The 144,179-nt window shown below is 45.6% G+C and overlaps 2 protein-coding genes and 2 non-coding genes across 11 annotated transcripts; 3 read left to right on the top strand and 1 right to left on the bottom strand.

Moving 5' to 3' along the window:
• Positions 1-56,965: 56,965 nt before the first annotated feature.
• LOC146178713 (uncharacterized) lies at positions 56,966-72,427 on the top strand. Its single transcript, XM_084579792.1, has 2 exons — positions 56,966-57,360; positions 72,047-72,427. The coding sequence occupies exons 1-2, from the start codon at positions 56,998-57,000 to the stop codon at positions 72,233-72,235; spliced, it is 552 nt and encodes a 183-aa protein (XP_084435918.1). The 5' UTR covers positions 56,966-56,997; the 3' UTR covers positions 72,236-72,427.
• TRNAS-CGA (transfer RNA serine (anticodon CGA)) lies at positions 66,021-66,093 on the top strand. The gene has a single exon. It is a non-coding gene; the product is annotated as a tRNA-Ser (tRNA).
• Positions 67,023-67,095, top strand: TRNAS-CGA (transfer RNA serine (anticodon CGA)). The gene has a single exon. It is a non-coding gene; the product is annotated as a tRNA-Ser (tRNA).
• Positions 72,428-87,250: 14,823 nt separating the features above from the next.
• LOC146178712 (uncharacterized) lies at positions 87,251-131,601 on the bottom strand. Of its 8 annotated transcripts, XM_084578474.1 has the most exons (13): positions 130,461-130,725; positions 129,676-129,779; positions 128,871-128,946; positions 117,184-117,397; positions 114,426-114,497; positions 113,397-113,457; positions 110,619-110,691; positions 107,750-107,912; positions 104,558-104,614; positions 102,191-102,260; positions 97,278-97,490; positions 92,296-92,579; positions 87,251-89,535 (listed from the first exon to the last, which is right to left on the bottom strand). In XM_084578474.1, the coding sequence occupies exons 4-13, from the start codon at positions 117,394-117,396 to the stop codon at positions 89,158-89,160; spliced, it is 1,584 nt and encodes a 527-aa protein (XP_084434600.1). In that variant the 5' UTR covers position 117,397; positions 128,871-128,946; positions 129,676-129,779; positions 130,461-130,725; the 3' UTR covers positions 87,251-89,157. The 8 variants fall into 8 exon arrangements, with proteins under 8 accessions (XP_084434600.1, XP_084434601.1, XP_084434597.1 ...); XM_084578475.1 differs by lacking the exons at positions 129,676-129,779; positions 130,461-130,725 and adding an exon at positions 131,242-131,601; XM_084578471.1 differs by lacking the exon at positions 129,676-129,779 and having other exon boundaries at positions 130,584-131,207.
• Positions 131,602-144,179: the final 12,578 nt, after the last annotated feature.

Raw genomic sequence — 144,179 nt, 5'->3', positions numbered from 1 at the left:
GGACTGTCCCATTGCGCTCAAACGTTCATGTTCATACGGTCCACGACTTCGGCAGCCAGACCCTCAGAACACAGTGAATTTTCTTAATCCTCCCAACTTATACGCTCCAGGATCCGTGGGAGGGGGCCGCAGGCCTTGGAATAAGACGTTATGGTGGCGGTGGGGTAGTTTCGAAGGGCGCAGGGAGAGTGAGTGAGGGTTTTGATGATATCGGGACCTAACCTGTAAGAATGGATGGTTCGCGTCACCTTAGCGTTTGTTGGTAATTATCAAGTAGGGAGTGAGGAAGCGAGTAGAGCTGTCTTTTGACGCGCCTGAGTGAGCTCTCAGCGTGAGCCTGAGCTCTAGTGCACAGATAGCCAAAAAAGTTCCGAGTGTCGGGGCTGCTTGGTAGCCGGCTACACGCTAATTAATAATACGCCTATAAGGGAGTTAAAAAGGAGCAGAATGTTCCCTAGCGCACTCTCTCGTAGGGGCACGGCATTCTCTTCAAGCCCTCAGTTGGAATTTAACGACTATACGGAATGCATTAATCTGGAAGCCGAAGCATATTCTCTTCCTAGACAATATTATTGTGTGCATTAACAATGAAGAGAGGCTTTTAACCGCTTTCCTATAACTTTTACTTAATCAAAGATATGGAACTTCATTTATACACTTCATAATTGCTAGGCATAATTTGCATGTCAGAAATGGCTTGCGTATTTCTAGTGATGATAATCTACCCCATGGGTACGCAGCATTCCCTGACTTTAATAGAGTGCGCTCGAGGGAAAGCTACTCGTTTTTTACTGCCTTATAGGCTTATTCTTGTGTAGAGTGTTGGTCAGCAAGAAAACATGAGGGGCATGAATTGACCCGAGTGTGCTGTTTTAATGTGTGGGTATATACGGAGCTGCCGTGTGGGCAATTACGAGGACGATGGCTGCCTACTCGACCAATTCTAAGGAGACGACGCACCTTTACCCTGGCTACGAGGGAGCCTCATGGTCCAGCGGATGGGAGTTTCGGGGAAGCAGTTTGACAAGAAGTTTGGCCAGGATGGGGCGTGGAACAGAGATGAGTGTGAGGACGTTATAGCTGGATTGTGAACTGGGAGTGTTGCAGCTGCGGAGTTTAATGGCAGTCTGTGTCAATATTTGTTGATTAGGTTTGGTTTGTGAGGTTTAACGTCCCAAAACGACTTAGTCTATGAGAGAAGCTGTAGTGGAGGGCTCCGGAAACTTCGACCACCTAGGATTCATTAACGAGCACAGAAATCGTATAGCACACGAGTGCCTAGATTTTAGGTTAGAACGAAAAGCTGCCACCATGGCCGGAATTCGACCCCTCCTCCTTGGGCATGACAGTCGAGCGCCCTAACCACTGCACCACCACGGCGGTGCTCAAACTTTATCGTTGAGACCGAATTACCAAGGCCTAGGAGTGTTTGTCCCACGAAGCGTGAAACAGATACTGAAACTTCATTTCCTGAAAACCTAACTTTAAAAAACATGAAAAAATAATAAAAATTGTAAATTGTTTTTAGAAAAGATGTAGCAAGTGCCACACTTTGATGTTTAATTGATTTATTTATAGGAAGGGAAAGACGCGGTAACTGTCTCACTTGTTTTCTGTGGACACCACAACCGCGCCGTAAGGGAAGGGAGGAAGGTGGGAGTGAAAGTGGAAAGAGAGAAAGAGGGGCCGTAGTGTAGGGCTACGGAGTAATTTTGACCGCCTGGGGATCTTTAACGTGCGCTGACATCGCACAGCACACGGACGCCTCTTCGTTTCGCCTCCATCGAAACGCAGCCGCCGAGGCCGGATTCGAGCCCGGGTACTCCGGCACAGTAGTCGGGCGTCTTACCACTGCACCACCCCGGCGGGGCACACTTTGATGTTTTTGCGAATGTACGAAGAAGGAAAAGAAAATGCACGCGCTGGCTAATTGGCTCTATGGCTGAGCCACCACCGCTGCCTTGTGTGGAGAGGAGAAAAATTAGAGAAGAAAGCGAAAGACTCGTTACAGCAGCCGTCGTCCGCCACCGAAGCAACAGCGGGTGCAATTACCTCATGAGCAATAGGGACAAACGCCAGTAGCGAACGAACCCCCGCGGCAAATTGCGGGGAGCCCCGATTCCCAGCCCCATGGGGCAGACGTTAGCCTCACATCCCCACTTTTTTGTGGACACCTGAACCACGCCGTAAGAAAAGAGAGGAAGGTTACATTGAAAGGAGGCAGCGAGAATTAATGGTTATAGAATAAGAAAAGTTGCTTCAGGTGTACATAATACTCGGTTCAGTATCCGAGCATATAAAAAAATCGCGGAATGGAAACTTTAAAGGTCCCTGCGCCCTTTCGTCTAGCTAATTTCTTTTGTTTTCACATTTACGCCACAAAGAAAGTATACTAGGGTCATTCTTACTTAATGTCTATATTAGTGACTTAATCCAAACAGAATATGCAGACGACGCTAGTTGCATAATTAGGAAAGGCAGCGATATGCTAAAGTACATGCATGGTCCTTTATTGCTTAATGTGGAAACACTTAAGCTGTAATGTTCCGAGCAAAAATAAGAAATATGTCTTCCACGCTAGCTTAACCCTGGGAGGAAATGAAGCAGTAACAACAGAGATAGTGAAAACGCTAGGTATTTGTTTTAACCTAGCTCATATAGAAACTAAGTTAGCTCACTGCTTGGCATCCTTCTTAAATTCCAATGCACCTTATCGACCAAAACCAAACTTCCCATTAATATAATAATAACATTTGGTTCACAGGAAGGAAAAGGCGCAGTATTTGTTACACTTGCTCTGCCTGAACCACGCCGTATGTGAAGGGAGGAAGGTGGGAGTGAAAGTGAAAAAGAGAAAAAGGGGAGTGGTAGTGGAGGGGAACGGAGTATTTTGGATCACCTGGAGATCTTTAACGTGCGCTGACAACACACAGCACACGGACGCCACTTCTCATTTACCAAGGTTTCTTTTCGTCGGTGCTTATTGCAGCCTATTCTGGAGCAGTACAACAATTACCAGTTCAAAAAAGCTTCTAACATTACAGAAAGGCTCCATAAAAGCTATAACTGATATCCAGATAACATCACCAACGAGTTATTTCTTTTCTACATATAAAATCTTAAAGTTCCTGACATATATGAGAACTGTATTCTAACTTATCTAAGTCCCAGTTACACTGTAACAGCTGTTTCCTTTGTAACATTGCTGAGTTGGCAACAAATACACAACTTCATAGGACACGACACCATGCATACTGGCACGTCACGCGTCCGCGCACAAACTATGCCTTCCAAAGATTATCATATACGCTACTCTCGACACAAAATAAATTTGGATTCTCAAACCAATTTTGTTGGTAAGACGCCCGACTATCTGTCCGGAATACCCGGGTTCGAACCCGACCACGGTGGCTGCGTTTCGACGGAGGCGAAACGAAGAGGCGTCCGTGTGCTGTGCGATGTCTGCATGCGGAAAAATGCATGCAAGTTATGAATGCGGAAAAATGGGTCACAGATCGAAACTGTCTGCACCCAACTGTGGTTAAAATGTCGGGGCTGCGGTCGCCTGTGCCCAAGCCCCAAATGCCAACTGTGCGGCAAACTGCACGCTCATTAAGAACATAACCAGAACCAGATGGACAAACACCCGGGAAAACCTATAAAGTTATCCCTACATAATCAACTTAACACTGGAAAGACGTTACAGGCTAATGAAGATAAACAAAATACAGAAATAACACAATGGACTACTTCAGAGCACTCAGGTAGCCGGAATGCTTAGAAAGCATCAGCTGCACTGAGACCTGGGAGGAACAGTTAAGGGAGCACACAAAAGCCAAAAAACTAGATGTGCAGAACAAAAGCGTACCGCGTATCGTAGACTCCCACCTCTACGCACAGCTCAGAAAAAAAAGGAAGAGCTGAAAGGAAAAGAAAAAAACGGCGGAGAAAGACAGTAAGCTACCAGGCAGAAAAATTGTGCACAGAGATCGAAAGATGCGGCAGAGACTTAGAGGGAGAAAATTGGTTAAGAGCATGTGAGGAAATGAATGGTAGCCTGGGAGTAGCAAAAACATGGACCATTCTGCAACACATGCTTGACTCAGAGTCAAGCAAAGGAGAAGCCAACATTAGACAAGCTAAAGCCACGCACATTTTCAATGGCGCAGACGAAGAGCTGTATAAAAAGCTGGCAGATACATACATCAGTCAGCACCCAAAAGACAAAGCAGAAAAGGAGGTGGAGAAAACAATCACTTACATTGAAATTATTTGGAAAAGGAAGGTGGGTATGGTTGTTTAGCTGGGCGGCAGACCCTATTCCGGGACGCCATTGGCCGCCGCCGCTACTCAAGCTCTCTGGACCAGGGCACGCTGAGCCTCCTCCCAGCCCTGCTTAGTTGGCTGTTTTATAACTTTTTATATTTGTGTTTTGCTGGCAGGCCCATACCATATGGCATAGGTCAACATACGGCCCGCAGAATTTGCACCTATCCATGAATGTCGTGTCCATGTGTTTTAGTATGGCGGGATTTAGAAAACACCCTGTTTGGAGCCGTCTAAGGTGGCACTCCTCAGATCTGTCGAGACATTTGGCGAGTCCCGGGAGTGCCCTCCTGCAGATGCGTAAATGATTTGTAATCTCCGCATAAGTTACGAGTAGGATTGAGCGCAACTTCGGGGAAGGAATGCTCGGGCAGCCGTGTGAGCGGTCTCGTTCCCCTCCACCCCCTGGTGACCGGGCGCCCCGATAATCTGTTTTTTTACTAGTAGCCGAATCTGAATTGCTCATATGTGTCAATAATATTCTGCAGTCTAGTGGCGCTATCCTAACCCGCACGTAATTTCGGCAGGTCTGTTGCGAATCCGACATTATGTACGGTGCGTCGGAATGGGTGACGGCCAGTGCAATCGCCATTTCCAACATTAGCGCATCGTTAGTTTTTTACCGAAAGCCCGGTTACTTGTTTTCCTTCGTGCACAACCGCAAAGGTGTAGATGCCGTTGTCGGTGAGACCCGCTGCATCAACGTAAAATGTGCTTGTCTTACTGCCATAGTTCTTTTGTATAAATTTTGCCCTGGCCTCACGCCTCCCCTGATTATATATTTTTGGGGAGCGGCCTAACCTTCAAAGTATTTTTCTACAGTTCCGGGATGTCCACTCCTTTTTTTGTGGTGGGGAGAAGCCCGAAATTGAGGTATCAAAGAAGTTGCTGCTGATGCTGGTCACCGACAATCTGCCGATTTGGCTGGTTCATTGGGCCTCAATCAGCTCTCCCTATTGTATTATGGATCCCAAGTTGGAGCAGGCGCTCCGTAGATGCTCTCGCCGGAAGTCCTAAAGCATTTTAACCGCCGCCCGAATAATTCCGTCAGGGGTACCATGGTCGCTCTTCCTCAGCTTGAGGTAGGGCGCCACGTACACCACACGCCAGCAAGCACTGTGGACTTCTTGAAAAAGTAGGATAAAACTCTAGGGAAAACAGAACTTGATAAGACCTTCACAGAGGCTCAGGTGACGGCTGTCCTAAGCAACCTGAAAACCAACTCAGCGGCAGGACCAGATCAAATCAACAAATCAACAAGGCATTTAGAAATTTAGACGATATTTCGGTCAGACACCAGACGGAATACTTTAACGAAGTGTAGCAAACCTGGAAAGTCTCCAATTCCTGAAAACGGCCAGAGCTTATCTTCATTCTGAAACCAGGTAAACCCATGAGCCTATAGACAGCTTGAGACCAGTATCACTAACTTCTGTGCCGGGAAGGCCATGGAGCACGGCATGCTCAACAGACTTTCCAGACACATGGATGAACAAAGAAAATGCCCAGACGCCATGGTGGGTTTTCTTCCCAGTCTCATCACTCAGGATGTCATGTTAGGACTGAAAAACGATATCATCAAAGCTTACAAAGGAAACGCGAGGGTAGTTTTAGGACTAGACCTAAAAAAGGCCTTCGACAATGTGAAATATAAAGCTTTATGGAGGGTATCCGGGAGGCAGTCCTGGGCAATAATGCCTACAGATACCTCAAACACTCCTTAGACGACAGGGAAGTAACTCTCAAATTCCAAGACATCAGATCAGAACCAATCAAGATAGGAGGAGCAGGCACCGCGCAAGAGGCGGTACTGCTCTCCGTCTTGCTTATTACAGCAATGAGGGGTCTCCCAAAATTGCTAGACGAAATAGATAACTTGAACTGCAGCATCTATGCAGATGATATCAATCTCTGAGTTAGTGGATTTGCCACCTTCATGGCAAGGCCAAAATTACAAGAGGTGGCATACATAGTTGTCGAATACGCCAAAAAAGAGGACTAGAGTGCTCACCGCTCAAGAAAGAATTTTTAATATACGACAAAGGCAGATGTGAGCATTTCTAATATACTACAAAGGCAGTGGGTGGACAGGAGGTACCGAAAGTCAACGAAATTAGAATACTAGGATACTTCGTGCAGGAAAAAGGTAAAAACACAAACACCATAGAGAAACTAGAAGCGGGAGCAAAGAGGGTTGCAGGCATTTTGAGATTAACAGTAGTACTAATACAATGCACCCCAGAAGCGACATGAACGGCTGGCTTTAAATACACTCTTATTCTTGGGAACAATGTTTACGCTATTTGTCACCAGGTGACACTGCTGAGAAGACCTTACCGTTGAGAGAAGGAATCGCCTGCTGGAGCGTCGTCTGGTCCAGTCCTCCTTCGGGATAGGGTTTGGCAATACGCGACCCTGGTAGGTTTCCACATTGTACGATTTTCACTTCAGACAGGTGCGGTCTGAAACCATGGAAACCATGAAAACCTATGCAAATGTTTGCAAGCTTTATTCCAAAGTTTTCTTTTCAGTGAAAGCAAAGATGAATAGTATATCAAGTTGCATTTTCGAAACTAGATTCAATGGACTCTTTCTTACTTTTTCTTAAATTTACTTCAAAAATCTTCAGCATTGATCGGCGATTTAAAATTTAGAACGATTGCCCACGTTTCTAAAAACACTAAATTGTGCAGTTATCGGCAAACAATTCATTGTTGATTCTGACGCATCTGTGGCGTACTACTATGTTTTAAACCTTGCGTACAGAGAATGAAACGCCATATGTGTCAGAATGCTTCCAAAAAAAAAAGGAAGTTCTGATACCTTCTTATCCAAATGTTTGTTCTTTTTCTGATGTTAAATAAGAAACTCGGTTCTTTGCGCGCGCTTTCGTGCCACGTAGCCCCAGAAGAGGAAGCAGAAGAAGATCCGCACCGTCCAGCGCCCGCACTGCTCAATTCAACATGGCTGGTGAGCTGTTTTCACTGGCGTCCTTCGTCGTTTCTTCTCGGAGTCATCGTACGCGAAATGTATCTAAAGAACCCGATTCCATTCAACCATTTACCACCACTGCGAGCTAGACGTATATAAGGGTCTTCGCGTGTGTGACGACCCGCTTTTACCGAGGAGCAGTGCCCCCCCCCCCCCCCCCCCCCCCCCCCCCCCCCCCCAGATTTAGAGCGCCAGTCAGTCGTTCCTTTAAAGCAAAAGCCTAAGCTCATGGACCAAAATCACATGCGCGAGATTTGTACGCGAGATCTGCCATATTCCGCGAGATTCTGCGAAATATGTTCTTGTCTAGAGTTCCTGCCATCTGCAGTCCCACATTTGAATGCGTGCCGAGTAACGCCAGACTGCAGGAGTGATGGAGTACCGTCCAAACTCACACCTGCCGGAGTGTGTGACGGATACTACGCCTTTCCTTTCCTGTAAACCAATTATATGTATAGGTAGCACTGCAACAAACGCCGATAAAAGGAAAACGATGAGAGGCAAATGATAGGAGGAAACGGTGGCTTTCACCATTCTCCTCTCAAGAGACATCTAAGAGACCCCCTAAAGTTTTAACTGTTCTTTCAGGTCATCTGCTTCTAACCGTGTTCTTTCCTTTTTTTCGCGAACATGATCAGCAACTCATATAGCAGCAGGAAGGGTCAGCAGAGATGACGCTACAAAGAATTCCACTTTTATTCTCCAGCCGCTTGTGCCTGTGAACAAATTCCTTAAAAATGATATCTCTAACGCAGAGACAAAACTTTCTAGTATCTTCTTAGTAGTGCGCTCGTTTTACTAGGGTGACATCAATATTCACGAAGGTCTCGGAGTTCCATTGTGAATAAACAAGCACTCTGTCAGGATGCCTTTTATGCAGCAGCTCAACCTCGAGTGCGGTCCTTTGTAGCGCTCTTGTTCAAACAGTGCAGCTTCGCCCACATGGAAGATGAATTTCAAACAGTACTCCTCAGTTGCTGGCAGGGGTTGCAAACACCTTCCGGCGTTGCTTTATGTTCACATCTCTTGTTTTTCATGCATGTGCCAGCACATTGTGCGACGCTTCTTTCAAAACATACCATCTTAACACCAGGCGTTGACGCAATATTTTTAAATTGACAATGCGATGCACCCGCCTACTAATCACCACAAAAAAAAAAGCATTTTAAATCTTCGTTTTACGCATGGTACTTGGGCGACATCAGGCTGCTTATGGAACATATACTAAAAATGGTAGGGGAAACTGGCACAAAAAAAGGGAAATAATACTCGTTGAATAGGCGGTTTATCGTAGGTATTCTCCCATTCCTAGGGCAAACAAGCGGTGTTCACAAACTATCACTATCATAGGTAAACACTACTAACATGCGCAACAGTGCTTTCCCAAAATAACTATGAACAAGCAAGAATTCACTTACTGGTATTCATGTCACCAAAAAGGACTGATGAATGGTGAGTGCTTGGAGCCTAAACTCTTAATGCGTGCCCCGTTAAAATCAGTATTCAGCGATGCGCACTCAGCATTCTTCTCCTTTGTCCTTGGGTCCCTCTGCGCCGAATAAAGAAAACAAGCGCAAGCATTCCACATCGCTGAGTCTTTATGTGCATGCAATTCGCTTTAATGCACCTGGGAGCGAGATACAATTTTGATAGGAGAGCAGGTGGGCCGTGCCAATGCTCCGACTTACCGGTGCCTGAAAGGGTGTAACTATTCGCTAGTATGTCTCTCAGCTTTTGTTTTTTGTTTTTCAGAATATGAAGCCAGCTCGTACACGGCAGGTAGGATCTCCTTTTGAATTATTTGTTCGAGGATGTTTACTGCGAAGTGACTGCACGTTTTTTTCGACTAATCTTAAGAGTGCGTATAGCGCACAACTCAGTAGCATGTCGAGGAAAGCTGAATGTCTCTACAGGGTGATGACCTCACGCATGGACGTAGAGTGAAAACGAGTCACTTTCGCTGAAGAGACAACAGAATGCTTATGGATAGAAAAATATTCGTTTATTACTCAATTCAAGATCAGTAAGGGAGCGATTACTCATTAGCATCCGCAGGATCGCAGCCATGCGGATAAGAACTTCAGGGAAATTTTCAGCTCAGAGAAAAATTCGTCCTAGTCCGGGTGTTCGAACCCGGGACCACCGCTTGTCCAGAGCAGTGGCTCTGCCAGTGGCTCTCTCTGTCGGCGACAGACAGCATTCAAAAGGTAGGGTGAAAGCACCGAAGCACATAGTACCGAAAAATGCGACATTTCAAGGATTTATACGAGTATCGGGCGCACAGCAATATGCTCATTTTCTCTATCTCCGCTGGTGGTCTGCCAGTGGAATGATTTAGCTGATAAAGTGGTTAATTGCACATCCCAAAATAATTTCTGTTCGCGGTTGACAACTATTCCTTGAATACACTACATATGTCTTCAGGAGGACTGTATCTCCTTCTATTTTGTCCATTTCTTGTTCCACTATATCATCTAGAATTATTGTATGAATAGCAGAACCACCCTATAACCGAACAAGAGTGTCTTGCAGTTGTATGGGCTGTTCGAAATTTTCGCCCTTACGTTTACGGTCGGAATTTCATGATAGTCACTAATCACCATGCTTTGTGCTGGTTGCACCAATCCGCGCATGTAAGACATTAGATTTCTAAGAGCTGAATCGCGAGATGACATTACCACTATTAGGTATTTTATTGTTTTGGGCAAAAGTATTTTATTATAGGCCTACCGTGATTAGGAATCATTATGCCGTGGACACTTATAATAAAAGATTCCTTCCGCAACGGCTCTCTTCTCATGGTTATTAAGCAGTGAAAGGGATATGCTGCCAACTTCTGAGGCATGCCATCGCACTGCCTACTATGTGTCTGTGTGTCTTTCAGGTTATGAGTCTTCGTACGCATCAGAGGCCTCCGGTGAGTATCCACACATACACTGAAAAGACGTGCCAAAACCTCCATTCGTACGTCATTGCTTATTGCTATGTTAATGCCTGCTAAAGCACGATATCATAACACAGTTTTCAGCTAATCGCAATCAATGCATATTGGCAGCTTCCCACGCAGGTAAATGAATGGTCGGTGAGTGTTTGAAAGAGTTTGTTGCAATTATTCTTTAATAGCAGCACATAAAGCACAATCACTAACAAGAGGCAGGTGATTTCTGCTTCGTACCACAAACGATTGTCTTTATTTTTCAGCTACAGTTTTATCTGGAAACAGTTGACACCTCGGGAAATTAAAGCGTGGTAATAACGCCAGCTGTCTCAATCGAAGCACAGTTCCCGTATATAATAAAGATGAAGCGACTTGGGCAGCTGCGTAGCAGGGGAGAATAATGACCTTTTTTAAGGGGAAAGCCTTTCTTGGCTTACGGAATAAAATCCCGTGCGCGAGAGTTGTGCTCGAGATGTGCTCGTGAGATCTGTGCATCGGGTTAAGCGGTGATGTTTCATTGGTCAATAGTCATGACGACGTCATCAGAAATATAAAAAATTCCGTATCTACGGGAAATCTAACTCCATCCCTCGTATCCCTAGCCGAGCGCTTTAACCAACTGAGGCATGCCTGGGACCATGAAACGCACATCATAATTTTCCTTGTCTACCGTCAGGATGATAGTAGCAATGACACTCACACTGCAATGAGTGGTAATTACAGTTATGGCATTAGCAGTAATAATGTCGGTGAATTTAGTTGATAATTATTATGAGAGCGAACGTAATACACCGCGTGCATGCCAACGGTAACGCTCCGGCTTTCGCATTTCCGCGGTGTAGATTCCACAGTGCTCTCGAAATTTTTCTTCCTGAATCATTGTTGCGTGCCTGTAACCTGATACAAACCTATACATTCAATTAGGCGTATAGACGTCCGCAAACCTCCGTTCTCAACCATACAGATGCCAGTGCCAGTAATACCAATTTATGGTAATTTTGTTGGGGCCAACTTCGAAATTGGCCAGATAAGAAGAAAACTCCGGTAGAAATAACGGGTCCTGCAAATGCGAAGGATCATCACTTGTTACCGCTGCTGGCACCGATACTATTTTCCGCAAGAGAATTTCACCGAGTAGAAGTAGGAGCGAATGTTATATGAGGAGTGGAAAATAATATTGCCAGAGTATCCTTAATCAAACAATGAAACTCAGCAAAAACACAAGAGGGGAATACGTTGCTCGTCGGAAAAGCAATGTTAGTGCACCAAAAATATTTGCCTAAAAGTACCTTCAAAGTAATAAACAGTTCTCTACACTTCCAAAGCAAGTACGTTTACTTCTTGCAAAGGTTTGGCGCCGCAGGTATTCAGGATGCTTACAAGAAAAGGGAAACCAATGGGGCGTATACCCCGCTTAAGACACTTCAGAGCCCGAATAACGATGTCATCGCGAAGGTTCGAGATACTCGGCGACGAAGTACGGACCGATAGAGGTTAATTCTTAGAACGTAAAAAAAAAAAAAGGCTTTGCGAAATTTACGGGAACTAGAGAGGAAGAAGTTCAACAAGCGAAATAAATCTCGGCACTGTAAGTGTGTGTGGTGCGTTAGCATTATACCACAATCCACCAAAGATTTTCGCTGTGAATGATATTGATATATATTTGCATTTATTTTATCAAACCAGTGCGATTGCTTGATCATTTTTATTTTTCTGATTTTGTTTTAAGAAAGTTTTCTATTGATTTCCAGAAGCGGCACAGGCTTTTCTGTTCATGTGGTTTCTCATACTTATTAAAGCAGATGTTAATCTGAATCCGTCACGGAGTACTAACAGGATTCCCATTCAATGTGCAAGGAACAAGAAGTAGCGCTATATTTGAATGCACATGATATATAGGCGAGTGCAGATGATTCGCACGTGACAACCTGTCCCGTTCAATATCTGGTCACTGGTCTGGATCAGCAGGGACTCATGAAGAAGGCGCGTTATCAGGCGCCTGGCCTTGGCTAATAATAACGCTGTACAGTTCTCCTGTTAACGTTACCTCTGTTTTCATGTAAGAAGCGCCTAACGCTAACCACACAAGTTTGACTTTTTTTCAGTGTATGTTAAAGGCCCACTGTCCACCCTCCGGTCGAAAATATTTTCTTCCCCGGTGACTGTGAGACTTCGCCCCTAGAACGCAAGGCCGCAAAATGTTTTTGAAAAGAGTAACTAATAACTCAGTTACAGCCACCGCAATCACCCGATTCTGTCATGCATCTCTCCTTCCATTCCCTCGCAAAGGTTTTTCACTCTCCTGCCCGAGGTCGTCTAGCCTCCGCAATACAAATTCCCCTTCCTCCTCCGCGTTTGGCGGGAGGTGGGGCGTGGCTCTCCGCGAGCGCGAAAAAAAAAAAAGAAACGGTCGAAGGAGCGCGCGCCGCTGGATTCAGCCTGGCCGTGGCGAGGGAAAAGCGCGCTGCGAGCGGTAGACACCCATCCTTCTCCCGTCAGTCAGCGAGACGGACCAATTGACGTCGTTCCCGGTACGTACGTCATTATCGTGGCCCGTCGAGCCAGCGCAGGAAACGGGGAATCTGGCTTCCCGGAGGAGAGCATGAGACAGCTTTGAATTGTATTTTCGGTGCTTTGCGGCGCGCGTGTCACTGTAGCATTTTGCACAGACTATCTCCGGTACCTGATCGAAACACTGGGCTCCTTTGCTTAAAAGGGCCTTCCCTGGACAGTGGCCCTTTAAGACCTTTTGTTCCCTTTCCCTCCCAGACTGTTTTTTGTCGCGCAGTTCAGTGCTCAATGCTAGAGTAGCGCCATTCGACCTGCGCTAGATTCGATCTTAAACAAAAGGCTTTGTTTCCATCCTCTTTGCAGAAAGCACCCTAGACGCAGGTAAGTGCATGCACGCGCCAGTAAGGCATGTAGTTCAGTATATATTCCTGATGTGCTGCATACTCGGGCGCCTGGGGAACACTCCTGGTAGTGCCGTGAAACTTTCACCAGTTGCACCATGCACACTGTTTGTTTGAATAATTTTTCTGAATTGTTTGAATTCTGATCTGAAGGTTTATTTTAGAAATAAAGTAGATAAAATTACAATTTAGTTTCAGCCCTATTCCCTCACAAGGGTGTCACCATCCTGCCCGCGAGAACATGTTTTTTTCATTTCACTTTTATTATTTTATTTGTTTTAGCACGGACAACGTTTGAATGCAGAAAAATTACTGCCAGAAGTATTGAATTTCGTCAGGGTCGCTGTGATGCCCCTTCCTCCGTGAGACAGGCTTTAACGAAACACACCTCGCTGTCAGTGAGTTTTGAATCCAGTCCGAGGCAACAGATCAGCGTCGCTTACCAATATGCTATAGCACTGCGAAATAAGTGTAGCCACATTCCTCACTCGGAAGACTTCAAATCTTTCTCGCTGTGTTCAGATGTCGACATCATCATTGTCTTCATTTGCTATAATAAAGTTGCACTTAAAACCGTAAGCAGGCTTCTTTCGTCCCAATACGATACTCAACCAATCATTAAACACTTTGCTAGACATTTCTCGAAGTGGTGGAACAACGCCCAAGTAAATTAATGTTAAATATTCGAAGTCAAAGGCATCAGCTCAGAAAGGTTGCAAGCGTTGATATTGTCAGCCCTACGGTCACTAAATTAACTGCTAGGTTTTACAAAAAAAAAAGCCCATCAAATTGTTTGCAAAATGTTTATCTGGGATTTTTTGAATATTTCTGGTGTCTAAATATAATTCTGGGCTAGGGGTCAAGTCATGCAGACTTTCTCCTGCCAGATCGAAAGAGCACATATTTGTTGGTCCCCTGACCACTCTTTCTAGGGACGGTATGTCCCGCAATGCGGGCTTCTGCCTGTCTCTTTAAGCTCTCCGTAGCCGAGGAGCAGACTCTAAGTTCATGCTGTTCCGAACCCCTCGGTCACGTGCCACGCGATCTAACGGGGAAGGTGTGAGTTATGCGACAACCTGCTTACTCTACTATAGTAACAATGCTGTCAGAATCAAGTCTTTAATGAGCAAACAATATACAGGAAAGACGGATTCGTCACAAGACATAAACGGAAGTTACACAATGCATAAGGGAGCCATACGTCACTGACACCAAACAAACGATACATAAATTTTGAACGGATCTTTTTAATAACGACATTTAATTACCTTTAAATACACTATAAGGTAAACCAAACCGTATTCGACGCTTTGGCATTGTCCGGGTTAGGAACACGGCGCACACAGACGAAATGAGCAGCTTCAATGTGAAAGAAATGACAGTGCTCAAAGAATACATGTATCTGCTTCCAGAGCTCGAACAATTTTGCCAGGCATATATTTCTTCACGGTGAACACGGTTTCGCGAAGTAAGTTTCGATCTGCGCATAACGGCTGATACGTACACAGCAAATATTCCTAAATTGCAGAACGAATCAGAAAAGCTCATTAATTTTGCCTGCGGATCAAAGGCACAATTTAACTACTTTTTCTCTTGCGCTTTCTTCTTCCTCCTCAGCGAAACCAGCGTAAGTACATTACCAAAAAAAGTACATTTCGAAAGTTTTTTCCTCACTACTCTTTGTATTCTGACTTTGACTGCATAGTGTTTCGCCTCTGCGTACCCCATCTGGAGACTACGCTATAGACGGAGGCATATAGTTCGGTCTATGGCCACATGAAAGCGGAATGGAAGGCCATATACGGAACCCAGTGTATTGTCGAGAAAACGCCAGGCATCAGAAATTATCGGAAAACGTTACAATAGTCAAAACCGCTAATTATTAGTCCATTATAAGCTGTCATGCGGCATTACCTGTAAGACGATAAAGCTCATCTGGTAGAACACAAAAATGTGCACAGTGAAATCTGATCTAATACTTGCCGCGTTACCAGCGTCCTCCTAAACGATGTGTGCGCCGAGACGACTGTAGTTTCAGTCTTATCGCACGAGCAGAAACCAAAGGCTTTAAATAAAATTCGTTGGAGCTACTTAGATGCCTCTTAAAATGTCCCTTTGTAGTCATTTGCGGCATTTGACCTCATTTGGTTTTGCTTTTCCGCACTCATTTGCTTCCTTTATGTTTGCGTTGCTTTCACTTGTGCTTGTTTTCATTCTTTGTGACCATTTGCCTCTTTGTTCACGATAATTTTTTATCGCTCTGTCAACGCTTTCACACGCTTGTATTCGATGCTGCAATTGTATGGCGCCACACGAATTCATTAAAGATTTGAAACAATTTATTCAACCACCATGTGTATTTGTATACTAATTAGGTCACTTTTATTATTTTACTCATTCTGGTAAGATCTCGCACTGCTTCCACGTCTTTTTGTAGGATGGAACGTCACCATCTGTTTGTTTTTGACCTAAATTGACCGCAATTATAGGCCCTTGAGTGACGTCAAGTATTATTTACGCTTAGTTAGAGGCTTTTCATCTAATTCGACAGAAATATTGTGTTTCGTTACTCTTTTTGAGAAATCTCACACTGCCTCGACGTCTTTCTGGCGGATGTGACGTCGTCATACAAGTCTATTCGCTAATGTTTACTCACATTATAGGTCCTTCGGTGATGTTACGTATAGTTACTGTTAATTGCATGTCTTTTTTAATTCGGTACATATCCGGCATTTCTATCTCCGTTTTGATGTTTTTGCACTATTTCGACGCCCGTGTTGCTTGGAAGTCTCATGACTATATAGACGTCCGGCGTTATTTCGACGAGAATTCGACATTTGTGGCTCTCATTACTAAAATAATTACTTTACAGTCCTCAAGCTTGGCTGCCAGGTTCATTTATACCTCCTCTATCTCATACAATTTGGTTTCCTGTCTTTATTCATTCAAGCGTTGGCAGAGGTGGACACTTCGTGCGGACGCAGGCTTTCTGCGCACAACCGCGACCATAGGCAGGCTTTCGCCTTAAAAACCTTAAAAGCATTGCGAGTCTGCAAAGGCACACTCTTAACTGCTTTTCAATTTAGGGTGTATAAGAACTGAAATACAGAAGACGACTAACCGGACCAGAACTACAGTACTGTACACACCTTTACCACTTTCCTTTCTTGTTCTCTGTCCCAGCTGCGCTTTTCGTTGCTTCCCTATACCTGTCATTTTTATTACTGGCGGCCAAACATCGGGTGCTTAACTGATTTCACTAATTGTTGTCACAGACGGCAATACCTTTGATTTCTTTTTATTAATATTATAGTCTAAAAAACAACGAAAAACGTAACTAGGGTTGACACTTCATCATAAGCGCAAATGATGAAAAACCACACATGATCTGTGGTGAAGCTGTCACTGCTTCCAGAGGGTGGGCATGGTGCACGAGGGCTCGATATTAACAGAAAACCCTTAAACAGTACGACAGTAAATGAATTGTTCACAATTGATGACTGCCGAAGCGAGGCACCAACAACATCTTTAATGATTGTAGACTGTTGTGGCCTGCATAGGATTCAAGCCCAGATAAAATTAATACATTACCATGCTGGCGAATAAAATTCGGTTCATTTTCTTCTTTAGAAAGTACAAAACTGATATTGTCTTTCGAGTCATCGTATCAAACGAAGACCTTGGCAGACACACCTGCCCGTGTCTGCGTTTAACAACCTTCAAAATTGGCCAACGCGAACCATGTTAGTGTTTCTAATTCAGATAGCTTTATTGCTTCATTTCCCGAATGGCGCAACCTCTGTGCAGCGTATGGTTTTATTACTGATTTAGAAGACATATATCATCTCCTACCCTGTCATCACATTTTGCCTTCCTGCAAAGCATACGCCTTGGATGATAACAACGAAAATAAGCTTGTGACTGTCTGGGATTTGAGCAGTAGCGTTCATTGACCTTTCGACAGAGTACCGTTGTTCAATAACGTAAGGTGAGCGCGACAGGAAGCCTATTTACAGAGGTCTGGTATACGCGTATGATCATCAGTCGCACGCATTTCAAGTAACATTTTATTGAGTAAATTTCACCGCAGACTCAGCAACACGTTCGAAGGGATGAAAAACGAGCCGTTTGGCTATATTCATGATTTGTTTTTGTCAACGGATGTAGAGCAAAATGTTCGCACGAAGGTGTCAACATTATGAAGCTATTAAAGCAGTGTGGCTCAAGCCTAAAGCTCACTTTAAATGCAACAAAAGCGAATGGGATCGATTATTTGGGCAAACATGCTTTTTATCTTGCAAATGTTTTCTAAAATTGCCGTCTGTTAAAAATAACGCAGAACTATGACTCTGAACATTTCAATGTGATTAAAAACAGCGTTTCGGTGTCATATCTGAACTCAAATCTAACGAAAGCTTGTACTCATGCGTCGAGGCATAGATATGATGCGCAAGTATTCAGTTAGACAGAAGCATGTTATCCAAATAAGGGTTTTCCGCAGTCATATGTGAAGCGAACCAAAATGGCAAAAGACCACTCATCGCATTTTAATGAAAAATTCAAAACATCTCCTTTTATCCTATAATTGTACCAAGTGTCATCATAGTCACGTCACTCGCCGCGGTATTGCGCAGCTGGTATGCGCGCTCTCTCCGCCGTTGAGGGAGAACGCACGCTCTCCATATGCCACACCGCGTGTCCCGTCGCGCGCTTGGCCGCGATTGAAAGAGGAGTGCACCGCTCACCTAGGCAGTGCAAGCTTTTCCATGAATCCAAGCGAAACTTGGATATCTCAAAACGTTACGCCGAGGACACTGAAACGTGACAAGCAAGCGACACACCTTCGCTTTGTATAACTAAGTTAAAATGAGTTATGCCTGGAGCAAATTTTGTGGCCTCTGCTAGAAGTGTGCCTATACTACGTTCCACCCTTTCTTGAAACTGATGCCTTGTCAGAAAGCGACAGATGGGGCGAACGACAAAGTGCTGCAATGCAAGAAGCAGTTCATGTATAGTGCAGGTGTATATTTGCCCTGTAAATAAGCTGTGACGCGACTTTCTGTAAGCATTCAGCGCGGACACTGACGCTGGCCCGATTACGTCCCGTCTCTCCTGCAGTGATCAAGAAGAAGGAAGGACCCGGAAGTACGCGCTCGTATCTGTGGTGCTGCTCCTGCTTCTGTTCTTCATTCTGGGATCATACTCCCTCATCGAGCCTGGTGAGCATATACGTTCTGACCCGCGACGCAAGAATATTGTACTTCATGATACATTTTCGTGGTTCAGCAGCTAAGACTACACAGGGAGGGGACAGAGACGGACCTCTGTCTCCGCACAATACGAAGTGGCCTACCCCAGAACTAGAGACATCATTTTTCTACCACGTCAACCTTCAGCTCTCAATCCGAATTACGAAGAACCCACTCCTCAGAGCCTGGGAAGGAATACCATTTCTTGCGCAGCCTTCAATGCAGAGCCCGAAAGTCTTTGAGTACAACTTTCCCTTTCCTGTGCACATAGATACCCTGGCTGGTTCTGGTTATGTGGACCAGCTAGTGCTGGTTCACATAATATGTTGGGTATTTCATAAATTGTCCGAGCATGAGCAAAATCAGACAAACGTGGACAATAAACATTCTGTTGTTTATCCTGCGAGGAGATTTTTGACACTGAGAGTTTTTTTCGTGTGGTGGGTACAATGGGTTTCAGTGCTACCACATTTTATTTTTAGCGGTTCTTCGTACGTATCGCCTTGTTCAAAACTCAGTTATAGCGTTTTTGCAGCAGGCTGTAATGCTTCTAATGATGGCGATGTTTAACGTCACACAACCAAAACAAGAGCATCGTAACAATAAAGAAAGCGAAAGAGCAAAGCAACAAAAATTGTCTTAAACAGAAGAATGGTTAAAAGGGGGAGAAAAACTAGAATTACACCTTGGGAAACTATTGGCTGGCAGACACGAAAATACATAATCTATCAAAAGACATAATGGTATCCATTTGGGAATCGAATTTTCATCCCTTGGATCCCCAGCCGAACGCTTTACCGCTGTTCTAGGGCGAAGGTTGCAGACCGTGATTAGAGACATAGTTGGGCCTCATCAGACGTGTGGGATTAAAGGGTGCTCCTTTTCACCAATATCCATAAAGCGCACAGTGTACTAGAATACTGTGAAGACAGTAATGGTCGGGTGGCCTTTCTCCATCCAGATTGACTTAGCAAAGGCATTTTACTGTGTTGCTCACGAACTGTTGTTTGCCATTTTAGGTTCTTTTGTCCGTGAGGGCGTGGCTTTGGCGTACCGGAGCTGCACGACAAGATTGATTGTTAACAAATGTTTAGGGGCCCCCATCAGTGCACAGCGTTCCGTACGCCAGGGCTGCCCCTCAGCCCTTTTTTATTTTGCATCTATACAGAGACCCGTTGTTTGAAATGAGTTGCAGTGCTGAAAGGAAGCGTTATAAACGGCAGTACGGTATTCCCGTTTTTGCGGTCCGACTCGATGTACATAGAGATCATGTTGACAAGTGTGCTGTTCGTGCGCTCCGTGAAACCATTGGTTCGAGGGTGATATCGTGTGGTGTGTCAAAAATGCGACAAGCCAAAACAGAGCTCTTCCACAAAATCTGCCATAAACTGGTGACCTCGGTCACTGATGATCCCTCGCAGAGGTCGCTGACGCAAGATGACAGAACGGAGCAAGAACAGGGACACGTGGTGAGCAGTGGCTGAAGGAAGAGCAGCCGTGTAGCAGTGGTGGGTGGGGTAATCGGCTGAACTTGAGAAAAGTAGAGTTCTGGGCTAGTTGGTTCTGGGACATGATTACTGGGAGGCTTAGCGCGGAACAGACAAGGACAAGAGAGGCACACAGGACGAGCGCTCGTCCAGTGTGCCTCTCTTGTCCTTGTCTGTTCCACGCTAAGCCTCCCAGTAATCGGCTGAAACCGCGATCCAACGATTTCCTTCGGAAGTCTTCGGAAACGGACCCATAAGGTTGATTCCGACTTTCTCGAATCGACCACTTGATGCACTCACATCATGCAGCAGGCCCTGGTGCGCGGACGTAAGACGTTTGTGCCGCTGACTCAGTGCAGCTCGCCAAATAGCGCTTAGCCGTCTGGCACATCTTCGGCCAATAAAACCTGTCACGAGCACGGTGGTGTGTTCGTGTGGAGCCCAGGTGACCGAAGGTCTTGTATTTCACTGAGCACACACGAGCGATGGCTCCCGGGAAGCACGAGCAGAAAATTTGCCGGTGTTTGAGTAAGCCTTTTTTCTACACAAAGCGATCACGGAGAAAAGAAGGGCTAGTAACTAGAATCCCGCGCAGCCGCAAGCAGTGCCTAGAGTTTATGTCGGGTCACTTGCGGAGTCCGCAGGGTCGAAGCGTTAGTAAACTCAGGCACGACGGAGGCGATGTAGTGATCGAAATCGGCAGAGTTACATTTGGTCGTAGGAAGAGGGGACGTGAAAAACAGTCGGTATCGGCATGTTTGCGGCCACTCTTGTACAAAACAGTTAAGTTTACTCCCGCAGATGAAGGGTTCAGTGTACAGACGGCCATATGGGAAACGAAGGTTGACGGGCCAAGACATGGTATGGTGATCCGTCACAACCGTGAAATGGCATCCATAGACATAGCACCAAAATCAATAAACGACTAAAATTAGAGCGAGGCAATTCTGCTCCGTAACTGCAGTTAAGCTCAGATTTGCTGAGAGAACGTCTAACATACGCAATTACGTGCTCCCCGGTTTCGGCACGTTCTACAAGCGCAGAACTGACACCAATCCTACTACCGTCAGTGTGGACTTCCTTCGTAACGGAGGGGTTGATGCTTTTGGAGGAGAGATGTCAGAGGGTAGACGACGTCGGCAGATCGCGGGATGTACTGTCGAAAATAGCATAGCTCCAGAAAACTGCGGAGCTCCTTTTTAGTCTGTGGTCTTGAAATACAGCACCTGCTGTGGTTTTTTGTGGATCGCACCGAACAACATGTCGGTCAACGAGATTTCCAATTAGCGGCACTTGACGTTCGCCAAACAGCATTTTTTAGAGTTCAGAACAAGGCTTAACTTCTTAGAAAGCCAAAACAGTAACGAGACGCGTATTATGTTCTTTAAATGTCAAACCGAAAATAACAACATGGTCTAGCACATGCAGATTTGCCACTTGAGACCACGAAGTATGGTGTCCATAAAATCATTCAAATGTAGCCGGCGCATTTTTAGAGGCCAGAGGGCATCATATTAAATTCAAATAGGGCGAACGGCATAACAAATACAGCTTGTTCATTCTCCGAAAGGTCCATCGGAATCTGTGTAATACCCCCATTGCAAATCAATAGAAGAGAAATAAGACGCGTAGAAAATGCAATCAATGGCATTGTCGATGCGCGGAAGAGGATGCACATCCTTTTTAGCGATGGAGTTGAGGCGACAGCAGTCGATGGAGAACCGCCATCTTCCATCTTTCGTTTTTACAAATATCACGAGAGCAGCCCATGGAATGGAGGACTCCTGAATTACGCCCCTGTTCAACATTTCTTGAATTTGCTCAGTGGTGACTTTGCGCTCTGACGGTGACACGCCTTACAGCTTTTGGAGGATCGGGTAAGAAGATCCTGTGTCAATCCTATGGCGTGCGCGAGACCGTGGAAAACATTTCTATGCATCGGACTGCGCGAAATTGAAGACAAAGGCGGGCTGGGACAACAGGTTCTTCAATACCTGGAGTTGTGATGTGTTCAACGATGCGCTGATCATCGGAAGAAACGTCTGTCAGTAGACCAGTGACTGGTGGTGTTGTCAGAGGAAGCAGTATTGAGGGTCACATGTTTGGGATAACTGCGCTACATAAATGTAGTTTCAAGCCCGCCGGAAAAACAACCGGTTACGATGAGCAATTTATAGTCCAGAATCAGGTACGGCCCTCTTTTGCATAAACCAAGCATTGCGACAGTAACATTTTCCTTAACGCACTTAAATGAAACGGCGCTGCTGTAGCCTCAAAGGAGTCGTTAAATGCACGGGAGCAGGACACCTAGACGTACACTGCACAATGGAGCAGTACGGCAACTTCATCACACACAGAACGTATTCGTAATTTGACGACACTTCCAAACGTTCATGAGGAAGAGACCAACTAACGCTTAGCGCTCCCATCCGACAGTTAACTGTAGCGCCGCATATGCGCAGGAAGTCCATTCCCGAGGTTACATCGTGTGTAATCGGGACAGTACTGCAACTCCGCCGGAAATTCTCTGCCTCCCAAATAAACTTTTATACTGCACACCCAAACCGCATACAATAACTCTGCACTCACTCCATATACATGAGCAGTTTTGTTCCAAATAAACATAACTTTGTTCTTCAAATGTTAAATCTAAATTCATCGCCGAAACACTAAAGTCAGTGTAGACAAACTGTCAACAAGCCCATTAATTTTGTTCTTCAGCATGTACACATACGGAGGAATACTAGATAGCAGCACAAAGGGTCCAGCGACCTCACCTCCACCGGCCGCGTCGGCTAGTTTTCCCTCGAGTGTGCCGGAGATTGGCACCGTGATGACGGGGAACGGTGCACATGAAACGAACGAAGCAGGTAGTGTCACACTATGTAAGTCTCGGGAGAATGACTTCGCAATATTTCGCTTTGCAAACAGCTCTTCCGGGCAGGACGATCTGGCCGATAAGTGTCGATGTTGAACTGGACGGCGAGTCGGGTCGAAATCGTCGGAGGATTATATCTGAACTGTGAGCGCCAATTGGAGTAGCGGGAAATGTGACCCGCGATACCACACCAGTAGCACACGGGAATAGGTAGATCAAAAAGGCGCCTGTCACCGGGCTCCTGCAGGGTAGGGCGCCACGAATATCCGGATTGTGGTTCCGGCACGATGTAGCTGTCCGGTGGTCGGCGCGATGTACTATTGGAGTAAAAGCGAGGGTCTCTGCGCTGATGGTAAGAAAACTTTCGATAAATCTGGTCGGGTCCTGGTTGCGGTGTGTCCATGCATCGCAGCATGCGACGCCGGTGGCACTGATGTCGGTGATCACGCACGTGCATAGGCCTGAAGAGCGCATGCGTCATCTACGAAGCGAGTGGGCCGGGCAAGCTGCTCGTGTCGTGACACCTCATCCTGAACAATTTCACCGATTGCGCACTGGCTTTGAGATGTAGATTCTCTATACTGGTCACGGTAGTGACATTTGCCAGCCGTCCAAACTTTGGTGTAATCGAGCATGTATTGAAGGACTCGAATATGCAGCAGTGTCGAATAACGTCCTAGATCAACAAGGTAATGAGAAAGTGGTAGACATCTTTCACAATGCTCTTGAGCAGATAGCCTACTTTATCTTCCTCAGTCATCCGGCTGTTCACATTTCCAGACGGGACCAGAGGGCGTTGATGTTCGCTACTGGTCGAATTTATGCTGCATTCTGACGGAAACTGGAGCGACACCAACGAGGCGACGGCTTCAAAGAAGCTTAAGCGATTAACGATGCGTTGTGAGGGTAGGCGTACCCCGCACCTGACATCAATTTGTTTCGACGGCAGGTTTGACGTGGGAGCGCTGATCAGGTCAAGAAGGCAGGGAGCTCAGCTAGTCAAAGGGTGAACGTCCGACACGAGAGTCACTCCCAACGCCTTTTTCCTTGGCTTCTGCTATCCTCTTCATATTTCGCAAGACTGATGCAGTATGGCTCTGTTCGTTGCTTGAAAGTTGAGTGACGACCCTTCCTCGTATTGCAGGCTCAACGGAGCGGAAGGACGCAGGCGACAGCACAGCGGACCCGGTGTACGCGGTTCATCGAGGACCGAAAAACGCGCCACCTGGACCGCCTACCACCACACCCACAACTTCTACAAGTACGTATAACCGGTAATTCCGTACACCGAAATGGATTTTTGTTCACATCATATTAACAAATCTTTATTCAATATTTTCCATTGTGCCGGGTGGCATCAAGAGGAAGCACTTAGACAAGTACAGCACAGGGACTACCATCCTCAAAAGGAAAGGGCAGTCGTATCCAATTCGTAAAAACGTGTTCATATAAACTTCTATCCGACACAGTTTCCTTCCATAACTAAAGAAATGGCACCATGGCACTATAAGGTTTCAGGTGCACAGACGACACATAATCACCTGAGCAGAATTACCGATTTTAAATAAGGCGATGCAGCAGAATAATACTCAAGATTTGTTCACACCTGCCTTTCGTGATTTTTTGCATGCCTTGAAAATGGCACTTCACCTTTCTTTTTGTTGCCAATATAGCACTCATGCATTGATGTTCTGGATTGTAGCTGCAAACATCTGTGTACTCCTTTGAACTGACTTGCGGAATGTTAGAAGTATATCATTGGAATCGAATTCCACCGCGAGTGATTGGCACTTTAATATGCTGGTTGGTACAGCTGCCACAGATTAGTGTTTTATTACTTTGGTGATTGAAGGTGGTAAAACCTACTACAGGTAATTATTATATGCACTTGATCTGGTGCATTATGGTACACCGTGACGACAGTTGAATGTCTTCAGAGCTTGCTGTATTACGCCCCACAACATGCTGACTGATCAATACAATGCCATATAAATCTCCAACTACAATTTGTCAGAGTCACGTCCTTAAATTTTCGCTAGCATTCACAACAATCCACGTATTCTTCATTTAACGGTCCATGTTGAAACTGAAAAACGGGGGCTGAATGAAGCAGAACTGCAAAACGCAGACAGTTGGTCAGGTTTAACTTAGACATAAAAGGCGATAGGCTGTGCTCAGTGAATAACCGCGGCCTGCGACGCTGCCGAAGGGCCGAAGGTCACGCGTTCGGTACTGCGCGCCTCCTTCACTGCGAAACTGGAGGAGAAACCGCCGGAGAAGCAACTGTTGTTTTACAGCGACGGAGCCGCCTAACGCCAAGAGAAGCAAACTTTATACACTTTCGTAATCATATGGATCACGGCAGCAGATCTGAGTGAGTGCTCACAGGTGCGCTTCTCTGTTGCGAGTTAGGCAGGTGCAAGAAGAAGAGATATATAGGTCTGCGAAGAGAGCGTTGCTCTTGCGGTCAGGGTCAAACACTAGCCAAATTTGACCTTGGCAGTCGTTGAGTAGTAGTATGTTCGCTCTAAAAATAGTGGCGGAAAAGGGAGGCGTCGTGTCCACTAGGGCAAGTGACACTAATCCTTGTCGCAACTAGACGAATATATACAAACTGCAACCCGCCCTAGTGGTGCAATGATTATGACGCTCGACTTCTGTGCCCAAAGATGCGGGATCGAATCTGGGCCATGGCGGCCGCCTTTCGATGGAGGGTAAAAGCAAAGGTCCGTGTGCTGTGCGATGCCAATGCACGTTAAAGAATTCCCGGTATTCGAAATTCCCCGAGTCATCCTCAACGGCATTTCTCATAGCCTGAGTCTCTTCGGGACGTTAAACGCCATTAACCATAAACCAAACCATATACAATCTGCTGCGCCAAGCTGTAAATTACCGCTTTGGTTTTCACACATCGCGCAGCCTGCACTGATAGCTCGATAGCTGCCGTCCACATTCCGGGCGCGCTCAGTGCGCCATAAAGAGGCAACCAGACCAGGAGGCGGAGAAGACTACACACTCAGTAACCATGAAATGGTGGCACATGATCTTTGCTTTGTGGTGACGACTCAATTGCGATAACGGCTTTCGTCTTCAGCTCCTCTTTAGGATCCTTACTCACGTATATCTACTTTTCTATTAGCTTTATCTCTATTTCTTTAATTTATCCCTCTATTATATCGCGCACACTTATTAGCATACAGTAGTAGGATACGCACTTGAGGGTCATGCGACTCGACACGGATATTCATGCGTGCGTAATTGATGCAGACGTATCAGGCCCTGGTTGTCCGAGAATAACCCTGGAAGGTTCTGCTGCCATGTCACTAACAAGCCTTCAAGGAGGACCCAGAGATGGAAGCTCCTGCCATATCTGTAGAGTTATTTAACGTCGTTAAACGCACCCGCGATGATCAAGTATCCATGCCAGCTTCTGTCGCCTAAAACGCTGACGACGCCGACAATAAGAGTGCCTGAATTAATGCAAAACGGATCCTTTACCGTTACTAGCCGCGTAAAAACTATGAAGACCTGGCCTAACTTGAGAAAAACAGATGGGTATATTGTGAGCCTTCCGTGGATGTTCTTTAATTTATTCATTCCATGATCTTCCTCTTTCATTTGTACATACCATCATCATCGTCCCGCGGCGCCGGCTCAGGCGCGCGCCTGGGCTTTGTCATCGGAGTAAAACGACAGACACGGCATCCCTTGCTTTGCCGTCTCGACCTTGCCGTCTCGACCTGGCCTTCTTCCACAAGTGGTGGAGGTAGGACTTGATCCCCTTGCTGTTTTGTGCCCTGCCTCTCGCTGGAGCTACGTTCAGGTCGCTGTTTACCGCCTGCCACCATCGTTATGACCACCGAGAGTACCCACGAATCCGCAGCACCCTCTACCTCGGCTGCACCACCCCCTCCGACTGTGCCCACACGACAACGCGACCCGCCGCTGTTCGCTGGTCGTCGCGATGAAGACGTCGATGACTGGCTGGACACCTATGAACGCTGCAGTAACTACAATCGGTGGGACGATGCTCTAAAATTTCTGAATGTTTCTTTTTACCTCATTGAGGTCGCCAGAACCTGGTTTATTAACCGCGAACCCCACACCACTAACTGGAACACGTTCAAGCAGCAGTTCCGCCAATATTTTGCGGACCCAGCAGTTCGGACAGAGGTCGCGAAGAATAAGCTCGCCTCTCGCCTCCAAGGTCCCGATGAGTCGTACGCGTCTTACATAGAGGCCATACTTGCACTTTGCCGGCGTATTAGTCCCACCATGCCGGAACCTGAACGCATACACCATATCTTGAAAGGAATTAATTCAGTGGCATATAACACCCTGATTGCCCAGAATCCTTCTACCGTTGACGCCATTATTGCGACCTGCCAACGTATCGAGCTGCAGTCCTCCCGATTGCAGCCCGGCATTGCTACTGGCCCGACCTCTGCTGACATGGATCTGCGTGCACTGATTCGAGCCATCATCCGGGAGGAGCTCCAAGCCCTCAAGCCTGTCTGCCAACACGGGTGCGATCATTCTTCGGTACCTTCTAATGACGCCGGTCTCCGCAACATCATTAAAGATGAGCTGGCAACAATCACTCGGCCTATGGTGTCCGACCCTCCTGCAACCCGCCCAGCATCGACTTACGCAAACGTCGCAGCATCACCCCCTCCTTTTGTTCCGCCGCCACAACTGGCACCGCCCTACAACCACATCAACGCCGTGACGACGGCTCAGCCTACGCCACCCTATTACGCACCTTGGCGCCCCTCTCGCCCAGTTTGCTACTACTGTGGAATCCGAGGGCATATATCCCGCTTCTGTCGTCGACGCATTCAAAACGAGCGGCGTGGTTACGACGCCTTCGAAAGTGACGTACCCTCATATTATCAGCAGCGACCTATTCCCAGCCCACCTCGTCGATCCTCCCCACCTCCAGTATCTTCCTCTGAGCCTCGTGGGAACCATGTATCCCGACGCCGGTCCACATCCCCATACCGCCGCTCAGTTTCCCCTCTCCGCCCCGCAACCGTTCTCCCTGTCCGCCATCCGGAAAACTAAGTGTTGCAGTTTCCGGAGGTCAAACTGCACTCTGCGAACTTACTAAAAGTCCTCCTGATCGCCCGTATAACGTGATTGCTGTTATCGCTGAAGGTTTACCGGTTGAAGCTTTGATTGATACAGGGGCTGCAATTTCTGTTATTCACGCTGATTTGTGCTACCGTTTGCGAAAAGTGACAACACCATATGATGGGCCTGAACTCCGTGGAGCCAGTGACGTTCCTTTGCGCCCTTCAGCGAAGTGCACCGTACGAGTTGTTATCGACGGCATCCGCCATCATGTGCAGTTTGCTGTGCTCTCACCTTGTGCGCATCTGATGATTTTTGGATGGGATTTTTTGTCAACCGCTTCAGCGTTAATTTCTTGTGGTGAGCGTGTTATCCATATGACAGACAGCGATTTCTCATCTGACTTTCCTGAACGACATCATCCCCTCGTTGCCGCCGCTGATACTGTTTTGCCTCCTCAGTGCGAAAAACTGCTTACTGTTGTTTCTGACCACATAACTGACGGGGACGTACTAATAGCACCATCATATAGTCATCTTGCACGCGGCATCGCCTTCCCGTCAAGTCTTGTCCGATTCCACAACGGCTCAGCGACAGTAGTGGCCACTAACACTTCACGTGAATCCCTCGTGCTCCCAAAAGGAACTTCTCTGCATTGCATGGTGGATGTTCAACCTTTTTCCCTGATGGTGCTCACCGCCCCTCCGCCTCAGCAACGTGTTTCCTCAGACGTCTCTCTTTCTGTTCTCGCAAAGACTATTAATCCTAAACTTACGCCGAGCCAACGCCAAGAACTGCTGGCATTGCTTCGACACCACCAAGCCATTTTTGATGCCACTTCCACACCACTGGGACAGACTAGTGTTGCGCACCATCGCATCATTACTGAAGGTAACTCTATCGTTCGCCGACGGCCTTATCGGGTTTCCCTCTCTGAACGAAAAGTAATCGAAGAAAATGTAAATGACATGCTCCATCGCAATATAATTCGTCCCTCAACAAGCCCATGGTCCTCCCCAGTAGTGCTAGTTAAAAAAAAGGACGGCTCGGTACGCTTTTGTGTTGATTACCGCGCCCTCAACAAAATTACCCGCAAAGATGTATATCCGATGCCACGAATTGATGACGCCCTTGACTCTCTCCAAGGCTCAGAATATTTCTCGACCTTGGACCTTCGCTCAGGTTATTGGCAAATACCTATGCACGAGGACGACAAAGAAAAAACCGCTTTCGCAACACCCGATGGCCTTTACGAATTTAATGTTATGCCTTTCGGACTTTGTAACGCACCAGCGACATTTGAAAGAATGATCGATACTGTGCTTCGTGGCCTAAAATGGAGAACCTGTTTGTGCTACTTGGACGACATTGTTGTCTTTTCGACAACCTTTAATGACCATCTCACGCGCCTGAATGAAGTCCTCACCTGTCTCGCTTCGGCAGGCCTTCAGCTCAACACCAAGAAATGCCACTTTGCACAGAAGGAAATTAGAATATTGGGACATCTGGTCAGTCATGACGGCATTCGCCCAGATCCTGAAAAAACAATCGCGGTCTTGAACTTTCCTCGTCCATAACGGACTACAGATTTGCGCAGTTTCCTCGGCCTCGCCTCTTATTTCCGGCGTTTTATAAGGCATTTTGCAACTATTGCTGCACCACTTCATGAGCTACTTAAAGCACGCAGCCCTTTCGTATGGACAGAACAGTGCGAAACTGCTTTTAATGACCTAAAGCACGCCCTCACATCAGATCCTGTTCTTACCCACTTCAGTGACAGCGCTCCAACTATCCTGCACACCGATGCCAGTGGTCACGGTCTTGGCGCTGTACTTCTGCAGCGTGATGCAACATCGCGTGAGAAAGTGATTGCCTTTGCCAGTCGGACTCTGACTCCAGCTGAGAAAAACTACACCATTACCGAGCAGGAGTGTCTTGCCGTCGTCTGGGCTGTCCAAAAATTTCGCCCTTATCTATACGGTCGGCACTTCACAGTTGTGACCGACCACCATGCTCTTTGCTGGTTGTCTTCACTCAAAAATTTGACAGGCCGACTTGGCCGCTGGATTCTACGCCTGCAAGAATACAATTTCGACGTCACTTATAAATCTGGTCGCCAACACCAAGACGCCGACGCTCTCTCTCGCTGCCCACTTACGGAATCAGCCTGCTGTTTTTCTTCGCAACGCATTTCTACCTCTGACCACACCCGGCCATCTCTTCCCCCGACGCATATCACAACAGTTTCTTTTGACGATTCTGAGCACAAACACGCACTCCGCTCGCAGCAATTAGCTGACGCCTACTGCCGTCCTATCATCGACCGCCTTATCGGCGCTTCGGACCCGCCCAATGCTAGGCTTCGCCGACAGCTTCGCAATTTCAAGCTCGAAGATGGCATCCTACTCCGTTTCGTGTATTGCCCTGATGGAACTCGCTGGATCCCAGTCGTGCCGCGTGTGCTTCGCCCACGTATTCTGGCGGCTCTCCACGATGACGCTACTGCAGGCCACCTTGGTTTTGACAAAACCTACGACCGCGTGAGAAAACGATTCTTTTGGCCTGGCTTATCTTCCACCGTTGCCAAATACGTCGCATCCTGCCCTCTGTGCCAACGTCGCAAACGACTGACTTCTTCGCCCGCTGGCCTTCTACAACCTCTTCCTTGTCCTGCCACGCCATTCGACGTAGTCGGCATCGACTTATATGGTCCCCTACCTCTCTCTGATAAGGGTAACCATTGGATTATAACAGCTGTCGACCACCTCACACGCTACGCTGAGACAGCACCTGTACCGACTGGTTCCGCTGAAGAAGTAGCAAATTTCTTTTTGCGATCAATTGTATTACGTCATGGCGCTCCTCGGGTGCTCCTAAGTGACCGCGGTACAGCCTTCTTATCGAAAGTCGTTGCCGAGGTTCTTCAAGCGTCATCCACCCTTCATAAGACAACCTCGAGCTACCATCCCCAGACTAACGGGCTGACTGAGCGATTTCACCGCACCTTATCGGATATGATCTCCATGTACATCTCACCGGATCATCGAAATTGGGACATTATTCTACCATTCGTCACTTTCGCCTATAACACAGCAGTACAGCGGACTACCGGTTATTCTCCGTTTTTCCTCGTTTATGGCCGTCCTCCCACTACAATTCTCGACGCTTCCTTCTTCTCTCCGCCCGACTACTCCACATCAGTACCTACCCATTTTTTATCTCGTGTGGCCAGATGCCGTCATCTTGCCCGCCTCAACACGGCAGCGTGTCAGGAAGACCGCAAGACTCGCTATGATTCTACACATCGAGTGGTCTCTTTCCGTCCTGGCGACGAAGTACTGCTTTATACACCGTTGCGCACCCCTGGCCTTAGTGACAAATTCCACCACCGCTACATAGGTCCCTATGAGGTCATAAACCAAACTTCCCCAGTGAATTACAAAGTGACGCCTGTTGATACCCCAGCTGATCGACGCCACCGTGGAACTGAAATTGTTCACGTGTCTCGCTTGAAACCGTTTGTGCGCCGCGATGCATCGCTTAGTTAAGAGCGGCCAGGCTGGCCGCTTCCGACCCCCCGGGCAGATTGTGTGAGCCTTCCGTGGATGTTCTTTAATTTATTCATTCCATGATCTTCCTCTTTCATTTGTACATACCATCATCATCGTCCCGCGGCGCCGGCTCAGGCGCGCGCCTGGGCTTTGTCATCGGAGTAAAACGACAGACACGGCATCCCTTGCTTTGCCGTCTCGACCTTGCCGTCTCGACCTGGCCTTCTTCCACAATATCTCTATTTTTGTTCTTCCATCTGCGTAAATGTAATCTGACCTGCAGTTCTCATTCATGGTTGATCTAGCCAACTTGGTGCTCCTGCAAATTTATCTGTATATGTCAATGTGCTGGTAAAGAGTTGAGAATGTGCTACCTGTAAGTTTTGTCATGTTTGCCTTTTCTTATCACATTCGCTTCACTCTCATTGATAATTACCTCGAATTCCATGCCGTATTAAAGTTCGCGTCTGCTTTATATTGTGCTATCTTGTTTACACGCACTAAAAAAAAGACTACAGCGTCACTCGGCCTGGCGCTCGGCTTTTCTAGGGGTGTGCGCTTGGGCGAAGCTCCTAAACCCCGCTGCGCCCCCCCCCCCTCCCCGGTGGGCCCAAACCTAGTTTCGAACCTCGCAGCCTGCGAAGGTGGTTCATGTTTGTCCTGCAAAGGTACTTGCTTTGGGGCTCACCTGCAGTCCTGCCTTTGAGCCTCAGCTGCCGCAGTTCTAAAAAAGGGCCACATATGGGCTTCTGCCGCACGAGGCGGGGTAATGGCTGTCCGATGGCGGAACGAATCACTGTCCCATCGGCGCAACTGTTTGCGCAACCCCTTTTTCATGCATTTCACCACAGAAGAGCCGAGCACCAGGAAGAGGGAAAGCTTGTACTCATTGAAAAACCGGTGGGTATCCGGCGGCACCAGGGATCGAACCCAGTACCTCTTGAATGCGAGGGAGACGCTCTACCACAAGGGCACCGCTTCAGTAGATTGCTGCAGGCTGCATGCCTCCTGGCGCCGAGGCTCAAAGTGAGAACCAAGACGAAGATGAACCACCTTTACAGGCTGCAAAGTTGTTCGAAACTGGGTTTTGACCCCCAGGGGCACAGCGGAGTTTTGCGGAGCGTCTCCCAAGCCCACACCCCTAGGGAAGCCGAGCGCCAGGCCGGGGGAGGCGTGTACCCATTTTACCTCAAATTCCACACCGTGTTAGAGTCCGCATCTGCATCACATTGTGCTATCCTATTCACACGCCTTAAAAATGGCTACAGGCATCCACCGGCCTGGCTCTAGGCTTTTCTAGGGGTGTGTGCTTGAGAAAGGCTCCGTAAACCCCGCTGCGTCCCTGGCAGGCCAAAAATAGATTCGAACAACCTCGCAGCCTGCAAATGTACTTCATGTTCATATTGGTTCTCCCTTCGAGCCTCGGGTACCGCAGCAGTCAGCAGCAGACAACATATTTCCGAGCTGATGCGGCTACAGGACTGGCTGATCAAATCTAAAAGCTAGTGTATAGCAACTTGGCCTATAGCTCACATCTCCCACGTGACTTGCTTCTAAGTTTGTCTTTGTGGAATTTGTGGTTTGAAGCACTGAAATGATCGGTTAGTGGCTATAGTGTTTTTATGGTTGATTATTGTCATTAAAGCATGACATTATAAGGAATTATATAGAGAGTCGAATACCGGCTATGTTGATGCGCTACCGCGCTTCAACAAAGCGCCCGCTGTGAAAATGTCTCAGCACAGCAGGCGTGGGCGCCGCCGTAAAATACTAACTCTACCGCCACTCATCATGCGCCGTCATCTGGCACCCTCAAGAAATTTTGTGCATGTGCTGCGGCACACCGCGAAAGCGAATCATGGTAGCGAATCACGAATTGTAGCATGCTTTAACTTTCTATTGTTTCCGACGTTCGCCTACCATGCAGCAAAAAGACCACTATCCACCGGCTACGGGTACTTAGTGTGCACCATCGGCCGTAGCTTCTACACACCCGCCACGTTACCAATCAAGCAAGAACTCTGCGACTTCATCATCTTCACGCACGTAATCGCCGTCAACGGCACCCTTTCTTCAGCCACTGGCAATACTTCGTACAAGACTTTTCTCAAGGTAAGGCCACGGCAACCTTTCTAGAAGGGACGAGTGGGACAGCACCGCTGCGCTGCTCTCGCCCTTGGCTAGGCAGTCGGCAGCGACTAGGTTTCGCAGATCTGTCCTTCACACTCCATCCACTTATTGGTATACATTCTGCCACATACATTACATTTGTCATTGACATGTCTCAACCATCGCCTCCTTAAGGCCTCCTAATGTTGTGTATCAAAGAAAAATTTTGAACAATCACATTATGAGGTTTGAAATGGAACCAACGGAATCGCTTTTATTTTGCATGCATTCATGTTGAGAGGACTATTAAATACTCTAAAAGGCAGCTTGATGAGAACCCTGCGCCTCTGCATAAAACATGCCCATATTTAATATAAAAAGAGTCTTTTCAATGCCCGGAGATGTAACCTGTATAGTTATGTAGTGCGTAAATGATATATAATCGGGGGGAGAAAAAGTAATATTCATACAGTTATAAAGAGACAGCTATTGCAGCAATATAAGACTTATTTTCAAACACACAAAGGGAAGAAATTCCATGGGACACACGTTGTTTGTGCTCAGTAAACGTGGTCGCAGATTTATCAAACGCCCGTAGCTAATTTTTTCGTTCTGAATGCATAAATGACCATGCACGCTTGTAGCCTACGTTTGCTTCTCATGCTCCATCCTATATATAGATTTACGAAGACCACCTTTAAATTCCAGCCGGGTATCCACTGGCCTTTTCATAAATTATCATTCCATTGCTGCAAAATTATTTCTATTTATATTTTCTAAATACTGTCTACCGAATTTGGATCGTAACAGATGCGTTGCGGACAGACACTAAATCTTATCTACAAGCCTATTTCTAGCTACTCTATAGAGTCGAAAAATCTAAGCTTGGAAGATATATGGAGCGAAAAACATCAGCAAAAGTAAAAAGCAATTGCCTTCTTGGCAACCTCAGGAAAATCATAGCGCGTCTTAACGCTGTTACATGAATGGAGTTTATTCCACATGCCTACAGATTTCCAAAAGTAAGCAAAAGATTTTAATACACCCAATTACTTGTAACCTGTTAGAGTTCATCTAATGTGTCTGGTGAACACATTTAAATCTTATGAAATTGCCATAATTATTATTTGGTCACATTTAAAATCGCATTAATTAAAACGAATTCTAGGGGGCCCTTTGAATCACTAAATTGCGATGAGGCGAAAGCCTCTATCGCGCGGTGGTCCGAAGCCGTCCACTACGGCACACCTTTCTCTCAGTTTTCACTCCACCATAACAATGACGCCACAGCGTAAGCTACCACCCAACACGTAAAGCCCCTCTATAAACCGAGCCGTACAAACGTGCCTGCATGCCCTAGGAATAACGCGAATGCAAGAGTTTTGGCAGGCTGATAGTGATATCACCCTACCGTATAAAAGGAGAGACCGTAGTGGGCAGCTCCTGACAAACGTAATGGCAAAACGCCTTACGTCCAGTTAGTGCTCGGCCATGTCAGCTGCGAGATACCACCTCGCACGCCTTCTTCTTCTTCCTCCTCTACTTCTCCAGCATTTGGATGTAACGGACAGCCACCGCGAGTATAAGCGCTTAAAAGCTTTCGTAAAACTAGGTCTGGTCTGTATATGTAGAACTTAGCGGCGGTTTAACACCGGGCATTCATTTATTCATATTGTTAGCTTTTGCAGGCTGTACAGCTGTGGAAACTTTGAATAAATGCACATTTCGAAAGGTACATATCAACAAATATAAAAGCCAAAACAAAACTCTAGAAAATGCACGGACACAAAGGAACAAATGAAGGAACCGATTGAGCCGTGGACATCAGTGTTTAGCATAACTTTGCTTAGCAGTATGGCATTGAGAAAGTGACACAACAATGTCCCTGCGCGTAAATTTCGTATTTGGCAGAAATTATTCAGCAGTCGTACAGTACGGTACGTCTTTCACTTCCACCTTCTTCCGTTCCCCACGGTGTTGTTCAGGTGTCCAGAGAAAAGTGTGACGGTGTTTGTACCGCTACTGTTTCATTTCGGCCGTAATGGCGATTCCAGCTTAGCACCAACGTCAGCTTTCATCGTCTCGAGTCAATCGCCATGCACTCTCGATAAGTTGCTGGAGGGTGCAAAAGCTCGAGTTGGAGCCAACCTGAGTATCACAGAAGCAACCTAAGTGCACCTGTCACAGAAGCCAACACGGGAGTAACGTCACCATAGTACTAAGTGCACAATGTAGGTGCGCAGCATTACTCCACAAGTCGTTGCTGCATTCGCAGTTGTAGCAATATTTATTCATCGGCTTTCGTGGGCAAGTGCACACTGGTAAAAATCACATTTAAAGCATCGCTGTCACAAAAGTGGCAGGACTTCAGCCTTGATGTGCATGACAGTATGTAGACCTTTAGTGTACTAAATTTTCCGCCGATTCATAACTTTGCACGAATAAAGCTTCACTCTGAAGGTGAAACCTGCCTCACGCTGTAGTTTTCAGTTAGTTGGCAGTGAGGTCATGTTAGCTTTGCATGACGGGAATGAATAGGGCAATATAGTTGGGAAACAAGGAGAGAAATGACGAGACACACAAGCGCTACATTCAACAATTTATTTTGAGCCTCGACCCAGAAACTTTAGTTATTGTAGCTAACATCACAGACGCGCTGCTCGCAGAACACTTTGGCGCTGGCGGAGGTACAAAAGTTTCTTATGGCTAAGAGTAATCAACAGATTTGACACGCAAGAACCGTGAACGATCGGTCATTTTGTCTTCGATGATTTCACGAGTGAGTTTCTATCCGTTATGTTTTTCAATATCACAGTGTAATCTTGGTGCATGGCCTGACATGCGTAAGCTAAATAGGGCTCGCTTCGATCTTCATGCACATAGTTGTCATTCGCCTTCTGTAGTGTGCGTTTAGAAACAGAATAGCTTTTCAGTCATGTTGTGGTCATGTTCCTGGAGGTGGTCGTTTAGACACCTACTGCTCTGCCAACGCAACGCAACGCAACTCTGGGTCTGCTTCTGTTTGCTGTGTGGTGCGGCATTTAAAGAAACGCCAAATGAAAGGCGCCGCGCGGACGCCTGAATCGGACGCCCGGCGGCGTCAGCATCGCATATGCGACAATAGGGTAATCTCCGCAAATCAGGAAGCAACACAAGGTAGCAGAATACAAAGCAGTTTAGAACTGACCAATCTAAACTGGAAAAAAGGCAGAAAAAAATATTCCTAAAAACACATCTACAGGAATAGATGGAATTCCGATCAAGCTGATTAATGAACTCGGTCCAAAAAGTAAGGAAACGTTGTTAAAAGCTCTGGAAACAGTCATTACGAATAAGCAAATTCCGGACAGCTGGCGGCAGAGTAAAATTAATTTGATTTATAAAGGGGAAGGAGACAGGATGCACATAAAATTCTACAGGCCGATTACTGTAACATCTGTTATGTACAGGTTAGCCATGCAGGCGGTGAAATTAAAGGTGCAAGCATGGGTTGAAAGTAACAAGATACTCGGAGAACTTCAGAACGGCTTTAGAAATGGTAGGCGCTTAGATGATAGCCTGTTCGTGCTTACCCAATGAATCGAAATAACTAGAGTGGAAAGTAGACCTTTGTATTTGGCCTTCCTGGACATAAACGGGGCGTACGACAACGTAAGCAGGGAACTCCTGTGGAACATATTAAAAGAAGGTATGGGTTATGAGATAATAGAGTTCCTACAGGAAATATACCGGGATAACAAAGTAGAAATTACATGGGAAGGGATAAGAAGTACGGAGGATGTCAAAGTATGCAAAGGATTAAGACAAGGCTATCCTCCATCACCGGTGCTGTTCATGCTTTATATGATAAACCTGGAACGGAGGATACAAGACAGTAACCTAGGTTTTAACCTGTCATATAGATTAGGTGGAAAGGCGGTAGAGCAGCGCCTCCCCGGTTTGATGTATGCAGACGATATTCGGCTGCTAGCTGGGAGTCTGGAAGAATTGCAAACTCTAGTTAAGTATTGCGGAGACGAAGGGGACGCTCTAGGCTTCAGTTTCAGCGCAGTTAAGTCAGGTCTGATGATTTTCAACGGCTCAACTGATCAGGGTCTTAAGATACAAGGCCTTGAAATACCTAGAGTAGCAGAATATAAATGTCTGGGGGTATGGGTAAACGAAGGATTGACATACATTGGAAAGCATGAGCAATCACTTAAGGCCAAAGGGCGAAGGAATGCCGGGATAATGAAGCATAAGGCATTGTGGGGATACAATAGGTATGAGGTTTTGAGGGGTATTTGGAAAGGAATTATGGCGCCCGGACTTACTTTCGGAAATGCGGTTTTGTGCCTAAAATCAGAGGTACAGTCGACATTAGAAACAAATCAGATATCCGTTGGACGATTAGCACTAGGTGCCCACGGCAAAACTACAAATGAGGCGGTACAGAGAGATATGGGCTGGGCATCTTTCGAAGTACGGGAAGGTCAGAGTAAAATATTGTTTGAGGAACGCCTGAGGAAATTGGACAGTAACAGATGGGCAGCTAAAGTATTTAAATAACTGTACCTAAAAAGCGTTGACTCACAATGGAGGAAAAGAACTAGGAAACTAACTAGTATGTATGCTAGTAACAAGGACGGAGAAATAAAGAGCATTAAGCAACAGGTGAAAAACACAGAAGGTAAAAATTGGATAAATTCGATGGAAAAGAAACAGAGTGTGGAATTATACCGAAAGTGGAAAATGCAGATCAGGAAGGAAGATTTCTTTGATAACTCAAGAGGCAGTGCCCTACTTTTTGAAGCTAGATCAGGGTGCCTTAGAACACGCAGCTACAAAAAGAAATTTAACAATGGAGATGACGAATGTGCTGTATGTGGAAACTCCAGTGAACCAATTGACCATATTATACTCGAATGTAATGGTATCCATCCGGAAGTTGGTGCAGGCGCAATCACTGTTCCTGAAGCTCTGGGGTATAGAGATAACAGTGGCCCGGTGAATATACCGGCGGTGGAAACTCGCAAAAAACGACTGGAATATTGGTGGCTTAAAAGCAGAGAAGTGACATAATGTTAGTAATGTAGGAACAAAATTTAATAAATAGAATGATGGTTTAGTTAACAATTCTAAATCAATAATTAAGATATAGTGAGAAAATGAGCATGATAGCTACTGCTACCACCCCGTTTCAAAGGGGACGCTCCTATATTCCATCCATCCATCCATCCATGAGTCGTCTGGTAACGTCAAGGCCAGTCGTGACGGTACATCGCACACCCGTTGTCGAACACAGCCAGTATTCAATGACGCATTTAAGTTCACCGGCATTCTATAATTTGTTAACAGGAAAGGAACTGCGCAGTATCTATCACTCCCGGAATCTCTCTATTATTCTCACAGTAGACAAGGGAAATTATGATGAGCGTTGGTTAAAGTTGGTTAAAGCGCTAGGCTGTGGATCCAAAATTGGAGGTTCGATTGCGAATACAGACAAGATTTATTTATTTTTAACTATCTCCCTCATGGTAGACAAGACAAATGATGTCACTAGGCCATGACGTCTCAATCTCGCCATATCCCGCGGAATCTCGCGAAGTGTGACCCTGCTCGCGAGCGGACGACAGTATGAGCCATTAAAGACTTTCGTCTTAATAGGAACTTCAACATACATCCGTTGTACAATCTTCTTAAGTGGTTGGAAAATCAGTTTATATATGAAATCACTACAGTTCGCTGTTTAGAATGAGGTTCAGGTGCGATGGTGTCGAAATGTGGTTAAAAATTACCGGTTAGAATGACCAGTATATGTGCCACGGCTTTACAACTATGCTCTGGAAGCAAATCTTTGACCACAAAACCCCATATAACTAACTAAATAACGAAACGAAGCGTCAAGATTTAGCGCGCACACTCGCATTATCGCGTACACGACGCTTCCGACCAGAGTAGCTGATAACATCTTATTCTTTGTGCACGCAGGCAGCCGGCGAGCATAAGGACGACGAGTATACCAAGTTCGGCTTGAGCTACTCACCTCACGCGCTCACCACGAAGCTGCAGGGCAAAGAAAATGCTACCAGCCTGGCCTCATCGTTTCTGCAGCCTGCGCAGAAGGTTTTTGCGGAGGCGGGGCTCTCTGCCATCGGGGTCATGGGGCTTGTTCGCAAGGTCAACGAATTCACGCACGAACCGAAGCTGACAGCATGGTTCAAGGTCAGTGTCAAAGACCGTCGAGAACAGAGGCATGGTGTTCATTCACATTCGTACCTGATATCGACGGTAGTCTGTTGTATTAATTAACCTAGGAAAGTTAGGCCGAACGGGTTAAACTGCAAGAGATTTTAGAGCGCCCTGTTTACTTATGCTGCCAGCGTGCTCCAGCTGATTGGTCTCGTCACGGCTGAGTGTGCGTAGCTGCTGGCGCCAGGCTCCCTCAGATCACGTTACAGCGATCTGTGTATGCACAATGGCTCTCCTCGTAAATGGATTGCTGCAGCGATCATGGATTGTGCTATGCTAGATCCCTCCTGCTGGAACGAACATAAAACACGCGGAAAGCTGTCAGGGGCCTGAACGTAGCGCTAAATTTACCTTGAAGGGACACAGACTATCGGAACGCCACCACCGCATCTCTCGCTGCTGTCAATTCGCGTTTTTACTTCAGTTTGACTCTCTCAAAATGTTCTTCATTGAAGATGACACATCTTTTTTTCCTTCTTCAAATCCTTCGCTCTGCTGTTTTGGTCGTGAAGAGTAGTCTTAGTTTCTCCATCATATGAGATTGTCTCCTCCTTCTTGTTTAAGTTCTTTCAGAATGAAGCCCTCCCTCACGCGAGCAGATATGTAACGCGCATTCCTTCTTCAGCAAAGCGGCCCGCTTAAGGATGGGATAAGATGAGTCTACAGGGCTGTCTCTCGTTGACTGGAAGCAACTCTACTGCTTGAAAGCAACGAGTTAAGTGGAGACGGTTGGTCACTTATGATACCTGAAACGCATATCTGATGGAGGCTGAGAAAGCATGGATAGTTGTGCACGAAATTGCGCAGCACTGGAAAGCGCAATGTGCCTGTCAGAGCTCCAGTGCGTCAAGCGTATAAAATGTTTGCGAAGGCAATAGGAGCATGCTTCGTCAGTGATTTCGGAACCAAATTAGAAACGTTTCATTTATAGGAGGTCATGTTACTTGTAACCCATTCAAGCCAGGCTGAAATATCTGTTGAAATCCACGAAAGGAAAAGTGAGACGGCGGACAAACAACGGGCACGTGGTCTCTAGCCTGTGTCATTTGTTATTGTACTTGTACTCAGGCTCGGCTTCGTTGCAAGGTAGTGCAATAACAAGGTAGGTGAAGCTGGAGCAAAAGGTGCCTAGCTTGATATATAGTCCGTTAGCTCTCAGGCATTCTTTTATAGATGCAACTCTATCCTCTTTTTCTATTTTTTTTTTCTAAAATTTAAACTGCCGTTCAGATAATTGACAGCGTAGCTTTTCAACTGATGTTCAGCTGAACGACCGTCGACTGCACTTGCACGAAATATGTCGCGAAACTCAGTTGTGTCAGAATCACGGGACCCCGCCACATGCACACAATTTTGGCTAAAAAGTGCATTCTTCTTCTTTGTGGGTAAATTTTTACAATATTTGCACGCTGTTACTCGTCGTTTTTTTTTTTTTTGTTTTTTTTTTTTTTGTGCCGCTTCGCGCACTTGTCTTTCGACAGTCGTTTGTGCTATCAAAGTTGCAGGCTAGGACTTGCGTTAGCTAGTGCAGCAATCGTTCGTGTGGCTTTAAAACACATAACGGCTGGAAATCCCACCGATTCGACAGATGCGGCGCGTCCCCTGACAGCCATCTTGTCAGTTACCTGCTTCAACTGCGACCGCAGGCCTCAGCTCAAGTGAACTGCAATTAAGATTTCAAGTGCAGTTGGCGGTGCCGCGTAACATCGCTAAATTTCGTTCAGATCAACTGACCGCTAACTGAACTGCCGTTGAAAACGCTCGTGTAGCAAAGGTAATACCGTGTTACCTTGGAGTAGGACCAAAAACGCCTCATGATGAAATCCTTCTCTCTGGTATGTCTAGTACAGTAAGGTTGGCGGAATCTCGTTTAGGTATCGTGGAACCCTATATGCGTCATCTGTTAGGATACATGCCTCTGGCGTTTCGAGAGACGGCGAGCGTACAGTGGCGGTGGGAAGGCAAACGGAGACCGAGGGCCTGAGGCGAGTGAGACCTGTGCTAATCTCGACCAGATATGGTCATTGAAGCAATTCCCCTTTAGTCACAGTGGCGTCCTAATTCCCATAATTTATTGCCAACAACTTAATAACGTTCTCGAATTCGCACCGACCCCTGTTACTTACTAGGCGAAAATAGAAGACTCCTACAACCTATTCCATCGGCTATAGGTCTCGTTGTACCAAACCCAGTTTTTGTTGTTTTTTTCCGATCTACCTTCCGGAATATTTCGTTTGTTTGTTTTTTTAACGGTTAATGGTTAGCTGAATTCGATCACGTTTTTCCACTCGTAATATATTAGGATTTCTGGGAGTCTATAGTATGTAGCCTCACTGATGTTCTGATATTCGAGTTCTGCCATTCGCGCCTGATACAAGCAACGCCTCGGGGTCAATATAACCTGAAGCTGCCACTTCATACTTCTTATCCGGCTCATCTTTCAAAATTGCTATATTGGTCAATTCCTAAAACGCGATTTTGAAAACATTCGATGCATCGGTGACTAGCTGTTTGAGAGCGGGGTGCTTACTGCTAGAGCTCCAATCGTGGCTATCACATCGTTTGTCATTTGAACCGGCGTCAGATCGCGCCCATAATACTATAATCACTCGACTGGTTACGGAGCGTTACAGACAGCTCAACGCAAAGTGGTAGCGTTGCACATCATAGCGGCTGCTCTGATGTCATTCACACGCCTCGCAGATACAGCGAAGGTCCTCAGCTCACAGGCGCCATTCAATCAGAATGACACTCCTCTTCATCTCTTCCGTTTTGCGGTACGGAGCGGCTATGAACGGGCCGGCACGCCTTTCGCAAATCCAGCTTGGTCCATGATTGCACTGGGGAGTCCGTAGGCTTCACCAGAGCAAGCGGTTTTATCTTATGTATTGCATGTCACCAATGTACACAATACGCACATCTCGGTCTTCGTTAACCTTAAGCTTAATAACAGGCTACATTGAACAAATCGTAACTATCGCGCTCATCAGCGCTTAGATCGTGTAGCTGGTACCAGTACCTCTTGGTCAACTTCAAAGCTCCGACTCCTAACTGAGAGGCAAATGTGTGCTATATTAAACTATTGCTGGCGTCACAACTATTAATTGAAAGTCAAGTATGGACTGGGAATTGAACGCACCTATGTCACGGGTAGAATACCTCTCGGGAGCTATCGTACAACTAAGCTGAGAGACCCAGAATACGTGCAACGGAAAATCGTATATCTCTTCGAACTGAACATTAAAAAGACAAAGATCATGGCGCCTTGCCCCCCCAAGTCCTGAAGCATCAAGGAACAAGAATTGGAAGCTGTGACAGCTTTTCTCTTCTTGGGCTCCAAGATTACCCCGGAAGGAGACTGCAGCCATGAAATTAGGAGACGCCTGCTTATGGGAAAGAGAGCCATGGTTAGCCTTGACCGCCTAGTAAAGAGCAGAGACATTACACTGCCAACCAAGATCTGTATAACTCATGCTATGGTCTTTCCAGTTGTGATGTATGGATGCGAGACTTGGACTGTGAAGAAGGCTGACCGCCGAAGAATTGACGCGTTTGAATTGTGGTGCTGGCGGAGAATCTTGAGAGAGTTCCTTGGATTGCCAGAAGATCAAATCAGTCAATATTGTCGACCATAAACCCTGACTGCTCATTGGAGGGTCAAATTCTAAAGTTAAAGCTCAGCTACTTTGGTCATCTGATGAGAAGAGAGGAGTCGCTGGAGAAAGATTTGATGTTGGGAAAGGTTTAGGGTCACCGGAGAAGGGGTAGGCAGCGAACGCGATGGTTAGATGGCATCCTGGAGGCGCTGCAGATGAAGTTATGTGATGTTAGGAAGATAGTGAGAGACCGGAAAGCGTGGCGTGATATGGTCCGTAGGGTCACGAAGAGTCGGACACGACTGAACGACTGAACTAAACTTAACTGATGGACTGGGCATTGAATGTACCTATGTCACGGGTAGAATACCTGTCGGGAGCTATCATGCATCTAAGCTACGACACCCACAATACATGCAACGGGAAATCGTATATCTCTTCGAACACTGTAAGACGAAAGATTGCTTCAGAATTTTTATACTAGCTTTCGCTGCATGGCGAACGATGTGCCATAATTAGAGGTGCATATGTAGTGAATTTGATTCCCTATCGTAAAGTAGCCTCCAAATTGTCTACCAGATGGATGCTAAACGGGACACGAAATGGTACGAGCCCTCTGAACGTTGTTCAAAGGACGGCTGCGTCACAATTTCGACGCAAAGTTCGTCGTCCTATTGATGAATACCAACGACCGCGTCGGTATTCCGTGATAGAAACATATAGCGGCAATGTAGTTTCTAGTTATGTTGCTCGCCACTGTCAAGAAGACTTAACCGGTCACATATTCGAACCAATCTGGCGTCAATTCGCCGGTTAAGTCAATTTCTTCGAGTTTGAAGTTTGAAGTTTGAAGTTTATTGTATTTCAAAGGTTAACAAAACATGAATACAGAAGGAGGTCCCAAAGTCAAGGACTGCGGAACGGGACCTCCTATGATGATTATTGAAAAGAAATACATATTGAGCAGTTGCAGAAATTATACAATATTTCGCATCATTGGGTTGGGGCGAATGAAACATGAATTAGTACAGGCACTATTGATGTAATAACAAAGAATAAACACCTAATCACATAAAGAAAACATAGGAAACAATTCATAAAAAGATATAAAGGATAACACTGGAACAGATTATCTTGAAAATTACGATAAGTGTGATAACAAAAACTGACGAAGAGCGGATTTAAAGGCAAAAATAGTTAATGATTGTTTGATAGTTGTAGGTAATGAATTCCAAAGAGTAGTAGCAGAGAATCGGACTGATTGTTTCCCATAATTAGTGTTTGGTTTAGGCAGCAAGAAGTTGTTGTTGTTGGCGAAACGTGTGTCCGTACGACGCGGAATTTGATCATTGGTGGTTAGTGAGAATGGAAGTAGCTCTCTAACAGATTTGTACATTAGGATACATAAACTGTAGTCGATTATTTTCTTCACAGAAAGAATATTGTGTGATTGGAGAAAACGAAGGGCATTTTCTGAGCGGTGACTACAAGTATTAATGCGTATAGCTTGATTTTGGATAATTTGCAGGGAAGATAAGTGCGGAGGGTACGTGTTTCCCCAAGATGAAATGCAGTACTGAATGTGAGTGTGGATGAACGAGTAATATAGAGAAATGAGCGTGGGAATATCAAATAGACAAATAATAGACAAAAGCTCTAGCCTATGTAAAATTACGAAATATTGAGCCTTACGAATGGATCACTAATTTTCCGGAAGTCCCTAGGCGCTAAGGATAATACGGATAAATTAATATACGGACACTAAAAACCGATCTGCGCATTAGTTCGACTAAATCAACACGAAATCTCAGAGAAGTTCATCAGTGCTTCAGCGGGTAGGGACATTCATAGAAAAAGATCATAAGCTTTCGGGCATCGAAAGAATTTCAATGCACGAACCAATATTAAAACGAAAATTATAGTGTGTACAAATGCAGTAATATAAAATTTCGCTACACTTCGTAATATTGGGACAACATATGAATCGAAAAAATTAATGAGGACAAGCAAACAAAAAGGCATGGCTCCATCGAAACGCCGGAGGCTGTGTGCCGAAGTAGATGACATGGAAAGGCGTCCATGTTCTGTGCGTTGCCAGCACACATTAAAAATCCCTGGTGGTCGACCATCTCTGATTCCTCCCCTATAGGGCGTCTTGCATGGCCTCAGTAGCTTTGGGACGTTATACCCTATGAACCTAACCAAATAAACCAAATACATGCAGCAGTTTGATAACTGCTTGATAAATGCTTGCATTTCATAAGCCAACCTGTAGCGTAAGCCTATGCAGCAATTACAACACTTCGAAAAAAAACCAGGTATACAGGTCATCATTCACTTAAAAACAAGGATAACGCGATAATTTGAGTTGAATGGTTTAGTAAAAGGGTAAGCGCTCCTGCCAGGGTTAAAACTTGGGCTACTCCTGTGTTGTATGCCCTTTCTATGTCTGTCCTCTTTTTGCTATACACTCTCATGTGATGGCTCCTACTAGCATCTGTAATAAAGCCGCACGCCTGACCACCATACTGAGCCACGAAGAGAAAAAAGCGGTCACTGTGTAATTCGTAGGGATTACACTATGGTGCTGGGAGACCTCCACCAACTTCTACACATTTTTCCTTTTCATGAGAAAATTCAGATCGGAGGGAAGATATGCCTTTTTAGCTGTAGACCATTGCCAGTTTGAGCTGCACAGTCGAATGGCTGCTTTACGAGACACTTAAGAGTATGCATGTTTATGGATTAGAAGTTCAATTGTGCTGAATAGAATTCATACCTATTTCAGGCTTTAAGCTGGTGGTCATGCTCTAGACGTAATTAATTGGGTGGGCAAGCATCGTGGTGTTAAGAGCGCATATTTTAGATAGTCACAAGAAAGATTTGAAATTATTATTTGGATTAAGTTGTATAGCTATTTAGGATTTGTTTGAAATATATTTCGTCGGAACATAAGGCGAGAGTGTAATATTGGGGATCAAAGACAACGGTTTAAACAACAGGTGTTGCATTCCACGCGGAAGGATATTGCGACGCAGTAGGAGACAAATTTCACGAACCACCTTTTAGTCGGTGAATAAGGTCTTTTGTGTTTAAGAAGCTCATTTGTGGACATGATGCCGAATGTTTTGAAGCGTGAAACTATCGGAATTTTATTATCACAGCAAATGATACGCTGATAAATATTTTGCCAAGTAAAGAAAATTTATTTTTGATGCATGACAAGCATTCAGGTATTAGTCTACCGGTAGGTAATTGGAGTGGCCCGTTTCATACATAGTGAATGGCATAACTAGAGTCAGCCCCTCACTAAGCGTGAGGCAATGCCCTCCTCTCAGTCATAGACTGGCTCCAAGGCCCTTCTCAATTCTAGTTTCTCTTTAGTCGGGTAGGCGCTGAGAAAGGCAACAAACGAGGCACAACAGGAACACTCTACCTTACCTTGAATTTTTCTGCGCCTGGTTGTCTGTTCATGTGACATTCTTAATACATGTGTTCTTTTTTAGGGATAAATCAGGATTGAAGAATTTTTGTAGACGTTTATATTTTATGCTATGTTTCCAGGAAGACTGATCCAGTGAATTTGTCGTGCCGTACCAAATGCAGGAGGTGGCGACATCTGTGGCTAAACTACCCAATGTGACCGTAACCCTCTTCGTGGGTCTCAGGCTGAAGGAAAATGGCGCAGACCTGTCCTCTAAACAGAAGCTGGCCACAGACGTCTTCCGCGTGGTGAAAAAAATGGAGTAAGCCCTTTATATCTTTAATGCGTGCCGTAGATGTCTGGGGTACGCGGTGTAGTTAGAGGCGTGAGCATACCTCATATTCAAGATCATCGTTCTGCTTTCTTCAAAAAGCTTTGCTGAAAATAGGTGTACGATCCGGTAAACGGCCCAAAAGAGAGTTACAAAAGTTGATCAAGTATAACTAGTAAGAAGCAAGTGAAAAAAATACATTTAAGCCGTGAGCTTTACTCTTCACACTGCACCTTCTAAGGTCACCCACTTGCGCGTCGGCCTTGAGCCGAGGGGCGCTGTAATGGAGGGTTTCCGAAATTTCGATCACCTTGGTCAAGATCACTCACTTGAGCGTTTAATCCTAAGCCGACTTATGATGAACTGAAAGGCACCAGAAATTTAGACCGTCTGGCGTACTTCAATATGCACTGACCACGTGACTAGGTCAGTGTTCACTGCGTATGCGGTGAGTGGCGGTGGACCACCTGGAGCTCATTCGCAAGCACTTGACCACGTGACTAAGCTGGTGTTTAGAAACTGCTCCTCCGAGGCTTGTTTGCTGCGTCGCCATGGTGCAGTGTCATGCGCTCTGAGTGCGTCAATACTTGGGCGCAGGCATCACGCTGGAGCGTAGCAATGTTGAAGAGAGCTTACGCATCGATAACTGTTTAATTGGTATACACTTCGGTAAAGTTATCCTGTTTCGACAGCATTTCCCACACAGATGTTTATGGTTCCGCAGACTTGATATGTAAGACTCCTTAAAATTACAATGTTTTTAGAAAATTCGAGCTTTTAGGCAGGTTATACCAAGGTGTGACAGTTTTGACCCACAGCAGCAAATCTATTGCATTAGCATTTTCTAAACAGCGCTAAGTATTCTATATCAGCCTAGCAAGAATTGAAAACTAAATTGACCTAGCGCTGGAACAAGGTGATGAGGTGATCTACCCTTTTGTGCAAGCGGTGGATTGGCTAAATATTCTCACCCCAGTGTATGAACGCAGGCGAACAGGCAAAACGTTACTATATATACGACATAGGTATCGTCTAAAACAAGAGAGAACTATCTGTTAAAGATTACATTAAGCTGTGGCTGTGTGGTGCCGCGCAGTGGAGGCCTGCGCACAATGACCCGCAGAACGAAAGAAACATTTGACCACGTTCTAAGGAAAAACAGATCCGTTTCCCGGAAAACAGAGTTTTTGTGCCCATGAAGAAGCTTATCCTTATCATGGCATGCCGCGTAAAGAAAAGCGTAAGAATACTCAAGAAATGACATTCGTGAGGTCAGCATCCGCATTCCCTAGCTAGCTGAGGAGGCGTCAATACCAAGAGCTCCTTGGAGATCTCCGTTTCGATTGCAGAATCGAAAACTTGACGTTTGAAGAAATCGCTTCTACTGGGTTCACGCGTTCGCGGGGAGCAGCCATTTAAACGCATCAAGTTTATCCTCACCTTTCCTTCCATCGTTCATCCCCTGTGCATCAAGCGGCGTCAAAACGCGGTGATTAGGTGAGGTTCGACACGTGCATCCACCTGTGGTTTTATTTACATTTTTTTTAAATGTCACATAAACTGTTTTCCTCTTTCCTACCGCCATGCTTAACAGCAGGTTTCAAGAAGGCTTACTTCGCGTGTTTATCTGCCGAAATGAACAAGCATGCGCTTGAGAGGCAAAAGCATTAGCTGCCCTTTGATGCGAAAGACACTCGGCATCCGAGTAATGCCGTTGCTTGTGAGGCCACCTCCACAGCTAAGCAAGGCACCGCCTATGCAGCGCAGGAAAGATTCAATCTTTGATTTGGACTGCTTCTCCTACTTGAGCGATCCTGAAATCGTTGCTAAGGCGCGAGCGTTAGTATCCTCATGATAGGAAAAATCAATCAACGGTGTCGACCGTCGATGGGTTGAAGCCCGACAGCGACCTTGCTTCTCGGAGGTGACAGGTTATGTATTGACGCCCTGATTAGGCGAACAGTTTTGTGACGTCCAAAGATCATGTGGAAAAGAAGGAGTTGATTCGGGAAGTTTCTTTCTTGTGGAAGGACGAGATGTTAAACAAGCGCATTGAACACTTGCACCTTCGTATGAAGCCGAAGACCTCGAAACATGAAGCGTATGCTTCTGGTGAATTACGGCTTGCAGGCGACATAACTGGGCAGTTATTAGTCGGAGGTTTCGTAACACGAAACAATGAGAGTACATTAATAGATTATGAAACAAACGTCACTTTCTTTCATTTCTTTGCATTGGTGAAAATATAGTCATGTATGGCTTTGTTTGTTGGTTAACGTCGCAAAGCAGCTGAGTAGGTCTCCTGAAATTACCACCACTTGGGTTCTTTAATGTGCACTAACATCACACAGCACACGGCACCTGGCTTTCTCCTCCATCAAAAACAGGCCGCTGCGGCCAGGATTCGACGTGCGATCCATATTTCTGCACTGCAGCGACTTAACCACTCAGCCATCACGTTAGGGTGAATATTCCGAATGAATCTCTTTGATCTTCGGCGAATATTTCTCCCTTCCTTTGAGATAGCATTGATAAAAACAGTGTTATAAAGTTACGTACTTTATGGTCGTGAGCTAAAAACTTTGGAAGAGGCCTTCAATGTTTCTTAAATACAGCGGAAACGAACCAAATGGAAGAACGTTGGTGAGGCATGGATTCGCGGAAATGAAACTTATATTTGGTTTGCTTCGCAACGCATGTATCTCCAATTCTCGGAGAGGACAGAGCATGTATTACCGTTTAAGGTTCAGGGGCCGCAATTTGACCCAGTTGGTCCGACTAGAGGAAACATTTTTCCCGCAATCCCGCTTCTCTTAAATTTTACCCTTGACTGGACGCTTAATAAAAATTTTGTTTTTAACTTCTCGAGTTCCATGGTCTTATTTTGCAATATGCCTCAGTCAGATGGCGCTTTTTTTTTTTAAAGAAAGGAGCTCGGATTTTGACGTAAGTAGTACCCAATGAGAAGAAGAAATTAAGCACATGCATTGCTCACCTTCAGTACATTATTCTGTAGGTGTAGCCCGGATTGACTCGGGTAATATTTTATTTGATAATTATCTCTGCAGAGTGAAGCTGCTTGTGCTGGTGACGCACACCGCTCTGGAGACGGGCCAGTCTTCCTGCGTGTCTCAGCCCGTGAGCTCCTGGACTTCAAGTGTCTACAAGGACTCCTCCAGACCGGCGCTGGTGCTTATCACACGTCATCTGTGCTTACGATGAGAAATTGATAACGCGATTAGGCTTCGCTGTTCTCGACCTATATGAGATTTCTCGAACCCATCTTGCCTCTCACTGTTGTTATATATGACCTGGGATGACACCCTTTAGCGTATCCACAAAGTATATACCACTTATAGTAATTACCAGGGTAAGAAGTCTGCAGTGCAGGGGGGGGGGGGGGGGGCATCTCCGGTTGGTGCCTAAAAACTATATTTGGTCTTTAAGCCATGGGTTTTGTGCTTTCATTTCAATGAACTGTTTTTGGTATAAGGTATATCATAGTTTCTCGCCATTTTGCTTTTGCCACAACCGAAACAACTCCATTTTCTATTTCGTGGCTTCAGACCTTAGCTGGCATAATTAGAGCAAAGTGGATTTATGCCCCTGACATGCATCATTGTATATAGGCGTGTAATGGCCTACAAGTCCTCATTTATTCATTTTTAATGGGTCAGATCGTATCTGGAAAATGAAGGCCGTGAATATCCAAAGTGAACCCAGTCAATATTGAACCAAGTCAGATGTTTATTTGCACCGTTTACGTAACGGATGAAGGGCCACAGTGAGAAAGCTGCCAGTAAGCAGCCGGACGAGCTCGTATCTACTCCTCGTATTAGTCAAAATCTGGACAACACGAATGACAAAAATAAGCACAAAACATATATACTTAACCAGTGCAGAGCAAAGGTATAGTACATTGCACTGATAAAACATGAGCGTAAGTAAAATTACTTTATCATTCTGCAAACATGCCTGCATGCTCAGTATAAAAAACAAGTAAATAAAGCAAACTGATTTCATTCATAATGACGTAAAACTGAGGCAAACAATACAAATGGCCATCCATTACAGATTTTAAGCCTAACACAGCAATTTTCAAGTATTCTCTACGTCAACAGCATATACAATGTTGTTCATTCCTATCTAAATCTGCCTAGACATACATGACATGTATATTATATCTGACTTCACATTTAATCTAGCAATAAGACCGGTAGACGTATAATTTAAAAACTTTAATAACAGGAGCGCTGTGGAGAACTAATATGGAGTAGTTGCATTATAGCCAGCCTTGTACACATGACTCAGTTAACGTTTTTGTATACCACTTTTTTCGATTTTATAACACGAGACAGATTGGTATTGGTTCATATGTGGATCTGAAAAATAGTATCAAACATAATAGTATAGTTCTAGCGGAAATCATGCATCTGAAATGTCCGATTCAACTGATTATTCACACACTGTTAGTTAATAAGAAGTTCCCCAGAATCTTCAAGAAAAATAAACAGCAAACATCACAAGATAGAAATTAACTATAGAATATCAATCGGGATGACAATTAAAAGTGATATTGGAATGAAGGGAAATAGGCTTACATTTCAGCCAAAAGATAACCGCTTTTATTTTATTTTCGTTGCTCTTCAGATATTGGAACCGAAAGGTAAAACTTATCTCCTAAAATTTCCATCGGAGTTAAGTTTGTCACTGTCATCACGAGAAAATATGGTACTGTTTTTTCATCATCATCACCACCATCATCAGCCTGATTATACCCACTGCAGAGCGAAGGCCTCTCCCATATTTCTCCACTTAACCCGCTTCTGTGCTAGCTGCATCCACTTGACTCCTGCGAACTTCTTAATCTCATCCGCCCACCTAACTTTCTGCCGCCCCCTGCTACGCTTTCCTTCTCTTGGAATCCAGTTTGTTACCCTCAGCGACCATCGGTTATCCTCTCCTCGCACTACATCTCCTGCCCATGTCCATTTCTTCTTCTTAATTTGAGAAAAAAATAGCAGGGTTGGGCAATATTAAAATGTTCATTGCTGCACCTGTATAACGACCTGTAATTTAAACAGCATTGCGCTCTAATGCTGCCTTTTGGAACAGCACGAAGCTGTGACAAGACCCTTCGACCTCCATTTCTTACTTAGGATTACTTGACTATGAAGGGTTAATCATGAGTGTTTAAACGTAAGCTAGACTCACACACACCATTATTGCCGAATTTCAACAGCAGAATATCGTGATTCGCCAGGCCGATATCCTTGAAACATAGACAAATAAGTCAACCATTGTTGCCTTATTTTCCTTGCATTCAAATTGCGTTACATGTGTTCCTTATGGTGAAGCCAGGCTATTTCTCTAAAAGTGCTCTTCCGGAACCTAACCTGGTGTGCTAAGAGACTACAGTCATTAAGCAAAAGCCTGCACTGAATTATTTTCCAGCTTTCCTTCCCCTGGAATCCAAGGGAAGGAAAGCGTAGCAGGGGGCGGCAGAAAGTTAGGTGGGCGGATGAGATTAAGAAGTTCGCAGGGGTCAGGTGGATGCAGCTAGCACAGAACCGGGTTAAGTGGAGAAATATGGGAGAGGTCTTCGCCCTGCAGTGGGTATAATCAGGCTGATGATGACGATAATGATGATGATGATGAATTATTTTCTCACAAACGCTTTGGATAGAGTGGTAGAATAGATACCAGGGCTAATTACACAACTTGTTTAAAATCACTACATGATTTTTAGTTGCTTAGTCGGCAATATGGTACGAGATATAGAACTTAAAAAAAATGTTTTTAGAGTTGGCGTTGTCGCACTGCTCGTTTCTAAAATCGCGTCGCTCGTTTTTTTTTTTTTTTTTTAAGAAATAAATGCGTGCATTAAATTTGTACGAAAATTTCACTTCATTCGGACGGCGACACAATGCACAAGAATAATATTTTTTTTTACATGTGCAAGGCCGCAGAATCAATTCATTGACTCTTGTTGACAGACTCACATACCTTTGTATGATATTACCGGCCGAATTTTAAAGGGAAAGCGTTTATTGTTGCTTGATTTTAATGTGAAGGTATTTCATTGCTGATGGGTGGCTTGGGCAGGGTTTATGGACGGTATACGTTAACAGAGTATATCCGCGCCAACCACCACAAAACAAGTCTGGATTTCTCTGGATTTCTAACCAGAGAAAAAGAAAACTGATCAGCTTGCCTGGCCCAGAGATGAGTGCATACAGTATCGTGCAGTCAGCGCGGCTCGCGTGAAACTGCAACATGCACTTGTTTTTCGCATTGAAAATCGTCTTCGTCAAGTAGTTCCGCCAGCGCCGCTTCTTCATTAGGATACTCCGTACAACTGCGCCATTTGAACGAGTGTGGCCGATGTTTGCTAGCATAGTGTGGAATTAATCTACCAGACGGCGTTACACAACTCGTTGTGCTTTCACATTAGAGGGCCTAAAGAGATTTAATGCAGTAGTAGAATTTTTAATTTTTGCTCGCCTAATTAGGGTGGTCTATCACGTTAAATTATCATCTTTTTGAACCATACACATACACAGAGAGTAGGGAAATACCTCTTTGAAGTTATAATAAATAATACAGTTATAATAAATAGCAGATTTTAGCACAAAATTCTGCAAAAAAAAACAATTACGGCCAATTTGCATAAGTAATCAAACGCGAAGTATGTTCGTAGCACTGCTTAGGCGCGGAGGTAAGCACAAGCTGCTTCACGGCGCGGCGAGCGGCTCAGAGCCGAGTTCCAGGGAGCACCGCGCGTGCACGTCTGCTGTCCGTGAAGGCTGAGGCGTGACTGATGCGAGGGGAGAGATGCCGAAGTGCAGGACGCGCAAGCGACACACGACTGCTTACTCACATGAGCAGTCGTGTGAGTGAGCTATCATTCACATGAGCTATCATGAACTCCACAAAGGACAGTTCCGGTTTATTGTGAACCACACAGGTGAGCTTTAATGGGCACTAATATTTTGTACAAGGTGTCTCCTTTAGCGGCTTTCTTTTGCCGTCACCTTGTTACCATCGACGTGATATTCGCGTTGTTTTTTGTTTTTTTTACAGCATACGACGTTCCTAAAGTTGCCCAGGGCTGTTTTGTTCAAAAGCAGCAATCGTGTTGCTTCTCGGCAGTTTTCTTCTTATTCCCGCTTCTCAAGTGTGTATAGTACTGTTGAGCAGCCTTATCTAGAGCGCACCGACTGTGTTTCGCGGAACAAGTCAGCGCCATCTAACGTTAAGCCATGGGTTTTCGTTATGCATCCCGTGCGCATGCGTGGTCAAAATAAAGCGGTCCCCGTTCGTGAGTTATCGGCGTCATTTCCGCTCACTGCTTGTACTTCATGCCGCCAGACACGCACTTATATGAAACAGAGGCCGAGAAAACAACGCGTTTAGCATAAATCGCAAAGAGGCTACGCAAGCAGAGTAAGCGATATCCTGTATGCAGGCGTATTGTTTGACGGCGTCTCTTTGCGCTGGATTATCACCTACAATGGACACCGAATTTGGTATTCGTATCGATCTAGAAACTTGCTCGACGTGAAAGCACAAGGGCGGTGGGTAGTACGCATTTGCTATCCGCTGTCACTCGCGCTTGATTGCCTCATCGTCTCGTTACACATGAGAAACACGGCGGCATCGCGACGCCCTGGCCCCCTTCACAGCCTCACAAGTGCAGGCAGCGAGGTCATAGAGAAAGAGATTGCTAAAGAGCGGACACTCCCATAGAGACCAGCGGCCCATTTGACTGTAGCGCACCAAGCGGCCGGCGGCAACTACTTCCGGTCTTGGTGAAAGCGCGCGATTTGAATGCTAGCATGCGCTGCGACCTGCCCCTGCCCTTTTGGCGCATTATTTTGGTTTTACGAGGTCTGCTATTGTTTAGTTATTTTCAGCATGCATAACAACAAAAAAAACAGATTCCCAGTGCTCTAAACTGGCCATCGACGCAGCTGCGCCACAGACTTTACAAATCAAAATTGCAGAAAAGATCCCAAGTGCTTTGTGAAATGAGCATTTATTTTGCTCCATATAAAACGCATAAGAGATGCAACCAATATAGGCATACATTTACAAAACTTGGCACACATTAGGCAATGTGCAAAATACAGAAAAAATACACAAGGCGAGAAACAACACTTGGGTAGAGACAAAAACTAGCATGAGATTGATTTCCGAATTTTGGCAAATGCTATGTAACAAAACAGGCATTATACATAAGGTACACAGTTACAGAAGCGGCAACCTTAGCAAGAGTAACTTGTACTGTTCAGGGCAGAGAGGAGTACTGATGCTTGAGGAGGAGGGGATGAGGTTGTGAAGGGTGGCAGTTCCTGGCCCTACGGGGCTGGGACGGTAGGTCAACGCCGCTTGCGGCGGGGGCTAGCCTGTAACTGAATTTTTATCTGTTGTGGGCCGTCGTTGCACCCGCCACCGCTTAGTTGGCGGACGATGGCTGTTGCGGCGCGCGTCTTTCTCTCCTTCTGCTTTGTCTTTCTTCTCTATTTTCTCTCTTCTGTCAGCACGAGGCAGCGGAGGTGGCTCAGCTACAGGGCCAGTAGCAGGCCCGTGCATTTTCTTTTCCTTCTTTCTACAGCCACAACTGATGCTTGAGGGAAGGCCACACCGTTCACTCGTCGCATCTGCCGTGCTTCGGCTGTAGTCAATGGGTTCATGCAGCGCTGTTGGAAAAGGTATGAACATGATGCAGAAGGCTGCAAAGAAAGAAGGTCATTGCACCGCGCATACATTCGTGTATGTGAGTGCGTACTGAAGCTAGGTGAGCAGCAGTTATGGTCTAGAACGGGAAAGCTGCCTTCCGTAAAGTTGCTACAAAAACTACTCTTGCAACGTACAGGTCAGGAAATGCAGGCTAACCGAACCTCTCTGAAAATGCATTCCTACAGTGCGTGAAATACCAGCCACTAAATTAACAATGTTCAACGTTCCTCAAAAGCACTGGACAGCTGAAGCAACGAAGCTTGCAGTGCAATAAAACATTTCTCACTTTAGCATTGTTCTGTTAAATGCAACGCGACACCACGCTAAACTAGCCGTTCGCTAAACCCCGTCAGACGTGGCCAACGCGTCCTGACCCCACCGCGGCCGGCGAGCACGCCATGTTTGCTTGCCCTTCACACATGACTGAAGCGCAGACCGCCGTGCTGAGCTAAACTGTTCTAAATGCAAGCCATTTTCGCAGAAACACCAAATATTACACCTCGCCGTGGTTAGCAACAGCCGGAGCGTCACGAGCTGCACCTGAACAGCCGACTGACCACAAGGCGTGCGCACCGCGCCTCTTCATGAGCTGCGAAACTTAATTGGCACCGGCCGGCGCGGTTAGCCTAAACTGTGATGAAATGCAGCGTAGTTCAGCAAGAAACGTTGCTCACCTTCCGGTCGTTCCAAACAGCAGTCGTTCCGCGTAGCAGGCCAAGAGAGATCAAAATATGCGGTCTCTGCCTCACAGGCGAGGCACGCGCAGACAGCCAGCCCTTTCGACAACTTTCTGTCGTCTGCTCCGGTGGGCTGCCGCCGCGCGTGCGCCCGTGCTTATGTCACCATCCAACAATGGGCGGCAACGCAACAAATAGCGGGTCATTTCCTCGTGCCATTTTTCGCTGAGTGTCCGCTCTTCATCAATCTCTTTCTCTATGGCGCGGTTCCAACAGTGCGAAAGGTACTCGAAAGGCAATGGCTGGATAAAGAAGGGATGAGCAGGCATTAATCTAATTTACCGCGCATGCGCACGAGACGCATGACTTAAGCCCACAGCCTAATATGAGATGTCGCTGACTTGTTCCGCAGAGCGCCGTCTGCGCGCTCTTGACAAGGTTCCTCACCGCTGTACACCCTTCTAACCCGATGTTACACTGCTATGACAGACCTATGTTATTTGATGGTCGACAGATGCACTATTGTGCAAATGGTAGCAGATAATATGACACTTTTCACCCAGGAAAACATTTTCAAGTTCCTCACGTTCGGCCTGGCTGACGAGACTGAGCTCGAGGTTGCATTGTCGTCCACGCTGGCGGTGGCACGTTTTGTCATGAAGAAACCGGTGGTCGGCACAGTGCAGTTCGGCCAGAGCTGCGTCAGATCTACCGCGATGGCTTTCGAAGCCACGTGCATTCCCGCTCATCTCTCTCGACGGGAACACGAGGCAAGCATAACTGCTTACGCATCCAATGACACCACGCTGTACAGTTTCGAGACTGCCTCTACAGTTGACAGGAAGGTGAGTAGATTGGACCTTCGTGCTTTGCATTTGTTCAGACTTTTTCATTAGCACTTCAACTCTCAATGTCATGCGCTCGCGCGTCTTATCTTGAGCCTCCCGAGCGGAGGAATGGTCAGTAACGTCACTCTACTCGGAGACTCACTCCACCGCCCCCTCCACCCCCTGCCGGGAGTTTAACAACTGCTTCGCCGCGTTTGGTTGCTCAGTCTCGCCATGATTGAGGTGCTTGTCGGTCCGAGCGTCAGGCTGAGTATGATCAACCACCCGATATAGCTTGCCGAGAAGCGGCAGCGAACAGTAATCGTGATCGGCTTGATACATGGACCGACGAAGAGAGAGGAGCTCACAGAGAAAAAAAAATGCCAGTTTTACCAAGTCGCCAAGCTTAACAAAGTTCACGTGAGGTAACTAGCCTAAACCCCAATTAAATTGTTCAATTCTGCGTATTTTTTGTTCTTTCTTTTATTTATTATGCGCCCATGACGCGGTGTGGGACGTCATGCTGTAATCATAAAAAGCAGGCTTCAAAGTATTTGATGATTGTACAAGACTTTTCATGGATCATGGATCACTGCCTTGTCGTGGCGGAGGGGCTTGCGAAACTCGATGAAGTCGTGAGCTCTGCTGTGTAGGGCCACCCAAGATAGACAGGTCACGGCAGAGAGTTCTGACAAAATGTGATTCACTGGAGAAGGTAATGGCAACCCACTCCAGTATTTCCTGCCAAGAAAACCCTATGGCCAGTCACATTACCATTAATGATATGGCGCCGGAAGATGAGCCCCCCAGGTTGGAAGGCGTCCCACATGTTACTGAGGATGAACAAAGGGCGATTCCTAGTAGCTCCAGGACGAATGAAGCGGCTGGGCTAAAGCCAAAAGGACACTCAGTTGTGGATGTGTCGGGAAGCGACCGGAAAGTCCGATGTTGCAAGGAGATATATCACGTAGCAACATGGAACGTAAGATCTATGACGCAAGGTAAACTGGATGTCGTCAAGCGAGAAATGGACAGATTGAACATTGATATCTTGGGTATCAGCGAGCTCAAGTGGACCGGAATGGGAGAATTTAACTCCGGCGACCATTATGTCTTTTATTGTGGGCACGAATCCAAGAGAAGGAATGGGGTCGCTCTCATAGTAAACAGAAGAATGGGCAGGAATACACAGAAGAACTGTACAAGAAGGACCCGAATGTGCAAACCCAACATAAGACGGTTGTGATCACTGATCTCGAGCCGGGCATCCTGAAGAGTGAAGTTGAATGGGCCTTAGCCAGCCTTGCTAAGAACAAAGCTAGCGGAATTGATGGCATTCCAGCTGAGTTGCTTCAAAACCTCAACCATGGCGCTGTTAACATTCTGCATACATTATGTCAGAAGATTTGGGCAACCCTGCAGTGGCCACAGGGTTGGAGGAGGTCAGTTTACTTCCCCATTCCAAAGAAAGGCAGTGCCAAAGATTGTTCCAACTACCGCACGATCGCGCTTATTTCGCATGCTAGCAAGGTGATGTTGAAAATCCTCCAAGGTAGGCTGCTGCAGTATGTGGATCGGGAGCTTCCGGACGTGCAAGCTGGGTTTCGCAAGGGCAGAGGAACTAGAGACCAAGTTGCCAACCTTCGCTGGATCGTGGAAAAAGCAAGAGAGTTCCAGAAACCCATCTACTTCTGCTTTATTGATTATGCGAAAGTGTTTGACTGCGTAGATCACAGCAGATTGTGGCAAGCTCTCCAAGAGATGGGAGTTCCAATTCACCTCATCTGTCTCCTCAGGAACCTGTATGAAGGGCAAGAGGCCACAGTCAGAACTGGGCATGGTCTTACTGATTGGTTTCCGATTGAGAAAGGAGTGAGGCAAGGCTGCATATTGTCGCCCTGCCTATTTAACCTATATGCAGAGTGCATCATGAGGAAAGCCGGTCTGGACGAGTCTTCAGCTGGAGTGAAGATTGCTGGAAAATGTATCAACAACCTTAGATATGCGGATGATACCACTTTAATGGCAGAAAGTGAAGCGGAACTCAAGAGACTTCTGATGCGCGTACAAGAACAGAGTGAGAAGTTTGGGCTTAAACTGAACATTAAAAAGACAAAGATCATGGCGTCTTGCCCTATCAAGTCCTGGAGCATTAAGGGACAAGAAGTGGGAGCTGTGACAGATTTTCTTTTCTTGGGCTCCAAGATTACCTCGGAAGGAGACTGCAGCCATGAAATTAGGAGACGCCTGCTTCTGGGAAAGAGAGCAATGGTTAGCCTTGACCGCCTAGTAAAGAGCAGAGACATTAGTCTGCCAACCAAGATCCGTATAACTCGTGCTATGGTCTTTCCAGTTGTGATGTATGGATGCGAGAGTTGGACTGTGAAAAAGGCTGACCGCCGAAGAATTGACGCGTTTGAATTGTGGTGCTGGCGAAGACTCTTGAGAGTTCCTTGGACTGCAGAAGATCAAATCAGTCAATATTGTCGACCATAAACCCTGACTGCTCACTCGAGGGTCAAATTCTAAAGTTAAAGCTCAGCTACTTTGGTCATCTGATGAGAAGAGAGGAGTCGCTGGAGAAAGATTTGATGTTGGGAAAGGTTGAGGGTCGCCGGAGAAGGGGTAGGCAGTGAACGCGATGGTTAGATGGCATCCTCGAGGCACTGCAGATGAAGTTATGTGATGTTAGGAAGATAGTGAGAGACCGGAAAACGTGGCGTGACATGGTCAATAGGGTCACGAAGAGTCGGACACGACTGAACGACTGAACGACGACGACAAGACTTTTGCCGGCTAGCAATATTTCGTTCTACGCATGTGCGCAAATGCGATAATATCTGTACAACTCGATAGGAGCCTAATAAAACACGCAGTTTCATTCGTTCCGTTTTAAGTTTCATTCAGGCATTCCTTCGAGCGACATTTACAGGCGGGGCTAGAAGCAAGAACCAGACTTTGGTGCACTTTACAAGCCAAGAAAGGCTTCCGCCTTAAAAAAAAAACATTCGGGGCAGAGCAAATCCAAAACCAGATGTTCCTCATGTGAAAAGAGTCCCAAATGACACTTCCATCGCCGCCACCGCCAACACCGCATTGTAACCTGCAGCACTAAGGAAGGCATAGGGTGACGAAAAACGTACACGGACGTAGAATTGAGTGGAATGAAACGAGAGCTATCTAATTTTCTTTCTATGGTCCATGTAACATAGCACTCGTCCAGTTCATTTTCTATTTTCGTATGACTTTTTCCGGGGCTACAACAGATCAATTAAGGGGAAATGAGGGTGCTCGTTATAATACATGAAGGAAAGAAGCCAACAGTCGGCGAGGCCAAGGAAAGCGTTGGGGATGGTACTTTGTCTTTTTTTTTAATGTTTACTTGGATAATCACATAATTAATGTAATCTATTTAGGGGAAAGATAATTAAACAGAAAGTAGAAAAAAAACAACGTGCCGATGGTGGGAACCGAACTCACGACCTCCGAATATCGCGTCCGGTGCTCTTCCAACTGAGCTACATCGGCCGCTGTCCCCCCTGCTACTTGCTTGGGTATTTATGTTGTCTGTATGCGAACCTTAAAAGTGTTCACCAGCGCCACCCTCAACCATAGCGGCGGACGTGGAACGTCCTTTGTTACCGCCAGCGTCACGTAGAATGTGATCAAGAGTGAGGGCGAGAGCTGTGCTAGAACCCTCTTACGCTACCTATGGCTTCAAGACTGCCAGAATCGAGACCCCCGTAAGCTACAAGCAGATCAATTAAGGGGAAATGAGGGTGCTCGTTATAATACATGAAGGAAAGAAGCCAACAGTCGGCGAGGCCAAGGAAAGCGTTGGGGATGATACTTTATGTCTTTTGTTTAAATGTTTACTTGGATAATCACAGAAATTATTAATGTAATCTATTTAGGGGAAAGATAATTAAACACAAAGTAGAAAAAAAAACGTGCCGATGGTGGGAACCGAACCTTTCTTAATATTGCACCAACAGGCCCATCTACATCATCATGATCATCATCATCATCAGCCTGAATGTAGCCACCGCAGGGCGAAGGCCCCTCTCATATTTCTCCAGTTAGCCCGGTCCTGTGCTACCTGCTTGACGCCTCCGAACCTCTTTAGCCTAGACCAACCACGAATTTTTGCCGCAACCTGCTACGCTTTCCTTCGCTTGGAATATAGGTTGTTACTCTTAGCGACCATTGATTATCCTCTATTCGGAATACATGTTCCACCGATGCCCATTTACCGTGCGTGGTGGTATACCGAGGTTAGGGCACTCGATATTTGCGCCCAAGTATGCGGGATCAATCCCTGGCCGCGGCTGCCGCTTTTCGATGGAGGCGAAAAGGGAGGTGTCCGTATGCTCTGTGATGTCAGCGCACGTTAAATATCCCAGCTGGTGGAAATTTGCAGAGTCCTCCACTACAGCGTCTTTATAGCCTGAGTCGCTTTATAGCGCTAAACACCATATAAACTTCCCGCCGCGGTGGGGCAGTGGCTAAGATCCCCGACTACTCTGACGGAGTACTCGGGTTCGAACCCGACCGTCGTCGGCTGTGTTTCGATCGAGGAGAAACGGAGTGGCACCCGTGTGCTGTACAATGTCAGGACACGTTAAACAACTTTAGGTGGTCGAAACTTCCGGAGTCATCCGTTATGGCGCCTCTTATAGCCTGAGTCGCTTTGGGGCGTTAAACCCTACAAACCAAACAAAACCATGCTCATTTTAGGTAAGATCTTGATTTCGACTAGAATATCTTTAAATCGAGTTATTTCTCTGGCCAGCTCTGCAGGGCTCCTATCCCTCAAAGAGACAATGTCCTGACTTTTTTAACAATTTTGCTTCACTTCATTCGAAAGTTGCACCCTTAAATTAAGGAATACCCGGCTATGGAACTGAGAAACACAGCATAAGTACTTAAAACTTTATTTTCCGTATTGTACTTTCGTTGTCACAGCGGTAGCCGGTGCCTGCAAAAACTGACGTTGTAGACGACTTAAAGTTAGTTTAGCAACTCTGTGCAGCGCTATGAACATGACTGCTGCGCCATCTAAGATGCAAGCAAAACATGTCAGTAACTAAAATGCACAGATTTTGTTATACTGTAAATGACAGTGCTAAATACTGGCGAATACAATGCCATTATTAAAATAACGAAAAAAATCGGTGAAATCTGCCATGGATACCAACAACCGTCTTTTCTTGTATCAGCGGTGCTGATAGCAGCGCCTCTTCAAGTATGATGGCGTCTTGGGCTGCGTGGTTTCCTGGTTTGAACGCATATTTAAAACGAATCAAGAATAAGGAATAAAATTAGCTATAATATACTCAACAAGGACATGAACAAAATTACCTCTGTATGACGCTGTGGCATATTCATTAAACGTAGTAAATTAACTTCAGACTCTTCAAACAGATGCAATGTTCGTAGCAACGAAAGGACCCAGTATGCCGGCACCATATACTAAAGCCCGACTTTCATGATCAATGTAATATATATTAACTTGTTTAAACCATGCGTTCTTCCTTTTAGTGCCACCAAGTGGTAAGGTCCACCAGCAAAGGCCAATATTGTTACGATCGTCTCCGGCAGTAGACTGAATTTAACGTCACACCAACCGTTATCTGTTCCGTGGCTCTCTGCTTGGCCCACCTAAAAGCACTTCTGAAACTACAACGCACTTTCCTTCTGCTCTTGTGCGTCGTCGTCTGCATAAACTTCCATAACCTCTCATAAATAATAAGCGGATTTAAGAGAGAAAGAAAAAAGGGCGTGGAGCGCAGTCACAGTTTGTCATTCACGCCTGTTGTTCTTAGGTATATAAACAGTACCCTTTACTCCTTTAACGCAGTCGACTGTCGTGCCTACGGCCCAAGGATCTTATCCCCAGTTAAAGGGTGAGGATTGAGGCGGTCCAGCGCAGAAAGAAACTCATGTCTAATTCACAATGCACTATGATCTCACAGGAGGTCTTCGATTGTCTCTTCAGAGGCACAATTATCACAGGCAGTGCTGTCGGCAGTTCCAATATGGAATGGATACCTGTTCGTGAAATAGTATCGAGCCATAAACGGCACAAAATGTTGCTTCTCTACGCGATATCTTATGGACAAGGCTAAGACGCAGTCCAGGGTCCTTGAGGCGGTGGTCAGAAAACTCTCCCGTGCTCCACGTTAAAAATGTTACCTGCAATGGCAAGAGCGAAACGCACGTGCTTCGTCAACCCTTGATACGGGGATTTTGACTTGAAGTTCGTCATTATGGGCAGAAAGAGCAGCCTCGTCCGCCTGGTGGTTTTCAGTGTCTTCGGAGCTACTGAAAAATAATGTCGTGGTCACCTTTCGATATTGGGCCGTGGTACAGCTGGCAGATCTATCTGAAGAGTTGGCCATGTGACCCACGGCGTAGTGCAGCTTGCAGGCCTTGAAGAGCTGCTTATAGTCTGTGAACACGCTCCAGTCATGTGAATGGTCTTGGCAAATTAATTCAATGGTAGCGCTTAGAGCAGCTAGTTCAGCCCCAGTAGTAGTCAGATATGACGTTTTAAACTTATCAGGGTTCACTTGGCGGGTGTTACCAAAATCTCCGCGCAACTGGTTGGATTAACCGAGCCATGTGTGTAGATAAGTGTACGATGTCGATGTTTGAAATGCAGGTAATCCAACGTCATTTCTTTAGGAGCACGGGATGACATGGCGGCTTTGTTCGTACTTCCAGGAATATAAATTTGAATTCGAGGTTCATGTAGACTCCATATGGGGATGTAGGTCTTACGGCAGGGGTGAATGGCGAAGGAATATAGGTGCGCTCAGCTTCTATATGCAATATGACACAATGATGCACATAGTTTAATGTGATACTGTTTTGCGTGTGAATGTCGCAAGGAAACACTTCTCGATTGAAATATTAGCCTTGCAAACGAAGGTACGACGTCAGTTATGTTGAAGGCTTTTGAAGCCGCGCAAGATCTAGAGAACGAGTCACAGTGGATACCCTAATAAATATATCATATTAATTGATGCAAATTTGAGAAGATTGTGGCCATAAGTGTACGAGGCCGACGAGAGTAAGGCTGTAGAGAGCTGGGCTCAGAACTCCATCGGATGGCACTCCGCGCAAATTTAGATATAAAGATGTTGGTCGACCTTCACTCTGGACAAAAAGGGACCCCTGTGATAGGTAGCTGCTTATGCAGCTGAAAATACCTGCTCCGAACAGCACCTAAGAGGGCGTGCAAAGTGGCCTGATGAGTTACCTTTTTGTAGGCGTCCTTGATGTAAGTAAGATAAGCTTTATTTCCAATCAACGATGGAGGGACACGGGGCTACAAGCGGCGGCTGCAGCTTGACTGGTCCTTGCCCCCGCCCTACATGAGAGCGACAAAACGACAGATGGCACTTGACAGCAAAGCACACAATAGCAATGAAAAATACCGGTTACACAAAAGGTATTGGCGTGGAAATTGCACAAGGTCGACAGCAATGTGCAGTTGCAAACAAAACAATTCTAGGTCCGTGTCTCAGAGATAAAAAATTAGGTAACAATGAAAAATGAGATAATCTATGCAACTGTGTTGTATTTGAAATCATTTCAGTCCCATGCACACACGGCATCCAAAAAAAAAGGAATATACTAATGTATCAGGAATGATATCACCACAAGATAACGCCACAAAAAAGTCATATCATTTCCAAACGTTATACAATACTAGTACCGAAAGAAAATATTCTTAAACTGCTTAACATTCAACTGTAAAATGTCGGTATAATTAGACCAATAGGAATTTAAAAGTGATGGAATACAGTATTTTAGTGTTTGCGCACCGTAATTCATTCAGCTGAAATCAACTTTCCAGATTTCGGGTTTCCGCATGAAATGGGAGTTAACTTTGGAAGTTAAGTTTCCTAAATTTGTTAAAATATTAGCAGTGTCTCCTTTCTTTGATTAATGCGAGACGTAGATTGTAATTTTACATGTCTTTCACATGCAAAAGTCCCAGCTTTTAAAACAATGGTTGCACATTAGCGTCGTACATATAGTGTGTAATGATTCTTACCACCTTTCTATGAAGCCTACTGAGTTTCTGCATATTAGTCACTGTAGTAGTACCCCACACGAGGTTGCAATAATTAATATAAGACAGAAAGAGAGAGCTATATAAAAGCATCATAGCATTCTTAGGTAAGAAAAACTTGTTTCTATGCAGAATACCAATTACTGACGCAAGCCTAGAAGATATGTAATCTATGTGTCGGACCCAAGACAGAGTATCTGTAAAAATGACTCTTAATGTTTTAAATGCACACACGATTTCTATTTTCGAGCTTTGTAACTTCAGTTTTAACTCCGACGGTACCATTCTTGTTTTCGCATGAAAAACAATCGGTTTTGTGTTACTGTTGTTTATTATTAGACCGTTCTGTTCTGCCCAACCGCCTACTTTTGATAATGCCGAGTTTGCAATGTTAAACAGTTCTGTACAGTTTTCCGCGACCCAAAAAATGCTAGTGCCGTCAGCGCTTCCACGCTGATGGTGTCGTTTAAGTATACATTAAATAGAAATGGTCATAAAACGTTTCCCTGTGGAACCCCCGACTGTACACAAAGCAGACTTGAGAAATGGCCATTGAGCTCAACATATGGCACGCGATGTTCTCTACAGTACAGCGGCCGATGTAGCTCAGTTGGTAGAGCACCGGACGCGATATTCGGAGGTCGTGGGTTCGGTTCCCACCATCGGCATGTTGTTTTTTTCTTCTACTTTGTGTTTAATTATCTTTCCCCTAAACAGATTACATTACTAATTTCTGTGATTATCCAAGTAAACATTAAAAAAAAATAATAAGACAAAGTACCATCCCCAACGCTTTCCTTGGCCTCGCCGACTGTTTGCTTCTTGCCTTCATGTATTATAACGAGCACCCTCATTTCCCCTTAATTGATCTGCTTGTAGCTTACGGGGGTCTCGGTTCTGGCAGTCTTAAAGCCATAGGTAGCGTAAGAGGGTTCTAGCACAGCTTTCGCCCTCGCTCTTGATCACGTTCTACGTGACGCTGGCGGTAACAAAGGACGTTCCACGTCCGCCGCTTTGGCTGAGGGTGGCGCTGGTGAACACTCTCAAGGTTCGTATACAGACAACATAAATACCCAAGCAAGTAGCAGGGGGGACAGCGGCCGATGTAGCTCAGTTGGTAGAGCACCGGACGCGATATTCGGAGGTCGTGGGTTCGGTTCCCACCATCAGCACGTTGTTTTTTCTTCTACTTTGTGTTTAATTATATTTCCCCTAAACAGATTACATTACTAATTTCTGTGATTATCCAAGTAAACATTAAAAAAAAAAGACAAAGTACCATCCCCAACGCTTTCCTTGGCCTCGCCGACTGTTTGCTTCTTGCCTTCATGTATTATAACGAGCACCCTCACTTCCCCTTAATTGATCTGCTTGTAGCTTACGGGGGTCTCGGTTCTGGCAGTCTTAAAGCCATAGGTAGCGTAAGAGGGTTCTAGCACAGCTTTCGCCCTCGCTCTTGATCACGTTCTACGTGACGCTGGCGGTAACAAAGGACGTTTCACGTCCGCCGCTTTGGCTGAGGGTGGCGCTGGTGAACACTCTCAAGGTTCGTATACAGACAACATAAATACCCAAGCAAGTAGCAGGGGGGACAGCGGCCGATGTAGCTCAGTTGGTAGAGCACCGGACGCGATATTCGGAGGTCGTGGGTTCGGTTCCCACCATCGGCACGTTGTTTTTTCTTCTACTTTGTGTTTAATTATCTTTCCCCTAAACAGATTACGTTACTAATTTCTGTGATTATCCAGGTAAACATTAAAAAAAAAAAAAGACAAAGTACCATCCCCAACGCTTTCCTTGGCCTCGCCGACTGTTTGCTTCTTGCCTTCACGCGATGTGAAAGGTATATATGATATGATTAGCTCTAACAGTAGCCCACTAACACCTTACGTCTTTAGTTTTTCAAGAAAGAAGTTACGATTCAGATAGTCAAATGCCTTGGTGAAATCTAGGTATATGAAACCTAGTACATACGTTGTGTTGTCTATGTTTGTTAGAATGTATTCTTTTTGATCTAGCAAAGCAAGTTGTGTAAGACTAAATTTCCGAAGCCCATACTGCGCATCGATTATGTTGTTTGGTTTTTGAAAAAAAAAAATGATTCAAGGCGCATCAACATAACTTTCTCTAACCCTTTAGAATATAGGAAGGACAGAGAGTGGTGGTAATTATTAAAAATGTCATGATCACCTTTTATATATATAGCCCTCACCTTTGCTATTTTCAGGTAGTTGAAAAGTACTCAGAAGCTTATACACAAGTTAAATATGTGTGTTAGGACAGGTGATATAATATCAAGAACATATTTTACAGCCTCAATTTGCACATCGTGTACATCACAGCTGGCTGAGTTTTTTAGTTGCGTAAACGGTGAATACACTTCATTGTTCGTCACAGGACGGAAGAATATACTGCTGGGGTTTCCCTTAACGAGGTGCTCTAGATGATTTTCCTTAACGAGGGGCTCTACAATTCGGTTTCTGGTCCATAGCAGGACCAGAAACCAACTTGTTATTGATCTTAAGTTCACTAATTGAACAAGGAATTTGTGAACGGCCAAGAACCTGATTGAGTTTTCGCCAGGTAGACTTGGAATCGTGCTTTACTGCACTAAAGAAATTTGCAAGGTAATCACTTTCAGCTTTTCTAATTTCCTTATTAAGGCTATTTCTATACTTCCTAAATTCTTTCAAATGAGTAATGTCTCGGGTCTGAATGAACCAATGTAACATGTTATTCTTAACTCTAATTTTAGCCATTAGGTAATAATTTATCCAAGGTTTCCTTATTTTTCTCGACACACTCATGGTGCGGAAAGGAAAATGTTATTTGTAAAGCTCGACGAACTTATCAGTGAATAAGCAGAATGAGACATTAAAATCTGTTGATTCTTGAATATTTTACCAGCCCACCCTTGATATTTCATTACGGAATCGGTCTAACTGCAATGGAAAAATCTGCTGATAGGTAACTTTACGATTTATTCTGTTCTCATTTTCTAAACGTTTCACACAAACAAAAATAGGCAGGTGGGCACTGAGATCACAAGCAAGAACACTCGATTTGACTTGATGATCTGCGAAATTGGTTAAGAATAGGTCAATTAATGTTAACGAACAGGATGTAATACGAGTTGGAAGGAATATGGTATAAGCTTTGTTTTGCGATTTAAGCAAACGCTTAAATTCTTTGGCACGACTAGATGTTGTTTGATGCCTGTTTAAGTTGAAATCGCCCCCACAAACAAGGTCTAAATTAGAGTCATTAATGTACCAGAAAAGAGATTCAAGAAAATTAAATTGTGAAGTTCCCTTCAGGGGGTCTGTATACCGTAACAAGAACCAACTTGCCGCTACGCAAAGATAATGCCTCAAAATCTCTCGTTGATTTAGTGAAAGGTGGGAATATTTCATATTTTACACCCTTCTTTATCAGCATGGCAGCGCCGCCTCCTCTGCCATAGCTTCGATTAAGATTGCATGCATGTCTGGTATTCCGGGAAAAAATATTGCGTCACCATCATCACGATACCATGCTTCGGTCAACATAAATACACTGAACTGGGTATTGATTTGATTGAACAGAACTTCCAGTAGAGTGGTTTTATTTCGAGCAGCTTGCATGTTCGCGTGAAATACTTTAAATGAAGACTGAGAGGCGCTGCCAACAAAATCATCAAAATCATTTAAAGGTACATATTGTAATGTAATGTGTCAATGACTAGATTTGAGAAAAAGATACAGTCGTGCCTCGTTAATATGGACACTTTGGTTTCCGACCAAAACTGTCCATAAAGCGAGTCATTCATAATAACGAGTCATGAATAAAAACAAAAAGAATTTTATTGAGAAAAAAAAATTGTAATTAATGACTGCTTTTGTACATAACGGTGTGCACTGGACTTGAAATTTCACAGAACACCGGCAATTTTGAGTGCATTATCCTTGTCATTGTGGTCTTCGAAAAATTGTAGCGCAGTCTGAAGCGGAGAGACATGGTCCATAGGGTCACGAAGAGTCGGACACGACTGAACGACTGAACTTAACTGAACTGAACTGAACTGAAGCGACTTGCGCACCATGACACCCGTGATGGTGGGCTTTGTGTTGGTCGAACTTTCGAGCACGAACACCTCACTGGCCGATGAATCAGCGTCCGATTCTCTACTCACCGCCCCTTCCAAAATGGCCTCCTCACTGAGCAAAGTAGCCGCTAAGTAGCTGCTTGAAATTCTACTGAGGCGAGGAAATTGCTGAGCTGTCGATACTAGTCCCTCACGGCTTGGATTGATTGAGATGGCTTTTGCCGTTTGTATTCACAGATTTCTTAGCGCCTACGTTCAGCTCTGTTCTTTCGCGTTTAACTCTCGCCATGCAAAAAGCCAGGCTCCTGATGCTTTGCACTTTTTTACCTTGTTAACCTTCTGCCTTTCCGTTCTTCTGATTCTTTTTTTGCCTTGTACTGTTTCCGTAAGGAAGCAAGGGAGTCAAGTTGGCAAGCTGCTATGCAGAGGGCTATCAAACATCCCATCTTCTTGGCGCCGTTTCTATGCGTTCCTATAAAACAAACACTGCAAGCTGAAGTACAGTTCAGAACGACGGCTAGCCGACTACGAAGAGCTCAGGCCTTGTCAAGGCCGCATCGTTGACTCAAAGCGAAGCCGACATGCGGATCGCCTGGTGCGCAAAATGTGGCAGTTCGGCAGTGCAACAGGGACGAAAACCAGGAGCATTAGAGGGAAGTGGGCCCAGGACGGGACGTCCGGTCCCGGTTGCGTGTTCGTACGTCGCCTTTCTTTTGTCGCTCTACTTTGTGAGTGTGTCTTAACTCTCACCGAAACGCGTTAACGGCTTCATGGAACTCACATTGTGCTTTGGGAAAGAAAACTTCCGTTCCCACCGCCACTGTAGGCACTTGTCTTTCTTCCTGTCATTTCTTTCTTACGCTTCTACCGGCTTCTCTGTTCACGTTCAGCAGAATTTATTGCAACCACATGTTGCTGTTTTCCCGACTGCGGCGGCACTTCCGCTGCACCCAGAAAGCTCCTGGTTCCCCCCTTTCGGAGTCTTTTTTACGCTGACCCTCGATTTGATGTGTACGTTCCTCTGCGCTCATGCGCCTCCCCCCCCCCCCCCCTCCCCCTTAGAACGGCGACACGCCCGCTGTGGGTTCTCTCCAACCCCACAGGACTCGTTCAGGCATTCCGCCGTATCGGCTGTCGCGTAGGTTCACGGGCGGCGCCCTCTGCTTTTTTTCAAGCACTGTCCATATTAACGAGACAAAAATACATGGGCCCAAGTGGGCCGTGTGCATTCTTCTCCTGTCCATTGTCCAGACAGCGAGTTTCCATATTAACGAGGCATAAATACATTGAAAAGGTTTCGTCCCCAGAAAAACTGTCCATAATTCGGGTCGTCCATATTAACGGGCGTCATATTAACGGGGCACGACTGTATATAAAAGAACACCAGAAAGAACTAATGAGGGTTGCTGCTTGCAACATTATCCAGTTCCTTTAAGGCTTGAATGCGCCATGCACGTTCACCGTTCCTTCGCCGAAGAAAAATCTTCCAGGGCCAAACATACTGTCGCAAACAATACGACTGTCAATATTTTCAAAGCGTTTCGGTGTGCACAGATGTTACAAGGTCAACCACATTGTCGATAGAGATGCGCCAACGGCGAAACCGGGACATAAAATGTGGATAATTTAATATTGCTCCAGGTACCATTCCACGCACGTTAGTAATATTCCTTCCATGATTTCACCGACGCAGGTAGCGAGTGCAATCGAACGATATGACGCGAAGTCGAGGGGTCATTTTTCAGGTTTAGAAGTGGAACCACAAGCCTCCATTATTATTAGGAACTGTGTCATTGCACCACGACTTGTAATTATTCAAAAGATACCGTCGAACCTCCTCGCCAGTGTTAGATAGGGCAGAGTATGTCACACCATTTGGCCCATGTGATGATGACTTTCTACAACAAGACAGCGCAGTATCAAGTACCTCCATGGAGAAGGGAAGATTCATGCGTGAATCCCGCGAAGGTAAAACGTCGCAGCAATGCAGCGTTGTGGAAGGGTTTTGCGCGACTGTTACTCTATACTCTAGCGCGAAAACCTTCGGCTACTTCTACCTCACTGCGTCGTTGGTGGAACGCGAAAAATAACCTAACAGCTCCGCTTTGAACATGACATGCGGAAGCAGTGTGCCCAAGATGTATAGAAGGATTCATTTCGATATCAGCCTTAGATCTCGTAGAAGTTATACTTGGCAGTGCTTGCAATGCCATGTGGTGCTTGTTACTTCAAAAAACTCTAAACAGTCACTATTCAGACATGCCACCTGCCAACTACCACCTGCCAAAGTCATGCCTGTGCTCTTTCGCTCAAAAAGGATTTTCTTCCAAGCAGGACATTTAATTTTTGGAGTTAATACTGGCGACAGCGCCATTACCGTGGAAATTGTGCGCAATATTTTTTTAGTAAATGCTGTGAAAGTTTTTCATAGAATTCACCATTTAGAGCGTATCTTGCATAGTTCTATGTCATAACAGTAGAGAAATCATTATGAAAACGTACGGGACTATAAACAGCCTCCGTTTTCATATCCACAGATGCGCCGCTTCGTGATGCCCCTGGACGACAAAGTGCACAGGCGCGTGGGCTGGGCATTCTTCGACCTCGCCTTCGAAGTTTACAACAAGAGCGCGTGCCTCGTACAGGAACCAGTCGACCAAGACTTCCCACGCCTCAGCGCTGGCAAGCTTGTCCTTGAAGAGAACAGAAACCGGAAGTTCCCCTAATAAATAAATCTTTTTCCCGTTTGTGCAAGCAGCGAATGTAAAATAAATATCCGTCGCAACGACCCACCCAAATGGGACTCTTCACATTTCGTAGGTGAACAGCTGGCTACTGCAGCACAAGTGCACATTTGCACAAAATAGCATGCAACCTTTTTAAACGGTAACGTATACAACACGTTCGCCCGATAAGCAGTCGGTGTCGTAGTTGTTGGCATCGCATGTCGCAAATAATGGGGTCTGCACAAAAAAACGTATGACAATTTATGGTTGTAGTGACGGATGATTGGTGTGTTATAGGTGATGACGAGTTAATGAAACATTGTAATTGTATAACTGTAGTCTTATGCTTCAAAGCAATAAACATAGCCGAAAAACGGAAGCGTGAAAATAAAAGTACATGTGGAACATTCCAGACAGCACCATCGTTATCGCCGCGTATGTTCAACCCATGGAGGAAGGGTTCAACCTGACTGTCAGTGTTCTCCGCTGCTCTTCGGGTCCCAGTACCTTTGATTAAACCCCCATGGTACTGAATAAATGATGAAATCAGGATGAGAGGGTTGCAAGGTACCAAATGCTCAGTACGAAAAGCCTGTCCTCTCCATTTTGAAGATTTGTAATTAAGAAAAACGTTTGCAGTTGAACAAATATTTGAAACTATTGAAACAAAAAACTTCAAAAAGGGGCAACTTCATTGCTTGTTTATGCTAATTCACATAGTTTAGACTGTAATTGATCTATGAAATTGAATAATTGAAAAAAGAATGGAAAAGCATTGTAAAGGAATGAAACTGCACAGGATGGAAAGCTAATGCATAATATCAAAAAACTAAGGGGAAGATAACAAAATGCGTGATAAAAAAGTGGAAACCATCATCTCTGTGCGCGAAACGCTATCGCGTTATACCCTCAACGGTGGAGCGTAAGCGTTCCGCTAATTTCTTCCTGTGCTCCTCCGAGATAGGACCACACGAGTAACGTAACTGGTTTGTCGTACCAGTTCTCACTAGCAGTGATCAAGACAGCAAGTATAGTTCTATTTTACAGGCAAGAGAATCACGGAGTGCAATTGCATATTCAGGTGCGTTCACTCTAAGTTACAGGGCCTTCTTTAGAGTTAAGCTTCTAGACTGTCCGTATCTGATTTCAGCTGCGCCTCAGTCGCCGCATTGATGTCATGTGTCGATGTTGTAGAAAGAGAGCAAGAAGTAGTAAAGGCAGAACATCGAAAACTACAGGAACAAGTTGCTGAAATGAAACAAAAAAACTAGCCGGCGCCGCCATCACAAACCAAAATGATGGACATTGCAGAGCGAGATACGAGCAGTAACGCGGCCACAAAACGATAGGTAGGTAGGTCAAGGATGATTGGAATATCCAAGCCCTTCAAACATCCTGGCCTACGTCTTGTAGTCAATACAAACTACGCAGCGGCTCTTTTTGATTAAAAGAAAACAAAAATGAAAGTAATAAAACATTTTCCAGCCCCGGTATCTGCTATCTAGAATACTGAAGCATGTGAAAAGGGATGGCGGAAAGAAAAAGATAGCGAGGGACAGGAAAATTAATTCACAGAGTTGGGTATATGGAGGATAAACAGAGTTGGCTAAAATTAAAAAATAAGCTATAATACACCATGTCACATAAAAACAGTAGGTTAGTTGAGCTCTGCCCGCGGTTGTCTTGGTCCATGGACTCACGCACTCGACACAGCGGACGAGCCTCCAGAATTGTCGGTGCTCCGGGATCAGACAGCCGGCACAGCTATTCCCGTCCCTCCCCCTTCCCCTTCGCACTCCGAGCACGTGTCATCAGGAGAGAGTAATGTGAGGAGGCGGCGATGATAGGGTAGGGGTAGAGAGTGCCGGCGAATCCGTTCCGATATTGCGCCGCCGCTGGACGCCGCGTTTCGGAGGCGGAATAAAAGAACAAAACAGGCAAATAGGCAAACAAGCCGAGCGTGTACTCCGTCCGCGTCACTACAAAATGAACGACGTGCACACGCTACACACAGCACAAAAGCTTAACGGGTGATCATATCGTCCGAGATAGCGCTCGCGGAGCCCTCGGTCGTAGCGGGCACTACTTGCGAGATGGGACACACGGCTGGTCCGCCTGCTCGGTAATCACAGCTATGATGTTGTTGTTGTGGCTGTAGGAAGAAAGAAAAGAAAATGCACGGGCCTGCTACTGGCTCTGTAGCTGAGCCACCTCCGCTGCCTCGTGCGGACAGAAGAGAAAATAGACAAGGAAGAAAGAAGAGGGAGAGAGAGACGCGCGCCGCTACAACAGCCGTCGTCCTCCACCACCGAAGTGATGGCGGGTGCAATAACGGCCTACAATAGATAAAAATCAGTGGCTAGCTAGCCCCCGCAGCAAGCGGTGTTGGCATACCGTCCCAGCCCCGTAGGGCCAGAACTGCCAGCCTTCACCACCGCCCGATAATCACAGCTATTTGTGCCTCACGTGCCGTATACATGAACTACACGTCATAGCCTTAGTTAGAATTTCGAAACCAAAGCGGCGTCTGTAGAGAAATCAAATTCTATTATAAACTATTTAGCTTCCTAGACGAGTACCAGGTGGTGATGCACGTATTTTATTATATAAGACATCATTTAGGAGTACAAAACGCCAAATGAAATCAGACGCGTATAGTGCTTTTTTGGACAATAAGGACAAATGGGTAGTTGAATACTTACAGTAATGAAGTCATGTGTCAAAATTATTTATGGCGTGACTGCAAAACATATTAGCCATACTACTTTGAATTTTAAGCTCTGACCTTCCTCCCTTCCCTTACGGCCGGTTCATGTGTCCACAGCGCGTGTGACAGATACTGCGCCTTTCCCTTCCTGTGAACCAATTATTATTATTTCTATTATTGGCTGCCCCTTCAAGGAGCCGAGCAATAGAGACAAGTTGTTTATAGCTGTTGATGCAACGGTAGGTCATCATCCAATCATTTCAGGCATATTTGCTCCTTTCTGTAGCTTTGTTATTTGCACGCAAAACGTGATTTTGTTGCATGTTCCTAGAGATGCTCGGCTGCTTAGAACTCCCACTGTTCCGTTGTTTCCAGTCAAGGTACAAAAAAAAAGGAATGTGGACGCAGTTCTTGTACAGCATTTCGCCTTTCTCTCCTACCTTCCTCCCATCCCTCATTGTGTGTGCCAGGAGTCCGCCGACAGCCCCGCCGGGGTGGCACAGTGGTAAGACGCCCGACTACTGTCCGGAATTCCCGGATTCGAACCCGACCTCGGCGGCTGCGTTTCGATGGAGGCGAAACGAAGAGGCGTCCGTGTGCTGTGCGATGTCAGCGCACGTTAAAGATCCCCAGGTGGTCGAAATTACTCCTTAGCCCTCCACTACGGCTCCTCTTTCTCTCTATCCACTTTAACTCCCACCTTCCTCCCTTACCTCACGGCGCGGTTCAGGTGTCCACAGAAAACGAGTGAACGAGTGAGACAGTTACCGCGCATTTCCCTTCCAATGAACCAATTATGAACCAATTCCGCCGACAATTGCTGCATTTCGATGAAGGCGAAACGAAGAGGCGTCCGTGTGCTGTGCGATGTCAGCGCACGTTAGATCCCCAGATGGTCGAAATACTCCGCAGCCCTCCACTACGGCTCCTCTTTCTTTCCACTTTCACTCCCATCTTCCTTCCCTTACGGCGTGGTTGAGGTGTCCACTGTTAGCAGATACTCAAATAAACAAGAAGAACTAATTTATTGAGGTCGCATTAAGAAATTAGGTGGATGTCAGTCCGCAAGAAGAACGCGCCTGTGCGAACTCCGCTGTTGCGATGCGTGTCCGTCCAGTCGCTCGGTCCAGCTTCGACTGACTCTCCCGGTATTCACATTTCACACCTTCACATCGTTCTTCCCACGGTTGAATCCCTGGTAACGGCACGTACACCAGTCACACACACGTCAGAGACGGCTCGCCCTCTCTCCTCACGTGATCTTGCTCTACGGTTTCGTGTGCTGCGGCGACGGCCGTGAGAAAGATCACGTGAGGAGAGAGGGCGAGCCGTCTCTGACGTGTGTGTGACTGGTGTACGTGCCGTTACCAGGGATTCAACCGTGGGAAGAACGATGTGAAGGTGTGAAATGTGAATACCGGGAGAGTCAGTCGAAGCTGGACCGAGCGACTGGACGGACACGCATCGCAACAGCGGAGTTCGCACAGGCGCGTTCTTCTTGCGGACTGACATCCACCTAATTTCTTAATGCGACCTCAATAAATTAGTTCTTGTTTATTTGAGTATCTGCTAACATGGCGCAGTCGACAGGATGTCAGTCAGACGCAACCACTGAAGACGCAGCGGTTCAACGGCGAACATTCTCGACTCACTCCGACTCAACGACCGTCAACGTTCTGCTGTCCTCGGTCGACCGCAACCGCTTGGGCACTGCTACGAAGAAGCAGCTTGCGGACTGACATCCACCTAATTTCCTAATGCGACCTCAATAAATTAGTTCTGCTTGTTTATTTGAGTGTCTGCTAACACCACGGAGAACAAGTGAGACAGCTACCGCACTTTTCCCTTCCTATAAATAAAAAAATACTGCACTTTTCTTTTCCACAACACTCATCAATCTAGTAATGCATTTTAACATTCACCTAGAGCGAACGGGCTATCGTACATCATTCGCGGCGCGCCTGTCGTGCAGAGGTCCACGTTCGAACAGCCCAGACCACTTCATCATGACCAGTGACACAGGCACGATTTCATTACACTTTGGAGATTTACGCGGCTTTATGACAAACGCTACATGTTCGTTACGCTTGTAATAAGGAAGAACACTCGAGAACCCATTCTTTTTTCTTTATCTACTTCCCCTCTTCTAGAAAACATTCTGCCTGGGAACTTGCTCAGGTTTTCGCTATGGTGTTATATGTTGCGGTATATATAAATTTAACACTCCCAGGCCACAAACAACAAAGTTATTAATTTTGGTAATGTTAACCACGCTTTAGTAGATGCTTGAACGTTTCTGCCTGCATCATTTTATTATAGCGCAGCTGTTATGCGCCAGATAGGTGGTTAAGCTGTGTCACAGTTGTTGGTGTACGCTGTGGCATGCAAGCGTGTCGTCAACCGCCAGTAGACACCAATTATCATGACATCGTCTCAGGGGGTAGCGTGCTACCTATCGCCGGCTGCATTATCATCACAGCATAAATAAACGAGGTCGTGAAATAAAGACCGATCATTCTACTTGTGTTACTCAAATAATTTAATCGAAACAGAACAGTGGCGACGAGGTTTACGCAGTAGGGCGGTGCCCCTGAAGAGCGGCTACTCAGACCGGATAGCAAAGATAATCCGATGGCGCCAGGCGAAGCGTCTGCTTTCTCCGAGCAAAAAAGGGGCTGGTCTGCCTACAGGGTGAGCTTGGAAGCGTATTTTGAAGCATAAGAAATCACGGATACGGCAAACAACGAGATCTTCTGGTCGCCACTCTATCCAACAGCGCTGTCAAGGTTCTCCAAGGACGGTGCCACCCTAATAGAGTCAATGACCTCCAATTCAGCTATGTCATCGAGCATCTACAGAGCTATTATGAGCCGCGTCACCAAACCAGCGGCCAGTTACCCGTTTTTCACGCGTAGACAACAAAAGGTGAGAGTGTTCGGGATTTTCAGCCGCCCTTCGCCGCTTGGCCGAAGACTGCAATTTTGGAGCGATGCTGGACCGCATACAGCGCGACCGCATAATATGCGGTGGTCAGGACGAAGACGTCAGACGTCACCTGTTGACCAGCAGCCAGATGTCGTTTAATGAAGCAGGAGACTTCGCCATTTCTGCTGAGGTCGCTGCGGAAAACGCGCAGCAGATGCGGAGACTACCCTCCCTCGAGTCAGGCACAAACAATTTCGTCCGATCGGCTCGCTCACGTCCAATGTCTAGAAAATCAAGCAGTCTGTCTCACAATGCATTCCTGTCGTGCACCCCCCGATGTGGCCCTTCCTCGCGCCAAGCACATGATTGCCGCCACCTCAGAACAATGTGCCGTCGGTGCAGGAAATGCCACTTAGCACGAGTGTGTAGAGCGCCGGACGAAGCCACTTAGGGCAGGCGGGCGGTATACCTACTTCCTCAAAGCCAGCAATATAGCCCTGAAGACTGCAAATTGTTGCATACACTGATTTCGTATCACGCAGCAAACAGCTTTCACGTCAAGGCTATTCTTTGGCGAATAAGTTGGAACAGAGTTCCGCTCACTACGTTGGTAGACACTGGGTCACCAATGAGTGTGATTCCGTGGGCAGCGATCGAAAAACACCGGGATAGGTGACCACGACTGCAGGCAGCAATAATGCAGCTATCGTGTTTCAAGGCGCCACTTCCTATCGCTGGAAAGTTGCAACTCACTGCGAGTCTGGGTGGCGCGACTGTACAGTCAGAGCTGGTTGTTTATCGTCCGGAGCCGACGCTTTGCGGCCCTGACACTATTCGAAGCTTCAATACGGCCGGAGTGCCACTAATCACTGTGGCGTGCATAAGCCACAGACAGAAGGTTGGAAACCCTGTTTTCAAAGTACAACGAAGTTTTCGCTCCGGGACTTGGATTGCCCAAAGGGCCACCAGTCCACCTGTCCGTCAGAGAAGATGCCAGGCCCCAGTTTTGTAAAGCTCTAGGGTGCCGTAGGCGCTCAAGCAAATGGTGTGAAAAGAGCTAGATAGGCTTACGGTGAATTCTACGACCTTAAATGGAGCAATACTCGTTGTCACGGGTTGCTGATATATTTGCGAATCTCAATGGCGTAGACGTCTTCAGCACTTTGGACTTGCATAATGCTTTCAATCAGCTGTCCCTCGAGGAAGACTCGAAGATGCTAGCTGTCCTGAACACACACAAGGGCCTATACTGCTTCAACGGACTAGCCTCCGGGCTGTCTTCAGCGCCGGCAATCTTGCAGGGATGCATGGAATTCATGCTTAGTGGTTTTCCAGGGGTACTGGTCTGTCTGGACGACATTATTGTGACGGAAAAGGCGAACGTCTATACAATCCTGGAGCAAGTGCTTGAAAAATGAAAGTTAAGACAAGAGCAAGTTACATTACTTGGGCACTGCAATGATATCAATGGCTTACGGCCTAAAAGCGGCAACATAACAGCACTGCTCGACATCCCCCGCCCAACTCAGTTGGCGAGCTAAAATATTTTTCGGCATTTTAAATTACTACGGCAAGTTCTATAGACACATGTGTCAACTCTACTGGCGCCCTTATGCGCGTTGTTGGTGAAAGGCGTGAAGCGGTTCAGGGGCACAATGCAGCAGATGGCTTTCAAAGCAGCTAAGAAGGCAGTAAAGAATGCACATCTCTTTAGTGAATTTAGACTCAAACAAGCCCCTTCGCTTAGATTGTGACGCGTCTGCAGTGGGTCTTGGAGCCGTATGGTCGCATCGAGTCGGCGGGGTAAATTACCCCATAGGATTCCGAACACGAACACTAACGAAAACCGAGAACTATTCCCAGCTAGAAAAGGAGATACTGCGCCTTTCCATTCATGTGGAACAAATATGAAAGGCCCGCTTCAGAGCTAAGGTGGACTTTCATTCTCACCTTCCTTCTTTCCTTTACAGCGCGATTCAGGTGTCCACATGAACAAGTGTGACAAATAATGCACCTTTCCATTCCTGGGAACCAATTATGAAAGGTATACTTCATAGCTGGGACTGAGGTGGTGAAGGGTGGTTGTTCCTGGCCCTACGGCGCTGGGACGGTTCGTCAACGCCGCTTGCAGCGGGGGCTAGCCAGCCACCAAATTTAATCTGTTGGTTGGTTAGTTTGTGGGGTTTAACGTCCCAAAGCGGCTCAGGCTATGAGAGATGCCGTAGTGGAGGACACCGGAAATTTCGACCACCTGTGGTTCTTTAACGTCCACTGACATCGCACAGCACACGGGCGCCTTGCTTCTCGCCTCCATCGCAAAGCGGCTGCCAAAGCCGGGGTTCGATCCCGCGTCCTTAGGCACAGTAGTCAAGCGCCGTAACCACTGCACCACCCCGGCGGGGCGAAATTTGATCTGTTGTCGGCCGTCATTGCACCCGCCACCGCGTAGGTGGTGGACGACGGCTGTTGCAGCGCGCGTCCTTCCGTCTTCTTCTCTACTTTCTCTCTCCTGTCTGCACGAGGCAGCGGAGGTGGCTCAGCTACAGAGCCAGTAGCAGGCCCATGAATTTCATTTCCTTCTTCCTACAGCTACAAGCAGCGGACGTGGCTCAGCTACAGAGCCAGTGGAAGGCCTCTGCATTTCCGTTTCCTTCTTTCTACAGCCACAACAGCTGGGTCCACACATGGTACACACTGCAAAGATGATTTAGGTGTCCACAGAATCAAGTGTGACAGATTGTGCGCCTTTCCATTTGTGAGCCAATTATGATTGATTGATTTATAGGAAGGGAAAGGCTCACTTGTTTTCTGTGGACACCTCAACCGCGCCGTAGGGGAAGGGAGGAAGGTGGGAGTGAAAGTTGAAAGAGAGAGAGAAGCCGTAGTGGAGGGCTATGGAGTAATTTCGACCACTTGGGGATCTTTAACGTGCGCTGACATCGCACAGCACACGGACGCCTCTTCATTTCGCCTCCATCGAAACGCAGCCGCCGAGGTAGGGTTCGAACCCGGGTACTCTGGCACAGTAGTCGGGCGTCGGGCGGCACCACCCCGGCGGGGCAATTGGCTTGGATGTCATGAAAGAAGCTTTGTGGTCAGAGAAGTTGGTTGGTTGGTTGGTTGGTTTGTGGGGTTTAACGTCCCAAAGCGACTCAGGCTATGAGAGACGCCGTAGTGGAGGACTCCGGAAATTTCGACCACCTGGGGTTCTTTAACGTGCACTGACATCGCACAGCACACGGGCGCCTTGCTTTTCGCCTCTATCGAAAAGCGGCCGCCGAGGCCGGGATTCGATCCCGCATCCTTGGGAACAGTAGTCGAGCGCCGTAACCACTGCGCCACCCCGGCGGGGCTGGTAAAGAGAGCAATTGAGTTATCGGGACGTTGCGGGAAGCAGCGCGTGGGCCCATATAGGAACGTTGCACGACGAACAGACAGCACCGACTGACTGATTCCGCTGACGCCGCTATCGAGTGAAGCGAGTGAAAACGGGATGCACGCACCGTGATCCGCTGATAGCGAGCCGGCGTTTCGGCAACCGGATAGCACCCTCGCCCCCACACAGGAAGAAGGGGAGACCCCCTCCTCCTCTTTCTGCATGGCGGCGACGGTATTAAAGATCCACAGCCCCGCCGGGGTGGTGCAGTGGTAAGACGTCCGACTACTGTGCCGGAGTACCCGGGTTCGAACCCGGGTATTGGTTTCTTCTCTAGGGAGAGAAGAAACTAATTGTCATCCCAATTGGGAGTGAAGAAACCAATGGGGCATCCCAATGGGGCATCCCAATTGGGATAGAGTAATCCCATTGGGCTAACTGGGAAGCCCAATGAGTTCCTTCAATCCCCATTAGGATGCATTCACTCCCAATTGGGGCGCCCAATTGATTTCTTCACTGCCAATTGGAAGTCATGAAACCATCTGGGCTTCCAACTGGACTTCCCATTGGTTCTAATTGGTCCAAAGGAAACATTCCCAAATCAGAAAGTCTAGTCAGTGATACCCTTAACTGAGATGTGCACATATATACATACCTCTATAAAGAGACAACAATGAAAAATTTAAGATCTTATAGAAAGTATATGCCACTTTATGTTTCTTGATTTTATCGTGTCCACTGTAAGTGCAGGCATAATTTAATAAGGTAACTCAGAATAAGAGATGTGTCACTGATCCCAACAGCACTCGTCAACGAATGGAGTATATAAGTCTGCAAAGTATCCTGTGGATATATACATTGAATCTGTATTAGTTCCGTGTATGTGATGCATGCAATTGTCTCTTAGTTCTGTAAAAACTTGTAATTTCATTCCACTTTTATAAAAGCCGAGTCCCCTGTAACCATCTCGACAGAAAACATTGAAATTGCATCTCTATTCTTTTTTTTTCAGTTATGTGAGTTCAAACCATTTGGGCTCAATGGGTTTGCCATTTGAGTTCAATTGGTGAACCACTTGGTCTTCATGGATGACCAATTATTTCCAATTGGTAGCATCAAATAGTCAGGCCCGATGGGTGGCGAAAGCACAACTGGTTTGTGCCCATTTGGTTTGTGCCCAAATTCCCAATTGGACCCATTGATTTTTTTTACTGGGTCATCCGCTGTGGGGATCCCGCAGGCGGATAGGCGTGGCCGCACGTACGTCCCTTCGCTGCGCTGTGTTTCATTGTTTGAACACCAGAGTTCCTGCGTTTTTCCGATGAGGTTTCACGCATTGGATTAATCATCGCGTCACCTCGATTTGTTTATGAATGGCACTCCTCACCGGATGCGTGGGGTTAGAACCACTAACTCCCAAGCTGGGTAAGCGCATTGATGGGCGGAAGTGCAGTGCAATTCACTGGGACCTGCAACTGGAAGCTGCAACAACCTGCGAGGCCCTAGCCAACCAGCCGGTTCCTGACCTCGTCCTCCCAGCTGCGAGCCCAACGAAGGGCAGAGCCGAGGCTCTGCTCACCGGCAGGCCTAAACATTGACAGAAACAACCGCCTGGACCCCCAGCCGACGCACCCGCAACCTTTGCCGAAGGATCGAAGTCAAGGAACCTCTGCCGAAGGAAGTCCAACTCCCGATTTCCATCCCGCTGGTAGGACCAGGCCACAGCTCTGCCGTAATATATCCAGGCCTACTGCTGAGCACCGCTCACCAAGGAGCAGCTAGCAGTCGCCATACAGCGCAGTGATTGCCACAGCGCCCCGGGCCTGGATAGTATCGGCTACCAGGTGCTGAAGAACCTAAATGAGGACATGCGGGACAAACCTGATCCTCTAGATGTTCAATGACAACTGGACCTCTGCCATACTCATAGAGACTAAGGTTGCCATCATCGTTCCCATTCTGAAGTACGGAAACCCCATCCTAGCTGAAGTCTTACCGGCCGGTGGCGCTCACATCAGCCCCAGGAAAGATCATGGAGTCCATCGCCCTTGAGCGGATTTCATGGGTAGCAAAGCTCAGAATTCCTCCCTGCTCAACAGCCTGGGTTCCGGCATCATAGATGCACAGCGGACGCCATCATGGACGTAATGGCATGCTCGGAAGAGGCCAAAACTCTCAATCACGTGGTCTGTCTCACACTCCTGGACGTCCTTAAAGCATTACCAACGTGCAATACGCGGCGAACCTGAAGGCTGTGTACACCATTGGTCTCTGCCAACCTCCGGAAATATATCCAGTGCTTCCAGTAGGACAGGCAATCCCTGGTCCGTGTTGGTAACGCCACCAGCACACCCAGGAGCCTCACATGAGGTGTCCCCCATGGCTGTGTACTTAACCCCGTGCTCTTCAACCTGGTCCTGGTGCAACTCCATCTGCCTGATGGCTTGAAGACCCCATCTGCATCGCCATCTACGCGGAAGAAATCGCCATCTAGTGCAGGCTCGCGGGCCATGACCACAACGCCCCCAGGTCATCAGAAACGTTCAGCGGACCATCGACAGGATGAGCGCCTACCCAGACCGGGTGGGGCTTGGTCTCACCCTCTAAGACCGAGGCATGCTGCTCAACACGTACGCGACCAGGAGCCAGGCCAGGTAACAGCCCTTTCCATTGCGGATACCGAACTTTGCTGGAGCAGGACCGTTCGCTACCTGGGCCTCCAGATCGACTGGGACCTGTCCTGGCGGCCCGCTATCCATCACTTCTGCCGCCAAGCTAAGATGTCAAGGGAGCCATCTGGAAGCTCCTCTCCGGTGGCAATGGCATCACCCCACGAATCGGGTTGCGCCTCTTCGACGCCATAGCAGTGGCGCAGTGCCAGTATGCGCTCCCCTTGGTCCACCTCACCAGCCGGAACCTGGTCACGGATGGGCGCTCCTCGTCGAGCGGCTCCTATAGCTACCCCACTCCAAGATGGGACTGGCGGCCCACGAGTTGGAGCAACTTATGCGTGGTTCTCTCGAGATTCCGCTCTCAATACAGCCAGACTTCAGGCACTTCATCCAGGTCTCTACCTCGCCCGGGTCGTAGCAGCAAGCACAATACCCGACCAGAGGCCCTCAGGCAAGACGTCTCTGCCACCCTAAATGTCTCTTCCACCCTAAAGGACCTGGCCGATTACAAAGTCTACACAGATGGGTCAATCCTCCTCGGTCCCTGCCCTTCAGCTTCTGCTACTTGCCTGGCAACCTTCGCTCAAGACCAGCAACAGGCCAGGCTCCTTTCGCCGCCAGCTCTACCACGGCTCAGCTGGCGGCAATTCACCTGGCAGTCGACATCCTGGACAACCTTACTGTCCGCGCGACTGCCATCATGATGGATTCCAAGCCCGCCCTCAAACTCCTCCAGAACTGGCGTTCCCATCTGCTAATAGCCGCAAGCTGGCTATCAGACTTGACCAACTGGCCTCTCGGGGCTGTCGACTGGCTGAATCCCTGGCCACGTTGGAGTTCCCGGGAACGAGGCCGTTGATACCCTGGCGACCTAACTTCATACTATACCGTTGTGAGCCATTGGGCGTCGCCAGAGGGTTCTTCAAGCGCCTGCTGCTGCGGGACCATCCTGACCACAGGGTGGCAGGACGCACCCCCCCCCCCCCCACACACACACAACCACTGCTATCCAGGGACCTCACCTAGCAGGAGGCATCCCTTCTCCTGTCGAGTGGGCTGCTCCTGGACAAAGCCGCCTCCACAGAAATGGCCTGGTGCCCTCAGCAGAATGCGGCTACAGCTCCCACACCAAGAAAACCATCGGCCACCTCCTCAATGAGTGCCCTGCATTCAATGCCCAGCGTCTCCACCACTGGTCAGTCTACCAGCAACTGGATCTCTGCTCTCGAAGCTCAGGTCCTCTTTTTCCTCGTGGCCACAAGTCTTCACGGGCATTCCGGGCCCTCCTAGGCTTCCTTCAAGACGTGCTTGGACACCTTGCTGTAGAATGCCGGCATTCCTGCAAGTGCACCTTTATCTGTTTTACTCAGTTCCTCTTCTCCCTTCTGTCCTTTCCTCCTGTCTACATGCTCACAGTTGTGAAAACGCCGAAACGTCAGTCACAGGCCCATGTACAGGTGCAAACATAAGTAAGCGAAGTACACTTTTCGTTCAAATTAAAATCCCTTCTGCAATGGAGATAGGAAAACAATATTTGTCCAAGTGGCACTGGCATCTACTAGTTCTCACCTACCACGACTGCCAGTTTCAATTATGCAGCGCGTGAAATTTGAAAATTGCGAGCTCCGTTTACTTTTGTCCGCACCAGTAATTTCCTCTTTCATCTCTTCAGTCAACCTCTCTCTCACACACACACGTTCCTTCTTCAGATGAACGGTGGATGAAGCAGTGGGAAGTCTGCACGTATACTGCGACCGATATTAACGGTGACTACAGGAAACAGTCCGACAGTCGACGGATCCCGAAGTTTCAGCGTAGTATTAGGTGAGTCGACAACGAGAAGCCCAGACGAGGCTATTGCTGCACATGTCCTAGCTAAATATGTGACAGACAAGCTGCAACAACAAAGAGCTTTACTCCGAGTAACCATGCACACACAAGCTTTTACGACACACTAGGTTTAACAGAGCTAAACCTAGCAAATTTTTTTCTTGGCTTTCGAGATTAAACCTTGACAGCTACGCTCAAAATATGCTTCAAATAATGAATACTGCCAGAACAAATACCCCGCTGTTACGTTTTACATGGGAAACACAAAAACAAAAGGTATTAGCTGGGAAAGATAGGCAAAAACCACGTGTGAAGACCTTTTTTTTAGTTATAAGTAAGGAGAACATCCCTCCCTGGACTTTGTAGGGCTTTGAGACTCTCGTCATCATTCACACACAGACACAAACAGCTCTACATCAATTTGAACAACCGTTGGTGGAAAGGAGGCCGCAGCAATGAGAGCAAAGTTTGGGCAAGTGTGCTTATTTTCACACAATTTCTACGGTATGCTTTTTAACAGGGAAAAAGCTGACATTTTTTTAAATACTACTATCGTGAACCACTGAATGCTTTATTTGTGCTACGATAAAGCTGCCAGCACGCAGCCTTATCACTGTCATGCTCAGTGGTGCCGAGACACATCTTTACGATTTTCTTTGTTGCACAAGATGCGCAGAGATATCCATCCGTTTCAACAATGTTCCAGATTGTTTGGTCATCTTTTGTGCGTTAGTCTAGATGACCTTTTGCAGGCTTTAAATTGAGCACTGCCAAACGCAACAGTCGTAGATCGATGACCGACGAGCACGACTGGTGCTATCGACGTCGCCGTGTTTCTTGATTCTTTTGTGAGAGCAGGTCAGCCCAATAAAAAGAAGTACAACACCAGTCTTCCGGTTTCTGCTTTTGACCTTGTCATGACTACTTAATATGTTAGGAGCCAATCAGCAGCACTGCATCTGGTACGGTGCACTGCCTGCACTCTTCTGTGCTGCAGTTTCATTTTCAAACCGTTAGTCCACTGCACTCATGTCACAATTCTGACACAACAGCACTTGCTCAGCATGGGTGCAATGTGTCGGAAGCTGCTAAACTTGATCGCGGCCAACAGCCAATGTAATCCAAAGATCAAGTTGGTCCTCCTTCCATTCTGCACACACTAAAAGTAGGCTGTCATAATGCCCGCTTCAAGTAAAGCACTCTTAAGAGGTGACATTCATGATATAGAATATGAGAATGCTACCATGGCTGCAACATAAAAGCCCTGTCTGTGTTGCATGGGTTTCAATGGCAGCTTGCACGGTGCAGGCTCACAAACACATAGTAACAGTGGGGTTCTATTGCACTACATTTCGAGGGGAAGCCAATAGCTGAAAACGGAGAGGATACTCCACTGCACAGGAAGGGAACCAGGTTTCAGCTTCATAGCTTCCGCTCCACTGCCAAGGAAAGAGTTGTCGCAGAGTATATAACACTTCACTAGAGAGAGATCCGACAGGCACATGGATGTTTCAGCACTGGGTTGCCTCTCAATAGTGAGAGAACTTTATGTATACTTTGTAGCCAAGATCCACCATGAATAAATGAGAAAAGAAACCTAGCATACATTGAAAACAGCGAAAGAATGTATGCTGCTCACATAGCCAATATTGTACATTTGCCTAGCAGAATCATATTCTATCCAGGCAACAATATATATACATACTAGTGTACACTTTCTGCATAGAATAAAATCTTGTTGATACGATCTAACTTAATAGTTTCTAGCATAATACAATCTTTTTCAATCTCAGCCAAGGCTCTATGAGGGCAATGTATTTTCGCAGAGCTAATATGATCGTTTCTTTTATGCGTGTCCAGATAATACCATCCAAAAATTATATGAAAAACTTGCATGGCTTCAAATCCCCTTCAAGAGGCAGCAAAAAAGTATTGGGAGAGAGTGTGTGTGTGTAGGTGGAGGGGGTTGCTAGTGTAGCAAACTTCCCCTTCACTCTTTTATCATTGAGAATTATCTTTTTTACGTTTTTGCAGGGGATCCCTCAGTTTCACGCTCTTGTTGTCACAGCCAACGGCACTCACCTTGGCACCCTGCCAAGATGCTATGAAAAACATCTAGTATTTCTTTTAACGAGCTCTCCACCTAAGTTGGGAGACTGCCAAGTTTTAGATGCTCTTTGCCGCTGCGAGTATAATTTAACCACCACTCGTTGCAACCATTTTCATAAACGTTTGCTTCTGGACATCAAGAAACTATTAGTCCAGGACAAAAGCATATTCAAAGTGTGGTAATAAGTGTTCTGTGCTAAAAATGCTTCATTCGAAACCTTTCCGGGCTGGGTTCAAATAATATAATTAATGGATAGTATATTTGAATTTTCAGTTACCATTAGAAATTGTATCAACGAGATTCCACTGTATAGTCCTAAGAGTTTCTTGAGCTTTTCTTGACACTGATGAAACATTTCCTTAGGGAAAACGCACAGTACATATGAGCTAGGAGGCATTCCCAAAGCACTGCCAACAGTAAATGTTACTTATAAAAGCATCTGCCTTAACCATGATATAAAAGCAAGTAGATGAGAGCAGAAGCATATACTGAAAAATAATGATGTCAATCGTTATCAAGCAAACGAAATGACTCACGTGAAAGTGGTTTGCAACAAGAACCAAATACAACTGCTGAGTCACATGCTTCACAAATGGTTTAATTTAGTTTTCACGGTTTAACGTCACAAATGAACTTTGGCTTTGAGAAATGGCGTATTCAACAGCCCTGGAAATTTTGAACACCTAGGGTTTATAACGTGAACTAATATCGCATAGTACACGGGTGCATTGCTTTTCCCACCACCGAAAAGCAGCTGCCATGTCCAGGATTTGATCTAGAGCTCAACAAATGGCTAAATGAAAATTAAACAAACACTTGAATGATGGTGTGGTAGGAGACTTACTTCACAAATATTTGAGCACTTATAAACACTACGTATGGCACCATTTGTGAACAAGAAGGAGAGCAACTGCACAGGCCCTGCAGCTCAGATGAAAACTACCGCTAAATGTGTAATCATCATCACAGTAAAAACACTGCAAATGTCAGGCACTATTGTACATAGCTACAGTTTGTCTAGGCTGACGAAGCCTTTGGTCCCTCAAAACAGGCCATCAATTCTCACAGCACTCTCTTCGTAAGCACATGCCCATAAAGAAGGGCTCACTCCAGCTCTTTTGAGCCACACCGGGGTAAGAAGCACAGTCAATAGTTTTGTCAAGCGAAGTGACGCCGTATTCCGTCACGCTGAGAGATCTTCACTGCAAAAGCAAGGAGGATAGCAAGGGGGTCACTGTCAGTGTCTCTGTCACTCCGTACATGAGGGCAAGCACCTAGTCCAAGAAAAGTAACGTTGCCTTGTTACGACTCTTGAAGCATTGTTTGAAGCTTTCCACAGAGGCTGTCTGCAGCGAAGCCCCGCTCGTCGTGGGCATTGCAGGCATTGGCGAGAGCATCGTGAAAACGGCTGCAGGCGTCCGAGCTGAGCGCCGTGTCCGCGCGACTGTTGGGTAGGGACGTGGCGTGCAGCAGCTTGGCCAGGAGTTGGTGCAAGTGATCTGGCAGCAGGTACCGCTTTTCGGGCACCAGGTCTAGGCGGATGGGCAGTGTGGTGTAAGGCAACCGGGCCACCACGATGTGGCAATAGTCACCAAGCGCCTGCGCCTGGTTCGACAGCAACGCCGTGTACGTGGTGTGGTACAGCTCGTCTATGTTGCTCTCACTCACCACGCCCAGGTCCTGCGAGGAATGAAAGTGCCGGTGCTTGAAAAGCGTGCCTCTTAAAGCCGTTAATAAATCTGCTTTAGTCAGGGGATTGCCCCATGACATGGCACAGTGTGAGTGTCAACTTTTTCATTGAGGCTATGAGAAAAAGAAAACATGTACAACGATATGTTCATGACCGCATATCCGACATGACAATAACAGTTTTACCCTATGGACAGTGTTTTCCATGCTGAACGTGATGTTCACAGTGCTAAGTTCCCTTGAACAAAGCTGAGATGCGACGAAAACTTCACATATGCGAGTATGCGCCTGCCAAAATCTCGCCATTTTTCCACGCACGCTGATAACGATACACACGGAGAGAAAGGGCATCGAGAGTTGGCCCTAGCGCCACAAGACAGCGCCAGTTACTTTGAGTCGCTCAAGTCTCGTGTCTGTGCGTTGCCCATGTGTGGAGCGAGAGAAGGGTAAAAAAAAGCGAGGGGTAGCCCTTCCCCATGCACTGAGCGCCTGTACGAAAGCAAGCGAGGAAGCAGAGTATGCAGAGGCAGTCGGTCCAGTTCCTGTCGGTTTTTTCAGCTTGAAAGTGCCACCGACCAAGCACAGGGCTGTGTCACTGGAGACTAAGCAGTAAATTTTGGAACAGCCTCATAGAGACTCACGCAATCTACGATATCTATGATTTTGAAAATGGGGAGCATTGTTATCATGAAGGCTGGAGCCAGCGGTCATGCTGACCAACAGAAAAGGGTTAGGGAACTGATACTGAAGAGGCACTGTACCAATGATTCCTCACTACCCGTGAGAAAAATGTGCCCATCAGTTGGCCAAAGAAGTTCGCTCTTCTAGGAAAAAAGTTTCGAGCATAATGGAGGCTAGATTTAGCGCTTTAAAGATTGGCCCAACATCGTCTACAAAACATGGTGGGAGAAGCGGCGTCGTTAGATGCGGAGGCGAAGGGAGGGTGGCTGCGAACAAAGATTCCTTCCTTGTTGGAGCACGATGGGGAAAATGACATATATAATTATGATGACGCAGCAATTTTCTTTCAACTGTTGCCGTCCAAAACCCGTACAGAAAGCACAGTGAGGGTTACCATGTTGCAGCACACCATCATGGATGGATTGCGAGCACTTCGTTATAAGGCAACCTAAAAAGCTGGCACACTTCAGAAACGCGCACATCCTGTTTCGCTAATGCAGCATTAAGATGGCCAGGATGACTCGCCACCTTTTGCGGAATGACTGCAGGTGTTTGATGGCGTTATCAAAGGTCAAGGGCAGAAAGTGGCCCTGCTGCTCGACAATAGCAGAGCTCACAATGTTTGCCCGAAGCTAACATCGGTTGAGCGATGTTCTTGCCACCTAATACCACAGCACAGCTGCAGCCATTGGATGCCGGCGCAATTTCAAGGCTCTGTATCGGCGGCGTATGCTGAAGTGGCTGATTTTAGCTACTAATCATACTGCCACGTTCGGACAGACCCCCGACTTGAAGATCAGCATGATGAAGGCCAAGCGCTTCGTTTATGGCGCAAGGTATAGACCATCTTGCGACCCTTGGAGAAACCGGTTTGACTGGGCTGCTAACAGGGGAAGTCATCAACACTTTCCTGTGCTACGATAGCAGCCCAGCTCCCCAATATGGCAGCACCCTTCACCCCTTTGTAAAATCGTGTATGAGGTTAAGGCCTCCACCCAAAGGAACTGTTTTAGGAAGGCAAGCTTTGTGTGCCAGAATGAAGTCACGACTGATGTAAAAGCCGACACAGTGAAAGATGTAGATATCGCCTAACTTTGGGAGCAAGCTGCAAAGGACGAAACAAATACATCTGTGGAGGAATTCCTAAGCGCAGACAGTGCTGCAGTGCTCTGTGGGAAAGCCACCGTCGAGACAAACGCCAAGAATGTGTCGTCACGACAGAGTGTGGCATTGTGTTATGGCGAGAGCACCAGTGACAGTAACGAAGTGGACGCTGGCCCACCTTCTACACAGATGAACACACAAAATGCGACGTCCAAGATAAAATAGCTCATAGATTTCACGCAAGCGAAAGGGCTACCACCAGTATCCTTACAGCAGCTGGACGCAATGCACGCAGCAGTAGTGAAACTAACTGCCGCGCAAGCAAGTGCCTACTGCAAACTATTTCGGTGCGCCTAGAGCTTGAGGCATGTTTAAACATAAATAAATGCGTTGTTTCATGAAACAGACTTTCTTTCCAGTGTCTTCTTTTTTCAGCAAAACTGGAAATTTCAAGTCAGGAGCTCTGGACAGCTTTTTTTTATGGCAGTCCACATATAATGACCTTTTTTTTTTATTTTTCAATATTGTTATAAGTGGGCTGCACTGTACGCGAGAAAATCAATTGAAAATAATTTACACATGGTTGACTTATTCTAGATTTGCATAAAGCAACTGACTGTCCTAATCATGACATCCTCTTACCTGAATTCCTTACCTATAATATATGGGAATGCACATAAACTCTTAAATTTTAAAAAGAATGTTACCTGACAAAACGCCATCAATATAGGTGAACCTCGATATAAAGTAGTTCGCGATGCAAAAAGCTTTTTCACAATAAATATTTCAGACTGTATGGTGTCCAAAAGTTTCGATTTTTCCGACCAAATTTGGCGTGAGCAACGCTATGGAAATCATTTATTGGCAGAAGTCTCAATTTCTTCAGCATGGCCAGACGCGAATGCGAGCAGGTATTGTTGTCGCAAACAGCCAGTTGCAAAGACGCAGGTTCTTCTAAATGCACACCTTGTGCTGTCGGTACGCCTGATGCTTGAGCAACGCCCCGTCTGACTCGAGTACCAGGATCATCTCTGGAGCCTTTTTGCCCGCTGCTTGGATGGCTGCAGGATTGAAGACAGGGCAGGGCAGCTGAGCCATGGCCATAGCCCAGTCGTGCGTCACGTGAGCGGCGCCCGCAGCAGCCTCGTCCCACTCCACGCGCATGCCCAGCTCGCTCTGGAGCAGTGAGCATAGCTGGGACACTGCCGCCATGTGTGCCTCACCGTCACGCGAGTACACCACCTTCACCACTGCACACACCAAGAGAGGCAGGGGAGAGGAGATAAAGAGGGAAGAGATCAAACACCGGTAATTCTGCCACCAAGAGACCAGGTACGAGTGAACAATACACCACTGCATGCTCCAGCACAAATAAACACATCCCAATTAGCCTAACCTTTCCGCGTCAGTATTCCAAATTGTAGAATACTGAATGGAATATCTTCCTATCAGAACTAATTATACTGCCCATGCTCAAAGACATTCAAAATGATTTGAATACGGTCTCAAGCTTTTGAAGAGTTCTTGAATAGCTTTCAGTCAGTGGACAAAAAGTTCAAGTCAGGCACACTGTGCTTCTCTTTCGCTGGGTGTTTTGAAAACTGGGCTCACACTAACACCACGTGGCATGCTGTCACGATTGGTCCATGCGTGCAGCACCAAAGTGCGGTTCATGTGTCCGGTGTCGTTCATATTATTCGAATAGACTGGAAGAAGTGGCACGGTTTAGCCAAACAGACACAGCAAGCCCAGTCCTCATGCTCAACATTATACCTCTTGTACCCCACTATCAATTGGCACGCGGTGACAGTTTGCCTTGATCACTAGTAGCAGAAAGGAGATTTCCTGATGCACGTGGCATGACAAGCATACAGCTAACACACAGATTTTATGCTGCACAGTGATAGTAGAGATCACTAGTGCTTTTATGCTGCTACAGCTTAAACTGGCTATGATGGTTACAGAGATGGGCACAGATTCCGTTCCTGTGTTGACCTTGCCGGACATTTACAGGACACTGAAACAACCTACACTGCTGTTGGCACCTTGTAATGATCATGTGCGTACTGCTCATGTTAGCTTTGGGTAGTTTTTACCAGCTGTGTAGAGTATTTTGACTAGCTTATTTTATTGATATGCTGAAAAATATCCTGTTGCGAGCTCTCTGAGTATATTTGAATATTTAACCAATTGTAAGCCTACAATTCGATTCTTCTAAACGAAAAAATCACAGAAGTCATACCAGTGTAGAGATGTGAATACTCACTAAGCAAGTATTATATAAGAATGCGCTCAAGTCCGACAGCATGTGCTCGCTGCAGCTGTCGCGCACAGATTACTTAGCCTAGTAACTAAAACAATTAATAGGCTAACAGCGTACAGTGGAGAGTCATCTCAGTTACCCAACATGATGCGAGTCCTTTCAGAGCATCAAATGCAAAGGATTCATTTAAAGCGATGCTTTGCAAAGCAGATAGGCATATTTGAGAGAAGTGCCTGGGGTAGTCTACAGTTTACTTATCTGTTTTATCATTATCAAAGAGTCTCCTCTCTCTCACTACAAGGGTACCCATTTTACCAAGTGCATTTTACTTCTCAGAGTGAATGCTCGCAGCAAGCTTCTTCGGTGTTATGCAGAAATATTATAACACAATTAAAAGCAAAATGAGTACAAAAACAACGTAAAGGGAACCTAAGTAGTATCACATATGCAGCCAGTCCACTTGGAGCACTTGAATTCGTGGCATTCAGTTCAAGGTTACGAGCTCAACGGTCATGATGCAAAAAACTGGCTCAATATTGATCGAATGTCAACTCCAACTTACTGTGGAGCACAATTAGTGACAGAACTGTGACACCGGACGGTTAGAGAAGACTTACAGTTAGTATGGGCTTTTAAGGTAAAAGCTTTGCTCAGTTCATGCGCACCCTGTGCAAAAAGTATGATCAGGAATTGCGATCAGGATAAGAGAGGGGGTGTGCTGCCGGCTCTTCAGGCAGTCTCTCCCTGGGCACGGTCACTAGCGGACACACAATCTCGCGTCCCAGCATGCTATTGAAGGGGTCGTTCAAGTCGCTTGGGCGCTCGGTTTCTGCCCTTATTGTAAGCATGGTAGGAACCTAAACTTTTGGGAAGGACCACCGAGGAATGCCGGCAAAATATATGAGATTTGTGCATCCTATAGAAAGAACAATTTTCTGCTTAGCAAGCTTGGCTTGAGCACCAGTGCTCCGGCACAGGAATACGGTAGTTTAAGAGTGCGTGATAATGAGTATGGACAAGATGATATAACAGAAATTAGAGGGCAGCAGTAGCAAAGGAGTCAGCGAGTGCAGTTAAATCTCCATACAACAATGTCAGTAAGATTAGCTGTTTACTTCATAAAATTGAAATTTCTCAACATCAGAATATGTCTCCTGGCATGCAGAAGACCTTCCAAAACATTTCACAGACCATTAACAGGGAAAGCGCTTAACCGTGACAGAAGTGGATGTTATGAAAGTCATGATTGGTGTGGTGTCTGGCTTATCGCCGCAGTCGCTAATGCGCATGCATGCCAGAACGAATAAAAAGAGTCGCTGCAACCTGCTCGCGGGCTCATCTCAACCAGCCACGCACAAACGCACATATATAGCAATAAACAGGTGGACCTGTTAGCATGGAAGCGGAGCATGCTGCAGAAAAGCATTCATGGTTTTTTCCGGCCTCAAAGTGAACAATAAGCAATAAATTGAGCTTTCTTGGGGCACATTTGTTTTTTTGGACTGCCCGATTTTTCGGACATTTTTGTAGTCCATTGAGAGTCTGAAAAATCGGTCATCGACTGTATACCTGAAGTTCAAATTACTGAATGGCCCCCAAAAAATTAAAAAGAAGCATTTGCATGACGGCAAACTTAATTAGAGAAAGGCTTGAGATTGCTTGGCAGATTTTAAGATCAGAACAGCGTGGCAATGGCTATATTTCATGTTTCCACGAAAGCTTGGCAGCAGTAGGAAGGCTCCAAAACTGTAAAGGTCACCCCAACATCTCCAACTATGCAGTGCAGTGCCCCTCACAAGCTGCTGTGTTGTGTGTGAAAAGGCATCCGCGCAAAACGCATGAATGACACTTAACAAGCGCAGTTTTAGCCCAATGGAAGTCCCATACACAAGGAGGTGAAAGAAACGTGCAGTGCCACCCATGAGCATCCGAATTGGCAAGCAACTGGACTTGCCTGGCTGGCCAACGCACAAGGAAAAGCTACCGTTGCCGCAGACTGGTACAATGGTCATAAGTGGAACCTCATTATAACGAGCAGTTAAAAAATCGGAAAATAGTTGGCTATATCCATAATTCCTAATATAAAATTTCGTAGTAAGGCATAAATGAGCATCCTAGGATGATTTAGAAGAAAGTTGTGGCTTGCAAACTCACAAAAAGAAGAAGCTCATTTTGGTGACTGGGACAAATGATTTATTTTGATAATTTTGACAAACAAACAATGGTTAAAAAGCAGTGTTACTGCAGAACTTATATTTTTATCTTTCTGGCAAAAAAAAAGAACTATAGCGGTAGCTGCTATAAAAGCCGAGATATCGCTCCTCCAAAATGGTGACTGTATCCAAAATTCCATCTTGAGAAATAGACAAAAAATGTTTTTGACATATTTTTGAATTACTGAGGCTAACAGCAACTCGATAAAATGAGTTTTAACTGGTTTTTGGTGTGAATGCACCATTTCCTGTCGAGATAATTGCCCCTGCAAATCTGAAGAAAATTTATTCTGACAACATTTGTGATTCTGTGTGCCGCGCGTGACGATGTTTCGCGATCGCCGCTGCCGCCGCGCCACTAACTTTTCCGAGTGCTCGATTTGTCGCGGCAATGAACATCGCTCAGGTATCACTTTTTCTTTTGCATCGTCACAATTACGATACTCATACACGACAGAAATCACCTCGAGGAAATCGCTCGCTCTCCTATCTGTCCTGCCGAGCACCACCGGCTATGTCCTAATCGGCCCACTGCAGAGCATCGGTGCTTCATCACTGATTGCAGATAACAGGATGCCGTGTCATCGGCGCGCCTCTCATCTCTACCTTTCTTCGTTTTTTGGGCCATTATGACGCTCGAACCCTAATTAATGTCTCTAAACCAGCTAGGCCTAATACAAGACCTTTTCAAAATGGCGCCAGGCCGCAAGCAGTTGACGTCGGCAGCCAACCAAAAGTGGCCATTTGGGTCACATGCTTTCGGAGCCCAATACCAACGCACGTTTCGCGCAATTTTGTCCCTTTGTTTTCCGCTTTGAGTGCTCGCTCACGGATGACAATCGTGACATGGGAATACATAGCCTGAATCACGATATTTCGAACAAAACCAAAATGATGCCAGTGGAGAGCGTATTTTTCTATCTGCGGCCGATCAAAACTCGGCGTGATTTGACCTCAATTTAAAGGGCCAGGCGTTCAGGTTTGTAACTTTGGAATGCTGTAATGTGCAAAATAGGTGATATTTTTCAACCAAAATTTGGAGATAGTTGCGGAAACGTCTCAGGACCGCAGAAATGAAGAAATAAAAACAGATTTTTAGACAGATTTTCGGCCACAGAGCTGTGTCCCCCCTTAAGAGCAAAGTCCTATACACAAATAACAGCGGACGCAACCAAAATCTTAGATGATGACTGACCATGTACCAGAGTGGCATTCATGATCGCTTCTCTTTCGTCTTCCGTCAACACTTGGCTATGAGCTTCTGTAGCACGGAGACATGCAATCACATGGCATTCAGCGCCACTAAGCTTGTGTCCCTTCTCTGACACTGCTACATCACTGTATGGCGTGCTTCCACAGTAGCAGCTAGCCAACTATTGGCCAAACTGTAGCTGTACACTTCGGGAAGTGCTTTTCTTGGTCTAATATTCAGCCCCTCTCAAGACCAAGACGGTGGCTTCCAGGATACACACCGGGCGGTCCAGGATCCAGCCATGGCTTGTTCACCACGGGCAGGGGTGACCCCAGGGTGAACGCCTTGTTGGGTTGGCCCCACGCTTGTCGCCGCGCCCACAGGACGGACAGACCGATCACTGCAGCTGCTCCCACCAGCAGTGGCAGCAGCAGCAGCCATAGCATCCGGTCCCGACTATTCTCTGGGCCACCTGACGCACGTTCCATGCGGGCTGCACGAAGGAGTCGTGAGAAACAAGGGCAATTGACGCCATTGCTGCAGCCATGGGAAATGCTTATCAGTACCGTCACCAGAATGAGGCTTTCCGATATAAGTAAAAATATATTAAGCAGCAGCGCCCTTGTGCAACGCCTGGCATGAATAAAAAGTTGGTTTGTTACCACAGCAGCCCCGACAATACTCGAAGCTGCAGAAGCAGGCTCAAAAGCCCTCTGACAACAAGCGCACTCTTGAGGTCGAAGCTGATGTGCTCGACTAGAGATGAGAACGGAAAAAAAAAAAAATCTAAGAACATCAACAAAAAAATCTATCATGTGGGATGCTCAATATGCACTAATTGACAGCTGAGCAATGTCTAACACGAGACGAGATGCAATGCGCACCGCACTTTGCGGTCAAGAACTGGTGCTCTTTGAAACCAGCAGAAAGAGGCAACCTGTAATAACAGCACCAAATATTAGCTCAGCATTTCCATGCTGTCACTCTCACATCTGGGTTCCACATCCGCCATGTGGGCACACTTTTCATAGCTCGCAAACCAAAAGCTTCCCAATTCCTTGTTTTCATATCCTTCCTTAGAGTGTGTTTATTATAAGTTCATGCCTGTATAATAGGCCATAACCTTTCACGCAGTTCCAATGTGTGCTCAGCGCCAGTGACAACCAACAGCACCGTTCTCCTTCTTCCTTGTGTACCACGGTGAGATTCTCATCAAGTGCTCGTACAATGAGGCCTTGTAGATTCTTCGAATTCAGCTTCCTTTGCCACAGTCATGGGAGTGTGTGATGGCATATAGTGAATCCCCTTTTACTTTTTTTATTCCATGACAAATGCTGCCTCCAAACCTGTATACCCTATACACCTGTATTTCTCTGTGGTCGATCTTTCCACAGGAGGGGCAGCGGTGGCGTAGCGGTAGAACATCCGCCTCGCATGCAAGAGGACCGGGGTTCAAATCCCGGTGCCGCGCAATTCTCCACCGGATGAAAAAAAAAAAAATCCGCGTGTCGATGGAATTGCATATACAGGTTTGGGGTGCGACCTGATGCCGGTGAACACCTCCGGCAACGCACTCCCTCACCAGAACAGGAGTTGGCCACCCTGGTGCAGTAATTGGCCACAACCTCCTATGATAAGCTCCATAAAACCCCGGCCCTCAGTCACCAGCGGCTGCGGAACAACTGACCACGGCGGCGGTCAGACCTGTGACGCAGCAGGGGGTGCTAAGAAAGCCTGGCTCCGCTGGACAGGCCGCCATTGGAAACTGACCCTGGCAACGTTTAATGCTAGAACTCTAGCTAGTGAAGCTAGTTTAGCAGTGCTGTTAGAGGAACTAGAGGGCATGAAATGGGATGTCATAGGGCTTAGTGAGGTTAGGAGGCCGAATGAGGCATATACTGTACTGAAGGATGGGCATGTACTGTGTTATCGAGGTTTACCAGAAAGGCGACAACTAGGAGTAGGTTTCCTTGTCAATAAGTATATAGCGGGTAATATAGATGAATTCTATAGTATTAATGAGAGGGTTGCAGGCATCGTAATTAGACTTAATAAACGGTATAAACTGAAGGTTGTACAGGCCTATGCACCTACATGTAGTTATGATGACCAGGCAGTTGAAAGCTTCTATGAAGATGTAGAATCGGCAATGCGAAAAGTAAAGACGCAGTATACTGTACTAATGGGCGACTTCAATGCCAAGGTAGGGAAAAAACAGGCAGGAGACAAGGCAGTAGGTGACTATGGCATTAGTTCTAGGAATAGCAGAGGGGAGTTACTAGTTGAGTTTGCAGAGCGCAATAACTTACGAATCATGAATACCTTCTTCAGCAAAAGGAAGAACCGAAAATGGACATGGAAAAGTCCTAATGGAGAGACTAAAAATGAAATCGACTTCATAATGTGTTCAACCCCCGCCATTGTGCAGGATGTAGAGGTAATCGGGAAAGTTCGATGTAGTGACCACAGGATGGTGAGGTCCCGAATTAACCTAAATCTGAAGAAGGAACGCAATAGATTAGTAAGAAAGAAACCCATCAACGAATTAGCGGTGAGGGGGAGGGCAGAAGAATTCAGGATCTCGCTACAGAATAGGTATTCAGCTCTAACTGAGGATGGCGACATTACCCTAGAGGCAAGGAACAATAATTTCAGAGATATCATTACTGAGTGCGCGGTAGAAGTAGGCGGTAGGATAGTTAGAGAGGATACCGGTAAGCTGTCTAAGGAGACGAAAGATTTGATTAAGAAACGGCAGAGTATGAAAGCTTCCAATCCAACAGACCAGATCGAATTGGCCGAGATATCAAAGATAATCAATAAGCGCAAGGTGGCCGATATAAGGAAGTATAACATGGAGAAAATTGAGCATGCAGTAAAGAACGGGGGAAGCCTTAAAGCGGTAAAGAAGAAATTGGGCATAGGCAAAAACCAGATGTATGCGATAAGGGACAAGGCGGGCAACGTCATCACTAATATGGACAAGATAGTCAAAGTAGCCGAGGAGTTCTATACAGATCTCTACAGTAGCCAAAGTAGTCAGGACCGTAATGAGATTGGCGGTAGGGAAAAACAGTCAGACGTTCCACCAGTGACGAAGGACGAGGTCAAGAAAGCACTAGAAACTATGAAAAGGGGGAAATCAGCTGGAGAGGATCAGATAACTACAGATTTGCTGAAGGACGGGGGGGATATCGTGCTAGAAAAACTGGCCACCCTGTATACGCAGTGCCTGGTGTCATCGACGGTACCGGAAGCATGGAAGAATGCAAACATTATCCTCATTCACAAGAAAGGGGACTCTAAGGACCTTAAAAATTACAGACCAATCAGCTTACTGTCTGTTACGTATAAGGTATTTACTAAGGTAATCGCTAATAGAATCAGGACAACCTTAGACTGCAATCAAGCAAAGGATCAAGCAGGGTTTCGGAAACGGTACTCTACTATCGATCATATCCATACCATCAATCAGGTGATAGAAAAATGCTCGGAATATAACCAGCCCTTATACATAGCATTCATTGATTACGAAAAAGCATTTGACTCAGTTGAAACCTCGGCGGTGATGCAGGCATTGCGAAATCAGGGGGTAGACGAGCCGTACGTGAAAGTGCTGGAAGATATATATAGTGGCTGCACAGCAACCATAGTTCTAAATAAAGAAAGCAACAAAATTCCCATAAAGAAAGGTGTTAGGCAAGGAGACACAATCTCCCCAGTACTATTCACAGCTTGTTTAGAGGAAGTATTCAGAGACTTGGAATGGGAGCAGTTAGGGATAAGGGTAGATGGAGAATACCTCAGTAATCTGCGATTTGCTGATGACATTGCCTTGCTAAGCAACTCGGGAGATGAACTGCAAATAATGATTGATGACCTAGACAGGAAAAGTAGAAAGGTAGGCTTGAAAATCAATATGCAGAAGACTAAGGTAATGTTCAACAGCCTCGGGAAGGAACAGGAGTTTACATTAGGTAGCGAAATACTGGAAGTAGTAGGCGAATATATCTACTTAGGACAGGTAGTAACCGCAGATCCGGATCATGAAAAGGAAATAACAAGAAGAATAAGATTGGGATGGAGCGCATTTGGCAAGCACTCGCAGATTATGACTAGCAACTTACCGGTATCGCTCAAGAGGAAAGTATACAACAGTTGCATCTTGCCTGTACTCACCTATGGGGCTGAAACGTGGAGGCTAACCAAGAGAGTTCTACTTAAGTTGAGGACAACCCAGAGGGCTATGGAACGAAAAATGGTAGGGGTAACATTAAGAGATAGAAAGCGTGCAGAGTGGGTCAGAGAAATAACTCAAGTTAACGACATTCTAGTGGAAATTAAGAAGAAGAAATGGACATGGGCAGGACATGTAGTGCGAAGAGAGGATAACCGATGGTCGCTGAGGGTAACAAACTGGATTCCAAGGGAAGGAAAGCGTAGCAGGGGGCGGCAGAAAGTTAGGTGGGCGGATGAGATTAAGAAGTTCGCAGGGGTCAAGTGGATGCAGCTAGCACAGAACCGGGTTAAGTGGAGAGATATGGGAGAGGCCTTCGCCCTGCAGTGGGTATAATCAGGCTGATGATGATGATGATGATGATGATCTTTCCAACATCATGAGAACCCTTTATTGCCTTCATGGTATAAACCTAGAGTCTAAAGCTTGCTATTCTGTCAGTGATTGTTCACAGTCCCAAATGACATCCTTCTTCCAGTCTTTTTTTTTTCCCCGTCTTCTTTCATTGCACCACCCTTGCTGCTGCTGCTGCCATGAAAAGTAGGAAGCAAATTACATTTTCTACATTTCACACACTGAGTTAGGAGCTGGAGTCTTTTTCCAGGACCATTGTTCACCTCAAGAATTGGATTGGATCGGAAATCCTGGCTTCTTCTGTAACATGACCTATTCTGCACACTGCAGTCGCACTCCACACAATGCAAAGGCACCCCGAGAGGCGGAGAGTGCATTCACTTGTAAGAGAAGCTCTCGTTTTCGGGCAAACCCACTGTCACTTGTGCCAAGCTTCCCCCACCAGGTTGCAGGACTGACTTTCGCACTTCTAAAGACCCAGTGACAACCTTGAAAGTGCCTTTGACAGTGAATTTGAAATACCCGCGCAATCAAACCTCACACAAATGCGCTCGCACTACACAGAGACGAGCATCACAACAGTGACATATCGAAGTGCTCACCTGCGGGCAGCTCTATCACTTTGGACGTGAGAGTGAGGCAGTCCTCATATGGATCACACACGGGAGTCACCTGCGCACGATGAAAGTGCAATTCCTTGGACTCATTCCACTTTAACTGTAACAGCCAGTGTACATGAAATTCCATTTGGCTCTGACATTGCGTACAAGTGAGCAATGGTCACTAGAACTAATGACGACCAAGGAATGCCACAGCACAACACTTTTATCTGGCATAATGAACAAATTCCGAGAAAGTGAAACCTCATTATTCAAACTTCAACAATTTCAAGTTTTTGAATGATTCTAATTGCATGACTTGATCCAGCCAAGCTCTATACAAGCCTATGTATCAAACAGCCCACCAATCAAACATGAGTCTGTCCCACCTCATGTATAATTATCAATAATTATTGCATTCCCCATAGCATCTGCTACTTTAGGACGTCAAACACTAGAAAGCAAACCAAACCTAACCAAGCTTCTTCAGGCGCAATGAAAAGCCTCAAATCCACAGTGCCACATATTGCAGCAGCTGTACTTTCTTCTTTCTTTAAGAACATTATTTTTCCAATCGGTGGAAGCGGCCCATTTCTGTATACCTTGGCACAGCAAACAGTAAGCAAGAATGATGGTGATGAATGATGAAAATACGGGCTAAAACGCTGAAGGTTGCTTAAGGTATAACCAAGTGATCAATGCAGCCAAGGCGTAAATGAAAGTAAATTTTCCTCTACACAGTGAGCATTTGCTGCCAAGTTATGTCTCTGAAGAAACGATATGCACTACTTCCACGAGTGGTAGGTCACGGTTCCTCAAAAGCAAGGCACACACTTAGGCATGAGCTTTATAAAACTTTTGTGTTATTGTGTGTGCTAGCGCCCCTCAAAGGACACTAAACCCTTGCTGACAGGTTTCCCATAGTAGATTAGAGAAAAAAAAAGACATTGCCCTTTGCAACCAACGTACAGAGCGAAGCAAATACAATCTGTGAAGTAGATTATTGCTGACACATTAATGGCCAGCCTTTCCTCACAAGACAGCACCGAAAGGGTTCAATTCATAATAAAATATTGCATTTATTTTGTATTGTTTTCTTGTTTGTAGTGTTTTATTGTTTGTATTGTTTGTATATTGTATTGTGTTTTGTTTGTATTTGTATTGTACTGTTATTGTTTGTATATGTATTTTGTACTGTTTGTATTGTTTTCTTTGTATTGTTTCTTTGGGTTGCATTTCTTTTGTACTTGCCCAAGCGTCTGTAAAGTGAATCCATAAATCTACCCAAACCACTTTCCACGGTGCCAATGAAGGCTTGTGCAGGAGACAGCAAGGCCCGTTTGCCAAACAGGCACTGTACGCTTGCAAAATGAGACATTTTCTTTCTCCACTTCTATATTTTATCCTTGCAATACAAAAGCTACAATTAGTGCAGAGGCAACGGTCTGACGCTGCGGAATGTAATGCTAGTATAATGTGGACATAAAGCATATGGGATGCCATGCTTTAAATTAAAGCATGTAATTATGAAATGCTACTCCAAATCGAACATTAACCTAAACTCGATCAACAAATGCTATTTCCAGACTTTCGCGTTCGCGACTCTTGCGTATGCTGAAATCATTTTTTCTACATGGTGGAGTACTTCGAAACAGCTAAGCCATCTTGCTTCGGAGTCAACTCGTCACTGTTACTGGGTTTTTTGGTTTATTCGTTGGTCATACATGGTGCATCCGGCATTCATTCGGCCTCATCTCACCAACAGCAACATTCATGAGCATCAAATTGCCTTTATTTTTTATTTTGGGCAATGACTTTGACTCGCCCAAGCCTAAAGAAGAAAGCCAATTTGGTGACAAAATGATTGCAGTTTGGAAAACCAGATGGCACCACTAGGCTGATGTTGCTGCACATTCGTTTGTGTACGATGAACTAAAAGCACGGATGTGACAAACAGCGTTACATTACTCAAAAGTCTATTCTAAGGTTTACGAATGTTTTTTTTGAGGTTTGGTATTCAGACTGTACCTATTATTACTCTTTTACAACCACATCTGCCCACACCATGAGCAGACGACATGCAGACGGCAAAGGAGCACGCTTAACGCTCCTCATGAACAACTGAAAAGAGCTCATAGCCTCCACTCTGCTGAAAGAAATTGATGAGGTAGAGTACAAACCCAAACTATCATCTCATTTAAAATGCAAAAGCAGGAATGCTAACCAAGAACAATGCATCAAGTTGAAGTACAATATACACCACCACAAATAGTTCTTGTAAGGACCACACAAACATGATGTGGCCATCAGCCAAGGATCGGAAACTTTAATGCAACACAGTGCGCATTGAAAATGCGACAGTGCACTTACCCGAACACAGTAGTTCCCAGCGGTCAGGTTCTCAAACAGCATATCCACGGAAGAGTTCTGCATGGGAAAGAACAGAGTGATCCATTTGTCAACCTCATTTCAAACTCTGTGCAGGTCATCTACCGAGAAGCCAGTAACAAATGGGGCAAACCCCAACAGGGCAGAATGGAACCGGCATTTAACGTGCCAGAATCCTTTCAACTTCTCGGTTCAGTGAAGTAAGTTTTTTTTTCTTTCATATTTCAATGGAGCCGGCACACTCTACTACAACTAGACAATATATCTGGCATTAGTATATAGGGTCCTACACACTTGAACCACATTTGTTTCAATGTGAAAAAAATCAATGCACCCTAATGCACAATTCTGAGGCAACACAATGGGATTAAATTGCCGTCTATGAAATAATGTTTGGCTTACTTGAGAACAACATCTGCCATTTAATTTTTGGAATTCTGACTTCACTTAGGAGCCATTGGGCACCTCTTAGAAACGTGAACAGCTTCACAACCAATATTTCAGACCTTGCGGACTCAAAAGCTTTGATTATTGAGACTAAAACCGATGCCAGCAAGTATCTGTGTAGCTTGAAAGTTTGATTTCTTTGACCTAACGTAGACGGAAACAAACATCGCTGCCATAGACAGCCGAATATTTCAGTGTCGTCATCATTGTGGAAGGCGCGATGTTGGATTACGCTAGATTCACTTAGATTGGCGACGATAAACTTGGCATTTCCTCCACCTTACTGTTCCCACTCCTGTTACCGCCTTGCACATGGGGAATGGGGGGCAGGCGGAGGCTCGCGGATCCACTCTTTCTTCCCTCGAACTCCTTCTATCAGTCTTTGCAACCATAACCAGTAAAAAGTTCTGAGGTGCGCAGAATTGTGAAGTGCTATGGTGTGGAACCAGATTGTGACATGGTATGCGTCATGACTGATGGCTGCTCTGCACGTTTTGCTGTTGGCGCCATGAAATCTGACGAGGGTGCGATAAAAGCATGGCTCTCACACAAATACCATTTAAAACTGACACTCGCAAATTTCCAAGCTGAATTTTTTTCATTGAAGTGGCTATTTTTGAAGTTTAGGAATGTTTTTGGAATGCGCGATTATCCGGGCCATTCTTGGGGTACCGCCAAATCCGAGAAAAAGATCAGCTGCCGACTATAATATCGGTAAAGAAGTGCACAAATAAAAACCATCCATCCGGCAACCCTTTCTTCTAAACTCCTTTAGTGAACAATGAAGGCTACACAGCACTCGACACAAACAGCACCACCTTGAAAAATGAAATATGCGCACTTCTGGGAACAGCGGTTTTCTTCAACTCTCTCTGGAGGACACCTGCCAGCTAGCGCTGTATTTTTTCACTAGTAGCCATAATCACCAATCTGAATTCTTTTGGTGGTTACGGGCGATTACCTGCTTGCCTCCGACAGTCTTAGTAGTTCCCAGGCTAACATAGAGAAATGATTAAGACAGAGTGGAAGAGGGCTACTGAGAATCATTTTCAACAACTTTGACAGACACAGAATGCCACTGCATTAGGCTGACTTGGACATATTCCTGCTTACATTTTTTCTTGCATATTCTTGCATACATTAACTTGTCTCCAGGCCTCTCTGTCATGCAGAACACACACACACACCTTTAAGTGCCCTTACAATGCATGATACTTGCTGTCATGATAACCTTCTTTTGCCGCCAAATTTGTGGTGGTGACAACAATCTTATCTAAAAAGCAAGTGGCTTGTCAGCTTGTGCGTGTGCATCAAAAAGATACTTGGGTCATGTCCTGCGGGTATGCCCACAGCATCTTTGCCCAATGAGGTTTATCTGGATTCATCAAACCTGCCCAGTGGAGGCTCGTAAAAATAAACCATAGCGCAGCTCTTCAGTATCAGCATCAGGTTGCTGATAGACAACCATGCTTCACCACCTCCTGTTACCGAGTGTGTACCTGCATTTACAATTACAAGTACAGATAGCAAAAGTGCAGTCACTTGTCTGCACTTCACCATTTGCTAATAATCCACATGTTGCAGGGTACCTTCACCTTCCCTGCAACAATTCTGAACCTGCTCATAAGGCTTCATCACATTTCAGAAGTTCCTTTCATTTTTTCTTTCCTTTCTCAGTGTTAGGTTCCCCCATTACACATTGCATTATGTTATGCTGGTTGTAATTATACACTGGCGCATTTTTTTTTTCTAGTCTAGTTTTGTTTGATTTTGTCAGCAAAGAGCGTACACTACAACTTTGAAATATATATAGAGGGTGTCCAAGCCAAGGGTTAAAAAATAAAACATTTGACATAGGCCAGGGAAACCACCTGTGTACAGCTGCCAGCCATCTGACGCACTACAGGCATTTCTTTATTTTGCAATTAACTAATTAGTAATTAAGATCATTTTGTAATCTACTAAGTATTGCCTTTAGACAATAAATGTGATTTGAAAAGTTGGAGACCACCTCTGAAACCACCATTCCATTTATTTCCGATAAAGAAACCCTCACGTGTATCTTTTTTCAAACTAAAAATATCACATGACTAACGCATTCATGCGTTATGATTGTGGTGCTCTCAACCGTGGTTTGAGTGAACGAAATTAGCTGCGGCCATGACTGGACAGCCCAGTCTCAACAGTAGGCTGATATGTTGGCAATGGTTTCTGCCAAAGCGGTGAGCTAGCTGCGACTTGCACCGTCACATACGCCGACTGCCTGAAGTGGACAAAGAAAACACTGCAAACATATCAGCCTGCCGCTGCAACAGGGTCGTGGGGCCAAGGGTGCAGCTGATTTTGCACAAATGCGCCAGTCGCGTGATATTTTTTGTATTCGGAGGGCTTTCGTTAGAGTTTAAAAAAACGATACACGTGAGGCTTTCTTTATCAGAAATAAATGGAATGGGGGTTTCAGAAGGTGCTCTGCAACTCTGCAAATCACATTTGTTGTCTAAACGCAATAGTTAGTACTTAAGATAATTTTTCTTATTTAAAGCTAACTAGTTAATTGCAAAATAAAAATTGCCTGTTATGCGCCAGATGGCTGGCAGCTGTATACAAGTGATTTCTCTGGCACACTTGGTGAGAAACATGCAAGCGAAGAATTATCAACGTACAGTCCCACATGGTCCACTATCAAATCCAGGGTGAGATGTCGAGGGCAAAGCGACGGAAACATACCTTCATGAGCTTGGTCTCCTCGCCCGCGAACAAGATGTCCACGTTGCACGAGTGATCCTGGGTTGACTCAGCCCCACTCATCACCTCCCACAGGCCCACCCGCAGCTCTTGGCAGCCAGGCGTGCTGTTTTTGAACACGCTCACAGAGGCGTTGATCGTGCCCCTGCGGCCAACAGATCAAGCTGGACTTCAATGCACTTCAATGGACTTCAATGTCCTGTGCTAGCTGCATCCAGTTGACCCCTGCAAACTTCTTAACCTCATCCAACCACCTGACTTTCTTCCAACCCCTGCTACTCGTTCCGTCCCTTGGAATCCAATTTGTTACCCTAAGCGACCAGCGGTTATCCTCTCTTCACACTACATGTCCTGCCCATGCCCATTTCTTTTTTATTTACACTAGAATGTCAGTAACTTGAGTTATTTCTCTGACCCACTCCGTGTGCTTCCTATCTCTTAACGTTACACCTACTATATTTTCCGTTCCATAGCTCTATGCGTTGTCTTCAGTTTAAGTTGAGCCCTTTTTGTTAACCTTCATGTCTTAGCCCCATAGGCGAGTACTGGTAAGATGTAGCTGTTATATACTTTCCTTTCAAGTGATACTGGTAAGCTGCTAGTCATAATCGGTGAGTACTTGCCAAATGCATTCCATCTCTATCTTATTCTCCTTGTTATTTCCCTTTCATGGTCCGAATCTGCGCTTACTACCTGTCCTAAGTAGACATATTTGCCTACTACTTCCAGTGCTTCACTACCTATTGTGAACTGCTGTTCCTTCCCGAGGCTGTCGAACATTACCTCAGTCTTCTGCATACTGATTTTTAGGCCTACTTTTCTGCTTTTCCTATCTAGGTCATCAATCATTCTTTGCAGTTCATCCCCTGAGTTATTTAGCAAGGCAATGTCATCAGCGAATTGCAGATTACTGAGGTATTCTCAATCTACCCTTATCCCTAACTGCACCCATTCCAAGTCTCGGAATGCTTCCTCAAGCAAGCTGTAAACGCCAATCGCCATTAACTAACGTACTTGACACAGTGTGGTTAACAAGTTTCGACATGATGTCTACCGGTGAGAGGACACTTGAAGCGAGTACATATTGTACTCCAGAGTACTGTCTTCATCCGCTCACGTTTCCTCGATGCATATTTATGCTTGAGTGCCTGAGAGTTTAGGATTCGCGCAACATTCATCTCAGTTTCCATTTTCTTTCTAATTTTGGTTTATGCATGCAATAAAGGCAGAAGACAGAAAAATTACCACTTAAATCGAGAAGTTGCACATCTTACTTTTCTGGATTTCAACGCATACTGTATAAATCAGGGAAGTGCAGTAACCAATGATAAGCTTTTCCTTGGGTGACATTACCAGGTCACCAGTTAAATGCCACACACTTACACCTATGTAACGTGACCATGATTACAACGCAAGGGAAGGCGTCATGACCTCTCAAGAAAGAAACATGCATCACGATTATAGTCTAACCGCAGTTGGTTCAAGCCACCTGCAGCCGGGGCAGTGAGGGCTTGAAAAAAGCAGGCACGGCTTGCAGAAATACAGGTATGTGATGTGTTTGAGTGCGTATGTGATTTGTTGGTATCGTAAATCTTTTTTTTGTACACAAGTTCCCATCTGCCTGCTGCCCGTACCAAGAAACGGGCAGGAACTGTGTCAAAGTAACAGTTTTGTTCTCGTCGTAGTATTTTTTTTTTCTTTTTGCAAAATGAGAAAATGCTGATTATAAATGATTTGGATTTGTTGACGCTATTTCAAAGGTGGCAATTCCGAAATATGCATGACATTCTAGACCACAACAACCACACAACATAAGCCACTCTTAACGCCATAATCATCTTACTGCACTCAACTCTTTTTTCACCTCCTCTTTTTCAATAGCTAGTGCTACATTTCGGGGTTCATAGGTTGCTCAGCTATTCCATACAGCAGCAAAGAAGAAAAAAATTTGCGCTATTTCACTGCTATCAGTATATAATGAGACGGGTTTTGAAACATACGTACTAAGAAAAAAAAAACAGTACATTCGTGCAAATGCAGTGTACTGCGTGTTAACCACACGTGCTTACACACCTTTCTTTCTCCCTCACAGATGTAAGCTGGCTTCCAGTCAGGAGAACATGCTAGCACCTTATCCTAATTAATATCTTGGGGTCCTAGACAGTTATGCGAAACTGTCCCACACGCCAGCATTGTACACTCTAGGCTCCTACTCTTTGGTGCTCCTCTCTTGTTTAGGTTTAGCCTTAAAACAGTCCTGATGTCTTGGAGCCCTCTCACACCCTCTCTCCACAACTTGCCAGCGCAACTCTAGGTGCCCTGCCTTTTTTTTTTTGCATGCCCTGCTTTTTAACAAAAATGGTGGCCCCTGTACAGCACTCTGTGTACTCCAGGGACTTCCAGACTACAGCACTCGAGACTTATCAGACTGATGTTGCAAAAACAAATATTTAGAGCGCAAACATGCCAGTTAAGGCCCCACTAAGACCACATCAAGCTGATGTGAAACCCATGTATCTGCAGTGCTCATTTGCCGAGCAGACGTCTTCAAAATGGATATTCACGAAACCAACTAGGCCTACTTCCAGTTGTACTCCTCACTCTTTTTTTTCTGCCCCAGTCTAACCTGTGTCACTTGTTAACAGCCAGCCCCATCAATGTCTTCTAAACAGCCCCTTCAGCCCCATCAATGTCTTCTCTTTCTACAGCCTTGAAGCAGACGACGAACATTTTTTCCCACATAAGGACTGCCTCTGCTTCTGCTCTGGACTCTTGGACGTGTGCTTAAAAGAAGACAGAGGACAGAGCCATAGCGTCCAGCTCGAAGACGATGAGAAGCACCAGTACTCACAGAGTGTAGGAACCTATAACAATGACCGTGGCATTCCACGAACGGCAGTTTGGTTGGATGACACCACCTGCTCCTGCAAAGCGAGGGCACGACAATTCGCAATTAACGTCTGCAAGCAATCGGCAAAGAAAACACCGTTAACACACTAAAAACACCACCTTGGTTCCCTTTTCCCAGGTGTCCAGTAGTGTTCCAAGTCTAAATACATCAAATTAGGAGCTACGCTAAAATGGACGTCACATGCGTGAATTATCATCAGTGATGCGTGCTCCCTGTTTGCACAGCTAAAGGTTACGTCCCTATCGTCTTTCCCAAATAAAGCTTCAGTGCCTGTCACAGCTTGGCTCAACTGTAAATTACCGTCAGCAGAAACAAATGTCACTCTTTGTGAATATCTCTCTCTTGCTGCTCTTGCTGTCTGTTTTATCACGATTCATACAAATGGCAGAACAAAATTAGAAATTAGTCCAGCTGACAAGCATTGGAATGGATCGGAAAAAAAAGAAAGAAAGAAAGATGGTAAAGTTATGCTGGCTGTTGTTCCGATAAAAGCCAGTACCAGCAAGGAACAGTGTCGAAGTAATGGTAAATAATGGAGGAGATTCCAAGGAGGTAACAGAGCCAAAGGAAAAGAAATCAGGAAATTTTCTCATCATCACCATCACCATCGCGAAATTTGTGCCTGCTTGCGGAATATGGTGGTTCCAGGTGGACAGAACCTAGGCTCAATGGCCAAGTGTGCTAGGGCTCATAGGAAATACAAGCTTTTGGGATGGGGGAGAACAGGTTCAATGCTTTTCTGCTGAAGCTGCCCTCGAAGATCTGCAGAGCTCCTTTTTATTTCTTTTTATCTTATTTGCTCGCTTAATATCAAAATTTACTTCACTTTGGACAGTTCCCCTAAACATTATACCATTTACCTATTCATCACAGTGACTATTACGTGCAGTGAATGGCCTCGTTTCAGAGCTTAGAGCTCTAACAACAAGGAATACGCAACTGCCAAACAACAACTCTCGAACTGGATATCAAACTGATCAACAAAAAAAAAAAAAAAAATCTGAATATTGAATCAAGTTTCAAACAGTAGCAAGTTTATTCAAAAATGTCCCAAGGTGGTCGTAAATTCTCACGGCAAAAGAAAAAAAGAAAAAAGCAGCTGCTACAGACAGGAAAGTACCATGCTTCCAGATGGCCTTTTTTATGCAATGAACCATTTTGCCGAGACACGCAGTGATCAGACAAACCTGGGTTCCGCAGCGCCATACGTGCACAGCACGTGTGACATCTTGTTGCTGTTCACTACAGTTTCCAAGTGGCGGCGTGCTTAAGTCCCTTTCACGCACCATTTTTCTCGTCGCTATTCTTCGTGACCTGTGCCCCGCATCGATCTTACAGCTCTGAGTGGGGATTTTTTTGTAGGGCAATTCGTGACCGAGGTTGTGTCAAAACGGTGCTACCAGGATTGTGCCATTGAGGATTCATGTCCACCCATGCAGCGGCCCACACGTGTGTCGCATCATCGCAAAACCATCGGGAGAAGGGAACGGGCGGCAGCCCTCGCATCAACCCTGCGCGAGCACAGCGTCCATTGCAAAATATACAGAATATTCATTTGCCCGACTACTGTGTATTCGATTTGAGAACTGAATTAACTGCAGAACTTTCTATTCAATCCGCATTCGGTTGTTAAAATATTCGCGCACCCCTAATAACCGCAGATCACAATACGCTTGTTACATGCACAGTGCAAAAAATTACAAAATGCCGAACCCCATAATAAGGAAAAGAAAAATTGTCGTTGGGACAAAATTTTTCATTTGCGCGAGAATTTCATGGATGTGACAGTGGCTGCACAGATGGATTAGTACGGATTGGATCTAACCCTGTGGAAACGAAACTTGGTTTCAAAAAGTCCGTCGCTGTCGTCCAATAGCACCGTGTATAGCTTTTGCAGCTACAGTCAGAGGTGCAAACAATGTCATGTTTTGGAAAAAGAAAAGAGATAGTCTGTTGCAAGCTACTCTGCAGGTTCTTCATTTCTACCTTTGTAGTTCATTTCATGAAATTTAACTTGAGCCACCTATGTCAGCAATCCCAAACACATCAGACGACTCCTGTACAGATGAGCAGCAGAATGCAGGTTGGACTATGCTAGCAAATGCATTCTTGTCGCCCAATCAAAGAAAAACATTGCTCCGAATAACTTCCAAAAAGACAGCCAAAATCAATTGAAAGCCAATGGGCTCAAATTTTTTTTGGAAGTCGAAGTAGGTTGTTTATGACTACTAAGTACTCGCACTCATTCTCGTTTTTTTTTTTGTCCCCACAATAAATCTTCGTTTTTCACAGTACCAATACTCTGAGCAGCGTCTTTCACTGCCTGTCCTTCGCACACTCAAGCAATCCAGACATTTTGTCACCAAGAGTCGGGAACAATTAAATACTCGGAACTGCAGGCACACCATTGCAAGCAGCATTCAAACGTAGGCCTCATAAATCATGCACTTAAATCGAGGGCAGTGCATTCACAAAAGTCAACCCTATGCCAACAAACAGCATGCAGTAACATGACCTACCACCTATGAGGCTCTAGAGCCCAAATGTGACACCAAATCTACTTGTACTTACCACCAAAGGCCTGGTTACCAGAGTAAAGAAAGAAGAAAACAATGCACCAATCAAAATCACATCAAAGACACCACCATCACTCAACTTGTGCATTATACAAGTAGCGCACCATAAAGTCACAGGAGGCTGTCAGCCTGCAACACGTACCTGATTCTTTCTTGATTTCAGCTGGCGACTCTGACATGGAGTTCCCCGAGGGCGACACCACCTAGAGGAGAGGTGGGGAATGGGCGAGAAGCCTTCAGTGCCTTCCCTCCTCTTGAATAGTACCACTCTTCGTCATCTCTCTAACAGCTCAAAAAGCCAAGATAATGCTCAATGAACCAGACCCTGAACGGGACATGCAAAGTAGGAGTGACAGAAAGAAGTTCTGGGCTTACGGTTAGTCAGCAGTTACAGCTATTGAATATTTTCAAAATAACTCAGCTCTGAATATAAGCCGGCGCCCCCGAATCTCACAGCTAGATGGTCAAAGGAAAGTTTACTCCAAATGTAGGCTGACAGTCGCACCACTCAAAGACAAACCCTGTAGCTTCCTCCCTTTTTCCAGGCTCATGTGCAAACTTGCAAACGAGCCTGGAAAGCTGGTAACAGAAACGCCAATGGCCCCAGCTACAGTTTCGGATTCCAGTATGACAAGCACTTCAAAGGTTACCACACGCTTGCTCTCACATCATTCATGGTGCTTGACCTGGAAAGCAACTGCCGGAGCAAGCAGGCCAAACGATGTGCAGTTGTAAATTTTGTTAGCAGAGTCGACTCGCACACAAAAATACAAACCTTTTTCTCTCCTTCCTCATACAGAGGTCCAAAACGCTCCTCATTTTTTAACTAAATTAACGCCCCATCTCGACACAAAAATGTTATTCGTGCAATGGAAATGCACAGCACGTTTCATGAATTTTATGCTGTGCTCGAGTTTGTAGACCGTAGTAAGTGAACTTGGCTTTTCCTAATCATTAAATCCCAAATAAAAAACACCCTCCAATAACAAACTGAAATCCTCAAAAGGTGAATGCCATCATCATCAGTCTAACTACAGGGGAAAGGCCCCTCCTATGTCCCTTTTATTAACCAGGTCCTATGCTAGCTGCATCTACTTGATCCCTGCAAGAAGAATGCCCCATCACAGTAGACTGTAGTGAAGAGCGCAAACAAAATGAGGAACCTCCTTACCTCTGCACAGTATTTCCCAGGCGAAAGCGCATCAGTCGGAAAGCTCATTGGCATTGCCTCCTCGCTGTTGTCCTGCAATACCAGTTAGAAGGCAATGGTCAGAGCAGAGCAATTAGGGGAAAAAAAAAACACAAAGATTACTGTCTTTTGTTGCTATTAAAATATATTACCATTCTGCAGCGTATTTTAGGGGTTTTATTTTACACCAACAGGCATACTTTTGTTTTTATTTTTCTGCAAGTGTATGTGTGTGCGCGTGAGCATGCCACTAATAAAAAATATTTTCCCCACTCCTGACCCATATGGGGAGGGCTCAAAAGCACCAGTAACTTTCTGGGTCAACGGCAGCCAGTCACTCTCGGAACACCATAGCACCAGCAGGGTGCCAGCTCTGTCGCCATACACCGGAAGAAAAAGGACGGCTACGCGACACTTTTTTACGCACTGCTGTTCGTGGCCCATTTGCAGGTCCTCCTCTGTGTGGTCATGGCGTTGGCATAAGCAGTCACATGAACACATCTTGTACATGCCGTGGTGTGCCACCTTTGTCACCTTTGGGTAACCCTCCTTTCACCATCACCTGCAGACTCCACCCCACACGCACAACAGGCCTGCCTCACACATCGCGCTATGTTCGATATCGTTGGCCCGAGCGTGCAATCACGAGGTGTTACCAGACACTTCGAAGCATCTCCTGGATGCTTTGCACGTGCCTCACCTGTGTAGTGATTATAGGCAATTACAAAAAAATGTAATGTAAGGCGATGATGGAGAGTCCACAGGAGCAAAAACCTGCGAGTACAACTACGATAATTTTTCACTGTAACTATGTATGAGCCACTTATATAGAACAGCAACCCTGCCACTCCCAAGATGTAGTTGTGAAAGCTGCATAGATAAAAACAACTTTCTATAAAAAATATGTAAATAATAAAAATTCTCTGTTCAGTCCCAGAAATCATTCGCAACAACCGTGTAGTAACAGCATTATTACCAATTTTTGCAATCATATTGGGAGCTCTTTGCAAGAAAAGGTAACACCCTTCAAATCAATGACTATGCAAAGCAGCAGATACCTACATTCCTCAGTGCTATAGGACAGTTTCACTTGACTCTTTGGTATGATTTTTCACTGCTTAGAACAAGCAGGCAATTAAAAGCAGCCTTGCTACTTCCAGCAAATAAAAAAAAAACTCGCACAGTAAGACCGCTATGACAAACTTGTTCATTTTCAAAAAGCACATACAGAAGTGAAGAAACAGTACCCTCCAAAAAAGCTGGCCCTGCACCAGCTGCATCCACCTGATCCAAACAACCTTCCTAACCGCATTCGCCCGCCTTTCTTCCTGCCATCTCCCGCTATGTTTGCACGTCTGCATATTCTATTCAAACAAAACATCAAAGCATTAAAAACAAGCCCCGTTTATTAGCAATGAGTAACCACACTAAGACTTGTACCGAATGACACAATCGTAGCAGGAAAGCGCCCCACAATAGACACCACAAATTAACCCCAACTCAGCCAATATGTGGGAAGCTGCTCAGATTGATCAAAGGACTAACAACTAGCAACCAGTTGCTAAGCTAACTAACGATCAGCCTGGCCCTCAATGACGCTAAAAGGCAAGCGCTCATTTACAGCATTGCTTGTGATTTTAAATGAACGTTAGCAACATCCTATCCCCCGTGCTACTGACGAAATCCATATATATATTTTTTTACTGTCCTGGCAATTTATTGGTTTTCCTGTTACTTTCACTATTAAGTTTAGGCTTTAAAAACCAACTTGATGCTCTTGGTTCATGCAGCAAAACTAGCGAAGTAAAACATGCTTAGTCTATTTTGGCCTCAAGGATACAAGCTACTGCACGAAACGCTTGCAATGGAAAGCCAGTAGTAGCCATAAACGTTGAAACCAGAAAAACTTATGGTACTGCATATATCCAACAGCACCGTCCTCTGTAATCAACAATTAGGTGCCCAGTCGAGCTCAGTCACTAAACATAACCGCAAATGCTTTATACCGAGCCTTCCCTATTACAGCCAGTCACTAATAAAACAAAGTTCGTTTTTTGAATGGCAGAATATCTGTTTACACTCTTTTGTGTAAACATATAAGGCAGGAAGGGACGAGGCAAAAGACACAAGGCTAAGTCAATCAATGCCCTTTAAAAGCTCTCAGAGCTTCCCCAAGGCTTAAGCAAACAGATTGAGAAATCCCAACCAAGAATTTTCTTAGATTCTGGACACCAAAGGCAACACTATACAAATTCTGTTCTTAGCAAAAGTTAGATCATATGGCTCATTCTGTTCAAGTTCATGCCGTCTGGCAGCAAAGGATGAACTTATTTTAAAATTTAAAAAATTCTCCCACCCACTCTGCTAAATCATACGAGGGTAACACTGAAAGAACTCCATCATTTCCCCTTTGAACTAAATGGAAGTTCAACCTCAAGCATATTCAAATAAAAACTGTGCTAACAACGTAACACAGTCTCCTCGCAAAATCAGCTGGTAATTATGACGCTTGTATCTGTTCCTTCGACACTTCCTGGTTACAAAAGGTCCATTTTCAAGTCAAAATGCTGTAATGCATCAATGGAGGACTGACCTATATAGGTCCCAAATGTACTATTTGATGTAAGTTTCATGACTACAAAAAAAAGAGGCAGGCACAGGTCGAATTTTGACCTTTTTCACTGGTTCTTCAAAACCGCATAATATCACCGAGTCGTCACCCTCCTTCCCCTTTGCTCACCAGGATCTGGCGGTCCTTCAAAACGACAACTGCTCCATGGCTGTCAGCACAAGTGGATGCCCGAGGGTCGAGTTTCAGGATACGTAGGGTAGAGTTGTCCGGTGCGCCATCGACATTGACGAACAGGTATTTGGACTGGTAGTCAATGGTCACCAGAGTCTCCAGAGCCAAGCCCATTCCCAGCAGTGACACTAGGATCACGGGGTACAGCATCCTGTCAAAGCCAGAGGAAAAGGCCGGAACTCAGCGAAGCACATGAACTGCCAACAGGGAGGTATTCAGATTAGTCCCACAATCCGCGCCTACTGGTTTGTGTCCAAAAGGTGAAAATGCCCTTGTGCAAGCGTACCTAATAACCCCTCCAAAAGTCGGTGAAGTGCCACAGCATTTAGTGACAGTTGTGCAAAGTCGGTGGTCACCCAAATCGAGATGTCCCATTACACACTCTTCATAGAGAATGCGATGCTGAGGGCTGCTTCTAAGCTCTGCTGCTGTTCTCACTTTCATGCACTTTTTCCCACCCTATTCGGACATTACCGTATGCCCCCAGTGTACCCTTCCTTGCCTTCTGTTCGCCACTTGTCCTTTGCTTCGACAGAATCGCCTACCTTTGCGCCCCGCCGTAGTGGTGCGGCGGTTAGAGCACTCGACTGCTGTGGCCAAGGATGTGGGATCGAATGCCGGCCAAGACGGTCACTTTTCGATGGAAGCCGAGCGCAATAAACACAAGCCAAACCTGCCTTTACTGTTTGACTTTGTCCTTGGGATCAGTCTCCAAAGTGAACAAAAAACTTGTCACGACTCTTTAAGAGATAAGCAATCTGAGACTGGCAGGTGACACGAACACCAAAACAGGCTAGTGCGTGGGAATCAACCCTTCAAAGGGGCATGCCAGCTATGAGCAAGTACACAGTGGTGGGCTCCAATTTTCAATCATTTGAGTTTCGTTAAAGAGTGCTAACACTGCACTGCACGTGGGGGTCTCCATCGAGATGTGGCAACTGAGAGTTAAGACACTGAGCTCAGCAATCCTTTGATAATGCAAATGAGATACTTCCTGTGCTATCCTTTATCATGCTGCGCAAAAGCGTACGAAAGTGAGTCCCACAAGTATCCAATACATCACTGTAATGCAAACGCGCTCCCTATGCACTGTGAGGTAGATAGACAGAGGTTTTAATTGACAGGAAAGGCAGAGAGGTTGGCTGGAATGCACTGTTAGATGGTGTTCTTAACCTCTTCTTTAACCTCGATCAATTCGTCATGACGGCATAGCAAAACAACAGCACAGAGATCACATGCGGCCGCTGAAATCACTTATGTGTGGAAGCTTCGATGAGTTGACGATTCACTGCAAGAATGAAACTGAGGAATGTAATTTTGTCAGCAAGAGTGATGACCGCATGAACAGACCGGCGAGATTCATGGAAACACAAAGCACGGCACAGAAAATGCGACGCTACAATCCCTGCCGCAAAAAGTACCAATAATCGCTCAGCGTTTTCATTTATAGTTGGGGCTGTGTCAACGCATTATGCACAAGCCTTCCTTATGATAGACAACAATAACAAACTGCGCTCAAAAGCAGCAGTTCGTTGGCACTCCTCCAAATTACACAAAGAGGTGCATTGCGTAGTGCCCTTTATCACTATGGTAATAAACAGGGCTTCACAATCTCTTGTGGCGTGACAAGGAGATAAGGACACAGCTGCTCCTTCTGGAGATAAAACACTTGCTCTAATCCACTGCCAAGTCTATAGAGCATTTAGAGAAGAAGCATGTTTCAAGCAACCTTGACAGTGGTACGTGAGGATGGAAAAACCAGCAGAGACTGTCGCGCTTTCTTTATGCATTACACCTTTCAACCTCAGGACTAGCCATTCAAAACACGCCATGTTTAGCTTTCTAATGCCCAAGAAATGAAAACATCATGTAAAAGTTATATCAGTGGTTTACCATTAGTGTTGACTACATTACAAAAGTGTAAAAAAAGACTGCCAGTTTTACTAGGGAAATTATGATTGCTAATGACTAAATAAAAACTAGCAAAGCTAAACTGCATTCAAATACCGGGGCACATACACTAAGTCAGAGGTGAAAATTAAAGCTGTTCTGTCAGCTAATGCAAAAGTACGGCGGCCGAAATTCTTGGCTGGTTTCTCATTACAGTTAGCTTTTGCAGTCTTCTCTTCCATCACGCCCCCCTTTACCTCGGAAGCCTTGCACTGTGATCACGCTTTTTTTGTGTCATAATAATAATAATAATAATAACTGGTTCACAGGAAGAGAAAGACGCAGTATCTGTCACACTTGTTTCTGTGGACACCTGAACCACAAGGTAAGGGAAGGGAGGAAGGTGGGAGTGAAAGTGGATAGAGAGAAAGAGGAGCCGTAGTGGAGGGCTTCGGAGTAATTTCGACCACCTGGGGATCTTTAACGTGCGCTGACATCGCATAGCACAGGGACGCCTCTTCGTTTCGCCTCCATCAAAACGCAGCCATGACAACTAGTGTGCGTAGGCAAGCAACCGCCACCATAAAGGCTCGTCCTGCAGAAGGAGCTTGCAGAGGCGTTATTCTCACAGGTTCGTTCACACAAACTTCCATAGGTGTAGAAATCATGAGAAATGCCACATCTTTACATAACTCTTGGCAGGCGAGAAAGCGAGAATGCTTGCAAAGACCATTGTGCTCCTCACTTTTTGCTTATTTTATAAAGCGTGTAGACATGTGCTGTCCTACCACTCCGCTACTGTGTGCATCTGCTCTGCATACTTGCAAAGAAAGGGCTACCCCCCCCCCCTCCCTTGAAATGGCATCAGAAGTAAGATACTGGCCCAGTGAGTCAAAAGTGGGGCACTAGCCACAAGAATGAGGACGTATACAATAAAATGTACAGGTGCACAACTAGAAATAAAAAAAACGTAACCAGAGGCTACTGAGGTGTACTGTTCTGACCAAGGAATTTCGTTTCATTTTTCTCTGACAAGCAGAGTTCCTAGAACAGAAACTGCCCATTTTGAGACGGAAGTCCTCCACACATGAAACGGCAAATGCTTTCAGATTACAAACTGTCAATGCTAGTTTACCCCTTATAAACATCCATGCTTTCAAAAGGACAATGAGGAACACACTATAGGTGACTTGTGTTGAGACTACTTTCACTGATCAGTAGGATGTGTTGTTGGGCAAGTCAACTAGCTCTCGACTAGCTCTCACCCTGGGCTAAAAGCTGTGTGCCCAGCTTTTAGTCCACGGTGACCATCCAGATATTTCTGGCAAAAAAAATCCATTGATTGATTGATTGATTGACTGATTGATTGATTGATTGATTGATTGATTGATTGATTGATTGATTGATTGATTGATTGATTGATTGATTGATTGATTGATTGAAAGACAGCTTGTGCCATAAGAGACATTCGTAAGAGGACTCTTGCCATCTCACCCAATTCTGCAAACATTTCTTCAGCACACCCCACCCTAGCTACTTTTTGCCGAAAGCACAGTTTTTGTAAGCAAAAAGATAAAGTGTCCAAAACTGAATCACAAGTGTTGCTGCCATTGGCTATGATGACATCAGTGAAGTTTCTTTTTGTATACCTACAACTGAGGCAATGCCACAAAGCCACAAACTACTTAAGACTGTTGATCACCAACTTCTTTACTTTCAGGACGTCACGAGTGTGAATTGACTAGCTGTAAATTGAAAAAGACGGAAGAAAAGAGCACTGGTTTGATTCGAGAGCTTTTCCCAAGCATTTTGCCACAGACGAGCCGAGCACCATACCAGGTGAAACCTTGTACACATTGGAAAACTGGTGGTACCTGGCAGCACCAAGGATTGAACCTGGTACCTCCCAAGCGAGAGGTGGATGCTCTACCAGAAGGCCACCGCATCAATACAAATTCGATTCTCCCATCCACAGAAGCATTTCTTGCTCTCAAACACTGTTAAGACAGCCCCAAAAAAGACTAAAGAATAGATTTACAAAAAGAAAAATGTTTAAGATAGAGTTATCTTTCAAAGTATGCAGCACGGAGACGTACCTAAACACACCTGGAAGTGCATATAATTCTAAAGATCCAGATGCAGCATATGTGTCTCCCTACCGCACATCAATGTGGTTTATAACAGGCTCAGATGCACCTTAAGAAGGGACCCTCATGGCTCTCCCAGTCCCTAGTTCCTGTCAAAAGCTGATAAGGAACCCCACACGTCTTGGCTCAATGCCTCCTGCCTAATAAGCTTGCGAAAAAGAGCATGCCAATCCATAGGCCTTTTAAGAATTTCCCACTTTATTTGTTTATGTAGGACGAAGACATTCATGGAACCCTAAGGAAAGTCCAGACAAACCAAGAGTTTTATAAAACTCAATGCGAGACTCCTTGAAGCAATGCTCAACTGTTCAGAACTGAATTTCAACTTAAGCTGGAATTAATTGCCTGCACGGTGACAAAAGCATCAGAATGCAAAAGAACCTGGGCAAGTTGACATGCATTTGCAAATGCTCCTGTTCTAAACATCAGAGATAGCAAGCAAGACTAAGAAGCAATATGTCCGGCATAGAAGGGAAAAAAAGATGCAATGGCAGGTTCAATTAAGGAATTTGTGTGCAACTAGAAAAGGCACAACAAGTGGCTGTAAGGTCGCTTTTTTTTTTTTTTTTTTTTTTCTGAACAGTGTGCAAGAAAATGCTGTTCATGAGGCACAACATGAATTCACCTACGCCAGGTAAAAAATTTACAATCTAATTTTTATTTTGCGCAGTTTCGGTTTCAGGTGTTGCACGACGGCTGTGACGTCACAGACGAGCTCCGGTCGCACTAGTCTTGAATAAGAAAAAAAATAACTACCCCGTAATCACAGCTTATTCCTTTTCGTAACTCCAGCTCTCAGCCAGGCTTGTGTATTGGTCATTGCGAATTAAAATGAACAAAGCAGTTACTATACAGTAGTTTCGTACGCCTCACACGACCTCAACGCATCTCTAACGTCACAGTCGCTATTCAGAATTTAGTAACTGAAACCGAAACAGTATGAGCATGACAGTACAGAGCATGACACTCCACCTCGGCTGCATCCGCGACACATCTGCAACATGATCGCTGTGCTACGTCAACACTCACAGCTCGACTAACTTTTGCAGCTGTTACTGCAAAGGTGATGCTGAAAACCATGCAGTCATTTCAGTGTGTAATCTCAGCCAGCTATTCAAGGCATTTAGCAGCACTATTCCACATCCTCGTATCCAATCTGACGACAACAAAGAACACATGAGACAAGAAGTAATGGCTGTACGCTCAGCATGGCCCCGCCATTGCCCTCTGCACCAATCCTCCTCTCGCTTCTACCTGCAGTACGTACGGCGTAACGCATGGGTTATAAATAAATTAACACTTTTTTGTAACCTCCTGTGTATCGTTCCAAAGATGGAACAAATGATGAAAATTCAGTGCACCTACTCCTTTAAGATGTGCATCTGTACACTGGGACATCTAAGGTGGTGGCACACTTATTTTTGAAATTCTTCCACATATGCAAATGCTATGCATACACGAGCAAAACAATATGTTACCTCTCATAACACAAAGTCAACATAAAAAGATCATATCCTTTCAATCCCAAGGTTCCCAAACTGGGTTCTGCAGGTCCTTTGGGTTCCCTGGAGAACCTTTTGGATTCCCCGAATGCTTAAATCTTGAATATGCATGCCTCAGCACCCATATTTTCTTTATCTGTTCTATTCTGGGGCTCATCACACTGAACTGCTTCCTGCAATACAGACTGCCCTCTCTATACTGTAACCAGCCAATATTAATTTAACTAGTGAAGTTCCACGAGATAAGGGGTGGAAGAACACATTATTATCTTTTGTTATACAAGCCATCGGTACTCCCTAAGGCTGCAAAGACTGGGAATCCCTGGCCAACCTTCTGAGCCATTTCTATTTCACGAGTGAAACAGTGCAATGACGTGGGGCCGAGAGGCGAATGAACGAGACACAGCCATTTTCCTCCTCTTGGCCTCGTGCCATTGCACTGTTTCACTCCCGAAAAAAATCAGAACAACTTGTCCACTTATTCACGGTGCACTTTTTCACACTTTTCCTGCAAAGAAGAGAACTGCCAAACAGCCGTCATGGAACCACTCCCAGTGGACTGTGCAAGAGCATGTAAAAACAGCTTGCCACTCATGCTGCCAAAAAAAAAAAAAAAAAAAGCTGCCTGTTCTGGTTTTTTCTGCAATCATTGCAGTTTCTTGAGCAAGATGGGGCTCTCACAAGGCACTGCCAAGTGTTTCCGACTAAAACAGCAATAAAGGCAATTTCCTGCTTGGCCGCTCAGCAGGGAAGGGGACTGTGGGTTTTTACGAAAAAGCTCATTTGCATTTACGTGGAGAGCCAGTAATTGCCTCTGCACAAACCTGATCGTAAATATTTATCAGCCTATATTTTTCTGCCTCTCTAAACGTGAGGAAGTGAAGCATTCAGTATCACCTGCAGTGCACAAGCAGCATATTTTATAATGCTTAGCCACGTTAAAGCTGTTATGCACTAAATCGCCCTTTTTCAAGGGTAAATACCTTCTAAAAAGGTTTAAAATGTTTCATTTTTTCAAGAACGTTAGACACGCGAGAAACTTGAACTGCGTTTTCTCCCAAAAGCAATTCATAAAGCTGATAGACTGTCAAATGTAGTAGATCTAATTTAAAGCTTATGTGTTTAATGGGTTTAAATCTGCTGCACGAATGTTGAACTGGTTAGTTCATCATCTTCAACATGCTCATTTTTGCTTTTGCATTTCATTCCTAGCGCTGTCAAAAAAAAAAATCCAATTTAATATGGCTCTCAATTGCATCAACCATACTTCGCCACACTGCACAGAAATCTTCTTGAGTTTAAGTCGGCCTTCATGGGTGCAGAAAAATATGTTTGAATTATCGAAAACTTCTATTTATCAAGCAGCCCCGACAAACTACCGAGAATCCCTTGCATTGCAGCCATTCCACCAAAATAACACTTGGTATGAGTTTGTCCATACATCCGAGACGAAAGCTAAGTGACAATGATTAAGTGCCTCCACAGCCCTTTTCGCAGAGCGATGAAGGGCCAGTGGTGCCTCTCCGCAAACTGCCCCAGCACGATTTGAGGATGCTTTACTGCATGAACTGTGGACCGCGCGGTGAAGCATCCTCAAAATGCAACCATTCACAGAACACTCGGGAGAACGGAAAAAGCACGTGGATGCAAGAGAAATATGTGTATGCCTTAGAACGGCGCAATGCAACCCCAAAGCTGTGTCTGATACAGCTTGACTGGCCGATGAGCGCGCCTAGCACTCATCGGCCCCTGAACCCCCTGAATCCCTGCCGCTGTTTGAAGCGATTCAGGTTTGGGGACATCTATCTGAATGTGGCCTCTGGATTCGCGTGTCATACATTGAGGTTCCCCCCTTACTGTTTGAATTAACCCGTGTGAGCCTGTTGATGTCCAAATTAACAGGAGTCCAATGTCACGCTCCTATAGTTCGAATTATCAAAATTAATGAGATACAAATAAATAGATTTTAATGTATTCTCCTTTTGAGGAACGTTGATAAAGTGACAGATGCAGATCTTAAAATGCCTACTGAACTATTAAACCTAGAGTATTTCAATGAACGGGCTCATAATTAAAGCAAGTGCAGCTACATTTGCCTGCTAGCCAAGGGCCTGTGATTATGTTCCTAAGTAGTACCCAAGTCTGAATTTCGGCAGAAATGCACGCACCTTCTATCAGACAAGAAAAATTCAAGGAAGGTAAAGGCTGTTAGAAATACTAGACTACTGCGCCTACTACAAAATTCTATGGTAATGCAAGACACCCAAAATGGCAGCCTGCCAAACCGTGAGAGAGAAAGAGAGAGACATGGGTGGAGGAGAAATCCAGTGCTCACCAATCACATGCAGTTACTGTGAGCACTTCCCCTCCACCCAACATGGGTGACTCAAGTGACAGCAACCCCTTTTCTGAAACTTCAACTATGGACCGGTCAAAGATTTAAAAGGCACATCTTTTGTCAACAACCAGTCAGTAGTCACCACTGATGATTGAGCCAAGTTGGCCCTCAAACATCAGTTCCAGAGACCATCAGCTGGAGTTGTGCACCTTTTTGTTTCTGAACTATTACAACTCAAGACTTACAATGACAACACCTACTCTACACAAAATGACTGCATATGCACTTATTACTCCTTAAGAGATTATGTTCATGCATTGCACTTCCTCATTGAAAAGCATGATGACTTGGCTGTTTTTCACAAAGGAAAGAAAACGGTAAGGTTTTCAGCAGTCTTCCACACCCTCTCGCAATGAAATTTTATATGATAATCCTACCAACACCCAAAGCCCATACCATAACTAAAAAAATAAAAAGGAGTAAATCAACTAAATTACTAAAGTATGGGTCCTACACTCCTCACAAAGGGGTGTGCCCTTTTCAGATTAGTGATGCAAAACTATTGCTCTACTATCAATATAATCAATAGCTGAGTCACTACCGAACTATCGGTGGCAAAAAAATTGTGTCGATAGTCCTGTTTTAACATTGACAGTTCTGTAGACAGCGCTGTCAAGAGTATTACCAATGCGGCGCTTTCGATATTCAGTGCTATCAAGAGTACCAGATCAATCATGCAAACTATATTGCGAGGTATGGTGGTGGCTGTGGCAACTTATGGTCAGACTCTCTGTTGTTGCAGTTTACGTGTCACTGAGTTTAACATGTGCACTTTACATAGAGTTAGCAAATACAGTATTAGCGTCATGAATGTCCTAGTTTCGTCACAATGGCCACAGAGGCATATCACATGACACGCCTGCTTCTGAGCCGAAATCGAGTGGAATTATTTACTTCAGCGGGCATGTTTGCTGATGTCTGTATGTTAGCGTTGTTTTTCAAAACAGTTGAAGCAGCCGGCTCTGTCAGCTAAGTGTGTAAAGAACGCTCAGCACACAGAGCATGCAGATCACACCCTGTTCAGCAGCTACCAACACTTTTTAACTTGTAAGTGCAGCATTGTTCAGAAACACTTCTAGCTTATCAACCGGCATTTTTAACCTGTGTTAAGTTTTGGGACATTGCCCCCCGAACAATATTCTGCAAACAGAAGTAATCAATATTCTGAATGCTGCTTCAAGTAAATTTCTTGCTTGATGTACCGCGCCAAACTAGGGCCTATGTTACTGGGATCAATGTGAGTAAAAAGTATGGTGATAGAAAAACTTCTGCACCATATAGGGATGGCACAACGTGTAACATCGGTACCAGCAGAAAGTGCATTTTTAGTGCCCGGAAAGCACTTCTTATGTGGCAGCAGACTGAGGGGGCCAGAAAGATGACATGCTTTGTGTTCCCTTGCACCAAAATACTTGGCTGATCTATCGTAACTAATTGAACTATTCAGCTGCAACTAAAAGGAAGCCACTACAAGTGCACACAGATGCACTGTTACAAATTTTTTATTGCATTTTGCAATTTAAACATATAAGCGTGTACAAATTTGTCGGGACAGTACAACTTGTTGCTTTTTGGTATGAATGTGTTGATGAACTTATTTCGGGGCTGTAAATGCAGAATTAAATTATCTACTTTGTTCGCCAAAAAATTGTTCACAAGCTGCATAAACCAAATATTGCTGGTTGTCAATTTCTGCAAATGTTTTGGCAATACCACTGGCCAAATACTGCAGATTTGCACCACACTAATACTATTCCTAATATACGACAGTAATAGTACTATCAAGTGTTAAGGACAATACTATCAAAAGCCTTCCTACGTTATCAATAGTTTTAAGAACCATCAATAATGTGGACAGTTCATACTGATCACAGGCACTAGCAACAAGACAGAGGAATTGCATAAACCACAGCAACCTTCAAATCAACAATCCATGCAGCACACTTTTCCTTCCCTTGGCTTGAATCTCTGTCAGCCCAAGCTCAATCAACAAGCAGCATATCTCTCTCAGAGCCATTGCAACATCAATAAAACCTTTTCTGATGGCGACATCACTGCGACATCTTGTATCGAAAAAGCACGAGACAAGTATGTGAACACCTCATCCACAGCCCTCACAAGCAAGGAGATACCACGCCTCATCATACATGTGTGTCACGGTTTCGTGATTGCTCGCAACGCCATAATGAGTAAGAAAAGAAATGCGCGCTCCTCAACAGTTCTTGTAAACTGTATTTCTGCATGGAATAAACTTCACCTGAAGTATCGCACCATGTCTCGTGCAGATATTTCTTCCTTTTCTCCGTGCTTTTGTTCTAGTGACCAGCCAAAGTATGGAAAGGACTAAGAATGGTGGCACTTAAGGGATGCCCAGTCTCTACTGAACGAATTCCAATATTTTTTTCTTTTTGCACACTGCAAAATAAGCAGCATAACCATATTTCTTAGCCATGCTCCCAAGCACAGCTTCAGTGATGTTTTTGACAAGTTTCTCAATATGGCTTAACCAGTGGAAGCCAGCATAACTGAGACAAGCGACGTCAACAAATTCCGAAATGATGGATACCCCAAAAATTCATCAATTGTGGATTTTACAATAATGTTATGAGCTATGCTACATGGGGAGTGGAGTTTTGCTTGTATGGAAATACATGTTAACAAGCAGAACAATGACAGGAATGTGGACAGATACACTATATAAACTCCAGTAATTTTCTAGTAGCAAACGAGCACCGTACAAAATAACTGTATTTAGTGCCTGCACAGGGACATGATTAAACATCACTTGATAACATTTACAGATTAAATTGAGTTGGTGCAATGGATTGCAAAAGGACATGCAATTGTCTGAAAAGATAATTGGTGTTCTTTGAGAGGATGAGAGATACCCCACTAGATACCAAGGTGGTGATTCTCGGCACTCTGCTCTTTTCAAATGATGAAGTCTTACAGTTGTAACATTTTAGCAAAACTCTTTCAGCTACATAAGAAAAATGCCGCAGCAACATATGGCTTGTGGTTGTTTTTTTTTTCAAATTCTATTGTTAAAATCCTCATAATTCAGGAAATTGTCTTTTTTCCATCACTGCATGTTATTGTATTCATAGTGGATGATCATAGCTTCATTTTTCAACTTTCGAACACAAGCTTAGCTTAGTATAGCTGCTGAACTGAGCCACGCACTATCTAACAGAACCTTAATGCAAAACAGTACCCATGTGGCCTGCAATGTCAGTGAACGATGAAGGACACCTTGTGGCGGAAATTACTCCAATTCTTCACACTATAGCACCAAACCACTGCTTATAACCCCCCTCCCCCCCCCCCCCCCCCCCACAACTTCCATTGCTTCTTTCCCGTGGTTTGGAAACTGCTAATATGTTCAATTAAAAAATGAGACAAATTTCTCTTTATTTAATTTGAAATACAGATTAGATGAAGTGGTAATTTTCCAGACACCAGAAGACGTTCAGTGACTTTTGTACACTTATTGTATTACGTGCTATCCATGAACATTTCTCATTATAAGTTGAAATATTAAATTACCACTTTGTGAACGTGTGTCTAGCCCTGTGTACTAGTTCCTACCTCTTCTTAGTAAACAGCCGTTTTCCTGAGTAAACAGCCGTTTTCCTGAAGAGCAAAATCTGTCACATTTTCAGCGCTCAGAAAAATAAGCTCAAGTACCTCAAAAGATGATGATGTCCTTTCTTTTCTTTTCTGTGCACCCCTACCTTCAACACCAGGTCATGGGACCTAGCACCTAAGGGTGTGAGGATGAAAAGATGGAAGGTCAGTGGAGGCAACGACTTGCACAACCTGTGATTTGTTGCATATCTGGCACAATCTATATCTGGCAAGCACTAAGGTTCAACACGGCAGCAACCATCACCCTTAATAACTCCAGTGCTTGCCCAGACTGGAAAAGCTGTTAAGTTGTCAACAGCCATTTGTACACACTAGAATAACTTCCCACTAACACAATGTCAACCCAATGGGAAAATTTACAAATGCAGCCATCTGAAGTGGGTTATGGAACAGGGACCTCTTGCAAGAGGTATCACTAGTTAAAGTGGGACCACATGACAAAATTGGGACCATTTGAAAACAGGGACCACTTCCTACAAATGACCTTTCAAATTAAAATTGGGTCCAATCATATTTTTAATCTGCAAGTTGGGCACATTAAAGTGCAAAAGAAAGACCGGTTTATGAGGACTGCAATTCGGCCCCATGACTTGCGCCGATAACATTTCTACAGGAACATGGAAACTACGAGAATTCTAGAGGCTTTCTTTGACAGCAAGATAAAACCTATTCGTCACACAAAAAACAATAATTAAACCAGAGATGCAAAACGTAAACTCAATGTACACTCTTTGTCAAAAGTTTAGAGCCTAGAGGTTCTGCTTCTAGCCACATAGTTAAGCTACTTTTAGCATTCGTGGAAATCCTAGCCACTGAAGGAAGCATGGAGTTAAGACCTTCTTACCTTTGGAACTGAGAATGCATTACGAGCCACACGGCGTGGCTCAGAAGTAATTCCCACAGGCTCCGAACTTTTCACAAAGGGTATACAGTTAGTTGTCCACTTGCCTGTAGAGAGCACCCAAGCAGCGCACCAGGACATACACTTGCTTATGACTTTAAAGAAGATCATAATTTTTCCTCATGACTTCAAAAGCTATATCGGGTGGCCCACCAGGCAGTGGCAGTTGTCGTAAGCACAGAACACATTTCAGCTCCCATTTCTATATCCCAATGAGAGTACTATACTGGGGCCAGTGGCACTTTCCCATTGACCGCAGTCATTTTGTATAATTTTAATCACACAGTGATGACACAAAATATGAACGCAATTTAGTAAGCTGTCAAAAGCAGCTTGTAAGAACCACACTACTTCTGCTTCGTTTGTCGAAAATGCTAATGTTGTGACCACTTGAAGTTCAGTGGGTACTGCTCCGAAAAACACTTGCCTTCCACCATTCACAATTGAATGGGCGCTAGAGAGACTACTTGCTTCCAAGCGGGATTATTTGTAAAAGCCACTTGAAAGCAAGTGGGACCATTTCCAGGGCCATGTACTACGGCAGTATGTATACTTGAAAATTAACTTTCATTTAAGTTCCCACTTTATATATTTTCACTTGCGATGGGCACCTGGCTTCCTCTCAAAAACGTAATACTGCGCAAAATACAGTTACAGTCTATAAAATCAGGAAGGACATCCCAGCAGTACGTTCTGAAACGCACAAAAGAAGGCAAGACAATGCATACCTTTCCCGTTTAGCTATCCAAAACTTTACGGCACTGGAAGAGTCACCGTCAGTCTGACGTATATGATTACTGCTCGTCCGATACTCGCAAACGTGCGGTGACTCGCACTTAAAACAAACTGACCTAGAGGCAAATCCACGTGCAGATATATATGTGAACAGACGGTAGCGAAGATAGGAGACTGAGCGCGCCGGAAAAAGTTGGGCGAACACCCACTTATCACGTAGTACACCTCACAGCAACAGTCACAACATGATCTGTCAAGGTCAATAGCCACGGAGCAACGGCGGCTAGCCCGACGTGATGACATGGGTGATGACGATGTTCCTGCACCGCCACCGCCGCCGCGCTGGCATCAGCGGTTATCGCCCTCTTGCTTGTTGTCCGCTGAAACTTGACAAGTTCTTTCCTTCCTCCATGGCTGAAACGTACGAAACTCGACACGGGGCGTCCCAATGGTTGCGGAGAGCTGATCGCTCCAAAACGGAAGCGACACAGTCTGGCGGGGTACATCACATGGGTGCCTCTGATTGCCGACTGGATTTCCGACTGGAGTTCCTCGTCCGCAAACTTTTTTTTTTTTTTTTTTCTGCCACTCGGAGGCTCTCAGACTGGCCCATGCTTTCACTGTGTCGGTCCGCGCGCGTGATCAAGCGTGCGACCACACAAAGAGGATCTTATCAAGCGAGCCGCGCGCGTTTCCCATTTCCTTCCGTTCGCATCCTCCCATAGCAAACAGCCCAGAAGCATCATATGTTCAAAAGAAGAATAATATTGTTACCTTATCTTCCGTGTCACGCTGTTCAAACGGCGGAACTCGTCCAATAATGTCACAAAGGCCGGTGCCGACCAAGGGGCGACGTGTGTTCGCGCTTCGGCGACCAAAAGTTGAACGCGGTGCAACGTGAGGGCTTCAGTGCGTATCCTGCTTCAAAAACGGCCGATGAAAGACACAAAGAACACACGACGACGAGCACGAGCCTACAAATTTGTACCCTTCACAGACAATGCATCGATCAACAAATGTCCAAACTACGGCGCGACCTGCCAAAACCGAAAGAACAGTCTTTCCGAAAACATCCGATTCGCTCAATTCGCTTTCGCTCCGCCATGGCTTTGCACTCGCATATAGTAGATTGATGAGACAAACGCCTCAGCTTATGGAGTGTTCACTATTGCCATCTTCACCTACCCTCACTTTCGTTTGCTTTCGCCGGCGCGGCGGCGTCGCTGAGCGCTGGATGCGATGCGGTACGATTATAGTACGATCAATCACTTAGCTGCACAACAGTGACTATAGCTGCACGATGCGTGTACAGTTCGACAAGGCCGCTACAATTGAGCCCTAAAGCGAAACTATGCAACGGGACAATTGCTCATCAATCAAGGAGCTTCTTCAAAAGCTGCAACTCGCACTCTTCGCCCATGCTGTGAGTGAGTGAGTGAAAAAACTTTATTGAGGTCTTTTGGTTAGTCTCGGAGAGTCTTCCTGCAGCCGCTTCTTCGCCACCGTTGGAGACTCCTTAGCACGGGTGGTTCCCTCATTCCAGGGCTCCACTGGTCCTGGCTACCTCGCATGCGTGCTGCACCAATGCCCTTTGGGCGGTGAGCTCGCAGCTGGTTAGCAGGCCCTCCCATTGCTCCATGAGGGCAGACAGCCTGGTTCGCGAAATCACGCACCGAGCCTTGCTGACAGAACACCTCGTGGACCCCGTGATGGTGGACCCGACGTACGCAGATATTTTAAATCACTACAGAGGCACCAGGTTAAAATACCCTCCGCCCCACAAGCGACTCACACAAGAAGAAGCGACCAGCTGGAGAAGACTGCAGACTGGCACCTTCCACAACTTATACATTCTAAACAAAATGTTTCCCACACAGTATAGAGATAGCTGCCCCTGGTGCGGAGACAGTCCGACCCTATACCACGTCACATGGGAATGTAAACACAACTACACTTTCCATGCTGTGAATAATTGTCTGTCAATATATATCCCTTTTGTGAGTTGATACAACGGCACGCAAACGTAGGGATTATATATATATATATATATATATATTAAATAGATAACGCTTAATGTTATTCGTGCAAATTTATACACAACAATCAGGTCCGCCAAAGCCAAAGCCTCGAAGGGCTTATTGAGTAGCAGCGCCTTAGCTTGCAGACAGCGAATGATTTCATAACATAAAATACCGAAAGGAATAAAGTGCTGACGTTGCGTCACACTTGGCAGAGTTCAAAAATGTACAAAGGTGAAACATATTACACCCGTGAAAATTAACGTTAAATTTATACAAGAATGAAGTATCAAACTTCAAGGTGCAGAAGGGACGTAACGATAACACGCAGTATTTTCTTCCGGTCTCTCACTAAAATATGCTATAAACAGCGTGCACAGACCTCACCAAGAATACTATTGGGACTAATTAGCCTAACTCAATTTCCCAACTTACTGTGTAAACTTTGAAACTTCGAGATAAGTTCAGCATCATATATTGCACGAGATTGCTACGAATGCTATCGAGAGGATACTAATGCTAAAACATCGACAATGCAACTACAATAAAATAACAGGCTCATAATTCCTATTTTCTTGGACAAACCCTTTATTACTGAAGCTACTATAGAATATTGTGAAATACTGTCCGGAAGATACTAATGTACATGATCTGACCTTCCAGCGTGTAGCAAAACTCTTTTCTTTTACATTTTGTCATGCGCTGGCAAGCAGTATAGTTAAGAGTGGCAGAGGAAATTAGCGGGGTGCTTATTTAACAACAATTGAAGCAACGGTGGGATTATATTTTGCTAGTTGCTGTAATACTGCTTTCAAATGGTGTAATTTTTTCAGTGAGTGCAAAACTATGCTTATCGAGTTTCCATATCGCGCTAGCACCGAGCACTTTATACTGCCTTCGAAAATACGTGGTGTGCGCTTTTCACGATAACTAGCAGAAACGCGCAAGCGTCGCGAAGGAAGATCTGTGGATATAGATATTATTGAGGTTCAATCTTACAATATACAAAATGTGTTCATAAAGAATTTTTCGCTCGAGAAACGCACTTGTTCCCAGTAAATGGGTATGTAGTGAAGGTGACTATCCAAAGAATACAACTGATTTATCCTGATGTCATTTGCAGTACTCGTTCTTAATTCACAATAGCCTGCTTCTTAAATATGATCACTTATGAAATACTCGCTGCATGGCGTAAAAACATTACGCCACGCACAAGTTTGTATTCACCGGCAAGTTGAAAAGGACGCTACTTTTTAATATATGTCTGGCTGTAGGAACTTGGCAGTTGATGAAGTATTCACTAAAACGTGATGCATAAAAAAATCAAATTTTATGTACATTCTCTCTGGAATTGGAGAGACTACGCGAACCGCTACCGATTAGTGTTTATTCTCTAAAAAAAGGTACACCTGGCCGAAATGCTTGTGTAAGAAAGTCAAGCACATTGGGAGAAGTACCCTATGCTTATCTCTAAACTTTCGCTACGCCATCCTAAAAAGCCGTGATGCAGTTTTGTCAATGGCTGTGGCTAAAGGTACGTCCGACGGACCCGATCAGTGGTCTTAAAGGTACGTCCGACGGACCCGGTGCGTTTTTCTTCGGGATCCGTCGGACGGGTCGGACGGATACGGGAAATATTTTTCAGAGGTACGGCGGACGGACCCGATCGGTAGGGTTCTTCCGACGGACCCAACGCATTTTTCTCCGATATGGGCCTTGGGATCCGTCGGGAAAGCCGGACGGATCCGAGATCCCCAGATGTGGTTGTAGCAACAACATGGTAGCCATATGTAGCCAAATCGAAGTTGGTGTGAGGTGTACGCATGGTGTACATACGTACGAGGTGCAAGAAGTATGTATACATACTGCATGCGTGAAATGTGAAATTACAAAGAATAGTACAGTGGCAATAATAGTACCTAGAATGGGTGATATACTACGTGATGGCATGATGATAGGTTTACGTGAGTTGGACCGCGGCAGGGTGGCAAGCAGTAATCGCGGTGTTGACGGCCAGCCCGCGGCCCGCACGCCCGCTCATTTGGTCCTCGTTATCATGTGGATTAACGTCTACGACGGTCGTTATGTAGTTTTGATTCTTCAAAGTTTCCTCACTTCCATATGTGATGAGATGCGTCACGTAACGCATTGCTTTCTGCTCGCATTGAGGTTTGGTGCTGCAAGTTCTACGTAGTACAAGCGGCGCTGAAAAAGCTGGGCACCGCCGGCGTGTCTCTAGCCCAAGCATCGCGTCATTCGTGTTTGTTGTACAACTGGAGGTGTGGTTTGTGCTTACCGTGAGATGCTGTGATTACGGATTACGTCCTACTAGAGTGCTGTGTGAGACTACGAAGAGTGCTGTGATGAGTGCGCCGATGCCCGGACGGACATCAGTGTGTCCGTTCATGATCGGCGATGTTGCACGTGCATGTCAGTGTTTATTAGGTGCAGTAGTAATTTATTTACACGCGCTGTGCAACAATCAGACGAAAATAAGTCATCGACAATTTGTTAGCCTGTACTACAGAGCTCAAAACTCGGAAAATGGGAATGCACATGATGCAGTTTTCGCATGTTGGAGTGGACCGAAAAATAAGTGCCCAGCCCACACCGCCGGGATGCGCATTCCTACAGGTGAAATGGTTCAGGTTTCTGTAAAATAGCTGCCTGGCACAGCACTTTTCGAAATTTTCAGGCTTTGTACTATTGTTGAAGGCCACTTTATCATTAATAAAGGAACGAATATGCTTTATGTGTTAATGACTAGTGTTTTTTCAACATATTATGTTCATTTTTTTTCGCTTTTCCTTAATTTCCTTTGTTTTTCATGCTAGAAAAACACAAATAGTACACTTTTAAACTTGTCAGTCCAAAGCTGAACATGAATATCTGCCATGCATGTGACAGCTTTAATGCTAGAAAGGTTGACATGTATAGCATGTACGTACACGCTGCGACATCTTAGTGGCACGTTCGGCTACTTGCCCCAAGGTCGTGATGTTTAATACCAGTGATGGCAGTCGCACTTTGGTGCAGGTGAAATGCAAATGCTTCTGTTTTCTGCAAGATGTCAATGCAAAGTACAAAGCCTGGGCAGTCAAATTAGTCTGGAGCTCTCCACTACGGTATTCTTCATAGCTACATATGTCACTTTAGGATGTGAAACCCTACATGCCACAGGTAGGCTGCATTGTTTTTTTAGATTTTGTAACCTCTCATCAATGTTTTGCAACATTTGGCTAATTTTAGTTCCCAAACAGTTGCTAAAGATGAAACTGAAGCAGTTCTTGGCATGGTTTGCTGCTTAGATTAATTTTCTAATTGCAGTTCTTTGAAACTTGCATCAATGCTGGACTGTTCAAATAGCAAGCAGTTGAATTACAGAAATGATGTGGGTCATGCATTTCAGTTCTGACAAGTGGAAAGTAATGGTCCCCTCCTTGCATGCATAGGTGCCTTTAGACAAATACATACTCGGGTGTGTGATTGTGACGCATATCAAGGGTCAACAGAAAGCCATGTGGAGCCAGTGTGATATTCTTCATGAAGGCTAAAGTAAAATTGTACAACAGCTGCTGTACCATGCAGAAAAAAATTGATCATTTAGTGTATGATTAACTGACCATGAATAGCACCTTACTCAGAGTATGATGTGATATATATCTGGTTTAGCATCCCAAAATAACTACGGCTATGAGGAACACAATAGTTGAGGGCTCCGGTATAATTTCGACCACCTGGGGTTCTTTTACATGCACTGACACCACACGGTGCATGACAGACTATTGTTTCGCCTCTATTGAAATGCCTCTGCTGTGGCTGGAACCAAATCTGCATCTTTGGGTTCAGCAGCCAAGCACTCTAACTACTGAGCCAGCACAACGGGGCCAAGTATCAAAATGCATGCCATTACATTTCCTTCTAGCCTGTGGTTTTCTTCACAGAACTAATGTATACAAGAAAAAGTAAATAGCAATAAAACATTAGTTTTATTGCACATTATATTCACATTTCAGCAAACATTCTCTAGGAAAAAATTTCTCATAATGTTTGCATGGAAACCATGAACATCTTACAAAAACAAAACAATGCACTTACTCCACTCCAATTATTAATGGGCAAGGTTGCATCTATGCTACTACACTGCACTTATCACAAAACCACAAGCCCCATCTGCTTTGGCCAATCACTTGATGAAACTAACGGAGACAGATGTCGCACACCACAGACTGGTCGTCTCGCAACATATCTCTGCATATGTTACATTTCAATTTCATGCCTTTCCACTTAGCTTCAACTGTTGCCAGCATTACTAGTTACCCATCTTTTCTGAAATTCCTTTTTTACGCTGTTGGGATCAGCATCCTTGTTAACGATGGTCTCTGGAATTTTCGATGCTATCATTTTCACATCTTCCTCATCTGGAAGAACGAAGGAAATGACAAGCGTTGAGCAGAAAAAAAATTAGGGAGGCTCCTAATCTCCACCTTTAAGGGTATGGTGTGCCAGCATTAATGGTTCTTGTCTGCAGATCCCACTGTGGATTCCCGTTAATTTACATGCCCTTTGCTACAAACATAATTACTAATTCCTTAATTCATGTCTCTGTTATCTCAGATATACTCATTAGCATACGGTCGTAGGCTGCCCTGTTAGGTGATAGACAACCTGGCATAGACCTCTGTAAGCCTCAACCTTTCTTAATTGGAGCTGAAACGTCGCAGAACATATTTCAAATATAACTTTGCAAGCTCGACTTAACAGCTCCTGCCATGTCGTGTGGCCTCGTGACATTTGGCTCGTGGCACTTTTGGCTTGTGCACAGGGGTCATCTGTTAAATACTGGTTAACATGCATGACAAATACATTTTCACACAAACTGGTGGCAAATGGTCAAGTGGTGCACTGCAGATTCTGAAATGTATACCTAATATGCATGCAAGGATCGCACCATCACATAACATGATCAAGAGTTCTATCAGTACCTGTAGTTACATAGCATTTCAATGCCCATTAAAGGACCACCTCAGACAATGGTTGTTGTTACCACAAGACCTATTCTAACAGCGTACTGACACCATTCCACTGAGCGATGGACATGTATATGCACACCCTAGATAGCTCATGATTGTGGATCTCATTTATTTCTACGACTTCCAAGGAGTTCCTGTCGTCAGAAACCCTACACTTTATGAAATCGGGACAGTTGTCTTGAAAGGTGATGAAAAGAAATAACTAGGTTACCTTGACGCAATGCTAAATTACAGAGGGTGAATATGCTGCATGAAGATACCAAGAAGCTTGTACAAAGAAAAGTGAGAGTGAAATGGCAGGATTTTTGAAACAATGAAATAAACTACAAACTATACTTGTCAAACCTGTCATTAAGGAATGGAAATCATGCAGTAATCAAAAACACAACATGGAGGCCATTTTAGGTCATCTTCACAAAACACATATCCACACTCACACACACAGCTTCATACTTATGAAAGAGGACAAACCAATATGCAAGGAGTGTGGAGATGAACTAACAATAAACCATATCTTACACGTGCGCCAGAGTCGAGAAAATAAGAGGAAACATTTTGTACAATTTTGCAACAGATCCTTTTCCATACCAGCATGATTCTAGGAGAGAAGTGAAAATTTCCTGCATTTTTGGTTTCCTAAAATGTTCCTAAACAAGCTACATCCTAAAGAACATTTTAGTCATTACACACAAAATAAATACATTACACCTTGTTCTTGGTGCATGGCAGCATTAGTTGCTTATGCACCATAAAAATCAATACAATGCTGTAAGGTATACCTTGGTTAGCTATGTTATATGAGACAAGCTTTCGGTCTGGTGTGGTCCTTATTCACGTGACAGCGCTGTCATGAGGGTCTATGTCCCAGCGATCGGAAAGTGACCTATTCCAATAATTCTACAAACTGAAGGCGATTCTACAGATTTCTAAAGACTGGAGTGCTCAACTGTTTTATCAACGTCCGCCTGCTTTGACAGCCTGGAGTGAAACTGTTGAAGGGAATACATTTTTTAACATTTAACGCGTTTCTGAAGGCGTTGCTTTCAATTACGGGGCCCACAAAAAGCAGCTGAATGTCAAACGCCGCCTAGGTAGGCTTTCTAGCTAGACAGCGGTGTAACGTGGAAAATCGCTCCGCCGGTCCATCGCTGGCGCCGCTGACTTGACAGGCGAACTGTTCAAACTTATAGCTACAGACCACACCTGAAACACTGAATTGCGCATGATCAAGGCAGAATTTCTCTAACACTGAGCACTGGTAACTATCGATTTCGCGCCCAATATTGTGAAAATCTGTCCTCTCTTCGATCATTGATACGTCCACGGTTGAACATTTATGCGCCTCGGGGTAGGCCAGCCGTTGGAACATGGATGCGTGGTTGTAGCAACGATCACTTGCATGGCACACTCTGCAAAATTGCAAGAGTCAGCTTCTGCAACGAAATGTGCAGCGCACATTTTCTACCGCGTACCTAAGTCCGGCGATGCATGCATATCGATCCCGATCGTTTCAAAGCTGCGCGGCCGTTCAGTCGGGTCACGCTAACCTCGAGCATGCGGAGGTTTAAACTACATGTACGCAAAATTCAACGACAAGAAAAAGATGCAGGCTAAGCACAAAGAACATTGCTCTTCACATGGAAATCGGATCATTCGCGCTTCCGTCTTTCCGGTTGTGCACTCTTGCGGTGCGGTGCAGTAGGTCTTCGCCTCGACGAGTCGATGTGCAGCTCGCCGCAGTAGCAGCGCAGGCCTCTAGTAGATTCGGCATGTCTTCTGCCACGACTCTGAGGTAGAATTTAAACGAAGAATTTAGCTAGAAACATCCTGTTTCCTCGGTCTGCATGTGAGGAACAAGCATAATGCCATTTCACATACATACTTTGGACTGCTGAATGTTCTGCACGGCGAGGTGTGTGTGTGTTGTGCCAGCGCTAGATCTTCGGAGGTCGATGAATGCTAGGAATAGCTCGCTCGCATTACGGGCAGATCGAGGTGATAGTTTAGTGCGAAGCGAAAGCTGCTCGTGAATGTGCGTATCTCGATGCCAGCTGGTGGAGCTGGTGCAGTACGTAGCATCGCCTGCAGCTATGTGCGTGACAGCGATGCTTGCCGTACACAACCCTAAGTGAAGACCGTATTCTATGTTAGAACGGATGCACTCTTCGTAGCACCTCATCGAGAGTCCGGCTAGCTGATATCATAGAGGATAAGATCATTCACGCGTAGCAAGCGGAATGTGGCCGCGTTCGACGTGCATATAGCCATGAGCCTGTATATCGACGTCCGCCGTATCTTTACAAGAATCGAATGGATACGTCGGACGTACCTTTAGACACTTCGTTTGTCAATTACAGTGGTGCCGCCACTTTTCAGCACCACTCTACGCCGATTTATTTCGTACCTGTGTTAACCTAGAAAAGCGATCTAATTATTTCAAATTCCCTGGATGCGAGAGTTGGACTGTGAAAAAGGCTGACCATCGAAGAATTGACGCGTTTGAATTGTGGTGCTGGCGAAGACTCTTGAGAGTTCCTTGGACTGCCAGAAGATCAAATCAGTCGATATTGTCGACCATAAACCCTGACTGCTCATTGGAGGGTCAAATTGTAAAGTTAAAGCTCAGTTACTTCTACGGATCAACACGCTTCCCCTGCATGAATCTGCTGAGGTTTCGGTCTAGAGGGCCTCTAGACGGCCGGCTTCACCACCACAAGCGATTCAAGTACAGCATTTCCCTCAAGCTCCTGAAATTGCAGTTTCTATTGACTACCCGCCAATGCATTTTGCCAACCCGCCTGCGTCGATGCTTGAAGCCCCAAGGTATGACGTCACCTCAAGTGCACCTAGATCTTCTATTCGATCTACAAGGATTCCTGCGCAGTGTGAGCATTCAGCCAGACCTACGATGCGCCCTGCTGTGCCTGGCTCGTATCCACAACAGCATTTTATACCTTCCCCACCGATATGCTACCGCTGCGGCGTCGAAGGTCACATCTCCAGGTACTGCCGCAGTAGGTTCCCGCCACGCTATAACCGCCCGGTGCCTCCAGCAGTACCCAACAATCGGCAATACAGCCCCGTTTTCCAGCAATCCACTCCCCGTGGGTACTTCGGCAACATCCAGAACGGGAATCTCCGCGACCATTCCCCAGCATCTGAGCGAAGTGTTACTCCTCCACCCGCCTTCCGTGCACGTCGTTCTCCATCACCGCGGCGGCGCCCCATGCCGCCCCATCCGGAAAACTAACCAGCGCGACCGATGGGGGTGAGGCCGCTGGAAATGTGCTGTGTGCCAACATCCCTCCAACTGCAATGCTCAAAAACAAAATTCGTGTGTTCATTGATGGTGTGTGTACATTAGCTTTGGTAGATACGGGTGCGACTGTGTCTGTGATGAGTAATCAGTTTAGGCGCTTGCTGGGACGCAAAGTGATGTTTGAATATGACCGTGCTTCAATGGTTTGTGGTGTGAGTGGCGAAGCGTTGCGACCACTGGGTGTATGTAGTGCGCAAGTGTCTGTGGGTGGTGCAAGTTTTCAAGCCGAATTCGTAGTCTTACCCCACTCTACCACTATGACATCATTTTAGGAATGGACTTCTTGAAGTTTTGTGGCGCTACCGTGGACTGCCGAAGTCAAGAGGTTCATTTTGATGGCTCGCATCTGCCGACACTTTTTGAAAGTGGCCGTGATGAAGAAACAGTTTTTAGTATTACCGAAGACACCGTAGTTCCACCCTTGTCTGCCATGTTCGTCCCCGTATCCGTTCCACTTCTTGAGAAGGTTTCATTCCAGGCCGTGGTGCACCCAGTTCACTCAGCATGCCTGAAGAAAAATGTAATTATCCCTCACTGTATGATCTCCGTGCATCATGGTAGTGCCTCGTTATGGACCATCAATCCATCGTCCGAGCCCGCAGTTTTACCAACGGGATTGAAGCTTGCCTCTTGTGGACCCGATGCGCCCAACGTCGTTGCTTTGGTCACAGATGCTACGAGTGCCACCGTACCTCTGCCTGCTGGTGAAACTTCGATCATCCGCATGATCAGCGCCGATCTCAGTTCACCTCAACGCCGTACGCTTGTGGATATCCTTCTACCTTTTTCGCCTATGTTTGCCTTTTCTGAAACAGATGGACCAACCTCTCGCCCTGCACATCGGACCCATCGTAGCATCGACACTGGTTCGGCTCGTCCCATTCGTCAAAAGCCATATCGCGTGTCCCCATCTGAGCGCAAAGTCATTCATGAGCAAGTGGAGGACATGCTACGGAAGAAGGTGATACAGGAGTCATCTAGCCCCTGGGCTGCCCCTGTTATTCTTGTACGCAAGAAAGACGGTTCGTGGCGATTCTGCGTCGATTATCGGCGTCTAAATTCTGTTACGAAAAAGGACGTCTATCCTCTTCCTCGCATAGACGATGCCCTCGACTGCTTCTCTGGTGCGTCCTATTTTTCTTGTCTTGATCTCAGATCTGGCTACTGGCAAATTCCAATGGACCCTGCGGATAAGAAAAAAACAGCCTTCGTAACGCCAGATGGCCTTTATGAGTTTAATGTTATGCCATTCGGGCTGTGTAATGCGCCAGCCACATTTGAACGCTTTATGGACGCAGTTTTACGCGGCTTAAAATGGGACATTTGTCTTTGCTATCTGGACGATGTCGTCATATTTGGGAAATCTTTCCAAGAACACAATGACCGTCTAGTACGTGTCTTGAATTGTCTGCACAACGCCGCCCTAATTCTGAACTCCAAAAAGTGCCGCTTTGGAGAGCGCCAAGCGCTGGTGCTAGGACACCTTGTCAATGGTGATGGTGTGATGCCGGATCCCCAGAAAACTGCCGCTGTTGAGTCTTTTAAACCCCCGCAGACAGTGAAGGAGTTGCGCAGTTTTCTAGGGTTGTGCTCGTATTTTAGACGCTTTATACATCGCTTTGCTGACGTTGCTTACCCATTGACGTGCCTTCTTCACAAAAACTCTACTTTTAACTGGACACCAGACTGCGACGCGTCATTCCGTCAACTGAAGTTTCTTTTAATATCGAAACCCATCCTACGTCACTTCGATCCTACTGCAATGACAGAAGTACACACGGACGCTAGTGGAATCGGTCTTGGTGCAGTCCTTGTCCAAAGGCACGATGAACGAGAGCATGTTATCGCGTACGCAAGTCGTACCCTGAGCAAACCGGAGCGAAACTACACTGTCACCAGGAATGCCTAGCTGTAGTTTTCGCTGTGCAGCGCTTCCGTTCATATTTGTACGGACGTTCGTTTACTATCGTAACTGACCATCATTCACTCTGTTGGTTGCGGAACCTTCGAGACCCATGTGGTCGCCTCGCACGCTGGGCCCTCCGGTTACAGGAATATGACTTTGCCGTGGTGTACAAAAGCGGGAGGCGTCATGCAGACGCAGATTGTCTTTCTAGGATGCCAATGGCCACGACTGGACCTGAAAGCGACGATTTCGACAATTATATATCGACCCTCGAGCCAGCGTTCCCCAACACGAATGTTTTCAAAACGGAACAGCAAAATGATACCAGTCTGCAGCCTCTCTTTGCCCAAGCCAACGTACCTACAAGCCGTTTTTGTGTGCATGATGGCCTCCTATGGGAAAAGAGTTATTCGCCTGTCGGCCAGCGATACCTACTCGTAGTTCCCAAGACGTTGTGCACGGACGTATTGCGTGTTATGCATGATGATCGAACTTCTGGGCATTTGGGATCGGTTCGAACACTCCACCGTGCTCAAGAAAGATTTTACTGGCCCAGAATGCGCTCGACGGTTGAACAATACGTTGCCAGTTGCAAGCAATGTCAACGCCACAAACGTCCAACTGCAACTCCGTCTGGCTTGCTGCACCCTGTGAAGACCCCGACAGCACCGTTTGATCAAGTAGGCATTGACCTCGTAGGTCCGTTTCCGAAGTCCGTGGATGGAAATCGCTGGATTGTAATCTGCGTGGACTATCTCACACGTTACTGTGAAACCGCCGCTCTTCCATCTGCTACGGCGCATCAGGTGTCCCTTTTCTTGCTGCACTCAGTCATCTTACGACACGGGCCGCCACGAATTTTCATCACTGACCGGGGCCGACAATTCACTGCTGATGTTGTTGAAGAGCTCATGCGTTTATGCGCCGTAACTTTCCGACACTCAACGCCATACCATCGCGTCAACAGAACGCTTATCAACATGCTAGCCATGTATGTGGACGCAGGTCATAAGAACTGGGACACCATACTGCCCTTCATCACGTATGCGTTTAATACCGCCACGCATAAGACGACTGGGTACAGTCCATTTTTTCTGCTCTATGCCAGACCACCACGCTACTCTCTGGATACTATCCTGCCCTTCAAAAGCCGTGAAGACCCCTGCCTGGCTGAGACCCTCTGTCTCGCCGAAGAAGCTCGGAGAATCGCCCGATTACGGTCTGTTGCTTCACAAGAACGTTCTAAAGTGCGATACGATGCAAGTCACCGGCGGGTCACGTACTCTGTAGGTGATTTAGTCTGGCTATGGCGTCCAATTCGGCGCCGTGGCCTACATCAAAAACTCTTGGCCCATTATGACGGCCCATATGTGGTTATCAAACGCATTAGTGATTTAACTTATGGAATAGCCCGCCTGACAGCATCGGGTCGCCGG

This window comes from Amblyomma maculatum, chromosome 9 (assembly GCF_055883805.1).
Source record: "Amblyomma maculatum isolate TAMU_Amacu chromosome 9, ASM5588380v1, whole genome shotgun sequence".
Lineage (NCBI taxonomy): Eukaryota > Metazoa > Arthropoda > Arachnida > Ixodida > Ixodidae > Amblyomma > Amblyomma maculatum.
This window is presented reverse-complemented; position numbering and strand designations above follow the sequence as displayed.

What these genes read in the sequence shown, in the direction of transcription:
- LOC146178713 (XM_084579792.1), top strand. Translation starts at nt 56,998, where the DNA reads ATGACAGACCTATGTTATTTGATGGTCGACAGATGCACTATTGTGCAA. An exon ending in CCTCTACAGTTGACAGGAAG is followed by an intron (nt 57,361 to 72,046) that starts GTGAGTAGATTG and finishes TCATATCCACAG; the next exon opens with ATGCGCCGCTTCGTGATGCC.
- LOC146178712 (XM_084578471.1), bottom strand. Translation starts at nt 130,770, where the DNA reads ATGTCATCACGTCGGGCTAGCCGCCGTTGCTCCGTGGCTATTGACCTT. An exon ending in GGACATCATCATCTTTTGAG is followed by an intron (nt 117,398 to 128,870) that starts GTACTTGAGCTT and finishes TGGCTTTGACAG; the next exon opens with GATGCTGTACCCCGTGATCC. An exon ending in CTGGGAAATACTGTGCAGAG is followed by an intron (nt 113,458 to 114,425) that starts GTAAGGAGGTTC and finishes CCTCTCCTCTAG; the next exon opens with GTGGTGTCGCCCTCGGGGAA.